The sequence below is a fragment of the Lagenorhynchus albirostris genome, chromosome 17 (genome assembly GCF_949774975.1).
Source record: "Lagenorhynchus albirostris chromosome 17, mLagAlb1.1, whole genome shotgun sequence".
NCBI lineage: Eukaryota > Metazoa > Chordata > Mammalia > Artiodactyla > Delphinidae > Lagenorhynchus > Lagenorhynchus albirostris.
Genome location: NC_083111.1, coordinates 3,139,262 through 3,282,486, shown reverse-complemented (window position 1 = coordinate 3,282,486; position 143,225 = coordinate 3,139,262). Strand labels below are relative to the sequence as shown.

General features: G+C 43.2%; 4 protein-coding genes across 10 annotated transcripts; 2 read left to right on the top strand and 2 right to left on the bottom strand.

The window, feature by feature from the left end:
• Positions 1–1,935: 1,935 nt before the first annotated feature.
• Positions 1,936–7,078, bottom strand: MRPL15 (mitochondrial ribosomal protein L15). The gene is made up of 5 exons (XM_060128113.1): positions 6,918–7,078; positions 5,941–6,095; positions 5,199–5,364; positions 2,890–3,013; positions 1,936–2,440 (listed from the first exon to the last, which is right to left on the bottom strand). The coding sequence occupies exons 1-5, from the start codon at positions 7,023–7,025 to the stop codon at positions 2,103–2,105; spliced, it is 891 nt and encodes a 296-aa protein (XP_059984096.1). The 5' UTR covers positions 7,026–7,078; the 3' UTR covers positions 1,936–2,102.
• Positions 7,079–17,851: 10,773 nt separating this feature from the next.
• Positions 17,852–37,500, top strand: LYPLA1 (lysophospholipase 1). Of its 6 annotated transcripts, none has more exons than XR_009536425.1 (10): positions 17,852–18,003; positions 18,795–18,826; positions 25,011–25,076; positions 26,902–26,949; positions 28,752–28,822; positions 31,169–31,242; positions 32,542–32,643; positions 33,958–34,134; positions 35,739–35,843; positions 36,493–37,500. XR_009536425.1 is itself a non-coding variant. In XM_060127940.1 (10 exons), the coding sequence occupies exons 5-10, from the start codon at positions 26,909–26,911 to the stop codon at positions 35,790–35,792; spliced, it is 519 nt and encodes a 172-aa protein (XP_059983923.1). In that variant the 5' UTR covers positions 17,907–18,003; positions 18,795–18,826; positions 20,967–21,316; positions 25,011–25,076; positions 26,902–26,908; the 3' UTR covers positions 35,793–37,500. The 6 variants fall into 6 exon arrangements, 4 of the variants coding, with proteins under 4 accessions (XP_059983919.1, XP_059983921.1, XP_059983923.1 ...); XR_009536424.1 differs by having other exon boundaries at positions 36,451–37,500; XM_060127940.1 differs by adding an exon at positions 20,967–21,316 and having other exon boundaries at positions 17,907–18,003; positions 35,739–37,500.
• A 7,670-nt stretch (positions 37,501–45,170) lies between these two features.
• On the top strand, positions 45,171–78,269 carry TCEA1 (transcription elongation factor A1). Its single transcript, XM_060127992.1, has 10 exons — positions 45,171–45,427; positions 53,672–53,734; positions 58,514–58,619; positions 63,501–63,588; positions 66,568–66,713; positions 67,851–67,907; positions 69,580–69,734; positions 72,340–72,486; positions 74,960–75,031; positions 76,719–78,269. The coding sequence occupies exons 1-10, from the start codon at positions 45,365–45,367 to the stop codon at positions 76,725–76,727; spliced, it is 906 nt and encodes a 301-aa protein (XP_059983975.1). The 5' UTR covers positions 45,171–45,364; the 3' UTR covers positions 76,728–78,269.
• A 6,554-nt stretch (positions 78,270–84,823) lies between these two features.
• RGS20 (regulator of G protein signaling 20) lies at positions 84,824–131,899 on the bottom strand. 2 transcript variants are annotated; one of them, XM_060127839.1, is made up of 5 exons: positions 131,881–131,899; positions 102,667–102,815; positions 96,008–96,094; positions 91,633–91,867; positions 84,824–85,664 (listed from the first exon to the last, which is right to left on the bottom strand). In XM_060127839.1, the coding sequence occupies exons 2-5, from the start codon at positions 102,810–102,812 to the stop codon at positions 85,476–85,478; spliced, it is 657 nt and encodes a 218-aa protein (XP_059983822.1). In that variant the 5' UTR covers positions 102,813–102,815; positions 131,881–131,899; the 3' UTR covers positions 84,824–85,475. The 2 variants fall into 2 exon arrangements, with proteins under 2 accessions (XP_059983822.1, XP_059983821.1); XM_060127838.1 differs by lacking the exon at positions 131,881–131,899 and adding an exon at positions 131,194–131,212.
• Between the last annotated feature and the right edge of the window lie 11,326 nt (positions 131,900–143,225).

The window sequence follows — 143,225 nt, the reverse complement described above, 5'->3', positions numbered from 1 at the left end:
CTTAAGAATAGGGCGTAGTCTTCCCTAACGGAAAGTGCCTTTGAAACAGTATTAGATGTAACAATAAGTAAGGTCACTGCCTTTATTTGCAATCTATGCCTTTTTTTTAAAAATTTATTTTACTTATTTTTGGCTGAGTTGGGTCTTCGTTGCTGCGTGTGGGCTTTCTCTAGTTGCGGCGAGCGGGGGCTACTCTTCGTTGTGGTGTGCGGGCTTCTCACTGCGGTGGCTTCTCTTGTGGAGCACAGGCTCTAGGCACACATGCTTCAGTAGTTGTGGCACGTGGGCTCAGTAGTTGTGGCTTGCGGGCTCTAGAGCGCAGGCTCGGTAGTTGTGGCGCATGAGCTTAGTTGCTCCATGGCATGTGGGATCTTCCCGGACCAGGGCTCGAACCCGTGTCCCCTGCATTGGTAGGTGGATTCTTCACCACTGCACCACCAGGGAAGCCCCCTGCAGGCTATGCCTTTTTGATTCAAAAAAAGAAAAGAGACTCCAAACAAACTAAACAGGGGTAGTAGGTCAGGGATGGGCAACAGTAAGAGAACATGGACTTCTACTTTTTAGACTTCAGTATTACATAACTTCAAAACAAGCATGGACTACTTTTATAATGATAGAAAGTTTTTTGGGACTTTTCCCCGTGATTTTAAAAAATGAAAATGTATTCTATTCCTGACTCTTAGTCACTGTAATCGTCAATAAAAACACGTTTTCTCTGCACCTTGGAATTCTTCTTTGCTACCATCTCTCTTCTTCTATATACAATATTCAAATAAAACTTTTTAGATACCTAGCATAGGAAATGTAAGATGGCTTTATGGCCAAAATGTTTAGAAAAAGAGGCACAGAAAAAAGTAGATGGTTTCTGGTGCTTTATCATCACTCTCCCTCAAAAACACCTGTCACTTGTGTCTCTGAAAAATAAAAACATGTTTTTAAATTGTTGCCCATCCTCTGAAATTCATAGGTGACTATCTGAGAAGATGGGGCTAGTAGTGATTCTTATAAGTTCTGGGTACTAAGAAATGGTTTAATAACAAGCCAAACTAAATAATCCTGGATAAAAACTGAAATACACTCTTCGTACTTAAATTACTTTATAAACGGAATCTTAGCTCAGCTATATTTGAGGTAGATAAGGTAACAAAATAATGCACTGTTTAGGTTTTTAAATTTTTTTATTTTCATAAAATAAACAAGCAGGAATCATTTTATTTCTACTGTTGAAGAATTATCATGAATTATTCAAGATTTAATTGCATCAGGATAAATTAAGCTTTCACGTGCTTAGATACAACAGACTTACTGACTGCTGAACCTTTTAAATTAACTGAGTTTAACTTTCACATGACCAGTTGTTTTTATGGCTTATATAATCATTGACCATTTTTTCAAAAACATTTAAAATGACTGAAAAACAAAGGTTTCCAAAGTCTATAAGTAAAATCATATCAATTAGAATTAGAACATTTACCTTCTTCAAGGAAAAAAATGATACTGGCTTGATCATTTCTGTCTGCTCTGAGTTGAGAAAATGAATTCCCTTGGAGTTCTGGTCTCAATTTTGCTAGCAAATATTGAACTGCTTAGAAGCTACTCACCAGTCTTAAACCTTCAACTCACACCCCACATCTTAATCATCCCAAGCTGAAGACCTGCTGCCTTGACACTGGGCAGCAGCGCTTCCTCGCGGCTACCGAGTAAGAGGCTCACCAGTTCATTAGCAGCCCTCTGACCTTGACCAAGCAGCCAACAAAGCAATCCCATCCCACTTGCACGTCCACTCTGATTTGCAACAGTAAGACAAGACCTGGATGGAAAGATGATGGAAGACTCAACCGGAAATTGACTAAGAGTTACACTCTTCCTTGGGCAGAGAACCAGGGAGCTCAGAACGGAGACAGAAGCACACAGATCCACCAGATCCTCTATGCAGTCCTTGCTTACTGTATTTTTATTTTAATTTAGATAAGAAAGAGAGAGATGATTACACAGAAAACACCAACATCTGCAGAATTACAAATTAAGCAAATGCAACGGGAAACACACGTGTTTCGGTCCCTTTCTGGTGCTCTTTTACCATCTGCTCTCTTGGAAGGAACTCAGGAGCTGTAGTACTTGAGGAGATTCTCATCCGTAGGTTTGAGGATTTTCTTATCTGCCATATTCACTACCCACCCAGGAGCAAGACCAAAGAAAATCTGCCTTGGATCTTTTCGAGTGCTGAGCATTTGGAAGAGTTCGTCTTTCGTGATATCAGGTAAGATATAACCATACTTCTTGGCGAGCTCCAGTCTCGCTTCAGGAAATTCAGCAGGATCCGCCAAGTAACCACGATTCCTTGCATCAGTGTAATAGGTTACCAGTGCCTCAGGGGGGAGCATTCGCTTGGGAATGGGTTGTCCACGGAGAAAGAATGGAATAGGTTTGCACAGTATTTCTAAAAAAAATGTTTAAATAGAAAGAGAGAGATGCAAATACTGCCTATATACATAATGATTTTCTCTTAATAATGGTATTCTTTTAATTATTAATTTTTAAATATTTCCAAGAGGAAAACTTAATTCCCAAAACTTTTTTTTTTATTAAACAGGTTTGTCTTAAGTAAGCAAATGGAAACACTTGACTTTCAAAAGTCTGCATCTTGAAAGTCAAAGTTACTCCTGCATCACCAACAGCGAGTGAATTTCTAAACGTGGGAAATAGCATATTGAAGCCCCGTGTTTTAAAAAACAAGACCTTTTTATGACACACTGGCTGAGGTGTATGAGAAGGCGGAGCGCCACCAGCCACACCAGTAGTAGAAACCCCTCAAACAGGAAGCCAAGGGAGCTGCAGAGCAAACCCTCGTGTGGCAGTCAGCACGCGACCCCGAGGCAACACGCTTACCCAGGCTTCGAGGGTCGTAGAAGGCCGTCGTGATGACACCCCCGTTCTTCTCGATCGCAGCGATGGCCAGCTCTGAAGCCAGCTGTACTTCAATATTAACTTTTGCCTTAAAGGTGTCAGCACCCTGTCACCCGTCAAAACAAGGTCTGTGAGGAGACGGCTTGGCTACAAGTGAATTAATTACATGGGCTTCCCGTCTACACTGTGCTTTCTCCTCTAAAGGGCCTGCAACGTGACAGCTATTCCTACTTTAAATACCTCTGCTTTGAGGTCCTATCAAACACCAAATTCTCCCACATTTTTTTAGGCCAACCTGTTTTACCAATTTTCATTCCCTATGAGCAGGGATGACTAGAATTCCATTTTATGCATTTGGCGGGCACCAACATAAATGCACATTCCCATTACTTCAGCAACAGCAGATTGTTTAATCCTCAAGACAACTCTAGACCAACAGAATCACTGCCACACCAATGTCATAGACGGCAACACATAGACTGAAACACAGAGAGGTTAAGCAACTTGCCCAAGATCACAAAGCCAGGGGGAGTCTAGTCCCAGCGCCTTCGTTCCTAACCACATTATGCCACGTGACACAGATAAAAACTTACCTTCCTGACCCATAAGTAAGCAAGAGGCCAAGAGCTGGTTAAAGAGGGGGGCAAGAGGACTCGAGCCAGCAAAAGAACAAAGTATCTGAGCTTGGGAGGGGCCACTCTAGGGAAAGGGGCAGAGACAACAACAAAAATAAAAACAGTACTCAACTTTTTAAAGTCCCGTCTGGGCACTTTCATTAGGATGTGCTATATTTTACTCTAACTGCAGAACAGATTCTGACAAAATAAAAAGATGGTGGCACTACCATTCTTTCTGCAGTAATAAAAATTTTTTTTGCTATTCTGGTATGGCTGAAACAAGCTGGCTCCCAATTTCAAAATATTCCATCAATTCTAAGACACATTTTCTCACATTTTTCCCATCTATGATACTGGTAGGCATTTTTACAGTCAATGGCACTCTTGACTCAATGAAACAAAGTCTTGCCATATTATTTGAGATTTCTAATTACTATTCTACAGATTGTTTAACATTTCCCCATCCTTGGGCATTGGGGTTAGTTCCAGCATTTTCAGTGTTATAAGAAGAATATCTAGCATTTCATTATATCAATTAGGTTTCTTTAATTTTGTTTTTCCTTAGGACTTCTGTTCCCAAATTGGTAATGTTGTGCTGAAAGAGCAAAAGAGTCTTATTATCCACTATTTACTACAAATCTGAAATCCAGAAAAGGGCAAGCAGTTTACAGAGCTGTAAATAATGTATAACTGTACTTATTCAACCAATGTCCTGGTGTAGATTTCAGAATGATTTTTGCTAGTTTAATAGACACATGCCTGAAAGCTGTTGGGATGTGCATTAATGTCTGGTGAGGTCATGGGTTTTTCCATATGTTAATCTACAGTTGTGTTCCCTTATTCGCCTCAAGTAGAATACTGAGGTTTAATGGTGTATTTGGTATTCTCTCTTCGAATCATTTTATTTGGAAAACTTTTATCCACAAGTGTACTTTTTCAAAGGAATCTAAAAGGTTTTCCCATAAACAATGCTCCCCTCTAGTGGACACTAAGTTACTTACACAGCCATACCGTATTACTGACATACAAGAAACAGGTAGTTGATTAACAATCTACAAGTTTATTTGCTTATGAAACTCCTGGCCAACTTCTACAAATAGAAAACCGCTTCCCTACAATTAGAACTGGATTTGATTCATTTCTGTCTTCCATAAATACTGAGTGACTATCACAAGCCAATATTTCCAATGTTGTAAATACAGCAATGTATCAAAGTACCTGCTCTCAAAGAACTGACATCACAATGAGGAAAAACAATGAAAAATAAATGCATTACTTGGTAATAAGCGTCAGGTGTTCATACACTCAAAGAAAAATCCTTTGGGCAGAATAAGGCAGACGGTCGGGTATGAGGGTATGAATGTTCCTTTATAAAGAATGTCAAAAACATCTTCCTACTAGGATGACATTTGAACAGAGAACCAGACAGAGTGAGGGAGAAGTACGAATGGGTACACAGGAGAAGAACATCCCAGGACCAGGGAACAGAGCCGCCCCTGCCTCCCGCCACCAACAGCATGCAGCTTTCTAAAACCACGAGTATAACACGATCGCCACTACATAATGTTTATGACAACTCAAAAGGGATAAAAACAAAGCGGGCAGGGTGTCGATTATATGGAAATCAGAAATAGCCATCTATGTAACTCCAAAAACAATCTAATTCAGACTTACCTCCTCTACCAGCTGGACACCATAATCCCTTTTCGATGGCTGGATGGTCACGCCTCTCCCATTGACAAGTTGGGTTAAATCAATAGGTTGTGTAGGATCAACTCGACCCAAATCAATAAGATACTGCAGCCTGTTGAGACTCAAAGGCTGATACTGGCGTCTGAAGCTACACAAGAAAGTAACAGTAGTTGGAAAACTCAGCCAGACTTACCTTCCAGCAAGATCTCCAGATCAACTTAGAGCTTTGTCCTGGGTTTTCCTCCATCAATTTATATGGTTTAACAAAATAAAACCCCTGAGTATGGCATAAACATGTAATATTCCTTGATTTGGGGGCAATGAAACAAAACCAGTAAGTACTTACTTTGTTTCACCAATAATTATTTGCCTAGGCATCTACTTCACTCATTTAGACAAATAAATATTTAACCCACTATGTAAATTATACATTAATGGAACGCAAAGTAATGGTGATTACCATTTATTGGGTGACGACAATGAGTCAGATTTTATATATGTAATCGCCCTAAACCTCGCGAGCAGGCACCATTATCTCCATTTTGCAAGTCAGTGCAATGTCTGTCTTTTTCCCCAATTCAGGCTAAACTTCATTACCAAAAATGGTTCAGAGAAACAGCAATGAAAGTTTGCCTCAAAGTGGATTTAAATTTCTACCAACCTAGTTTTAGGTAACTCTCAGTGAGAATTAGGTATTTTACACTAAGAAGAAAAGCAAACTTACCTATGTCCTTCATTAAACCCGTATTTTGGGATTCGAAGGTAAAATGGAGTCTGGCCTCCCTCAAAGCCCAGCCGGGGCCGGGTTCCTCTCTGTCTTTCTCCCTTGTGGCCTCTGCCACATTTCCTACCTCTTCTCTGACCTCTTGGTCGTCTTCCCTGTAAGGAAAGAAGAATGTTTTATGATCTACAGATGCACTTTTAAAAATTGCATTTCACCTTTGCACTGTATCTTTTGGTTACGCCCTTCATTCATCCAACCAAGCACGACTAGCCAAGCCCACTACGTGCCAGGCACCATCCTAGCTGCTCTGAAGTCCAAACACTCCACATGAGCAACTCTGCCTCCGAAGATGTAGCTAATTCTTGCAACCAAACTCCAAGTTGTGTTTCAAAGGGAAAGTTCCAAGAATGAGATGAAAAAAAGGAGACTGTGACAGGTTGGAACTGAAAAAAATTGTAGAATTAAACATCCACAACAAGCAAAGTTTGCATGATACGCAAGCGCATTTATTTTGGAATTAATTGTCAATATGCCATTGTTACCCATATATAGCGTTTTATTTAAATACCAACTTATAAGGAAAATATTTTTCTTACTTTACATCCTGTCACTTCAGGAAAGCAACAAATTGATTTTTAAAGTGACAGTATGTCCATGACAGCTTTTCTAGCTATATTCAATGATTTGCAGAAGAGACATCAAATGTAATAAAACTTTCCCATGAAGATAAGGTATGATGGAAAAGCACTCCATGTTAAACCCAATTTTAAATGAGACAATCATTTGTACTTCCTGCGACCTCGCTCCCCCGCCCTAATTAACGTAATTAAGCCTCTAAACCTGAACCTTACAGAGAACTGGGACCACGTGGGCAAGTTTTCCCGCGTCACCTAAGCAGAGGGGCTCAGGGGCCCCTGGTTCCCCCAGCGCCTCTGGACCCGCGACCCCGAGGGCCCCCGCGCCGCCCGCAGCCTTACCGGTTTCCTGGAGCCCGGGTTCGGCCTCAGGTTAGCCAGGCTCACACGAGGAAGGGCCCGCAGCAGGTCCAAGGCCTGAGGCCCTCCGCCCCGCACCGGGCCGGCCATGACCGGCGCTCCCGCCAAACCGCAAGGACGCCGGGCCGCCAGTCACGTAATTTCCGGCACTGCTTTACGGCCGAGGCCCCGCCCCTGTCGTGCTGCAGGCGCGCCGCGCCGCCAGCCGCGGGGCATGCCGGGAGCCGGGTGCATTCGCGGTGGCGGCAGGTGTGCGAGGGTGTAGTCTTCGCGGTGCGCCGGCTTTATGTTTAGTTCGTTGGGGATGGGATCCTATTTTGGGAGGTCGTGCCTTGACCTTGGCTCGGAATGTGCTGCGTTCTCTTCCGCCGCACAAAGCACGCGTTGAAAACGGTGCGTGCGTTAGAGGGCTTGGAGTCACTGGCCTGATGTGTCTCCCAGCCTGGTCCTTAGAGGCGCAGGGTCTTCTCCGAGCTCCACGTGGGGCCCAGAATAAGATACCCTGGGCGCTGAAGTACCGGCTTGGAGCTGAGCCAATTATACGCCCTGTCCTCTGAAAAGAATTGCACAACGGAGAGTTGTGGGTTAATTGTTATTTGGGGCAAGATGAGGGCTATAGCATGGGAGATAGCCCCTCAGCTCCGAGGAACTGCTCCGGAGGTCAGTATATATGTGATTTACGTGAAGGGAGGTAGTGTCATCAAGCACACATGTTGGCAGAGGCTTGCTGCTGGTCACAAGGAGCAGATGTCACCGTTAATGATTCTAGTGCCCTTCTAGATACAAGGAGATGCCAGAATTTGGGCTCATAAAATCTTCTGGAAATGCCTATCTGAAAACCTGTTCTGCCAGTTTTCCCAGAGCAAAGTGCGCCTTACTCCTGATCTCAGCCCTCAAGTCTTTTCAAGGGGTGTTGGAGGTCAGCGGCTGCAGTGGCTACCGACTTCATCCTTGTAGAGGCAGATGGCAAGTTCCGACTTTTAGCTGGCAACCTTGAGATTCGAAAATAATACTCAGGGTCGAGCTATTACAGTGTCTGGCTGGTACCAACCCGTGAATAGGACGCAAATTCTGCATCCTGTCCGAGTGCGTCTGTGTTGCTTTGACCAAGTCACAGACATGCTAACTTCACTTGCTGTTAATACTGAAGGAGCCACGCTGAGCGCTTGGCTGTGTGTCAGTCGCGTGCTGAGTCACCCTCATTCGATTCATCAACTGAACAACCCCTCGTGGGGTAGATGTTATTACCTTTCGGACTTGACAAGGGCGGTAGCTTGAACGACGTCTCATAGCAAGCAGCAGAGCCAGGATTCACACTTTGCCTCCTATTACATAAGTAGTATTTTTTATGATATAAAGTTGAATATCTGTAGCACAAAATACATAACAATATTTTCACTCAAAAGTATCGGCTTCCCTATTTTTGTCTTAAGTGAGTATAATATGGACCATGCTCTTTTCTTTTCCTTTCTTTTATTTTTCTTTTTATGTTTCACTGTCTTGCTGGGGGGTTGTTCTGCTCATCCCTACTGGTGATCACAAATGGTGAAGGTGGAAATAAATTTTTGGAGGGCAACTACTTCTCTGTTTAAACATTTTTTAAGTTATTTTAAATCAAGTGTGAAAAACTACAGAGGGGACTTCCTGGTGGTCCAGTGGTTAGGACTCTGTGCTTACACTGCTGGGGCCGAGTTCTATCCCTGGTCATGGAACTAAGATCCCACAAGCCCCGTGACCTGGCAAAAAAACCCACAAAAAACACAGAAAGAAAAAGTTGCATTCATTCCTTTATTTAAGCAATATTTATGAGCGAGACACTGAACTTGTTACTGAAAAATATACATGGATGAAGTCAAACAGGATCTTCTCCCAGATTGTTTGAAATCTAGTAGGGGAGATTTTCCAAGAATTATTATTATTATTTTGGCTGCACCACGCACTTGTGGGATCTTAGTTCCCCCACCAGGGATCAAACCCGGGCCCTTAGCAATGAAAGCGTGGAGTCCTAACCACTGGACCACCAGGGAATTCCCCAAGAATGAGTATTTTTGAAAAGTTAAAAAAAAAATCAGGCCTCTTGTAGAACAAATAGCACTACAAGAGAAATACAAATATGTGAGTTCTATAAAACAATATGAAGATAAAAGTCCATACTATTTAGAAGTGTAGAAAGAAATATAGTGAAAAAAATAGAAGCTAGTTCCTGCCTTTAAGAGTTTTCAATTCAATATATTTCATCATCTTTCTGTTAGAAATTTCATACTTCTGGGAAGAAAATTGCAAAATATGTTGCAAAATGTGTCCTAATCTACAGAAAGATACATAGTTTTCCCCCTATCTAGAAAATCATTGTTTTCACTAAGTAATGAGCTCTAGATGAGTGTTAGTTCCAATAATATTTTTTATCATCGAAAAAAAATTTTATTGAATAAATGAGATACAGGAAATATAAAACAGTGTGCTGCACTTCTGTGAAGTAGATGCTTTTTGTTGTATACGTTATGTAATGTTATTGGTGGACATCAGTTAATGATAGTGGAAGTAATAATTGTAGGCTACATATTTGTTTAGCCCATATGCAACATGTTGACCAAGCATATAAAACAGTCAAAATAATTTGATGAGTCTCATCTGTGTTGTAAGAATGTAAATTAAGGGTGTATGGTGAATAAGTCATCGATCTTTAAGCCTACAGAAGTTTTACATCATCATTATCATTGCAGGATAATATTTATTAAGCACCCACATGCTTGGGGTGTTGTCCTAGACCCTGTTTAAATCACATTAAGGAGACCTTGTAATAAGAAAACATCTCAGCAACTATTTAAGAGTCATCCTGACTCCAGCCCTGGTTAATAGTGACTACTGAGTCATTATATAAAAGAATGAAGTGAACCCTTTAAAGATGCTATAATTTGAAGTCCATTGGGAAGGCCTTCCTTCTCATACACTCCCAAATAATCTTCCTCCACCTATCCCAGTGCTTTGACAGTCTGTCAATATAGATTGATTCCTTTTAGCTAATTAATTAAAATAAAAATTTTCAAGGATGTAAGAATGGGAGTTGGGGATGAAAATAAAAGGGGATAAATTCATCACACAAGGTACTGTGTATGAACCATAATGATAATACACTATGAAATGAAGAGTCACATCAGGACTTCCCTGGTGGTGCAGTGGTTGAGAGTCCGCCTGCCAATGCAGGGGACATGGGTTCAAACCCTGGTCGGGGAAGATCCCACATGCCGCAGAGCAACTAAGCCCGCGCGCCACAACTATTGAGCCTGCGCTCTAGGGCCCCGCGAGCCACAACTACTGAAGGCCGTGCTCCACAACAAGAGAAGCCACTGCAGTGAGAAGCCCGCACACCGCAAGAAAGAGTAGCCCATGCTCTCTGCAACTGGAGAAAGCCTGCACGTAGCAACGAAGACCGAACTCAGCCAAAAATAAATAAATAAAACAATAATAAATTTAAAAAAGATCAACTCAACTGTTTCTGAGATTAAAAAACAACAAGACAAAAGCATGTACATAAAAGTCTCCCATCTCATCTCCCTAAATGAGGTCACACATTAAATAATATTTTGGCAGGGATGGGAACAGGAGGAGGAAAGGAATTTCAGTGATTCAGTTATTACTGACGAGTCATTTTTAGAATGGGACCAAGAATAGGCTAATTTTGTGAAGATCAAAGTTGAGTAAAAAAAACTGGAGATGTGATTTTTCTTAGTGAAGGAAGGAAGGAAGTCAAGGGCGGGAAAGAAGTGAATGGCTTTGATACTGGGAAACAACAAATATTGAGAGAGAAGAGAGCATGAAAAGGGTTGAAAATAAATGTCACCTTCAAAAAAATTACCTAGTTTTATCAAAGGTTGGTCCTGACTCAAAGGTCTTCATTCACACCTAGATAATTTTTGTTTTGATTTTATCATAGTACATAATGCATTCATTTGTTATGAAAAAAATGCAGTTGTACAAAAGCGCCTACACTGAGAAGCAGGAGATCTTCATAGGCAATCACTTTTAACTTTCTGTTTTCATTTCTTCTGGTGATTGCCTCCGTATTTACAAATTAAAATTTCCCTACACTAATTGTTTTTTATCAACTTTTGACATTGTATATTCATTCACTTGTTTTATGATAGCTGAAGATCTATATTAAACTACTTCCTTCTAGTATTTTCTCTCATGGTAAACTGTGTGATTTAAATAATATAAGAACTTTAAATAATATAAGAACTACTTCTTGGATGTTCAAGTTTCAGAAGTATATATGAGCTCCTCCCTCTAAGATGAAGATACTGACACGCCTCCCCTGTCACTCCTTTGCCCCTTCTCATTTCCAACCTCTGTTAGCTGCCTATTTACTAACAATTTACTGACAATTTAATCCATTGTCATGATTATCAATATACCTGTACACTTTCAATCATCATTTAGTGTAAATAAGAAGCTACAATTACTGTATTTGCTCTTTCTAGACCAGTTTTCAGTATTTTCCTCTTTTCTGGCCCCAGAGAACTGGCTTTCAGGTTGATAGACTTTCTTTAAATTCATGGCCATAAACCTCAAATTGGTCATCCTACCTCAGTGTTCTAGAAAACTTACTTTTTCACTCTCCATGATGACTATTTTGTATCTACTTTCCCTCTCTCTCTGTCAATGATTTTCCTTTATACTTTAGAAAAAGGAGTCATGAGATGGAGAATTTCTTCCACATCCCACCAGTAAATGTACAGTCCTTCCCTAGAACAGCATTCATCCTCTATATCCTATTAAAGAGAAGAAAGTGGCTTTTCTCCTGCTAATGGTCAGTCTTTCCACCTGTGATCTGGACTCCTCCCACCTGCTTAAGAATTTTGTAGTTTTCATATCCCCTTTCTTTCCTACATTATCAATCTCTCCTTGTACTGCTAATCAGAATATAAAAAGGTAAAATGGTGGGGCTTCCCTGGTGGCGCAGTGGTTGAGAGTCCGCCTGCCGATGCAGGGGACATGGGTTCGTGCCCCGGTCCGGGAAGATCCCACATGCCACGGAGCGGCTGGGTCCGTGAGCCATGGCCGCTGAGCCTGCGCGTCCGGAGCCTGTGCTCCGCAACGGAAGAGGCCGCAATAGTGAGAGGCCCGCGTACCGCAAAAAAAAAAAAAAAAATGTAAAATGGTGCAGCCTCTTTGGAAAACAGTATGGAGGTTCCTCAAAAAAGTAAAAATAGGGGACTTCCCTGGCAGTCCAGTGGTTAAGACTCTGCACTTCCACTGCAGAGGGCGGGGGTTCAATCTCTGGTTGGGGGAACTAAGATCCTGTGTGCCACACAGTGCAGCCAAAAAAATTTTTTTTAATTAAAATAATTTTTTTAAGTAAAAATAGAGCTACGTTATCCAGCAAGCCCACTCCTGGGTATATATCCAAAAGAACTGAAATCAGGATCTCGAAGAGATATTTGCACTTCCATGTTTACTGCAGCATTATTCACAGTAGCCAAGACATGGAAACAACCCATGTGCATCGACAGACAAATGGATAAAGGAAATATGGGATAGACCTAAAATTAAATATTATTCCAATTTAAAATTTAAGGAAATTGTACCATTTGTGACAACATGGATAGACATGGAAGATGTTATGCTGAATGAAATGTCAGTCACAGAAGGACAAGTACTGCATGATTCCACCTATATCATGTATCAAATAGTCAAACTCATATAAGTAGAAAATAAATTGGTGATTGCTAGGGATTAGGAGTGGGGTAAATGGAGAGTTGTTGGTGACTGGGTGTAAAGTTCCAGGTATGCAGAGTGAATGCTATCTAGGGATCTATATGATCTAGGGATCTATAAGGTCTAGAGATCTATAACATTACAACATGGTGCCTATAGTTAGCAGTGTGGTGTGTGCTTAAAAACTTAAGAAGGTAAATCTTTTTAAAATATATATATATATATTTATTTATTTATTGGCTGTGTCAGGTCTTAGCTGCGGCATGCGGGATCTTCGATGGAGCATGCGGGATCTTTTGTTGTGGCATGCAGCCTCTCTAGTTGTGGCTCGTGGGCTCAGTAGTTGTGGCTCATGGGCTTAGTTGCCTCGAGGCATGTGGGATCCTAGTTCCCCGACCAGGGATCAAACCCACATCCCCTGCATTGGAAGGCAGATTCTTAACCACTGGACCACCAGGGAAGTCCCAAGATGGTAAATTTTATGTTAAACGTTCTTATCACAAGAAACAAAGCAAGGGGACACAAGAAATCTTTAAGAGGTGATGGAATGTTTATTACCATGATTGTGGTGATGGTATCACAAGTGTAAGCATATGTCCAAACTCATCAAAATGTACACATTAAATATGTACAATTTGTATATATTAATTGTACCTCAATAAAGCTAAAAAATAGAAATTATCTTCTAAAGTGAGTTCTTAGCAGCACTCAGAGCAGTTGGCCACCCCCACTTGAAATATTTTCCTTGTTCGATTTCTGGATAGCCCACATTTCTGGTTTCTTTCTTCCATCCTGGCTGACCTCTCTCACTTTTACTGTCTCCTCCTACACCATCTGACCTCTAAATATTGAAATTTATTGTTTCTATGCAGATGTTCTCCCAAGGTGATCTTAAATGGTTTATAAATTCTCAAATTTATACCCGCGTCCCAAATCAGAGCCAATCTGTATAGAGGGAAGACTGTGAAGACACAGGGAGAAGACAGTCACCTACAAGTCACGGAGAGAGGCCTCAGAGGAAACCAGCCCTGCCGACACCTCGATCTTAGACATCTCACCTCCAGAACTGTGAACAAATTAATTTGTCTGTTAATCCACCCAGTCTGTGGTCCTTTGTTATGGTAGCCCTAGCAAACTAATAGAGATTCTGGTACCAGGAATTAGGGCACTGCTCTAACAAACATCTAAAATTGTGGAAGTGACTTTAGAACTGGTTAATGGGTAGAGGCTGGGAGAGTTTTGAGGGGCATGTTAGAAAAAGGAAGGAAAAGAGAAGATTTGGAAATTTCTCAGCCTTTCTATATTGCAAAAAATGAGAAAGAGTATTCTGGAGGGAACATCAAGGGTGTGACTGGACAAACATTCACTACAGGGGCACAACAGTAAGTGTGAACTGAAAGATGGAAGAGTCAGAGAACTTAAATACAGATTGTTAGAGGTTACGCAATCTGAGGAACAGAGAAAAAGAATGAAGAAAACTGAGCAGGGCCTTACAGAATTGTGGGAGACCATTAGGCATACCAGCATTTGTGTAATGGAAGTAACTGAAGGAAAGGAGGGAGGGGAGCAGAAAAATATCGACTATATAGTGGTTGAAAACTTCCCAAACACTATGAGAAACATTACGTATCCAAGAGCCTCAATAAACTCTTAGCATGACTGAAAGGAGGTCTACACCCAGACACATCATGGTCAAATGCTGAAAGCTGATGGTATATGTCCAAAGGAACTGAAAGCAGGAAGTCAAACAGATATTTGTATGCCAATGTTCATTGAAGCATTATTCACAAAAACCAAAAGGTGGAAACAACCCAAGTGTCCATCAACAGACGAATGGATAAACAAAAAGTAGTGTACACCTGCAAAGGTATTTTATTCAATCATAAAAGGGAATGAAGATATGATACATGCCACAACATGGAAGAACCTTGAAAACATTATGCTAAATGAAATAAGTGAGATACAAAAGGACAAATATTGTATGAATCCACTTACATAAAATATCTGGAATAAACAAATTCATAGAGACAGAAAGTAGATTAGACATTACAAAGGGCTAGGGAGAGGGTGGAATGGAGAGTGTTGCTTAACAGTTACAGAGTTTCTGTTTGGAGTGATGGAAAATAGTGGTGAAGATTGCACAACATTTTAAATGCAATTAATGCTACTGAATTGTACACTTTAAAATGGCAAATATGGCAAATTTTATGTTAAATACATTTCACTACAATTACAAAATTAATAATGTACCAAAAATCATTGAATTGTACACTTTAATGGATGAATTGTATGATTTGTAAATTATATCTCAATAAAGCTGTCAAAGTAAAAGGACGTAAAAAGATAAACAGCAACAGTAAGAGAGCTGGAGCAGCTATGCTAATATCTGAAAAAATAGATTTTAAGATAAAAATTGTTAACAGGAAGCAAAAACTGACAGAATCTAAAGAAAACAATAGACAATTCAACAATAAGAGTTGGGGACTTGAATTCCCCTCATTCAATAATTGACAGAATAAATAGGCAGAAGACTGATGAGGTTATAGAACACTTGAACAACATTAAAAACTAGCTGGACATAATAGACATCTATCAAACAGTCTGCCCAACAACAGGAGAATACATATTCTTCTCAAATGCACATGGAACAGTCTCCAAAATAGACCATATGCTGTGACATAAAACCTGTCTCAATAGAACTAAAAATCTGAAGTCATACAAAGTATGTTTTCTGACCACAATGGAACTTATGAAAGAAATTTGGGAAATACACAGATACATGGAAATTATCTTCAAGTATATAATTGCCTAAAAATCCACCAAAAAGAAAAAAAAGCTACTAAAACTTAAGTGAGTATAGCAAGATTTCAGATACAAGGCCAGTATGCAAAAATTAAATTCCTGTATCTAGCAATAAATAATTAAACTGGAATACCATTTACAATTGCATAAAATATGGATTTTCTAGGCATAAATTTGACAAAAGGTATTCCGGCCTATACAATGAAAAGTATAAAACATTACTAACAGAGGGCTTCCCTGGTGGCACAGAGGTTAAGAATCCGCCTGCCAATGCAGGGGATACGGGTTCAGGCCCTGGTCCGGGAAGATGCCACATGCCGTGGAGCAACTAAGCCCATGCGCCACAACTACTGATCCTGAGCTCTAGAGCCCGCGAGCCACAACTACTGAAGCCCGTGCGCCTAGAGCCCGTGCTCTGCAACGAGAAGCCACCGCAATGAGAAGCCCACGAACCACAACGAAGAGTAGCCCCCACTTGCCACAACTAGAGAAACCCCACGCACAGCAACGAAGACCCAACGCAGCCATAAATAAATAAAAATTTATAAAAACAAAGAAACACTTTAAAAATAAATAAATAAAACATTACTGACAGATATCCAAGATTACCTAAAAATACACACTAATTCTTGGATGAGAAGACTCAGTTGTCAGATGTCCTCAAATTGATCTGTAGCTTCATGAGAATCTCAATGAAAATCCCAATAGCCTTTTTATTTTGGAGAAATCAGCACCAACTTAACATTTTTGAGAGCCCACAAAATTATCAGCACTCAGATCCAGTATAAGAATGATTGGGGAAAAAATAAAAGAGAGTATGAATAAGACCCCCAAACTTCAAGCATTCTGGCTATCATATAATTAAAGTGGAGATTTTGTTGTTTTGTTTTTGTTTTTAAGATCTTTGTTCACTAGCTTCCTCTTCCCTTACACTGGACACCCTAAGTTTGTTAAAAAACAAAACTCAACAGAATAAATTAAAAAAATCTAATTGGCTTTATGCAACGATTCATGAATGGGGCAGCACCCCATCCAGCAAGGAGAGAGGAGCTCCGGGGAGCCGCACAAACAGAAGACTTTTAAAGGCAGAAAGAGGGTGGCAACGAGGAAAGAGCAGATTACTTCATTTTTCTTTGGGGGATGGAAGGGGTCTAGACAGGCTGATTAACTCACTAGCGCCGACTAGGAAATTCCAGACTGACTTTAAGATTACATCCTGCCAGAGATTGAAACTGGAATAAGTTTAGGTAGTAAGTTTCAGTTTGGGGATGATGTGGGCTTAGCACAAGTGACTCCATTTTGGGCCTGTTATCCTCCTTTTAACAGATTGTATATATCCTCTAAGTTTCTCCACTAGATTGTGACAACTAAAAACTGTCGTTTGCCACCTGGTTCTACAAGGGTGAAGTCAGTAGCCACTGCAGTCGCTGACCTTCAACACCTCCAGAAAGGAGTTCAGGGCTGAGATCAGGATGAGGTACCCTGTGCTCTGGGGAAAACTGGCAGAACAGGACTTCAGATAATTAGATACTGGCAGGTGAAAATTTTTATGAACCCAAACTCTTGCATCTTCCCACATTCAGAAAAGCACTAAAACCATTAAATCTCTTCTGACTAGCAGCAACCTTCTAGGGAGACACGTGCTTGACTGCATGCACACTTGGACCAAAATCATCTACCCACTGACCTCGCCCCCCGCCGCACCTTTTCAGAGCACGTCCTCAGCGCTGAGAGGAGGTGTCCCAGGGCATAGCCCTCAGGGAGTCCCCAAATAAAACGGAACCACAGCTCTCACTGTGTGTTTTCTCCGGTGGTCAACTGTAACCCTCCGAAGGTCAGGGCATTTTGCCTTTAGGTGTGTCCATCTCCGCCCCTCCCAGACCCTACCAGGTATTTGATGGGCATCGGGCCACCGCTGTAGAATGGGGTCATGTGTTCTGGGGCCTAAATCAGTAGGACCTCCAGAGCCACCAATCAGCAAATTGTGGAAACTCGGTGACAACTGAGTGCTTCCCTCTCCACTTGCAGTTTAAAGGAGGCGAGGCGCGGGCCCCCAAACTACACACCTGTGCAGCCCCCAGAAGAAATACCGCAGAAGCTGCTCCCCAAGTCCAGTCCTTTCCGACCTTTGCAAGTGAGTGGGGTCGCAAGTGACCGCGCGGCCCCGCCCCCCAGACCGGCCGCCCGCACTGAGCACGCGCGGCCCGCGGGCCGGAGGTCAGCTCGGGTCGCCCTCTGCCGCGGCCAACGCGGCGTCGGGCGGCCGGGCACTGTGACGCGCGGGGCGACCGGCGGGGCGGGGCGGGGCGGGGCGGGGCGGGGCACGGTGAGGCGCAGCCCGGCGCGGCGCGGCGTGGGCGCGCACGCGCCTGAGCGCGCGCCCGTGGGCGGGCCGGACTCGGCGCTTGCACCCCCTTGGGCAGCGGCCAGGCGCCCGCTCCGCCTTCCGCTTCCGACGCGCGGTCGGTGGAGCCGGTGTATGTGCGGCAATAACATGTCGGCTCCGCTGCCCGCCATCGTGCCCGCCGTCCGGAAGGCCACCGCCGTGGTGAGTGCGGCGCTGGGGGCCTCGCGAGGGGTCGCGTCGCGGGCCGGTGGGCGGCGGGCCGGGGCTGGGACGGGGCGTGCGGTCCGGGGGGTCGGGCGTCGTGGTGGGCGCCGCCCGGCCGGGCTGTGTGCGGAGGGGGCGGGGTCGCGGCGGGCGGGCGGGCGGCACCGAGGCCCAGCGCCCCCGGCCCCGCATCCCCCGGGCCCTGCGCGCGGATCCGCCCCGGGACCCCGGAGGCACCCGCTTGAGTGGACGGCGCCCCAACTCCAGGTGGCTCTGGAGCACGTTGCTGCCTTGTCTGTGCATGAGGTAGATGCCTTGATTGTGTCACCTTGCACCCCTGTCCTCAGTTAAAGAAGTTTGAAGATTTAGTGTCCTTTTCGATCAGAGGTGCTGTTCCTTAGGAAACTTGTGCGTGAGGATCTCAAACTTACTTTTAGCCGCCGGAAAGCTGCCTTTTGGGATGGAGAAATTATACTGTACGCGTGAGAACTTTCATGGTTTGACCCTAAAGAGACAAAACGATTTTTCTTGGAATGTGATCATTTGCCCAGAAGCCTTTCTAACTGGGACCTCTTTAAGTGCTAAAATCCCACGTTAATTATCTTAGGAAATGCACCGAGAGACGTTAAGTGCTTTTGCCCCTTACGCGAGGTCTGTAGAGATTGATTAACTTGCTGAAGGTAGTGTTCTGTGATTCCGGCCTCCACCTTAACTGGGGCTCTGGAGTGTGTAACATTCCGCTGGGTTTATTTAGGCATTGCTTACTCATTGTTCCTCTTCCGTTCTAGGTGATTTTCCTTCATGGATTGGGAGACACAGGGTAGGTACCATTGTTAGTACCCTAATGAAACGGGTCATGCAACTCTACACGAGCAAAGAATTCTAGGATTGTATAAAAATAGATTGATAGTCATATTTGGTACAGTCCAGTCATGAGATAGAATCCTTTCTTTTTTTGAAAACCTCCAGAATTTTCCCCTCATGCTCTTATTTTGTCATTCTTCACCTCCTCTGTCTGGAACATATTAAAACTGCAAACTCCTCCTTGAGTTGCCGTGTGTAGTGGATACCAGAGATGGGAGGTATGTTTGTAGAGATGCAAGTGACAGCTTTCCAGAGGAGGTAAAATTTCAGGGCAGGTTGAGAAGAGCTAGTTGATTTTGATAAGTGAGATAATAGCAATGTGAACATTCTGAATGAGAGCTCCGATGTTCCCTTAAAAGAAAAAATCAGTTGAAGGGCAGGGAATGCAGCTCAAAGATTTGTTTGGAGGCTTATCAAACACATTCTGTTGTGCTAACTGTAGCCACATGGTTTATCTTTCACTCAGTCTCTTTCTATATTGAGAGCTTTTTAAAATTTAAATCAGTGGTTATCTGTTTGAAACTTCGATCAAATTATTGTTATAACATTGTTACAAAATTGAAGAATTAGAGGAAAAGTGAAGATAAATTTTGATAAGATAGCCAAGAAACTATTAAATCTTTGCAAGGAGGCACTGGGCCAGATTAATTCTTGAAAGTGATTCCTAATATCCTTTTATGCCTCCCAAGTAGAGGTACATGACACATGCCTTGCATGGAGTTATGGGAAAGGTTATAGGACTGTTTCTGGCCATCAGGTAGTCCTATGAAAAGGACAGACTTACTTTACTATTTATTTATTTTTCTAAACAGAGGTTTTAGAGGAGCTCTGTTTTATCACCAAACCCTTCTTGATGCTGAGACCCAGGGAGGATCTAGTTCACCTGTAACTTTCCCAATAAAGAGAGCTTCAGGGTCTGAAGAATCAGTCCAGGGGGTAAAATCTTCAGTTGTAGAAAGATTCTCTGTGGACCCCAGTTTAGCCAGATTCTTTAGACCAAAGTTAAGAGTGAAAGTGATGAAAAAAATGAACAATGTGAGATTAAAAACACCAAGAGCAGCCATGACATCTTGACTAAGAATTAAGTTTATATAAAGAAGTAGAGGTCTCCAGTTCTGACAGTATTTACTTTGGGGGAGGACACGAAAGAAAGCTGACGCTAGATTGCTTCCATGAGCACATGACGAAATTCAGAACCAGCCGATCTGACAAGTGGCAATTCAATGTTTGAGTTACTTTTTGGAGGACTAAAGTTCTTTTGTCAGGTTACCATAGAGGATGATAGGGATTAAGCGACTCAGCTATGGAAATGGGCAGCTTTGCCTTTCTTGGTTAAGGTTCTTTTTTGCAGGACCAGCCAAGGTGTGTGCTGTCTGGGAACTTGGGTCTTGCAGTCTGTGTTCTCATGAAAAGTCTCTGATGGCCAAATAAGATTGGGGGACCCTGTATAATTCTATATTTTCTCAATTCTAATATGTCATTTCCCCCACATTTTTATGTTACTGAGATGGGTATTCATCTTATGATATGTGTGTTTATTGTGGTGGTGATTTTTTTTTTTTTATAAAAGGCTTTTTTTCAGTGGTGCCACTTAGATTATATCTTAGTGTCTAGGAAATATGATACGGCATAGTCTCCTCTAGAAGATTTACTGGGTATGCACTAGCATGTTTAAAGCTCTGGAAAGTTCTGCAGGAAACACATCTGACCACAAAATTGTTTCTATGCATAACATGTATAATAAAATGTGTTAGTTCAAACTATATTGCCTAAGATCAGTTTTCCTTCCAAAATAAAAACAGCTTGTCTTATGATTATGAAAATGTTACATTTGTCTTATAAAAAAAATTCAAATACACATATGCTTGAGAAGAGAGTGAAAAACAGTTGAACAACCCAGAGATACATATTTATTTTTGATAGCATTTTAAAAGTGTTTTATTTTGAAATGCTTTCAAATTTATAGAAGGGTTGCAAGAATAAAACAGATTCCTTAAAACCTTCTACTCAGATTCACTGATCTCTATCGAATATGTTACTGTGTTTGCCAAAACTTGGGAGAATAAATTGCCGATGCCATGATTCTTTATTTCCAGACTTCAACATGTATCTCCTAAGAACAAGCAGAGTCTCTTATGTAACCACAGAAAATTACCAAATTCAGGAGATTCAGCGCCATTTAACATTGTTATCCGGTCTAGTCTGTCGTCTAACAGACCTTGACAGCTGCCCCAGTCGTGTCCTTTGCAGTAATCCTGTCCACCTGCACTTCCATCCCAGCCGCACTGCGCTGAGCTGCTGCAGCTCTTCAGTCTCTTTTAATCTGGAACAGTCCCTCGGCTCTTTGGCGTTCGTGACATGGACGTTTCTGCAGGGATCAGACTGGTCCCTCCATTTAGGTTTATTTGACATTTCCTCACGATGACGTTCAGCTTGTGCATTTTTGGTACGAACACCATGTACATGGTACGGCCTGTTCATTGCATCACGTCAGGAGGCACGTGGGACGGTCCGTCCCATTACTGATGCCGACCTGGATCACGCGATAAAGGTGGTCTCTTTCTTCCTCTGGGTCTCTCTACGGCACCTACTCTCCCTGTGTAGGTAGAGTGAGTCGTGGGGAGATGCAAATCGTACATCAGACTTTCACCTGATATTTTTCGTGTCTGTGGATGATTCTTGCTGGAGTAGGTTGTTACTGTGATGTGATTTTCTAATCCTGCCACTCCTTTGATGTCTATTAGCTTGCCCCTCCCCACTTGTGTAGTTTGGACTCACAGATTTACTTCGAGGGTTACATTCCCTCGTTGTGTTGTCATGTAAAATTTTTAACTACTTCTTTTAAAATAACTTCAAATTTACATGAAGGTTGCAGAAATAGTATTTAGAGGTCCTTCTGCCTGTCACTCAGATTACGCAGTTGTTAACATTTCTCACACGCTTGAGAATAAGTTGCAGACATGTTGCCTCATGACTCCATAGAGCTTCAGTGTGTATTTTGTAAGTACAAGGACATGGCCACTTAGCCATGGTATAACCATCAATCAGGCCGTTAACACTGATCTGTAGCTACCATCACATCCACCAGCCCCACTTGCCTTTCCCTGGGTTGACCCAGTGGTGTCCTTTCTGGGTCCAGGATCTCAAGTTAGATTGAGCTGTCACGTCTCCTGAGGCTCCTTCAGTCCTGAGCAGTCCATTTTCTTGTCTTTGGTGACCTTGACACTCTTCCCCTATGGGCCAGTTCCTAGGTAGGATGTCCCTCAGTTTGGGTTTATGTGACGTCTCCCTTTCGGCAGGGACACCGCAGAGGTTGCTGTGGTGGTCCTGGGACCACACTGTGTTGATTTTTGTGCCTTTGCTGATGATACTGTGTTTCATTATCTGGTTAAGGTAGTGTCTGCCAGGTTTCTCCACAGTAAAATTAATAAATATAATTGCACTTAAAAAGTGTTTTGTGGGGAGATACTTGGATTTTATGAAAATATCTGTTTCTCACCAATTTTTCACCTGTGGATTTAGCACCCATTAACGATTGCTGTCTGGATCTGTTATTGTGATGGTTGCCAAATAATGAATGCTCTTTTAAAAAATTCCTTCATTTGGTATTTATTTGTTGGCAGTCTACAGTATTATTTTCAATCCTCTCCTTATTTGACCTCTCAGTAAGATCTGACCCACTTAACCACTTCTGCCTTTGAAACTTTGTTTTGTAAACTTTTACAATCTGGCCTAGAAAAATCTCACACAGATGGGCGATACAGACCAGCGAAGCCTGGAATATACGGAGGGGAGGGAGGGGTTTCCATGAAGAGGGCCTGGCTTTCTCCTTCCCCGCTCCCCTTCGTCAGAGCTGTGCTTTCCGGTGTCACGGTCAGCTGTGAGGGGAGGGGGTGTTCCCACGCAAGAAGCATGACTATGGGTGGGGCACCTGGGGGGAGGCAGGTCCCAACCTGCACTGCTGGCCCAGAGTTGCCAGAGCTGAAGCCAGCTTTCTCGCGGAATTACGAATACGGGAAGAGGGACCAACTAGGAAAAAGCCTGTGGTGTTGGGCTGGAATCGAGGAACCAGTGTACGCAGACTTTTTAACAAGTTCCCAGACGGCAACACATTTTCGAAAACCACTGGACTGAATGAACTGTTTGAGGCCACACTTCTAGATAGAGACAGAGTTGGGGCTAGAACCCAAGACTCCTACTCGTTTATTATTTACTAAAGTATTTTCCTTTGTTGCTTGTGCTTTTGTCTTCACGTCTAAAAAACCATTGCCACGTCCAAGGTCACAAAGATTTTTGCATGTTTTCTTCTAGGAGTTTTATAGTTTGATCTCCTACGTTTAGGTCTTTGCTATATTCTGAGTTAATTTTTGTACGTGGTGTGAGGTAGGAGTCTAACTTCATCCTGTTGCACGTGGGTTTCCACTTATTCCAGTTACTTTTGTTGAAAAGACTATTCCTTCCCCATTGATTTGTTTTGGCACCCTGTTCAGAAATAAACTGACCATAAATGTGAGGGTTTATTTCTGTATTCTCAAATCTATTTCATTGATTTGTATGTCTTTTCAGTGTCACAATCTTTATTACTGTTGCTTTGTAGTAACTTGAAATTGGGAAGTGTGAGTCCTCCAACAATACTTTTTTTTCAATATCGGCTGTTCTGGGTCTCTTGAGTGTCCAAATGAATTTTAGAGTTAGCTTGTCAGTTTCTGCAAAGCCAGCTGTGATTCTCGTAGAGATTGTATTGACTGTGGATCCATTTGGGGAGCACTTCCATCTTAAGAATATTAAGTCTTCCAGAATGCAGGATGTCCATTATATAGATCTTCTTTCATTTCTTTCAACATGTTTTGTACTTTTCACACTAAAGTCTCACATACACACACACACGAACCCACATGGAAACACACATATGCACATGCATGCACCCATATATAACTTCTAGAATAGTGCCTGACTCAGTGCAGTGTTACATAAGTGTTAATGTTCATAATGTTATTAAGTTTTCTGTATTTCCTTAACACTTTGGGGGAAGGTGGATTAAAATAGAGAAGTAGTTAATAGAAAAGCATTTAACATTTATTTCAAAACTATTTAATCCAAAAAGGTCTTAAGTTACCTTTATTTTACCCTCTAATAGAGGTAAAATGTGGAAAGTATCAGGTGTAATGTCAAGTGTAAAGACACAGGGAGCTGTATGTATGTATAGTATCATTCCATTCTTGTGAAATCTGTATCTATTTCTCAAGTGATATGCATGGAAAAAGTTGGAAGGAAATACGTAGAAAGATTAACAGTTTATTTCTGGCCAGAAGGATTTTGATGACGCCTCATATTCTGTTTTGACCATATATATGTACATATACGCATAAGGAGAGAACGTTAATTAAAGTTACTTTTTCAACTTCTTTTCTTTTTTTGGCTGCGTTGGGTCTTCGTTGCTGTGCGCGGGCTTTCTCTAGTTGTGGCGAGCGGGGGCTGCTCTTCGTTGCGGTGTGTGGGTTTCTCATTGCGGTGGCTTCTCTTGTTGTGGAGCACGGGCTCCAGGCGTGCCGGGCTTCAGTAGTTGTGGCACGTGGGCTCAGTAGTTGTGGCTCGCGGGCTCTAGAGCACAGGCTCAGTAGTTGTGGCGCACAGGCTTAGTTCCGTGGCATGTGGGATCTTCCCGGACCAGGGCTTGAACCCGTGTCCCCTGCATTGGCAGGTGGATTCTTAACCACTGCGCCACCAGGGAAGTCCCATAGGTGGTTATTTTTAATGGTGTAGTAAGCGTGGAGAAATATCAGACAGCTGCTTTACTTTACTCCTCTGAGAATTTTTTCTTCATATAAAATGAATTATATCATGTCTTGCCTACTTCGTTAGGCACATTGTTGGGAGGTTATAAAGAGATTAAAAAATGTGTTTTATAAATTATAAAGCCCAGTGAAGTATATGCAAGAGAAAACACTGCTCTTCAGGAATCACGAGAGATCATTTTTATCCGCAGGTGAAGCTGAAATCATAAGCTTTGGGTTGTTTCTAGGTTGGTGGTGGTCTTTTAAGGGGTTGAAATTTACCCTCACAGATTTACTCTTCTGTTATTAACTTACTGGAATTTAAAGCAGTATCTAATGGCATCATTCCTGTGGTTTCTCCACCAGGCATGGGTGGGCAGAAGCCTTTGCAGGTATCAGAAGCGCCCACATCAAGTACATCTGCCCGCACGCGTAAGTGTTTTCAGTTTTCAGGCTTGGGATTCAGAGTCTGGAGAGGAACAATCGTGATAGCTTTACTTTTCCAGCAAAGCATTTGAATATAATTAATTTTTATCTTTTAAATGTTCAGCTTCAAAATAAAGATTAGTAAGTTCTGTGAAACTAAAATGTGTCCTGGTTACGTTGAATTTTTTTCTTATCCTTTTTGTTGAGAAATTTAAAATAATGCTCTCTTGGAGATCAGATGAACTCACAGCCAGAAAAATTTTTGTAGACATACAAGTGCTGTTAAGTTCTCAGGACATCCATGAGCTGTCTCTGAAGGGGATTTACCTATCAGGTTTGGGAGAAATCTCCACTACCTTGAAAACACGCCTAAATTTGATCAGTTCGAGGCAATGTGATGCAGCGTGGAAAGAGCACAGACTCTGGAGACTGTTAGGTTTGGTTTTGAATTCTGAAGACATTTGTCGGTGTCAGAAAGAAACTAGTAAGTTTTGAGCAAACTCAGAAAATCACTCAGATGAGCAAGTCTTAGGTCAAAGTGTGCTGAGAAGCAGTAGCCATGAAGAAACAGGTGGGGTGAGATACATGCTGATAGCTTAGTAATTCATCCTCGGAAGTGGTCGTAGCAGCAGAGTCGATAAATGTGAAAAAGGAAAAATACGAGATTATGTAAGAAAACATCCCCCCTCTTTTTATCCTGAAAGGGTTGCGGTGTCCTTATTAATCTGACTCATGCCAGAGACAGAATTCTTTTTTTTTTGTCTTTATTGGAGTATAATTGCTTTAAAATGTTGTGTTAGTTTCTGCTTTATAACAAAGTGAATCAGCTATACATATACATATATCCCCATATCCCCTCCCTCTTGCGTCTCCCTCCCACCCTCCCTATCCCACCCCTCTAGGCGGACACAAAGCACCGAGCTGATCTCCCTGTGCTCTGCGGCTGCTTTCCACTAGCTATCTATTTTACATTTGGTGGTGTATATATGTCCATGCCACTCTCTCACTGTGTCCCAGCCTCCCCTTCCCACCTGTGTCCTCAAGTCTGTTCTCTGTGTCTGCAAGACAGAATTCTTGATGGTGTTGGAATTTCTGCTACACTGTTATTGGCTCCAAGATTGAATTTAGTTTAAGGCTATTTCCCAACCTAGGGAAGTTTATGTTTTCGTGGAAATTTTGCTAAGATTTTGTGACCTCTAAGGTAAACGTGTTTCATGAGTCAGGAGGATGGTGGTGAGATGTAGTTAGAGTGTATTTGGTTTTCTTTCCTTTTGTACCTAGCTGCATTCAGGTTGTCCAGCAAGTTTTTCATCACAGAATTGAGTTGGGTATAATGGACACTTAGGCAAGACTTATATTTCCCTTATTTATTTAGAGGTCTCTTAAACAAGCAGGTACATAGCTAAGAACTAGAAAATAAGCAAAAATATAATTTGAGCCTATGGGAATTGATGTCACCATTCCTGTGCAGTAAGTTGCTTGTGTCCTTAGCCCCTTAGTCAGAGTCTCAGAAATTTCCATCTGTCTTGGTTACTGTTTTCCTTCTCGTGTCTGGTTTGAAAGTATCAAATAAAGATGTTGAAGAAGGAAGATGTTGTTTATTCGCCAAGCTTAGTCCATTCCAGCTGCGGCTCTGTCTTGAGAACCATTTGGAGGGTGTGGAGAACAGAATTGTGCAGGTGTACGTGCAGTGAAGCAGCTCATCTATTCAAATTGTAGCATTCAATTTTGTGAGAGCCTCAAGTAATCATCTTCAGTTGATGGAATTTATCAGGTTTTGTACTTTGGTATACTATACTTATTTTTCCTTTTCTTTTTCTTCCCCATGTAGACCAGTTATGCCTGTAACGTTAAATATGAACATGGCCATGCCTTCTTGGTAAGTAAGACTTCACTTATTCAATAAGAACTTTTTACTTATACTTTTTTTTAATCAGAAGTGCTTTTGCATATAGCAATTTTTAATTAATTATTTTTAAGTTGCAAAGTTATATAAATTTAACCTTCATTCGACTATTTCAGGTTTTATATGTTAGATTTGGGGTAAATCTTAAGGAGTTGCACCAACAGGTAGAGAAACAGGAGAGAGTGGGTGGATAGAGATACTGCAGAGAGCACCTCTCACTGCTTGATAAACCTTTGTTGATTTCAGTACCCAAACGTGTTCGTGCGCCCGTGTGGCATCCACTCTGGTGAAGCCGTGGCCTCTCCACCTCCCACCTTCTTGCCTTCCTGGAGAGCTGGCCAGTTTTTAAGGAAAGCAATTCCTGCTGAGCCCTCTCGAGACATTCGTGATGTCAGGCATTCCCTGTGTGCTTTACAGTCGGTTCTTTGTTCTCTGAGCCACTTACAGACCATGCTTTCTTCCTGCTGCTCTGAGATCTGCCGTCAGGTCTGTTCAAAACTGATGACTTTGACACCTGATTCCTATTTCCCTTTCCCCTCTAGCTCCTGCTACCGTCTTACCTTTCAGGTGACTATGGGATCCAATGTCAGTGACCCATTCACAAGCCTTGACCGGCTTGTCACTTCCTGGACTCTTCTCTTTCCGCTGACGTTTTCCTCTCGCAGCTTCAGGCACCCACAGCATCCCCTGGGCTTTGTCGTCTAGAACTGTTGCATCTCTGAAGGCACGCACTTCAGACCTGACTGTCAAGCGTAGTTGTTCCCCCTGGGAGTTTGCTCCCCCGTCTCTGCACTGCCTGTTGAGGCCTCCTGGGGACCCCAGCCTGCCGCCACCTTGTCCCCTGCTTGTTCCCACTCACCTCGAACCCACCCTGCACCCTCGTTTTCATCTGCTGGACGTTGCCCGGCAACCCTTGCGCCCCGCCCGCCTTGGCCTGGATTCCTCCCCCTTCCCGCTCTGGCGCGACTCCTGCCCGGGGCAAAGCTTCTACCTCGCGCTGCCCGAGACCACAGTGGAAGCACCGAGCGGGTAGCGAGGTAGTCGGGGCCAAGGGAGATGCACCCGCCTCCGGCTTGAGGTCGCTGCAGTGCGTGGTGACGGGTTTTGCAGAATGTGGATGGAGGTGGCCTGTGTGCAGTAGGTGTGGGCCGCGCGTGCGCAGGTGCCGTGGTGAAGTAGCTCTTTCCCGACGGCCGACTTACGATGCACTAGGAGGGAAGCGAGGGGCTGGCGTTTATTCCAAAGATCTTAGGGCTGTGGTTTGAGACTCCTGTCAGGTGTCAGGTTGGACTAGGTCATTCTCCAGGTGTTTCTACCTTAAAATTACATGGTACTGTGACTTTTTAATACAATCTGTATCTAGTTGGCGTGAGGGGAACTTACAGGATGTCACATTCACGCATTTAAGTTGACCGTTTGGCCTCCAGAGACAGTTTTTTTTGTTTTTTGTTTTTAATATTTATTTGTTTATTTTGGCCACGCCGGGTCTTAGTTGTGGCATGTGGAATCTTTTAGTTGCGGCATGCAGACTTCTTAGTTGTGGCATGTGGGATCTAGTTCCCTGGCCAGGGATCGAACCCAGGCCCCCTGCATTGGGAGCACGGAGTCTTACCCACTCGACCATCAGGGAAGTCCCCAGAGACAGTTTCATTTGAGTTTAATGTTCTAGAGAATATCTTTGGTTAGCCTTTTTTCTCTAAAATTACCATCTTCTTATCAAGAGTAGATATTCTTAGAATTGAATGATTCTTTTAGAATTTTGCCTTATTTTCCAGGTTTGACATCATTGGGCTTTCACCGGATTCACAGGAAGATGAAACTGGAATTAAACAGGCAGCAGAAAGTGGTAAGTAAGAAAAGTTTTATAGTAGATTCAGTCGTGCTGTTGTTGTTGATGAAATACTACATACTATGTAAATGCAGGTGGTGCTGTCCTTCCTTTCTGATGGCTCACTGTCTTGTTTGACTCGTTAATTATGGCCCGTGAAGGTGAGGCGTGTGGGGAGGAACGGCACTTGTCAGGCTTGAGTGCTGTCGGATGCGTCGTTTTGCTTTGATTGACGCAGGCCAGTGGAGAAAATCGCAGCATGTTTGATGGCTGTGGCCAGTTATTGTCATTGAAGAGATTTGAAATAAGGACATAGATAAGGCTACCAATGATGTCATGATATATAATGAAAATTATGGTAATGGTTAGTTTTAGTGAGGGGCCCCTGCTCGAACACTACTGGACCTGCCAGGCGATTCCTATAAATCATCTCACTGGGCACTCCTGTAACGGTATGAGCTCTGCTTTGCAGGGTCTCCAGTCACGTCCTCGCTTATGAACATGGTAACCCCGCTTACTTGTGGGGTGAAAGCATAAAGAACACTAACTTACCGGGAGAGGTCTGGTTTTAGCCCATGCCCAGCAGTACGTGTGTCTTTGACTCGTATGTACTGCAACATTGACAAGTAGACAGCGCGGTGGCCAGGCCGGCCTCCCTCACGACCTGGGTGATGACGTGGTGGCCTCGATGCAGCACGCCTGGCTGTGAGGCGTTCGTTACAGACGCGAGGTGATAGGTACCCAGGGAACCCTGCACGGTCTTCCTATTTTCACATTTGTTGGAAATTTTCAAAACTCATTTAAAAACCAAAAACGGTAGGTAGGTTCCTTTTTAAAAATCTTTTTATTTTTTAGAAGAACTCTTAACTTTAAGACAGGGAAGATGCATTCAAAACATATTGGATATTAAGGAATGTCAAACCAAGGACACTGACTTTTAGGACCATCGAAAAGTGGATCAATGCTACACTCCTAGAGCTAGGGTTTTGTCAACATATAATAGAGCTCGTGTCAGGTCTAGGGGTGGGTTGTCAGGGAGGGTGGGCCTTGTGGCGCAGACGGCCAGGCCCAGTGGGTTGCAGGGTGAAAGTCCCTTCCCCGGGTAGGGTTGGCCCGTGGCATTCTTCGTGTCTGACGTGATGTCTGATTGGAGAGAATCGGGTTGAGGCCCAGAGTTAGGAATGAGGGGTGTCTCCATTTGGGGCCGGGAAGATGTGCCCGTGAACAAAGAAGAAAGGGCTCGGGGTGCGTCCAGGGCTTGGAATCAGGACCCGTCACTCCACAGCTGACTGTTGTCACCATACCTGGTTTAACTTTATCTCAGCGCTTGGTGTAACCAGAGGAGTGAAGCCGTTTGAAACGGAGGGAAAGTGGCCCCAGCTCCCTGCTCCTCCCCAGCGCAGGGCTGCTGCTGCCCACCTGCATCTCCTTTCCCGCCCAGGCCCTGCGTCCCCCTCAGTAAAGCCTCAGGCTTCTCAGCAAGGCTTTCACCTCTCTACTCCTGTCCTCTCCTCTAGCCCGTTTTCCACACACTCATCAGGGTACCGCTTGCTTTTCAGCCTATTCTAACTAAGAACTAAATTTATACAAAAAGAAAAAAACGTTTAATTTGGGCTTTGGGGTTTTTGCAGTGTTCTAATAAAAGCAGGGTTTTGGTAAAAAGGAAATATAAAGTTGGCAAGTTTCATCTTAAGAAGATGAAACTTACACATATGTCAAAAATGAGAGGAGATAAATTTGTAAAAGGTGCAGTTATCAAAAACATAGTATTATAAAGAAAAAGGAAATTCTAGGAGTTAATCAAGTAATACAGTTAATGATGCATGTCAGAGTATTTTGCAGAAACAAAAGAATTCATTTGATTTTTCTCCCGCATTGTTTATTGGCTATAGGGAAAAGTATACTGTGCCTTTTTTTCTTTTTTTTAAAATAATATAGTGAACTGTTTAAACACCGTCAGTCACAAACCATGTAAACTACTTAACTACCTACGATTTTAAAATAACAGCTTTTAGGTACAAATGCCTATGGTTCATTGAAGAGAAAGAACTGTAAAATGTATATGAGCAGAATGGACCATGGATAAAGGACTATCCGTACCCATCTGTTGATGCGAGAAAAGACTTGTTTACAGATTATGCAACAAATAATTGAACAGTTTAAGTTTAAGTAACAGCTGCAAAATCTTGAGTTTTTGAAAATCCATTCTAGTTTTGTATTTTAATAGAGTGCTCCAAGTTTTTCACTTGTTTTGACCTTTAATGTACTTTGTGGTTTTCTGTTATTAATTTTTTTCCTATTTAAATTATATCAGTGGGCTTAATTTTGAAAGTATTGGTGATTTAACTTTTATGTTATTTTTAGTAAAAGCTTTGATAGACCAAGAGGTGAAGAATGGCATTCCTTCTAACAGAATTATTTTGGGAGGATTTTCTCAGGTAAGATAAAAGTTTGGGTGATATGTCGGCGTCATCAGTATATTTATCTAGAAGTCTGTAGTTTCCATCGTTTTTCTATGGAGGAGTCCTGTTTTTAGAAGATGTTCTAGAATCTGATATATTGCTTACTGTTAATGCTGAATTAAGTTTGAATGGACCAGAAATAATGATTGATTAATTAGAGAGTGTGTCATGCTCTTTTCCTTTTTTAGTTTTCTCTCTTCAGTGATAGCCTTCACCCTATAGAGTATGTCTTGAAAGTCAATTTTTTAAGGAAACTGATTGGAACCTGGAATGTATTTTTCTAAAATAGCTAGTACACATGCAGTTAGGCCTGAGTTAACACTCTGTACCTCTCTGAACGAAACTCTGCCTAAATGCAGGTGTAAGTCCCCTTCCCAGGAGCAGACGAGCAATGGAATAAAAAGGTCGAAGACAGGAGAATTCCTTCCCTCTGTTTGTCACAGATTCTCAGTGGTCGAGCCCTGCGGACTTCCCCGTAATCCCAGTGGGGTGAGATCAGGGTAGGGACTCCCACAAAGCGACCCCGGCGCAGGGGCCGTGCCGGCCGCTTCCTGACCGCCGCTGCATCTGTCCTGGTCCCTGGGTCGGGGGTGCTTCAGCCGCACCCCATGTTCAAGGATCCCTCAGTGGTTCCCGTTCTTGAGTAGATGGTGGGGTCGTCCTTGGGAGGGGAGCAGAGTCAGTCTTGGTAACAGCACGGGTCAGAGGGCACGCAGGCCCCAGCATACGGGTGTTGTGAGCTGGCGGCCAGTGCTCCAGAGGTGTCCGCCGCGGGCTTCTTCTCATGAGTTCTTGTTTTGGAAAGTAATACCAGTTTAAGACCAGATTTTGGTCCTACGTGTTTGCTGAGGAGGAGATAGTTACTCTAGGGGACTTCCCTTGTGGTCCACTGCTTAAGACTCCGCGCTCCCACTGCAGGGGGTGTGGGTTGGATCCCCGGTTGGGGAACTAAGATCCCATTTGATGCATGGTGCAGCCAAAACAAAGAAAACAGTAACTATAAGTTCGGAACTTCCGTACGGCATTGTCAGGGCAGCAGCGGGCTCTGCTGTTGGCTGGTTGGGCAGTCGCTGTGGTCTCACGACGGTCTTCACCGTGGAGAGTCAGGTCCTTGTGGACACGGCGGGGCGTGCATGTGTTTCTACCAGTTTGCCTATTGTATTGGGCATCAGCCACCCGCTTCGATTTTTTTATGAATGGCGTTGAGAACAAGCATCACTCCCGTTGCTGCCGGCAGAATTTGTGTCCCACTGACTTTCCCTGTTGTCTTTCCAGGGAGGAGCTTTGTCTCTGTACACGGCACTGACCACACAGCAGAAGCTGGCTGGCGTCACCGCTCTCAGCTGTTGGCTGCCCCTGCGGGCTTCCTTTCCACAGGTGCCTGGCGCACGCCTGCAGCGCGGCGTCACTGAGCGGAGGGGTGGCAGATGATGTTGAGGACACCGTCACGTTATGATTATTAATAAATTTAATTTTTTAAAGCAGTTTCAGGTTCACAACAAATTGAGCGGCAAGTACAGAAGGTGTCCATATACCCGCGTCCCCGTCCACGCACAGCCCCCCATCAGCATCTCACAGCACAGGATGCATTTGTTTTAACCAGTGAACCTACGGTGACACGTCAGTGTCACTCAAGGCCCGTAGTCTACATCAGTCACCCGTTTTTAAAAAGAACTGCCGTAGACTTGTGTGATGTACTATCGCTAGGCTTTACCTGTATACTGCACTGTCTCTACCGTGGGTTGCATGGAATAGAATAAGAAATGAGTCCTTAAAAAGAGAAAGGAAGAAAGGGAGGGAGAGGGAAGGAGGAAGGAAGCCCTTACTGTCATAAATTCTATATTTGAAGTCTTTGGTACATTTTAAGATACATATCAAAATTAGGGCTATTCTTTACACATAGAAATGATGTTTTTGAATGCCCAGTATGTTCGTTGCTTGGTGGCAGAATTCTAGTGTAGAATGTAATTTCTAAATACTCAACAGTATAAAGCAATATATAGTACACATGGGGGATGCGGGTGTTATTTTATTTTCAAATTCATCCTTAAACCTAGGGGGTTTTTCTTATCACTATATAGTCACCCTTCGGTGTCTTGCACATAGTAAGTGCTGTTTATTAACTTTCTTATTCAAATCAAATAAGAGGGACTTCCCTGGTGGCGCAGTGGTTAAGAATCCGCCTGCCAATGCAGGGGACACGGGTTCAGTCCCTGGTCCAGGAAGATCCCACGTGCCGCGGAGCAGCTAAGCCCGTGCGCTCGCTGCAACTAGAGAAAGCCCGCGTGCAGCAGCGAAGACCCAACGCGGAAAAAAATTAAAATTAATTAATTAATTAAGTAATTAAATACACATTCTTAAAAAAAAATAAAATGAAAGAATCAAATAAGAGCTGCAAAGAACATGACTCAGCTAAAACATACTTCTTGTGTCCAGCCACCCGAACGTATGATTAGGATACAATGTGTTTCAAGGAACTGATTCATTAGGAAAACATACAGTACAAGGCAGGGTAATCATATGTCCTATAAAAGTCTAAATAAAGAGATGGGGGGGTATAAGGATGGGAGGAATTTTATTTCTGTGGCCAAAGATAACCTGTAACGTGAGCAAGCACATGTCGTATGTGCCGAGCATGACGCTCCACACGCTTGGATGAATGACCCTATAGTCCTGTTCTGTTTTCTGCAGGGTCCTATCAGTGGCGTGAATAGAGACATTTCTATTCTTCAGTGCCATGGAGATTCGGATCCTTTAGTTCCCCTAATGTTTGGTTCTCTTACTGCTGAAAGGCTAAAGACATTGGTAAATCCAACCAACGTAACCTTCAAAACCTATGGAGGCATGACGCACAGTTCATGTCAACAGGTAAGTGTTTGGAAGCAGTGACTATAGGGACACGTCTGCAACTGTTTGCATGTGATATTTTCAAGATAAATAACATTTGACTGCTTGGGGATTTAAAGAAGTTAATTAATGAATTCACATTGAACCATAGGTTAGTAGGACTTAGATCAAAGTTTATGCAACTTAATTCAACAGACATTCACTAATTTCTTATTACATGTAAACACTGTAAATAATTCAAGGACAAATAAAATCATTTCTTTGTTAAAATCTAAAGTAGTTTACTTAAAATGAAAATTTTGAATAGGGAGAAGGATATATATCCAAGTAACTATATAGAAAGCAGAAGGTGATATGTGTTATATTAGGAGTTTTTTAAAAGTGCTCTGAAAAACTGAGACGGGTGATCGTAAGAATGAGGGTTGTCAGGATAGGTTTGGAGGCTTGAAAAGGACTAGAATAAAAATCAATTGCTAAGCTTTGAGACAGTCCAAGTTAACATTTTTTGCACCTGTCAGCCTGGCGAAATCATTTGCTTTGGGACAGAGAAGGCAGGTAGTAATATGACTTATCCAGAAAGATGGGGAACCTGGGATTCTAGGCGTTACTGAGAACATAGTTGAGCCCCTGATGATGCATTGAATCCAGAGAGGGCGACCCGCCGGGTACCAGGAGGGAGGGGCTGAAGGTCCAGAGCAGTGGTTTTCAAAGCACACCCGCCGCCCCCCCCACCCCACCCCCCACCCCTGAGCTTAACAAACACACAGATGCCAGGACTCCAGACTCGGTGCCTCTGAGTCAGCACACTGGGGCTTCAAGGGGCAGACGCAGGCGGCTGTGTGTGTGTGGATGAGACTGTTCACACTGGAGAACACTGGAAGGACGGTTCGGGGCAGGACGGGACAGGAGGTGGAGCTGGAGGAGGTGGGGTCGCAGTGGGGGCCACACGGCGGGTGAGACAGGCCACCGCCGTGCCGTGCCTTCTTTCTCAAGTGAGGAGGCGATGCGGGTGAAGGTTCCTGCATGCTCCTGTGTGGGTCTAGCGGTGGCAGCAGGAGATGTGTTTGAGGGAAGTGAGAAAGCTGGGCCAGACGCGGGAGGTGTCGAGCAGTTTCCTCTGTGGTGGATTCACCTCTGCGTCTCTCCAGGCCTGCCTTGGGGACCTGCTCCCCTCAGCCTCAGCTGGCTGGTTGTGTGTGAATCCTTCAGAAAGGCACAAAGCATCTGGTACTGTTGATTTCGCATCTCATTCTAATGAGGGAGTGTTAGAAGCTGGGCACGGACACTTGGTTGACGGCAGTTGTGTACATACCGAGTCTTCTCTGTGTAGTTATTGTCACTTTTAGACCCCCTTCCTCTCCCCCCGCCACCCCCAGTGTTTTATTTTGTTCAAGCAGTGCAAATGCAGACCATTTTCATAGGACTTCATAATACGTGAGAGTGATCATTGAATTACGATAATAATCATCGTGGGAAATGTCTTCTAATTTCTATCGGTGCCTCATTTCTTTTTCACCACTTTTATATAATTGTAGTAAAAATGTGGTTTTGGTTAGTGGTATTTAGTAGGGATTTAGTTTCTGATTGGTGTAACTGCATATTAATAATCCCTTTATTCCAAACAGGAAATGATGGATGTCAAGCAGTTCATTGATAAACTCCTACCTCCTATTGATTGACGTCACTAAGAGGCCTTGTGGAGAAGCGCACACCAGCATCATCGTCATAGAGTATAAAGTTTTTTCTGTGCCCGATCTTGAAACCTCTGATGTTTGCAGTGTTAAAATGTTTTGCAAATACACACCAATGACACAGACTAAATAAATCTCCTAAATAGATAAATTTATGATCTTTTAAGTTTCTATGTATGTATTTGTATAACATGATGCAGAATATATTAGTATTAAGGTAGGTGAAGCAGCTAGCTTCTTTCTCTCATATGTAATTCAGCAAAATAATAAAATACTGTAACCAGATTTTTTATTACATCACTTGAAAATTATTAGTATGCTTAATGAAAACCTGTTCAGGTATAAATGAGCAGTTAAGACATAAAAAGTCTATGCGTGCTGTGACTTAAGACTCTGGACTTACTCCCAAATTACTTAGTCACCATGCAGTATCTGTATTTTTATATATGTGTTCATATGTACTTAATGATTATAATGCATAATAAGAATGAGGTGTTATTACATTATTCCTAATAATAGGGATAATGCTTCTAAGTGTCAGTAAAAAGAAATATTGCTGTCTTCAATTAATGGCCCTCTTATTTTGGGGACCAGGTTTTTCTTTCCTGAATATAATTTCTATTTAATACTCTTTTTTCCTCTCTAGAAAAGAAAAGTGTTCTTTCTTCTTTTTTATCCTTCATAACAGACCAAATATTGCCTACTTGCCATGGACGTCTGCTGTCAATACGTGCTGTAATTTGACATTCTGAATCACAGATGTGACGGCACTGAAAGTGTATTTATACTTGTAGAAAGAAGCCAGGCATCCCTTCAAAGTTTCTACACTACTTCTTAAACTGGACCTTTGTCTGCAGCTTAGGCCTGCAGAGTTACAGGTAACGAGGATAATTCTGTGGTTGTATTTTTCTGTAATTAACTGAAAGAATAATTAGGTCATATTCTAGTATGTTCCGAAATATTTAAGACTGATCTTACAAACTGTCATTTCTAAGATGATTTGTTCTAAGATGATTCTCCTCATAGCGTAGAGTTTTAGTTTACTTATTTTGCACATATGTTTGAAACCGACTGCTGTAGGAAATGAACAATCCATTTGAAAAATTTGCTTTACTTTTATCTGCCAGTGGACTTATTTGAAATTTTCACTGTAGTCAGAGAGGATCTTTTTAAGTTAGTTTCTGTGCAAACATGAAAGTAGCAATTATTTGATTTTAAATAGATTTTTCAGATTATTGGTTAACATTATTTGAAAACAAGTTTATGGGTAATAAAAGTTAGTCAGAACTCAGTACATATGGTGTAGTTACCACCCAGTTTAATATGTAGCAAAAATGTACGCCTGATATTTCTGAACTGTTGTTAATTTTTCTGCTGTATTCCAACCGACTAGAACACCGTTAGGAACGCATCTTTATAAATGGGTGCTACTTGATGATGGAAATGATTTCGTATGGACAGTGTAGGATGTTAATAATGAAGCCATACGTTTATGTCTGGATTTACAATTTTTAAACAATCATTTACTAAGTCATTTTGCTTTTATCTTGAAGAATGTAAACTGTTGTTTCACTTACACAAATCAGCAAGATCTAATTTATGGCAAGAAATATATTCCATTGAAACGTGCTGTAACGTGGGAAAATGTAAATCTTTTTCACGGTTTCTATCAATGTGAAATAAAATGTAATTCTGACTTTTCTGTGACTGGCTCTTTGGAATATGATTTTTAACATTTGCGTTTCCTTGGAATGGCTGTCTGTAAGGAAAAGGAGGAAAGCGACAGTGTAATCCCAGGAACACACATTGAGAGGGAAGTTTGATGGTGGTGTGGCCCCCGCCTGGCTCTCTCCAGGCGGGGCCCAGGCTTCCTATTCCTCAGTGTTATTAACAAGCTGAACAAATCTTCAGTTTGATTTTCAGTGTTCCTAACCTATTTAAGAAGTTTGGTGTTTTGCTCTGTCTTTTCCTTCCATGTAGTATTCATGGGATTTTTTTAAATTCGTGTCATAAATCAGTTATCCAAGTAGTTTCTTCTCCTTTTATCTCACTGCTGATTTCTAACTCTTCCCAGGAAGGAATCCCGTCTGTTCTGCCTCTTAAGCAGTCCTTCAGCTTCTGCTTTTGAATAAAGTGACAGCTCCCCTTTTTGTGAGGCTGCTTGTTCCATTTTGGGGTTGCCCTCCTGGTAAGAGAGTTCTGTACTGTAGTGCTCTCATCAACAGCTCTTTTTTAGATTTATCCTTCTTCACAGCAGCATCATATTTCACGTGATAATCTTTGATTTCATCATCCTTTTGAAACTCTTGGTTCACAATCAGATGTGGTCAGAGCATGGTATTGTTTACGTCTGTCGACAGGTAACGACAGTGTCTATGTATGTGAGTCATTGGGAGGTTTGCCTACTGCTGAAGTTCTTCTTATTGCTACTTTTTAGAAGTAGATACATGACACCCTCCTAACAACATACCATTTTATTCGTAAAATTTACTAAAAAGTGAAAATTTGTTTATTCGTTAAGTACTTAATATATTCCAGGCAGGCACTGTACTAAGCATTTTATATCCTTTACTCATACAATCTTCACATCAACCTTAGCTTCATTTTACAGAAGAGGAAACTGATCCCTGGAGAGATGAACTGTTTGCCTGTGGTTACAGAGCTATTATGTGTAAGAGCCAGGGTTCAAAATGATGTGCCTTAATTACTTTGTGGTCCCCTGCCTTGCCCTGTGCCCCTGTGAGGTAATTTAAATGCTTCTAAACATAAATAAATGAATAACTAAATAAATACAGCACAAACTTATATTTCATATAATTCAAAACACCTAGAAATGCTAAATAAACCAGGGTAAAAATCAGCTTGCCCTAAAGAAATTGCATCCTGCGGTACCCAGAGAGAACTCAAAAGGGACCTAAAACCCACACGGCACACTTGACTTGGGGTGTCTCAGAAATTACTCACCGTTATGAAGCTAGCACCCTTTTAAGGGCTGCGCTCTTTGTCATATGAACTGGAAAAAAGTCTGACTGCCAGGAAGCGATGGGGAAGCTTGTCTATTTTGGCTTGGGCTCTGAATGAGAGAGAAGGGAGCTCTTCACTTGAATTTGTTTAACCAGAAGCTTGTCCTCATAGATATTTGGATTTTGAATGTATACTATTAATGTGGCCTGGAAACACATAAGCTTCTAAGTTAATATCAACAATTTCCTTGGGGACTTCCCTGGCAGTGCGGTGGTTAGGCCTCGGCACTTTCACTGCTGGGCTTGGGTTCGATCCCTGATCGGGGAATTAAGATCCAGCATGCTGCAAGACGAGGCAAAAAAAAAAAAAAAAAGAATTTCCTCAGACTGGCTCTGACCCTCGGGCACCTGGAAGAGGCAAACAGATTCTTTTTATTTATTTATTTATTTAGGCGGGCTTCTCATTGCGGTGACTTACCTTGTTGCACGGGCTCTAGGCACGTGGGCTCAGTAGTTGTGGCTCACGGGCTCTAGAGCGCAGGCTCAGTAGTTGTGGCACACAGGCTTAGTTGCTCCGTGGCATGTGGGATCTTCCCGGACCAGGGCTCGAACCCGTGTCTCCTGCCTTGGCAGGTGGATTCTTAACCACTGTGCCACCAGGGAAGTCCCCAAACAGATTCTTTATGGAGAGTGACATTCTCAACCCAGGCTGGTTAATTTAGCCCTGCCAAAAGTGAGCTCGACACCCCCAAAGGATGAAGCCTATGAGAGAACTACCTACACGGGAACACGAGATGACACAAAAGGTAAAGGGATCATTGGGCTCTCAGGAACTTTAAAAGGATAGATGGTATGAGAGAGTTAACCAACCAGAGAAAAGAACAGACAAGTGAGAAGGACACAGTATCAGAAAATGCAGCTTTGGGGACTTCCCTGCTGGTGCAGTGGTTAAGAATCCGCCTGCCCATGCAGGGGACTCGGGTTCGAGCCCTGGTCCGGGAAGATCCCACATGCCACGGAGCAACTAAGCCTGTGCACCACAGCTATTGAGCCCACGTGCCACAACTACTGAAGCCCGCGTGCCTAGAGCCCGTGCTCCGCCACAAGAGAAGCCACCGCAATGAGAAGCCCGCGCACCGCAACCAAGAGTAGCCCCCGCTCGCCGCAACTAGAGAAAGCCCGCCTGCAGCAATGAAGACCCAACACAGCCAAAAATAAATAAATAAATAAATTTATAAAAAAGAAGAAGAAAGAAAGAAAATGCAGCTTTGAAAAAGAAAACGTCTAGAAGTGAAAAATAACCACTCAAGTGAAAAATCTTAATGGAGAAGCATTGTTTATGATGGTAAAATATTTGAAACAACCCAACGTGGGATAAAAGTGGACCAGCTAAATAAACTACCCTCCGCCTACACAATGGATTGTTACACTGCTATAAAAAAAGAATGAGGATGCTCTATTAATTTGGGAAGGATTCAGAATACATTATTGATGAAGAAATAAGGTACAAAACAAAGGGGAGGAAATAAGACCATATATTTGACTTGACTAGAATTTGCATTAAAAGAAAACCTCAAATGCGAGAAGGATGCAAAGAAGAACCTAATAAAAGTGGTTATGGATGGGGGAGAGGATGAGGCAGGTAAGGAAAGGAGGGGAGAAGGCCGGCCTTGGATATGTTTTCTTTTATTTTGCAGTACGCAGGCCTCTCACTGCTGTGGCCTCTCCCGTTGCGGAGCGCAGGCTCAGCGGGCCCAGCTGCTCCGCGGCATGTGGGATCTTCCTGGACCGGGGCACGAACCCGTGTCCCCTGCATCGGCAGGCGGATTCTCAACCACTGCACCACCAGGGAAGCCCGGATGTGCTTTTTTTATTCTTCAGATTTTTTACTGTGGTAAAATATAACAAAATTTACAGTTTTAACTACTTTAAAATTATACAGTTCAGTGGCGTTCATTACATCCACATTGTTGTGCAACGGTCACCACCATCCACCTCCAGAACTTTATCAACTTCCCAAGCTGAAACCCCATACTCCTTGTTCTTCAGATTTTGAGTTGTAATATCTGACCTACAAAAAATATTCAAATGGATGAATTAAACTGCATACTAGGGACTTCCCTGGTGGTCCAGGGGTTAAGACTCCACACTCCCACTATGGGGGCCTGGGTTCGATCTCTGGTCAGGGAACTAGATCCCACATGCTGCAACTAAAGATCCCGCATGCCGCAACTAAGACCTGGCACAGTCAAATAAATAAATATTAAAAAAACCCTGCATATTAGACACAACAGACGTGTATGTATGTGAAATTGTGTATGAAAGAAAGCTCTGAGGAATTTACTCAGGAGAAATCCCAGCAAGCAAAAGGGGAGGGTAAGAGACTAGAAAAGTAAAATTAAGAGGTCCAATGTAAAGTTTAATGGAAGTTGCAGGAGAGAAGAGAATGGGACAGAAGCAATATATGAAGATAAAATGACTGACATTTTTCCAGACTTCAGGAAAGGTAAGAAATCTCAGATTCAGGAAGAAAAATGTTACTAAGAGTATAAATAAACTACTAAGTCTCTAAAGAGACATTTCATGGTGCAAAGCAAAACTGAATACCATAGAAAAAGGACTTAATAGCAACCAGAGAGAGCCTGCTTTCAGTGTCACACAGCATATACTTAAGAAAAACACCACCAGAGGTCAGAAGATAATGGAATAACATCAAAGTGGGAGAGAAAAGGACAATTGGGAACTTCTACAGAGGTCAACTCATTTCACAGTGAGGGCAAAAGAAAACCACTTTGTCATAGAAAGTGTATGAGAAAAAGAATACTGACAGAACTGTTAAAAGGTGTTCTTTCAGAAGAAAAATGAGCCAGAGGAAAGGAGAGATGCAAAGAATGGGGAAAGAGTGGTAAACATTTGGGTAACTAAACAAAACCGACTGCATGAAACTAATACTAACTTGGGAGCTGAAACACGATAAAAATGAAGTACCTGCCCAAATCAGTTGTACTTTATATACTAGCAAGGAACGTGTGAAAACCAAAATTTAAAACACAATACTACTTATAATTGCCCAAAAGGAAAAAAGAGTACCTAAGTGTAAACCTAAGAAATGTACAGGATTTGGAGGCTGAAAACTATAAAATGCTGATGAAAGACATCAAAGAAGATGTAAATAAATGGAGACAAACATCGTGTTCATGGATTGGAGGACTCAATATAGTAAAGATGTTATTTCTCCCCAAATGGATAGAAAATTTAATGCAATACCTCTCAGAATCCCAGCAAGATTCTTGTAGCTATACACAAGATTTTCTAAAATTTATATGGAAAGGCAAAGGAACCAGAATAGATTAAACAGTATTGAAAAAGAAGAAAGTGGGAGAAATCCATTGGATTTCAAGACTTACTATACAGTGACAGAAATCGAAACTATGTGTTATTGGCAGAGAGAGACACATAGATGAACAAAATAAAGCAGAAATAGCCCCACACAAGCACAGCCAAATGGTTTTGGACAAAGGTACAAAAGCAATTAAACGAAGGAATGATAGTCTTTCAACAAATGGTGCTGAAGCAATTGGACATCCAAAGCCAAAGAAATGAACCTTGAACTAAACCTTATACCTTATACAGAAGTTAATTTAAAATGAATCATAGACTTAAACATCAAATATAAAACGTATAGAAGAAAACCCAGTAGAAAATCTTCAGGATCTAGGGCTTGAAGTGTTTCTAAATAAGACAGCAAAAGTATAATACCTCAAAGAAAAAAATTAATTGGACTTCCTCAAAATCTAAAACTTTGGCTCTTTCAAAGACCCTGTTAAGAGGATGAAAAGACAAATTAAGACTGGGAGAAAATATCTACAAACCATATACCCAAATATCCAGTACCTATAATATATAAAGAACTCTCAAAACTCAATGGTAATCGAGCAGATGAAAATACATTCAACATCGCTAAACCATTAGGGAAGTGAAAAAACCAAAATGAAATATCACTATATACTTATTAGAACAGCTAAAATAAAAAATAATGTCAATGCCAAATGCTGATGAGGATGCAGAAAAGTTGAGCTTTATTTCATCCCCACCCCTACAAGTTTGGAAGCTACATATCGCTGTATTCTTTGTTAGTTAACCTTACATTGTGAATATTTAAATGGAATGACTATTTCTCATCTACTTTCCGAAAATAGGAGAACCATAGAATATTTCAACTTCTATCATCCCTACCATTGTATATAAGAAACCCACAACTTTTCTTTTGAAGCATTCATAGATTGACAGGGAATTATGAAGATAGTACAGAAAGGTCCTGTGTACACTTCACCCAGTTTTCTCCAATGGTTACATCTTACATATGTAAGATGAACAGAGCCTAAGAAATCTGTGGGAACCCATCAAGTATATGGAGTCCTAGGAGAGAAGAGAGAGGCAGCAAGAATATTTGAAGGAACGATGGCAAATCTCTCCCCCCACCCAAATTTTGATGCCATTCCCACCAGATTTGTACTATGGTTCCGTTATCTCCACATCCTTGTCAACACTTGTTTTTATCCATACTTTTATTCTAACCATCCTAGTGAATGTGAAATGGTATCTCGTGCAGCTTTAATTTGCATTTCCCTATTAACTGATTGTGTTGAGAATATTTTAATGTGCTTGTTGGCCATTTATACATCTGGAGAAATGTCTAGTCCTTCGCCCAACTTTTAACTAGGTTGTCTTTTGGTTGTTGAGTTTTAAGACTGCTTTATATGTCCAGGACACTAGGTTCTTATCAGATATAATTTGCAAATATTGTTTCCCATTTGGTGGGCTGTCTTTTCTCCTCTTGATAGCAATCTTTGATGTGCAAACCTATTTAATTTTATCAAAGTCCAGTTTATCTGTTTCCTTTTGTTGCTTGTACTTTTGGTGTCATACCTATAAAACCATTGCGAAATCCAAGGTCGTGAAGATTTATCATTGCCATTTTAACAAAATTAAGTGTTTCCAGGTTGCCTTTTGTAAGCTCTATAAAACTAACCCTTGCCCCCAACACCCCTGGAAAAGTGCACCACTGCTTGTGAGGCAAGGTACTCCCCAATCCATGGATTGTTTTCCTTTGGATAAAGCACATCAGATTCATCACTAAATTGTTTCAGTTTTGTCATTTGACAATGTTATGTGTATTTTACCACAGTGAAAGTATAGTAAGCTGATTCTTCGGAAAAAAACAAAAATGACAATTATTAGAGTAAATGTACAAATCTACAAACATAAATGGCGATTTGTACATACTCATTATTAACTGATGCATCAAGTGGACAACAAACTGAGGTATAAGTATTTGAACAATAAAATTAATTTCGGGCTAATGGGCCCATATAGAACTTCACATCTGCCGTTATAGAATACACATTCTTTTCCAGGACACATAGAATATTTATAAAAATTGATAAAACAAATCTCAATAAATACCTTAGAACCAGTAACTTTGCAATCGTATATTTTTACTGCAATTTAAGTTGGGAATCAATAATAAAAAGACAATTTTAAAATGAAAAGAAATAAATGAAATAAAGAAAAAGGGACATGGTTCAAGTTACTCTTTCCCCCAAATAACTGAGGTAGAACAAAACCTTACATCATAGTATAGAAAAAACATTATTAGGTGGTGAATTTTGACTAATGATGGTTAAATTGGGTGTGGGGATAGGTCTGCAAACTGCACGAGATGGTAGTCAAGGGCGTTACTTGGGCAAAGACCTATTGAAGGAGCCTATACTCTCCAGTACTGATAATTTCAATTTTCTACCTTGGCTTTATGTTGTTAGTCATAACTCTTTAGGACGTCAACTTCCTCACTGACCTTCAGAGCAGGCGAGATTATTAACTTCTTTGATGAGAACGTTACTGTCAACTATTATTCAACTGTATTCAAGGTACTGCGTCCAACATTCTGAGTCAGGAAACAAACAAGATTGGGTCTCCGGCTTTACGGCGCTTACAAACGACTTTAAAGAGGAAGCGCTTACAATGGTCACATTCCTACGATAAAGGCCTATTTAGGGGGATGGGGAATCTGATTTCCAGGCAGCCGTCGACGGCGGGGAAAATGCTGGGGTTCCGACTGACTGCAAAAGCCGCCCACGTTCCAGCGTCCAAAAGCCGCCGGGCTCGGCGTCCCGGGGCTCTCTGCGGGCGCCACAGCCCGGGGAAGGGGGACCGGGGGACTGGGGACAGGGGGTGGGGTCCGCTGGGCGGGCTGGGCGGGGCCGGAGGGAGCGCGCGCAAAGCTCGGCCGCGCCGCCCGCCCACTTTCACGACAGCCGGCGAAGCCCCGCGGCCCGGCGGACTCGTTGCCCAGCTGGTCCGCTGTCGATTGGAGGCCCCTGCTCGGCGCGCGCGGAGCTCGATTGGCTCTGCCTGTGGGGGAGGAGCGCCGCCTCCTCAGCCGCTGCCGCCGCTGCCGCGGGCTCCGTGAGTGAGGAAGCGCCTCGGTCAGGCCTGCTGAGGGCCCTCGCCGACGCCTGGGCTCGCCTGCCGCCCCGCCAGCTCCGCTCGCTTCCCGTCCCCCGCGGCCCGGCGCGGGGCAGGGCTGCCGGAGCCATGGAGGACGAGGTGGTCCGCATTGCCAAGAAGATGGACAAGATGGTGCAGAAGAAGAACGCGGTGAGCGCGGCGGGCGGCGCGGGCCGGAGGGAGGCCGGGCGGCGGGCGGGGGCCAGTCGGCCTGAGGGGGCTCCCGGCCCGCGGTGAGCGCGGCGGGTGCCGCGTGACGGCGGCGAGGCCCGCGCTCTGGGGAGAGGGTCCTGGGCGGGGGGCTTCGTGTCCCGCGGCCGCGTCCCGGGTAGGGGTTCTTGGGTGGCGTCTTGTCCCACTGCTGCGTCCCGGGCAGGGGTTCTGTGGGGGGGGCGTCCTGTCCCGCGGCCGCGTCCCGGGCAGGGGTCCTGGGGGGCCCCCAGGGAGGGCGTCCGGTCCCGCGGCCACCGGCGTTGGGACCCGCCCTGGGCGCCCGAGGCCCCTCGTGATTAGCGCAGCCTGGTCAACTCCATCGAGGCAATAATGCTGCTCATTATTTTAAACGTCACGGTGGTAAAGCCTCGTTGGTTTAGCTGAAGAGTGCAGAGAGCCCTCCCTGTTTGAAAGCATTCGTTCTCTTTCCTGGGCTCGTTGGCCAGCATCGAGAAAACAACATCAAACAGAGGTTTGTGATCAGTTTTAGACGTGAAACTGTTAAAGCAGAATGTGAATTTCCTGGAACTTATTTCTGAAGAAGGCTGAACATTCCCTCGATTGTCCCAACCACCCTGCATGTTTGCTTAGCAATTTAAAAAAGGTAAACTATGCCAGTGTACTTGGCAAGTGGCTAAACTTTTTTGACCAAGTGCATCTCGTTAGGCCGCGGCGTGCGAGGAGCTGTGTTGAAGGCACTCGCACTGACGAGGCTGTGCTGCCGGCTGGATTCGGACACATGTCGTTGTTGGTCCTCTCGAAGTGGCTTATGGTTGATACCAGCGGCGTTTTCTGTTACTGATAATGTGTTCATGTGAACGTGTTCTCTTGTGGTTTGTAGGAGGTGCTCCAGTTTCTGCATTTCTGTCCACCTGTGTGGGCCACTTGCAGTCCCTTGCTTCCGAGTCGTCTATTTTCAGCTAAACTTCTGAAATTCTAAGTCAAACTAATGTGAAGGAGAAAAGGGCCGCTCTGATTTGCACAGCACTTTGGAGTTACAAAGCATCTGTGCAGAAATCTTTGGGGACTCACGACAGCTGTGTTGCGTTCATTCTGCAGAATAAGAAACTGAATCAGACCAAGCAGTTCACCTCCTTAAATGAAGTGTGGCTTAAGCCAGGACCCGAGTTTTCTGCTGGGCAGCAGGCAGAAGTAGTGTTAAACACTGAATTCTTAAGACTTCAGACGTAGTCGGCTCCTCTTTTCCTTTAGCAGGTGCATTGCCCAGCATGTAATTTCATACCCTGTTAATCAGTATTTGCAATTTTGGCTTTTTTAAGTATTTCCTGTTTGTTTTCTGTTCCAGACGTTGCCTGTGCCATTTATTTTTTCTGTTGATACAGGCCTTTCATTCCTCACTGCAAGTGATGAGTTCTGTATATTTGATTGGCTGAACGTTTCTGTTATTCCGGTTAAACTGGCAAGTTTCTTTTCTTTGCCTAGAGAACCCTGGACTCCCCTAGTAGAAGCTGGCTCCTAGGGAAAAAGGCTGTTACTTGGGTAATTTTTTTCTCGAACTCAGGCTATAAAATGTGTACCTTTTAATCATATAGTGCACTAGGTGTTTTTGCTTGTTTCCTTTCCTTGAAATAGATGTTTCCTAGAAATGAGGAATTCCTTAGTGAGCAAGTATGGAGAAGACCACTTTGTATTTGTGTGCAGTTCTCAAATTATAAACACATAATGCGCCCGCAGGAGAATGAGGATAAGCTCCTACATAGTCCTCAAGGCTCATTGTTCTTCTCAAATCTTACATTTCTAGTAGTGCAAAACTTCACCAATGTAAAAACTTACCCCCCCAAGAGAAAGGGAAAATTGACTGGCTCTTTTTTTATTCCTCCTCTATTTTCCTGTCTGTCTTACAGAAATTCAAATAGGCAAATGAGATAGAGAAAGGGAAATGGTCTGAATGACTCTCCCTCCCTGCCCTCCAGAGCACATCAGCAGCCCATAAATAGCTTTTTAAGTGTTCAGTAATTTAACAGAAGTCATTCTGGGCATTTTAGGATTATGGTAGATTTGTTTCTCTTTTTTGTGTGTGTGGTTTCCAGATTTTCTCTGAGTTAATTTTTATATTATTTTGATACTGTGAAAAAGTAAACTTTGCTTGAAAAGTAATAGTTGTCCTATGAATTGAAGTTTAAGTGCTGTTATTAGATATTGTTTTAATAAAACCGTAGGTGTCACTTTTAAGTAATAATAAAACAGCTATCATTTATTGAGCTATTACTCTGAGCTAGGCATTCTACTAAGTTACCTACCTTATCTCATTTATTCCTGACAGTTTATTGAGATAAGCATTATCTCTATTCTAAAAATGAGAAAATGAAGTATTTAGAAAGTTAATTGTCTTAAGCCTAATAGCTACAAAGAGGCCAAATGAAGATGTGAATCTAAATCTATTTTGCTTCAAAGCCAGTACTACTCTGTTCAACTACAGCATCTCTAGAAGACCCTTGCATCTGTATCTGAACCTTGCCTGGGTACAATTGTACGACCAGGGCACTTGCTGTCGTGGGGCTGACGGGTTTCCCTAAATACCCCAACAATATCTTGACCGGGTACTACCCAGGGTGTTGCCCCACGTGTGTACTTGATCTTAAACAGTACACGCTTTGAGGCCATGATGAACCATGTGAATTAGTGCCAAATTTTCAGATATTAGCTTTTTTTTTTAAATAATGTATTTTTAAAAAAATTTATTTATTCATTTTTGGCCGCGTTGGGTCTTTGTTGCTGCACGCGGGCTTTCTCAAGTTGCGGCGAGCGTGGGCCGCTCTTTGTTGCGGTGTGTGGGCTTCTCACTACAGTGGCTTCTTTTGTTGCGGAGCACAGGCTCCAGGCATGTGGGCTTCAGTACTTGTGGCTCGCGGGCTCTAGAGCGCAGGCTCAGTAGTTGCGGTTCGCGGGCTCAGTAGTTGTGGCTTGCGGGCTCTAGAGCACAGGCTCAGTAGTTGTGGCTCGCGGGCTCCAGAGCGCAGGCTCAGTAGTTGTGGCGCATGGGCTTAGTTGCTCCATGGCATGTGAGATCCTCCCGGACCAGGATCGAACCCGTGTCCCCTGCATCGGCAGGTGGATTCTTAACCACTGCGCCACCAGGGAAGCCCCAGGGTGTTAGCTGTTTTTTACATAGCTTTTTTCTTGTCATTTTGACTTTATCAATAAGCAAGTCTTTGACTCCTAATCTTGGTTCAAATCCTGGCTCTTCTGAACTTTAGCTGAGTGGTCTTAGGCAAGTTTCTTAACATCTCTAAAATGTTTTTCTTGGTAGTGAATTGGAGATAGTTTAGTAAAGATTAGATGAATATGAAATTCTTGGCAGTGCCTAGGATATGGTAAAGGCTAAAAAACCTTCTGGGTTATCTTTGTAAAGGATTTATAGCACTAGACTGTAGAAAGAGGAGTGAGGTGAGAGCGTAGAATTTTCAAGCTCACAGACACATTTTGTGGGGTGTTGAGGTTTGTGTATTTTTTCTGCACTGAAGGCTTAGGGCTGAGTAGAATTAAATTGCAGAGAAAGAAACTGAAACTAGGTGTTAGAATTTCCTAGGAGCAGGGATACCTGAAATATGTACATTTCTAAGTCTTTATTGTACCTGGGTTAGAAAGAAAACTTTGGTTTCCATATTAGGGTTAGATTAATTAGCATAAATCGAAATTTAGAATGACTGCACAATCTTTTATAACAGCTTTATTTAGCTGTACAATACAGTTCACCCTTTTAAAGTACACAATTCAGTGGTTCTTAATATATTTGCAGATTTGTGCAGCTATTGCCACTATCTAATTTTAGAACATTTTCATCACTCCAGATAGAAACTGTCCATTAAGTAACCCATTACATCGTCACCATATCTACCCCAACCACTAATATACTTTAATAAAATAAAAATAAAAGCTTTTATTTTAAAATTTTTATTTATTCATTTTTTGGCCACGCTGCGTGGCTTGCAGGATCTTCATTCCCTCACCAGGGATTGAACCCAGGCCACTGCAGTGAAAGCACTGAGTCTTAACCACTGGACTGCCAGGGAATTCCCACAAGCTTTTAATTTTTATGAAGTTGATTTTATATATTTTTTTGTTGCTTGTGCTTTTGGTGTAGAATAACTACAAATTTGAGGCGACATAGTAAATTTATATTTCCTAGTTTATAGTGATATTGCTGACTCAAACATTTATAATTTGTTTCCTTTTTAAAAAAATAAGTAGCATCTTAATTTTTTAGACCTTAAAATCTCATCATAATTCTTAGTAAGAATTGTTTTTGAGTTGATTGAGCTTAAATAATGCTCTCTTAAAATGCTGGCTTTATGGCTTTTTGAGAATATTGTTATGGTAGAAACAGACAATTTTTTGTATCTTTTATACCTCTTATCAACCATCTCCTTTGTGTTAGGCACTCTAATTTGATACTTCATATGTGTTACATTACCTCATTTGACCATTTTAACTACTCAGGGTTGGCGTATTATGCTCATGTACATATAAAGAAGCTGAAGCTTGAGAAGGCCAAGTAACATTTCCAATATCTTATAATTTGGAAATGACAGAACATGGATTTGAATCTAGATCAACCATATATGTATAGCCCGTGTTCTTAACTGTATATTCCATGTTGCTCCTTCTCTCTTACATCTCTTTGAAGAGAAGTTTTGTATCCTGTACAGTCTTGTATATGCTGGGTTTCCAGTATACCATATTTTATAAAAGTACTTCTTTCTGATAACAAGTAGAAGTACCACCTATGTAACATGGTAGTGTGGTGGCTATTTATTTTTTAGCCAGTACTATGAACTAAATTTGACTCTGGAAGTTAAGGTAGGATCTTTCTTTCTCTTGCATCATTGTCTATAGGAGATGCTGCAATCTAGTAGACTTGACCTTTAGAGGCAGGTGATGATTGGGGACTGTTTGATAATGCTGTTCATCGGAGTTCACAGAGCGGAACTGCCGCGGGGGTTGGGGGAGGGGTTATGGAATGGAAAGAGCAGTGGTATAAGGGTCAGGAAACTGAATTCTTGTCCCTTTACATTACCCATCAGTGTGGCCTTGGGCAAGTCACTTACCTTCTCTGAGTTTAAGGTTTTTTTCTTGTGTAATTGAGGGTTTGAAGTAGATGCTCAAAGGTTTCTGCCTATTTTTGAATTCGCTGAGGTCAGAAAGGGTTTCTGTTGTGCTCATTGCTGTGTCCTCAACACAGAGCAGAGCTTGGCATATGGTGCTAGTTGGGTGTTTGTTGAGAGGCAATAAGTGTCCTTTGACAGAATGGGGTAAATCTCACCTTTTCTAGTTAGTAATCATGTGACCTTGTGCAAGTTTCTTAACTTACCTGGGCTTTAATTTCCTCCTCTAAAACGGGGACGATAAGATTCCCTTCTTCCGTAGGGCTTACTCTAAAGATGAAATGAGATACTGCATGTAAAGTGTTTACCACAGCGCTTGGCACACAGTGACACTCAAAAGCTTTTGTCACTGAATTAATATATGATCATCTCTTTTTTGCGCTTTTCACTCACACAGATCATCATAGTTGTTTGTTTCTTTTTTTATAAATTTATTTATTTGTTTATTTTTGGCTGCGTTGGGTCTTCGTTGCTGCGCGTGGGCTTTCTCTAGTTACGGCGAGCGGGGGCTACTCTTCGTTGCTGTGCACGGGCTTCCCATTGCGGTGGCTTCTCTTGCTGCGGAGCACAGGCTCTAGGCACGTGGGCTTCAGTAGTTGTGGCTTGTGGGCTCTAGAGCGCAGGCTCAGTAGTTGTGGTGCACGAGCTTAGTTGCTCCACGGCATGTGGGATCTTCCCGGACCAGGGCTTGAACCTGTGTCCCCTGTGTTGGCAGGCAGATTCTTAACCACAGCGCCACCAGGGAAGTCCTGTCTTCCTTTTTAATTGATCCTAGGTCAGAAATTGTTCAGAAAGACCATGGAGACATGGGTAGAAGAAAAACATCTATGGTAGATAAGGATACAGGCCCACAATCTCGCAATCAAAACCTTTAGAGTCTGATATATTTGAGAATTCCAAATTTTTCAGGTTTATAAAGATGATATAGTACAAACATCATATATTTCATAATATCCTCAGTGAGATCTGGGAAGTTCCCAGTAATCAGATATTAGCATTTCTGTAGTGAAATGCAGCATTTTCGCATTAAGTGGGATAAGTAGAACATAAATAGCTTTATGCAACTGTTGAGATGAGATGTTGCTGCCAAGTGAGTTTACTGAAAATCTGTAAGAAATGAGAAGTCTTTGGTTTTCAAAGGATTTTGGTTTGGAGATTTGCAGATACGGGATTGAAGATACTCGCTCACAAAAATGTCATGCCTATAGAAATTTGTAATTAATAGTAAATTTAAAGTCAGTGTTTTATTTTTTAACAACTCTAATGTTTTACTATTTTTAGTTGCCTGTAAAGAAAAATTATAGAATTTTATGATCAGAAGGAATCTGTAAGCAGTGGATCATTAACATCCTTCATAATAGTCTGTTTCGTAATTTCTTTTGAACTTAAGTTTTTATTTATGAGGTACTGGGTTAAATTAAAATGATGTCTCTGTTTGTGGCCAGAAGAGTCAATACTGTTTTATTCTCTACAGCCAAGTCTGTCTGTCAACTTTAAATGGAAAAATTATCTGACTGGAAACCTCTGCTTGATTTTAAATTTAAGAAATATACTGATACCATGAGGTTCCATGCTTGTTTCTTCCTTTAGGGTGCATATGAGGGATATGTTGCAGGGCTTTCTGTTTTCCCTGGGTGTGCTGTGTTTCACTGGTTCGTAGGGTGCTAGTTTTCATATTTTAACATTTCAGAAAGCAGAATGAGTTACACATGTTGCTGGCCAGATGGCCGTTGGGATGTACTTTCACAGGCAGAGCATCAAACCCAGCATCGACATTTGCGGAACAGGTGTCAGTGGCTTGGAAGCAAATCTGAGAGAGTAGTGGAGTGCTCTTCGACCCTCGAGGGACCAAATGGTAGCAGAGAAGCGGGGGCGAAGGCAGTGAGCCCCGCGTGCACCTCAGTGCCCACAGAGAGCTAGTGGCTCTGAGCTCTTTTATGGATTCTTGTGTGAAGTGTTGCGTTACTAGTGTTTTGATAACAACTCTTTGTGGGCTAAAGACAGATATTATTGAATCTGAGTCAGTGAACAGTTTATAAGCATTAGACTCTGAGTGCGATATAGTTTTAGAACCGCCTTAGCCAGTTTTGATTATATTTTTCTTTTTCTGTATGTAAACGGTGATACATGATAAAAATTCCAAGTCTGAAGGAATTGCGAAAGTAAAAAGAGGTGATAAAAAAGTTTACCGTAGTTTAATAGTTTTTTTGTTAGTAGTATGTAGAATAATGATTTGTCCAAATATAGTACATTAAGTCACTATTAGACTAAACGAAATATGACTGATTAAGTGGATGTATTAGAGGAGCTGAAATATGGCCGATGGGAGTGAATATCAGATTGGAACGTTGGCCACAAGCTGCAGGTGGCGCTGTTGCTTCTCCCCTTTTAACCTTAGCGCTCTCCATAAGTTTCCAGGTTTGTTCCGTCTTCCTCAGCTAACGTGGGAGCCTTTGATTCTAGGTGGCACCTGGCAGTGGACAGGCCTGCGAGCTTAACGCAGATATTAACTGTGGATTTCCTTTTAGAATTTGCTTTTTACTGCTTTGCAAGAATCAGGTAGACAGCAGTGTTCTTGTGACTGAGCAGCGAGGTACAGGGGCCTCGTGAGAATTCCAGGGAAGTGATGCCCCTCGGGAATGCTGAAGGTGCTGCGGCATTTTGGGGACCCTCCCCACTGCTGCCATTCCCACGTCCCCAGGCAGCTGCCCTCCATGAATTTTGGGGTGTGTTGTACCACCACAGTAAGAAACATTTTATATTTGTAATTGGGGCACATATAGACAAATACTGGTGAAAGTAAACTTTCACAAAACAACACTTAGGTGTGGGTTATAACCCAGTAAATGCATTTTATGATCCTCTAGTGAGTTGCAACCCCTGTTTGGAAAACTCTTTCTCTCTCTCTCTCTCATCTATATATCTATATACCATTCTCCTCACATGAATAAGTGAGCCGTAGTGAATTGTGGATAGGAAAATATAAATTTAGATCTCTAGTTACTCCTTGCTTTACTATCTGGGAAATTCAGTTTGAAATTATTTTATTTTACAGGCTGGAGCATTGGATTTACTGAAGGAGCTTAAGAATATTCCCATGACCTTGGAATTATTACAGGTATGTGTTAATATGTATCATAATTTTTGAATAGGTATTTTTGTATTTTCCTGTTATGATGAAACATTATTAACTTGTTTTTTTGAGATGGTAACGTAAATCAGTAGTCTACTAAGTTACCATTATAGAAAAATGTTGCCTTTCTCAGGAAGAATAAAACATACCCTCAGAGGTTGACAGTGGGAGTGAAACTCACTATGAAAGGAAGTTGGACTCTTGGCCCTGACTTGATCTCCCAAATTTCCCTTTCTGGATCTGCGGTCGCCAGCTGTGCTGCGTGAAGCTGGCCTGAGGGTGAGGGTGCAAGGGTCACTCGCTCTTCTCCCTCTCTCAGCGCCGGCCTGCCCTGTGCACAGTCGGGTGTCTCGTCGTCATTGTGTAGAGTCATTACTCAAGTCTTAATGTTGCAGCTGGACTAAAACATAAAAATACAACTTTAACACAAGTCACAATGTTAAAAAGGAAGCTGAATTGTGAGATGAATCTGGCTATTTTCTACTACACATTTCTTATTATCCATGAGTGCCGCCTTTGATATTTCCATTCCATTAAGTCAGAATTTAGGGAAGGGTGACAGGGGTGTGTACGTGGTTGAGGAAAAAAAATCACATGTATTTTCACTAATATCTAACTGCAATCGAGCATTTCTTTCAATTATGAAGGCAGTAAACCACAGTTGAATTAGTATTTATGACTGACTGAAAGAAATCACAGATATTTTAACCTCAGATATACTGACGCGTGTTTTTGCCCATTATCATGGTAGCTCTTATATGTTACGCTAGATCTTATTTAAATGTTTCAATAAAGGAGCACATATATTACTGTATCACATTTAAGAAAACATTTTTAACTTTATATAACTGCTTTTCTTTGTAATCCTATGTATTTTATTTAATCCATTTAAAAAGCATTCTGAGGAGGAGTCCATAAGCTTCAGTTTACCAAAGGGATCCATGGTGGGAAAAAGGTTAAGAATGCCTCCTCTAAGAATAGAACCAAGAAGGAGAAGGGAAGCAAGTCATTAAGTCCTGTCTTCTCAGTTCAGATTGTCCAAGGATCAGCAGCTCTGGCAAATCAGCTCTGAGAATAACCTTGAGTTTGTGTCCGTACCTTACCACCTAGATGTGGCCTTATCCCAGCAGTTCTGTGTGGGGATAGCCACATGGAAAACAACAGTAACCTCACCGTTTGTTTAAGAGATGGGTAGTTTTATAGAGGCTGTGGAGTTTGGGTAGGATTATCATTTATAACACACTTCGGATTTTTTTTTTTTGCTTCGTTCCTTGGAAAGTTTATGTATATATATAACAAACATTTGAGTTTTTATTAGGATTAGAAATTGTGTTGGGGTTATAAAGATGAATAAAATATGGTCTTTCCCCCTCATAGAGCTTCAAGTCTAGTAGAGGAAAACTGCCATGTAAACAAACAGAAAGGTATAGTTGCCCAGATAGACGTCTGTATAGGATTTACAGTAAGTCCCCTACATACGAATGAGTTCTGTTCCAAGAGCTCATTCATAAGTCTAATTTGTTTGTAAGTCCCACAAAGTTAGCCTAGGTACCCAACCAATACAATCGGCTATATCGTACTGTACGGTAATAGGTTTATAATACTTTTCACACAAATAATACATAAAAAAACAAACAAAAAATAAAGAAAACATTTTTAATCTTAGAGTACAGTACCTTGGAAAGTACAATAGCACGGTATAACAGCTGGCATCCAGGGGCTGGCATCGAGTGAACAGGCAGGAAGAGTTACTGACTGGAGGAGGGAGAGGAGGTGGGCGATGGTAGAGCTGAAGTATCCTCAGCAATAGCAGACGGAGGGCGACCTGCCATTTCACTCATGCCTGACGCTGATGGCACAGGTTCTGGTTCCTTGCTGGATTCAAGTCTATCTACCCTCTTGAAAAAACGGTCCAGTGGTGTCTGGGTAGTAGCTCTTTTTTTCTCGTCATAGATGACATGGTAGCACTGGATTGCATTCTGAACGGCCTCTGCAACCTTCGTGTACCATTCTGCGTTTGGGTCCTGTGCCTCAAAAACTAACAGTGCCTCCTCAAATAGAACTAACTTATGTGATTGGACATGCGAACACCCGTTCGCATCTTTGCAAGTTCGCAACTTGAAGGTTTGTATATGGGGGATTTATTGTGTTTGTTATAGGTAGGGCAAGAAAGAAGCACAAAGAAGTTTACTTCTTAATCTGATTCCTTAACCTTAACCTGGGAGGCTTAGGAAAGCCTTCATATGGTGATAAAGTGTAAACTGAGTCTCAAAACATGAATAGGTTCTCCCTAGGCAGATAGGACCGGGAAGGGTATTCCAGCAGAGAAAGCAGGATGTGGAAGCAGTGCGACCTGTTCAGGTGGAGGAAGTCTGATGCAGGGTTGAAGACACAGGCTGGCTGGCATGCAGGCTGCAGCTGCGGTCCTGAGAGCATCCTGCCCGGTGGCAGGGGGCGGGGGAGTGCGTGCCCAGGTTTGCAGGGAGGAAGAATCGGGAAGCTTGTTGACAGACGCAGGTGCTCAGGGAGCAGTGATGAGGGCCTGAACTAAGGGCGTAGCAGTAGGAGCGGAGAGAAGGGGTACTTGTTATTGAGGGACAACCTACAAGAATTGGTAGCCAACCAGATGGGGGGGTGAAGGAGAAGGTGGAGTTTAGGATGACTGAGGTGTTTGCCGTGGTGACTGGGTAGATGGTGCCATTTTACAGTAAAGCAAAATTCAAGAAAACCTAATGTGGTGGGGTTGGGATGAGAAGGAAATAAAGGTGGAAGGGTAAAGAGATAAAGGATAATTTTGGATCCATTGGGTTTTGAGATGCCTGTGAAACAGATGTAGATTCTGCTGTGTAGCTGAGTTTATATCCTAGAGCAGTGCTGTCGGATAGCTTCATAGTCCTTTCCTCTTTCTACTTTCTTCTACTCTTCCCAAAATACCTCCTAAAAGGAAGAAACAAACTTATTCAAATAATCTTAGTGTTTCACTCTACCTCCACAGCCTCGTTTCTCATTATTCTTGACTGGACAATCTCTCCCTTAGGTGAGCATGTTTATTACAGATCCCTGTGTTCTTATGGGTTTTCTTAGGTTTTAAGCAGAGCTTAGGTTTGGTCTCTTTAGTGATCAGAACGTTCTGTGATAATTAAAAAGCAGTTACTCTACAGTACACGGTTTGTTCATAATCTTATACCTTTGCTCGCCTCTGACCACCTCCTAAAGTCCCATTTTCTTTGCCAATCCGTGTTGATCCCAAGCTCCAGAACTGTATTAGTGACTCAAGTTATTTCCTCCACTCATGCCAAAATTGGGTTTTCTTCTAGGCGGGGGTCGGGCGCTGGGGAAGGAGGGGCGCCACAGGCATCGGGGCGGTAGCAGTCAGCACGTTAGCAGCATCCTGTGGGGCAGCTCGGAGACGACGAGACTGAGCTGTGCCGCCTGCCCAGGCACCTGCCTCTGGAAGGTTTTCTACATTGAGTGCCTGCTACACCAGCTAACAAAGTAGTGCTTTAGAGAAGTTCTAAAGCATTCTAAAGTTCTAAAAGTCTTTTCTTCACTGAAAAGAGTTCTAAGAACATATTATTTTCTACAAGAAAGAAGCCACTTTCTGTGGGAAAAAAATCCCCAAAACACTAATCTCAAATCATCTTGGAGTTTTAGGGTCATAAGTCCCCTGTGTCTCTCTGCTGTGGCACCTTCATCCGCCTTGCTCAGCTCTCCAAGAGAGAACACAGGGCACTCCAGCCAGACACATATTCTAGACTCTTGAGCAACTGTCCCGATTCTCTTTGTTGAGTACTTTGAATAATTTAAAAGGAAATCTTAAGGACCCATTTATTTCTCGGCCTTAAAGTTTATAGCAGGGGTTCCCTTCTCTTTCTATTTTCTCACTAACAATTCCTTTTGTTATTTTGTTCTTCCATATCCATATTTTGAAAGATTGTCTACTGACAACCTGAACTTACTAAATTTACCATTTTTAATTTATCATCCATAATTGGCCTGTCATTGCCTTTGTGTTCTTTAAGCACAATTTGAAAACCGTTGATGTGTTGGAAAGAGCATGGACTTTGGAGGTAACAGACCTGGATTAAAATCCAGTTTTGCCAGTTAGTAGTGGTGTGATGCTGGGCAGTTATTTATTGATACTTCTAGTCTGTTCATCTTTAAAAATAGGGATAATGATCTCGACTTTAAAGGGCTGTTAGGAAGGGTAATGAATATGGACGCTCCCAGCATAACCCTGGGCATGTAGTGTCGCCACAGTCAAATTATCTGTGTTCTGTGACATCCATTCTTAATATCTGTGATTATGTGCTGGTGTTTAAACCTCTGTGGGTGGTGGTATTTGTTTGGGTGTCCTTACAAGTTGCAACAGGCGGTGTACAGAGTAATCTGTAGGAGAATGTAGAGAAGCAAAGTGCGTGTGTTAGCCGTGGTTGCATCAGCCTGCCTTGTGTACAAACACAGACACTTTATCTTCTGTTCTTCTCTTGTGGGAAAGACTGATTTCATTGTGCTAGTTAACCAGCCTTACTTTAGTAGCAGGTTACATGCTTGCAGGTCTCAGTGATGAGAACCTTGATGCATCTAATGTTTGATTTGAAGACGTCTGTGTCTTAAGTCTACAGTCTACCACTAAAAGAATTCAGATAATTGATTTTTTTTCTGTTCTAAAATGGAAACAGGCATCTGGGAAAGAAGAAAAGGAAACAATGAATTGCCTGAAATAAAATCGCTTATACGTATTTTTTTGTCATTGCCTTGCAGTCCACAAGAATCGGAATGTCAGTGAATGCTATTCGCAAGCAGAGCACAGATGAAGAAGTTACATCTTTAGCAAAGTCCCTCATCAAATCCTGGAAAAAGTTATTAGGTATAATCAATCTTCCATTACATATATTTATGATGTTCTGGTTTCTTCAGACATTGGGTTGTTATATTTTTTTTCTCTTAATGAATATAGATGTTTTGAAATCAGTGCCTTATAATACGGGAGGCGGCTTTAGTCTGACTTCCTTGAGCGTTCTACTTCTTAAACTAGTCAGATTTAGCTTTCTTGTTTTTCAACATTTACAACTGAATTGCCTCTTTAAGAAGAAAATTTTCCTCCGGGGGGAAGGTGTGACACTTATGGAAAAGGTTTTTGAAATAGTTTTCTAACTTACAGAAAATTTGCAAGAATAATAAAAATAACTCAACGTGTCCTTTTTCTAGATCATTAATTTTTAACATTTGCCATATTTGTTCTGTCATATTCTCTCTCCTCTGTATGTATATACTCTCACACACACATATTTTTTCTGAACCATTTGTGAATAGGTTGCCTCTGTCATGCTTTATTTACTCTTTAATACTTAAGTGTGTGTGTTCTTGGAACAAGTTTATTTTCTTATGTAATCATAATACAGGAAATTCAGGAAATTTAACATTGGTGCAGTACGTTACTCTGCAGTGCATGTTGCAGTTTTGTCAGTTGTCCCAGTAATGATCCTTCCAGCTTTTCTCTCCTCCAGAACAGGACCCAGTCCAGGACCATGTAATCTAGTCTGCCAATGTGGAATAGTTCTTTTAGTACATTGACTTTTGAAGAACGCATGCCCCTCCCCCCTCCCCCCTTTGTTGTTGTGTGTGGGTTTTTGTTTCTTTGTTTTGTTTTTTGGGGCTGCACAGCGCAGCTTGTGGGATCTTAGTTCCCTGACCAGGGATTGAACCCGAGCCCATGGCAGGGAAATTGCGGAGTCCTAACCACTGGACCGCCAGCGAATTCCCTGCTTTGTTTTTAATAGCATGTCCTTATTTGGGGTTTATCTGGCATTTTCTCATGACTAGATCTGGTTGCACATCCACAGTTGAGGTACTGCATACGTGTGTTGTGTCTTTCCCAGGTATCACGTGCAGAGGCAGGGTGGTGTTAAGGTTGAGACCCAGCCGAGGTGTGCACTGCATCGTTTATGATTTTTCCTCTTGTATCTAGTAGGAGTTCTGTGGTGGTCACTTTAAGACCCTGAAACCATCTTGTTCCCCATCGGGCCCCCCCCCTCCCCGCCCCAGCCCCAGTTAGTACCCACCGATTGTTGCCGAAACCACCCTTTACAGTGACAGTTGCAAAGTTATGATTTTCTAGCTTTTTTACTTCTTCAGTATTTATACGTTATCATTCTATAAGAAAGAACCCTCCTTTTACCTCCCAGTTCTTTTTCTATTATTAGTGTGGGCACGTGGATTCTTATTCTATATAATGGATTATAATCCATTACTGTTCATATTTATTTTGGTATTTATATTGTCCCAGCTTTGACCAGTGGGCACCCCTTCAAACTGGTTCCTGTGTCCCTTTGACAAGCTCCCTTCAGTTGTGTGTGTTTTTTTTTTTTTTTTTAATCTCTCTGACATTCTGGCATCACAAAATATGTTGGGCTTATCTAACCCAGCCCTGGAATGAGCCATTTCCCTAGCAGTTATCAGCCTTATATGGAAGAGAAAATAGAAAAAGCGAAGCTTTTAAAATTTCATAGACAGCAATAGTAATAATAAAAGACTTGTTACTTACAAGAACTTGGAAACTAGGAACCAAAAATTGTAAAGCCTATAAAATTTAGAAAGTCTTATCTTAAGAAAACTAATGTAATATATGATCCTGTATTGGATTCCTAACCAGAAGGAAACATTGCTATAAAGATCATTATTGGGATAATTGGCGGAATTTTATAAGGTCAGTGGGTAGGTAAACAATCTTGTACCATTGCTGGATCTACTTACTGTGGTTATATACATGAATTTCTTTATTCTTAGGGAATTCATAGTGAAGTATTCAGGGATAAGGGAGCATAGTATCTGCTACTCATTTTCCAGTGGTTCAAAAGAGATGTGTCTTTGTGCACACAGTGGTGCGTGAGTGTGTATGTGTCTGCACATGCGTGTGTATGTGCGTGCCGGGGGCTGGGGGATGAATGAGTGAGGAAGGAAGTGTACCAAAATGTTAAACAGTTGGGGGGGGGTCTGAGTAAAGCTGTTTGTAATACTTTCTTATAACATCTGTGCAATTGTTGAGTTCTTTCCGAATAAAAAGCTTTTTTAAAAAGGCTGATCTTTAAAGACACACTGAAACTCTATATTTCATTTAAATTTTAAATTAATTCCACATTCTAAAGTAATTAAAATTAGCAACAGAAAGTTGATTAAGGACCATATATGTACATTTTTATTTCTGGAAAGAATGGTTTACGTTTTGTGGGAGAAAAGAGTGGACATTGCAGTTATGTTCATTTAATCTTAAAGAAGTTTTACTCTTGTATACTTATTGGAGGTATCTAATATCAGTACAAGTTCTTCTATAAAAATGTTTTTATTTATCCTAAAAGATTTACATGTTCATTAAATAAAATTTGGAGAGTTGGAGGAGGGAAAAATCATCCTTATTAAATCTCTCTCTAAATACAACTGTCAGTTAATATCTTGTATTTTCTCCTCTTTTTCCTCCTGGTACATGAATTTTGCTTCAACTATAATTTTACTTATGCTCTGTATACTTATATTGTCTTTTTTTGCGGTACGCGGGCCTCTCACTGTTGTGGCTTCTCCGTTGCGGAGCACAGGCTCCGGACGCGCAGGCTCAGCGGCCATGGCTCATGGGCCCAGCCGCTCCGCGGCATGTGGGATCTTCCCAGACCGGGGCACGAACCCGTGTCCCCTGCATCATCAGGCGGACGCTCAACCACTGCGCCACTAGGGAAGCCCTATATTGTCTTTTTAGTGGAATTTTTTTGTATTTTTCCATCATCATAGGTCATTTTTATTGGCTTCAGAATAATCTACTGGGTGATGAATCTCTCTCTGCTTAAAACTTTTTCTTTAGATTGTTAGCTAGATTTCTGGAAGATCTACTGCTTCCAGGTAGCACAGTTTTGAATACTTAAGATATGCCAAGCATTGGGCTTCCCTGGTAGCGCAGTGGTTGAGAGTCCACCTGCCGATGCAGGGGACACGGGTTCGTGCCCCGGTCTGGGAAGATCCCACATGCCGCAGAGCGGCTGGGCCCGTGAGCCATGGCCGCTGAGCCTGCACGTCCGGAGCCTGTGCTCCGCAACGGGAGAGGCCACAACAGTGAGAGGCCCGCATACTGCAAAAAAAAAAAAAAAAAAAGATATGCCAAGCATTGACCTGTATTAGTGCGTTTAGTTCTCCTGATGATCCGGTGTGCTCGGTGCTATTGTAACCCGCATTTTGTGATGAGGCAGCCGAGGCACTGAGAGATTAGGCACCTTGTGCGCAGCTGGATTGGTAGTGAGTAGCCAGGGTGGGATGTGATCTGCAGACAGTCTGAGCCCAGCGCTGGAGCACTTCCCCGGGGTTCTGCTCTATTACCCACGGCACTCTGTTCACAGAGTAGGAATGTTTTTAAGACTGGTCATACCTCTACTGCCCTGCCTTCTCAGAGGACTGCCCCAGTACACACTGCACTAGAGCTGCTTTACTGCTCCCCCACCATCACTGGACGCTTGTTAGACAGTATCGCCTGGTTATATCACCTTTCCGAAGCTTTCTACCTGTTACTTTGGGAATACGTCTTAGTCCTTGCTATATTCTGTAATGTCATTATTGATCTTTGTTTTCTACCTCACAATACTGTAGTGTGTTTAGGCCTTCCAGGGGAATTATAGAATAAAGGGGGCAATAAAATTGGTGTGTGAGAACTGACATGTGTCATAGGGACTTGAATTGTGTTTCAGGTTTGGTCACCCTAACATTTACAACTGAAGTTCTAGAATTGTGATTGGGACCATTCTCGGTCAGTCCGTGTCATCCGGGTTGGTGTATTAGGTCATCTGGTGACGCTCATGCCTCACTGCCAGAGATTTGGATGGAATGGTTTGGGATGGGAGCTTGAGCACGAGGGCATGCTTAGAGTTGCCTGGGTGGTCCTGCCACACAGTTGGATGTTTGTTCTTCTGTATTCTATACAGAGGGATGTGGAGAATGGAATTATTTGTGTAGTTCTTATTTATGTAGCTCATATCGGGATCAAAATGTAGATCAAAGTGGGTTACACAGTAGATCCAAACATTTTCTGAACCTAGCTTCAAGGCTGTTTTGGTTGATTTAAACATGAATGTTTCTTTTCAGTGCTGAAGTATTGCCTTGACCCAGCCTATTTTACGTACTTTATTTCCCCATGCCTAATTGCTCACTTCCTTAAGTCTTAAAGCTTGTGCTCTATTAGTATTAATAATCTGTATTAGTTTACAGATTCTTCAAGGTAGAGGAGGTGCTGGGTAGGCCTAACTAATAATCCTGAAGTGTATTCTATGAAAATGTTCTTTGTTTACTATCCCTGAAATATTTATTTGTATTTTGAGTACCACCTCAAATTTTTTGACTTCATGAAAAATTATCAAAACGATATAGCTGTATATGCTTTGCACTTTCAGTATTTTAAATGACAGTGCTAATGTTTTGCCATATTCCTTCCTTCCCTTGTTCTGAATACTTTTCTCCCTTTTGTTACCACTGGCGTATGAATTTATGGTTCCCACCAAACGAAGGAGTTTATTTGGGAATGCCGACTGAGCACCCATGTACATATGCTAATAGAATAGCTTGCATAAACTTCATTTACTTGTTAAAAACTTAGGATTTTAGTGGGGGTTTTTTTGGTTGCATAAATAGCTTGATAACATGTAGCAGTCCCATGTTTTGTTTTGTCTTGTTTTGTTTAAACAAGTGCTAACAACTTAGGAATTTCATAAATTTTCAGATGGACCATCAACAGATAAAGACTCTGAAGAAAAGAAAAAAGATACTGCAGTTACATCACAGAATAGCCCTGAAGCAAGAGAAGAAAGGTATTTCACTTTATGGAAACTCATTTATGTTGAAGGTCATAGTTTTATTTGACCGTCACTTCCTCCATGGTCGTCTGATCCCATGTCTGTACTCTTTCTTTTTTCCAATCACACGGAATCAGTATAAATGTATATAGCCAGATATCTAAGATTTCTTGGAAATTTAAAAGAGAGTTAGAAGATACTACGTAAAAGAGAAATGATTTACATTGCACTTGGCGAGTGTAGTTGGATGGGCCCTGGGGTGGCACTGGGAGAGGTGGTAGTGGGGGGACTGACTACGTGACTAGGGTTCATGTGGTTACTTCCTTTATTTGCCACATTTCTGTTTTAGATATTTTTGTCCCTGAATCTGTTTCTCCTCTTCATGGTTCTGTTTTCCTTCCCAATTTAGCTGTTTGTTGTAAGAACTTAAAACGTGTTCAGTAATGAAGAGTTCAAGTTATTCCTTTGCCACTTAAGAGGCCTTTGCATTTATTCTTTCCTGTGACATGCAGTGACCTGTGCTGTGTCCCCATGCTGACGTGATCAGGGATGTGCCTGTTATTCAGTAGATTAAATACATACCCTCTGTTCTTGGGAGGCTTGACTTTGACTTAGAGCAGTACTTCTCAAAGGGTGGTCCCCAGGAGCAAACCTGGCAGCTTTGTGAAAAGCAGATTCTTGGGCTCTACCCTGGAATTACAGAACCAGGGTTTCTGGTGGTGGTGCCAGCCACGTGTTTTAACAAGCCCTTCAGGTGATTCTCACACACGCACATTTTAGGCCACCTACTTTAACTCCATTTACTTCTCAATATTTTCCCCAGATTGATAACGTACTCCTCATTTTTTATTAATCAGCTGTGATTAATATCCCCTACACTGTTTTTTTATGTAGAAGTACTAACTAACTTGATGATAAAAAAGGTAAGCTAAGGTAAGCTAAAGATATTAACACCAGTTGTTAATAAAGTTTATTCAGTTTTTTTCTAACTATTTTGAGATAATTTTGGGCTTTTAGAAAATGGTATGAATAGTGCAGAGAACTCCCAAATTGCCCCAGTGATATTTATATATGTATTTGCATATGTGTGTATAAATGAATATACACACGAGTTTTATTTTGAACCAGACAAGAATAATTTACAGACATTATGCCCTTTATACCCCTAAATGCTAAATACATCAATGTGTCTTTTCTAAGAACAAGGACATTTTCTCACAGATAGCCACAATACAGATATCAATATCTGAACATTAACATTAATCTGATACTTTTTCCTGATCTGCAGACCTTGTTCATATTTTACCATGCGTCCCAATAATATCTTTTGTTGCAAAGGAAAAATAATTTCCCAAAATATCATCTCGGGTCACATTGCATTTGGTTATCATATCTGGCTCCTTTAATCTAGAGTAATGCTTCAGTCTGTCATTGTCTTTCATGACCTTGATATTTTTGAAAAGTACAGGCCATAATTTATGGATTTTTTAACACATGCTTTCAGTTGTGTTACATTCAAAGTAATGAATGATTTAATGCCTGGAATATAATATATAAAGGTATAGACAAATATTTTAAATAGACATTGAAGGAGGAGTAAGTTCTTAGTATATTTTCATCAGTTTTAAGTAATTGAAGTTTAGGGATAGAGCCTTTCTACAAAAGCATAGGATTATTTTGTACAAAGTCTGACGAGGTAAGTGATTGGTATCTCCATACACACACACACAGACACACACACACACTCTCACTCATTCAAACAGTGAAGAAAAATTGTAAAATATTGGAGAAATGAGTCTGAGGTATCATCTAAAGGAAGATAGAAGGTTAGATCTAAGTGAGTTGCAGGTGAGGAGGGTTTTACGCCTTGGTGTAAGGATTTAAGGAGAAAGTGGTGCGGTTAGCTGCTTAGAATGTCAGAAGTGGCGCCAGAGGTGGTGACGTGAGGGGAGAGAAGGCCCATCGTCCTCCTGGCAGCTCCCAGGGGCGAGCGAGGCGTTGGGCCACGGGCACAGAGTGAGCTCGTCCTTGAAGGAGCCGAGAGTGGCGTTTGTAAACAGGGCGTGCTCATTGGTGTGCGCTGAAAGCTGGGTGCTGTGCCCCCAGAGAGGCACACTCCCCAGAGAGGAGTGAACTGAGTGAATGCTCACCTTTGCCCGTGAGAAGCTCGGGCTGGTGGCCGCAGACACAGACCTGTGTGTAGACGGCACTCTGGGAGACGGGCAGCAGGACTCTGAAGGCCTGCAGAGCGGCCGCCCTGCCTGCGTGGGCTGTCTGTGAGCGCAGCCACTCACATCCGTGGGGTGGAGGGCTGGCTTCATCTGGAAAGGTTTGTGGCAGAAATCTGCACTGGGATAAAGTTAGCTGAAACCAGTCAGCAAGGTATTTTGCTAAGAATCTAATGTAAGAAGTTAATCAGAAGTAGTGGAAATGATTAGGCTGACTGGAAAAATTGCTCAACTGTCCTGATTGAATTGATGTTTCTGGGGAGAAATTAAGAGACATTGTTGTATTTTCACAACTACTTCTCACTACACGTGGTTTTTATCCTAAAGTGGGTGTTGTATGTGTAAACCTCCCTGGTTGTCTAGTTGCAACAGGGTTTTTCAAGCATTTTCCCCTCTGTTTTTGGTCGAGAGCGGTCATATTCTCTGGTGCCATCCCTTTACCCCTGTCATAACCAAGATCCTTGCTTTGCAGTTGTTGTATTGAGCTGTAATGTGTATTTTCTGTATGAAAAATATTGTTTAATGTTTAAAAGGATGATCAAGGTTAAAAAAATAAAAGACATGAGATTTGTGTCATCTTTACTAAAATTTTAACTTTTTAATCTATATGCAGGCAATTTTTTTTTCATGTAAGTCACTGAAATACAGTTTCATATATTTATGCCCCAAATTTTTGTTTTTAGAGAGTGATAGTAACGATGTTCACTTTAAGAGAGTTTTCCTGACTTCTTTTTGGTGTGTGTGTGTGCGTGTACGTGTACTTCAGTAGCTCCAGTGGCAACGTAAGCAGCAGAAAGGATGAGACAAATGCCCGAGACACTTACGTTTCGTCTTTTCCTCGGGCACCAAGCACTTCTGATTCTGTGCGGTTAAAGTGTAGGGAGATGCTTGCTGCGGCTCTCCGAACGGGAGGTGAGTTTCGCGTACGTCTCGTGAGTTTCGGTGGTCAGTCATTTGACGGCTGCCACTGCCGCCCTGTCCACCTCCTTGTTTCTGTCCTCCCGGTGGGATCCTGATGATAGCTGCTTGCCAGTGCCCAGCTCAGGGAGGGCCTGCTGTGATGGGGGTTACTGATGGCAGAGAGGAGGGTGCAAACTGGACCTCTGCTTATTACTGTGTATTTCTGAGAAATAGGTTCCTTCTAATATGTGGATGTTTCCCCTGATTTGTAGTAATTTAAGCTTTTCTTCGCAATCTTTTTTCTCCTCACGTTTAATCTGCAAACTAAGTACTCTACCCTCAAGATTGGGAGTTAACAATACTGTATTTGGGTCCCATTGTTAAATGTTAGTATGACATATAGTAAGTTTTATATTCATAATTTCATTTCCTACTTTTTTTAAAGTGGAAAAGAGAGCTTGAGTTGTATATGGGAGCTTTAATTTAACTTGGAGGTACTCATTCTTATGTAAAATTTTGCTTTTAAAAGTTTCATGTATAGAAATATTTACCCTCCTATACAAATTCATCCCTTCTTTTTTCTATTGTACTGAACCACAGTTAGTATGACCTAGTTTTCTCCTTATTCTGCCCTTTCTACTCTGATTCCTTTACTGTCTCTTTATATATTTTTTCTTTTTCTTCCTAGTTTCTTTTTATTTCCTTCTATCCCTTTGAATATTTGCATAGGAGTCTTCTGATTTTGTCCATATATGTGACTGGCAGATGAAATGAATGGTTTCTTGGCATTGAAGCCTGAGTCACAGGAGACAAGACAGTTCTTTATAACTTTCTCTACTCTCTGCTGGAGCAACGAGAATTTATGGAGTTGTGAAGTGAGGAGTTGCCTGCTGGATGCATTACTTCCCCACTCCTGAGGGATAAGGAGTCATCCATGCAGGAGCCCTTTGGACATTAGGTGAATCCAGAGGAGGAGCATAGTGGGTAGTAGAGACACAAGACTCTAATGGAACTAAACTGAAAGGATTCTTTGTACAGGGCAAGTGGGGTTGAAGAAATAGGAATACAGTTTAACTGACCCTGTATTGAAATTTTCTTTTAATGTGTTATAATCACTTTTTCATGACAATTCTCTGTGCCTGTGTTTAGATGACTACATCGCTATTGGAGCTGATGAGGAAGAATTAGGATCTCAAATCGAGGAAGATATCCTTTGCGTGTATATTCATAATTGTTTTAAGAAATCCGCTAGATTATTTTTTCTTCCTGTAAAGAATTCAAAGTTTTATTCTTCAGTTTCTATCTTGATTGTTTTGATGGGAAAGGGGAGGGCTATCCATGTCATTTTATTATTCTTGTTTTCCTGTCATTCAAAAGTAAAACACATAGTACTGATAGTATTTTTATTTTTCTGCCTTGCAAATTGAGAACGTAGCATCTCAATTGAAGTTGTGCAGAAGGGCATGGAAAACACACATGCTAGTAAATGGGAAGTAGGGTTTCATCTTTGGGGGTACTCAGCAAAGTGTATACAATCCCCTGAGCTCATTATCCTGGACAGGAGTGTGTTCATGCTGGGGGCCTTGGGAAGGGCTCTGGGAGAGGGAGGGGTCTTGCACGTGGGTCCAGAGAACAGGGAACATCTAGGTGACAGTGTGACTGTGGGACTGTCCTGGTTGAGGAAATGGCCTTGTTAGAAAGGGAGCTGCTCTGGAGCTGGGCCCCTGCTGTTGCCTGTTCTCTTGAGAAAGCCACCTGCTAAACTAGCTTCTTGCTGAGCCAAGGAGGAAATGATCCCTCAGGGCTACTGTGAAAGATTTTCTCTCAGAAGGCCCTCCAGGGTGCTGTGTAGCCTTTTCTTTTTTTTTGATTTGATTTGATTTTTTAAATAAATTTATTTATTTGTTTTTATTTTTGGCTGTGTTGGGTCTTCGTTGCGGTGCACAGGCTTCTCATTACAGTGGCTTCTCTTGGTGCGGAGCATGGGCTCTAGGCGTGGGCTTCAGTAGTTGTGGCTCGCGGGCTCTAGAGCACAGGCTCTAGTTGTGGCTCACGGGCTTAGTTGCTCCGTGACATATGGGATCTTCCCGGGCCAGGGATCGAATCTGTGTCCCCTGACTTGGCAGGCGGATTCTTAACCACTGTGCCGCCAGGGAAGCCCTTATTTATTTATTTTTGACTGCGTTGGGTCTTCATTGCTGCGCATGGGCTTTCTCTAGTTGCGGTGAGCGGGGGCTGCTCTTCGTTGCAGTGCGTGGGCTTCTCATTGCGGTGGCTTCTCTTGTTGCGGAGCACGGGGTCTAGGCACGCAGGCTTCAGTAGTTGTGGCACACGGGCTCAGTAATTGTGGCTTGCGGGCTCTAGAGCGCAGGTGCAGTAGTTGTGGCTCACGGGCTTAGTTGCTCCGCGGCATGTGGGATCTTCCTGGGCCAGGGATCGAACCCATGTCCCCTGACTTGGCAGGCAGATTCTTAACCACTGTGCCAACCGGGGAAGTCCCTGTGTAGTCTTCTTGAGACTTTTAGGATCCTTGGTAGAATGCAGATTTGGGCAAGGGAAAGCATGTGTATGTTCAAGCTCTTATTCTCAAGTTTTCTCACTCAGATTGCATATCTGAGTTACCTTTTGAAACCCTTTTACTTTGTGTCTTGCTTGGCATTAAACATTGAGAAAGTATTGCTCATTCATAGCATAAAATTATGATCACTATTTTTTGCCAGTTACAGATCAAGAAATCAGGCAGAAACAGTGCCTTATTGTTAACTTAATCTAAATTGGAAACACTGCTTCGAAATTTCAGGAATTCTTATTGCGGCAGAATAGGAAAAAGTTATCTTACCTTTATAACTTAACCTTTTTTTCCTTAATGGCCTAGTACCTATCTATCAAGAAATAAGGAATACGGACATGAAATACAAAAATAGAGTACGAAGTAGGATATCAAATCTTAAGGATGCTAAGAATCCTAATTTAAGGAAAAATGTGCTGTGTGGGAATATTCCTCCTGACTTGTTTGCTAGAATGACGGCAGAGGTGAGTATATTTGTACATTTCTATGACAGTATTCCATGATATCAAGTGTAAAGTCTATTTAAATCATAAAGTACTGTATAAATACTACATATTAATAAACTGTTATTAGCTATTCTAATATACTTATATATACAGTATACCAGACAAATACTTAAGGTGATTGAATCTGTTGGCCTCAGTATTTTGTTCCTTTCACAACTGTGCCGTGATCTTTGGGTGATTGCCTTAATAAATTATTGTCTAAAAACAAAAGTGTTTTTTACTTATTGTAGATCCATTTAGAATCAAAGAGTCGAATCTCTAATTGCAAACAGACTTTGTAACCTCTAAGCTCTTTTCATGGTTAAATACTATAAAGTTGGTTATATCTTATTGACTATTCCTTATATTTATTTAGAAAATGGTGGAGAAAATGGAATTCATTGTCTGCTATTTATAGATGTAGCTGTTCATAGATAATAGCTGCAGTGTGTCTGCAGTCTCACTATCTGACTAAGCATGCAAGACAGTGAATTTGTCTTTCTATATAGCTAATAAAAATGTTATATTTTTAAAATTCATTTTTTAAAACCTCATTAAAATAATTTAAAACTGTCACAAAGTAGAGAACAAAGTATAATGAAATCCTATATATCCATCACCTAAGGTTCAAGTATTTTCAATAACTAGTCACCTTCTTCATCTATCCCTTTTTTTGTTTTCTTTCTTTTCCCCTGAATTATTATTATCACTATTTTTTTAGAAATGACATCCAGGATTTATTTATTTATTTTTAATAAATTTATTTATTTTTGGCTATGATGGGTCTTCGTTTCTGCGCAGGCTTTCTCTAGTTGGGGAGAGCAGGGGCTACTCTTCATTGCGGTGCGCGGGCTTCTCATTGTTGTGGCTTCTCTTGCTGCAGAGCACGGGTTCTAGGCACGCAGGCTTCAGTAGTTGTGGCACACGGGCTCAGTAGTTGTGACTCATGGGCTCTAGAGTACAGGCTCAGTAGTTGTGGCGCATGGGCTTAGTTGCTCCGCGGCATGTGGGATCTTCCTGGACCAGGGCTCGAACCCGTGTCTCCTGCTTTGGCAGGTGGATTCTCAACCACTGCGCCATCAGGGAAGCCCTCCCCTGAATTATTTTCAAGCAAATTCCAGACATTATATCCTTTTACCTTTCTATCCTTGAGAGATATCTTTAAAAATATGATACTTTTCTTATGTAACTACATTGGCATCATGACATGTAACAAATCTAATGATAATTCCTTGGTATATCTAATATCTAGTTCATGTTCATATTATGTTCGATTGTTCATTTATTTTGTATCAGGATCCAAAGTCTAGATGTTAGCTTAAGTTTGGTCTCTTAAGATTTTGTGTGTACATATTTAAATCTAAAGCATTTTCTTCTCCTGCTCCTGCCCCCTTTTTTTCATAACATTGACCTGTTGAAGAGACCAGTTTTTCTCTTGTATATCTCACAGTATGAATTGCCTGTTTCTTCCTCATGATGTTATTTAACTTTTCTGTCCCCTTCATTTTCTATGAACTGGAAGCTAGTTCTATAGGCTTGGTTACATGCAGGTTTAACTTTTCCTGCATAAATATTTCATCAGTGGTCCTTCTTATTTCATATTGCATCACATCAGGAGACACGTTTTGTTGCTCGACTCTTAGGGTGCGGAAATTGATCAGGGGTTTGTGTACTGACAGTCTGATCCCTCCGTTGTAAAGTTCTCCATCAGCCTTTCATCTATGTGTTCATCCATTGAATTGGTGATTTCATTAGGGGTTGCAAAATAGAGATTTCTAAAATTGTGTCATTGCTTTCACATTTATTAGCTAGATTTCTTTGATAAGCACTTTCCCTGAGTTGAAGGCTCTTGGTTACACTGTTGGTTAGAACAGGAAAGGCAGGGTGAATGTGTAATTCTTTCCTTTTGGTTAACAGTTATCAGAAGGAGGAGTTGGCGCCCTACTAACTGCCAGTGGGGGCTTTTGTTGCCATTCTTGCAAACGTTTGTGCTCTCTTTTTTTAAGTGTCGTCACGGACTTGTGACTTCTTATTTATCCAGTGGGGATTGGTCTTTTCCGTAATTCATATTGTTGGCTGAAGAAATCATCCTCTCTGGCCAGTGGGAGGTCCTGCATGTAGCTCCTCTGTCCGTGTGACTCACTCAAAGTAATCAGGTGGTTTCCGTGCTTTCTGGCACAAGATGACTCTGACTTATCTTCTGCTTTTCTTGACTCAGAACTGGAACGAGACATTCCTCCAGAGGCCTCTGGTTCCTTTGTCGGTAGTGGGGGTGGGTGGGTGCAATAGTAGAGACCATAGTCTGGATATGAGAGGTGCTCATTGCTACAGGTTTACATTGTTTATAAGCCTTTGAACAGTAATTAAATCCAGTTTTCACATGCAGACTTATAAGTATTTGAAAAAATTTTAAGAGTAAGCAAACTCTTATGAGTTCTTTGAGGAAAAATATTAATTTTTCACTTTTTAAGACTTTAAAAGTTGATTTTGATCTTGTTAGTATTAAACTAAGGGAGTGTAAAAAGCATTCCGCATATGTATAGAAGATGCCCGTAACTGAGTGGTATTGCCACCTTCCGAACAGGAGATGGCCAGTGATGAGCTCAAAGAGATGCGGAAAAACTTGACCAAAGAAGCCATCAGAGAGCATCAGATGGCCAAGACAGGTGGGACCCAGACGGACTTGTTCACATGTGGCAAATGCAAGAAGAAGAACTGCACTTACACACAGGTTTGTGATTGTTTATAGAGTCTTATTTTCATACTAAGAATGCTTGCAACTCCTATTTTAAAACAAGTAGTAAAGATAATTACCAGTATTTTGGTATTTTTTGAGAGGAGATATCTCTTAAGTATAACAGTGCATTCTTAATACTAGCAGATTCCAGTTAATTGAAAATAAGTTGAAATAGTTACACTTCCATAGGAATTGTTACTGTGAAAGCTGTACAAACCGAAATTGATGAAATATTATAGAATTTAATAAAATGGCCATGTTTTTTCTCTAAGAGCTAAAAAGCAGTGGATTATTGGTTAGTGTATAAACAGGCTACAATTCTTTTTATTTGGCAGGATCATGTAGTTTAGGGAAAGTTCTTTGCTCTCCCTCACTCGGAGCCTGGGTACTTTTAGCTTAACTGGTTTCCAGATATTTATTCCTTTTTTGCAACATATTGATGGCTTTTATCTTCATTTATCACATCATATATGATGTGACTGACTTTCCTTTTTGTTCTTGAACCACTGAAAAGAGCTGTGTTATAGTTGTTTTGATTGTATGTGCATATGTGAAAAAATTTTTTCTCACTGTCATTAATTTCATTTGCTAAATAGGCTGTGCTATGTCTGTAATCCGCTAAATTCAAAATTTTCCCTTTAAAGAACAACTAATTGTTTCCAGTTACTAGAGAGACTTAGGGGATTGCATTTTTTGATTGACAGAAAATTAAGCACTTTATAAAAATAATGTTTAGATTTATTTGTTATTCTGTAAGTATACCTACTTATAGAAAATTTTGAAAATACAGAAAAGTATGAACAAGAAATTTAAAATCACTTATTAATCTGCCGTCCAGAGAGGGCAATGTTCTATATTTTGGTGCTTGTAGTATTTTGTGGATATTTTAAAAACCTAGTTGCAGCTAAATACTGTAAACTGTTTTATATACTTTTCCTCACTTTGTGTAAGCATTTTCCTTTGTTTTTTTAAACCTTTATAAACATCTTAATAGCTGTATAATATTCCATCAGATGGGTAGACTCTAACTTATCTCATTATTTCCCTGTTGGATGCTCAGGTTGTTTCCAGTGTTTGTGTTATTATAAAAGTATACTCTTCAAACATCCTTGTACACAGATCTCCCCTCCCAACTTTATTGAAAAATAATTGACAAATATAATTGTATTTATTTAAAGTGTACAATATGATGCTTTGATATACGCATACGTCATGGAATGCTTACCAAGATCAAGATAATTAACACATCCATCACCTCACATTTTTTTCTTTCTTTTTTTTTTTCATTTGGTGAGAATGCTTAAGATCTACGCTAACAAAATAGTCCCCATGCTGTATGTTAGATCCTCAGAACTTATTCTTCTTATAACTGAAAGTTTATACCCTTTGATCTACATCTTCCCATGTCCTCCCATCTATTCTGTTTCTGTGAATTCAGCTTTTTTTTTTTAAGATGCCACATATAAGTGATGTCATACAGTATTTGTCTCTCTGTTTGGCATATTTCATTTAACATAATGCCTTCCAGGTTTATCCATGTTGTCTCAAATGGCAGGATTTCCTTCTTTTTTATGGCTGAATAATATTCCATCATGAATGTATGCCATTTTTTCTTTATCCATTTATCTGTTGAAGGACATTTAGGTTGTTTCCATGTCTTGGCTATTGTGTATAATTCTGCAGGGAACATGGGTTCAGATAATCTCTTTGATATACTGATTTCATTTCCTTCAGCTGTGTACCAAGATGCAGAATTGCTGGATCGTATGGTAGCTCTGTTTTTAATTTTTTGAGCAACCTCCACACCATTTTCCACAGCGGCCACACCAACTTACATTCTCACCAGCAGTGCACAAGGGTTCCCTTTTCTCCACACCCTTGACAACTTGCTTTTTCTTGTCTTTTTGATGATAGCCATTCTAACAGGTGTGAGGTGATATTTTCTTGTGGTTTTAATTTGCATTTCCCCAATGATTAGTGATGTTGAGCTGCACACAGATCTTTATTTGTGTTTCTAATTACCATCTTACGATAGATCAGATATCAAGTTCCTAGGTCACAGAAGACGGGTATTTAAGGCTCTGTTGCTGCCTAACTTAGAAAGGTTGGTGGCAGTTTATATTTGTCATAATGAAATATTTTTGTAATTTTTACATCCTTGCTAATTTGTAAGAGAAAATTGATATGTCTTTTAATTAACATTTCTGTGCTTCTTAGTTATGATGAAAAATTTTCATATTTATTAGCCGTTTATCAGTAGTATAATGTGTGACTTTAGATGAACAGATAAAAGATGAAACGACAAGGACTTAGAAAAATGAAGTTTGGAAACGTGTGTGTGTTTGACATTTCGCTTATCTGAGCTTGTTTCGAGCTCTTATACATTTTACTGTGGTACTGTTCTTAATTAGGTTGGACTTTTTGTAGTATTGTGAAAAGTGGTATTTTTCACCCGACTTTGCTACAGGTCCAAACGCGGAGTGCTGATGAACCGATGACAACGTTTGTTGTCTGCAACGAGTGTGGAAACCGGTGGAAGGTACATGCCTCCTGGGGTTCCCGTCTCACCTGTTTACATGGGGTGGTTCTCCATGGGCTGGTCTCTTCGGGTCTGCTTCGGGGGCTGCCTGGATGCCCCGGTGTGTGCACGTGCTCACGCTGCCCAGTGCTGGGCAAGGCCGTGGCTGGCGTCTGTCGTGGAACGTACTGTTTGCCGTCCTACTAGAAATAAAGAGGTTGACTTAATTTGCCAACCTTCATGTCGTCTTGCTTCAGAAATGACAGGTTTGAATCTTAACTGTGCATTACAGCGTCACAGTCCTGTATCCACTGTATCCAGTCAGCTGCTTCCACTCTTGTTCTTCCGGAAAACCCGCACAAGTGTATGGCTTGTCTTTATAGACTTTGGTTCTGGAAAAACTACTCTGCCTTGTTGAAATCCAGCCCGATGGTTTTAGTGTTTATTTTAGGAAATCCAGATGAGCACCGCCGTGGTTTCGTAGGCTTTCCACTAAGCCTTCCTTTGTACGGCCTGTGTTCTCTTGAATTAGCCCCGCACAGGCAAGTTAGGTTATTTGAATGATTCATTCTTGAGTGATTTTTGTGAGCCACAGAAATATAATTTAAAATTGAGAGAAGAATTACACATCATACCTGAGACAGGTGGGGATACTAGGAGTGTGGGACTGGTGGGGCTCACACGGTAGGAGGATATTCCCTGGAGCCAAACAGGCTTTGAACTGCTTTGCTACTTAGTGTTACCGAACCGTGATGTTCTCATGACCCACGTTACAGGGTGTGGTGAGTGGTAGATATAATATATTTAAAGTGCCTGGTCATTGTTGGTGCACCAAAAATGCTGGCTGTTTTTATTAGCTTTTGTGAAATTTGTGTAAGATTCTTTTCTTTTTTAAGTTATACTTAACATTAGACTTTTTAGTCTAATGCTTATTTTGAATTATTCTTATAGTTTAAAACATTTTCTGAAAATCAGAAGTGAATTAAAAGGCAGACAATGGGAGAATATCCTTCACGAGTATAGTGTGAGACTTTGGCTCTCGGCACTTTCTCTGGGCTTGAGGACAGTACACATTTTATTACAAAGATTCGTTCTGGGCCGGGAGATTAATGGTATTGAGAGTGTCTTCGTGGCTTGAAACAGTGTCTCCCTTCCTGAGTTGGCAGGTTTTTTAATTGGTCTAAGAGAGGGATGTTCATTTTTTTCAGTCCTGTTGGGCAAATCTGGCTTTTCCAGAGGGCTCTTGGATTTGTTTACATGATGCCTCATGATGATAAAGATGATGATGATGATGATGATGACTGGGTATATTGCAGTTTGTATTGAATACAGGCAATTGGCTGCTTAAGTGCTGACATAGTTCTGTTGGATTTAAGAAAATTCAATTTAATGTAGAAAGCTGATGCCTACGGTGGCTTACTCTAGAAGTTCAAATTTGGAATTAATTTTTTTAACCTGAAATTAAGGAGAGAGGTACTTGAGAAAATATTTTACACTGTTTCTTTATTTATGTATTCCTAGTAATTCTAAGTTGGAAGAGCCAAACACTTAATATAGGTGACTATTCATGTCTGGAAAACACAGCATCTTTTTTAGAAATGCCTCTTTCTTCAGCAATTTAAGGTGTATGCTGTTTTAAATGTGGGAAGGGATACACCCCACTGTCTGTATTTAAAGGTCTCACAAAATATTTCTTCTTTTTTGACAGTTCTGTTGAGTTGGAAGAATTGGCAAAACACCTGGACCATTAAGAAAATGGATTTTGTAATTAGCTTTAAGACTAGGCCAACCAACTAGTTTTCCTGCAAATCAGATTTTTAAAGTAACATATATCCCTTGGGTTAGTCTCTGTTTTTGACATAGGATCCCTTCCTTAAATGCCTTCTGTAGTTGCAGAGCAGTAAGGAGACCACATGATAATTGTATGGTATCTGTTTCAAAACTTTTTTTTTCCATTTTTATAAGTAAGTTGATATTAAACTTCTGGCAGTTTATTTTTACCTTTTTTTTTCCTTCTTAAAGGAAAATGTACCTTAACTTTTTTACAATCTGAAACATACACAGTAAAAATGTTATTCTTCTCAGTTAATACACAAATGGAAATTACATTTTTTCCTATATTGGCATGTACCTGCAAATATTAAAAGAGGAGAAGAGGTAATGTAATTATAAGTTTATCAAACATGGTGTGTATTCAGATAATACTTGACCAGCTTATCTAAATTGTACATAATATTTCAACTAGCATATGAAATTGATTTTAATTATTATATTCACAAGTCTGGGATAATTAGTTATTATTTTGCATTTGTAACTAACTGTGATCCTCATTTCTTGTAATTTCTTGTACATGTTTATTACTTGTTCGTAATAGATTTTACTTTTGGAAACATGACTTGACTTTGTTGAAATCAGTTTGGTTTGTTGTTTATTTACCTGTTTGACTTTGTAGTGTATTTTACTTTTGCAGAACATTGTTGTAGTCTAGTAGGCTTTTCCTAAATCCCAGCTCAGGCAAAGAATGAAAACTTTTGACCATTTTTTCGTTTTGTAGGAAGACATACTGGGAAGAAAACGTTAGCATTTTAGTATAGTGTTGTTCTTATAAACAGTTCATGACTTAACTTTGATTTGGAAATCTGTGCTGACCAAGGACTTTAAGGTTTATATAAATCATTAACGCTGTGACCTTTCCGTATGGAGACTAATGGAGCACATTTCTGTCCTGACTCTCTTTCTGTCACACAAGAATGAGGTTGTGGAACAGACTAATACGTGGGCTGTAACGCAGCTCATTTGCAGGAAGGACCTTACAGTTAAGTGTGTGCCATCTGTTTTGTTAGGAATAAGAAAAAATGATTTTCACACTTGGTCTAGCACATCTTAAGGCCACTGTTACAAAGTCCACATTTCATTGTGCTCCGTCTGCGCTCTCAAACCTCTATAGAGAGATCTGAGTACCTGCTTTGCACTCCCCTTCTCTCCCTCTTCTCCACTGCTTACTGGAGGTCAGTTTGATGTAATAGAGAAAACAACATCTAAAAGTCCATGTTCAGACCCCACATAGAGGAATTGGCCCACTGGTGCCATCCCACCTCTACTTCGTCAGGTCACAGAGTAACCTTTTATCATTTGAAAAATAACGTGCATTTTTGAAAGAATGAATTTAATAAGAATAAAATTAAAATAGTCCCACTTTTAAATTAAGTGATCCATTTTTAAATTTGTTACTTCAATAAAGTTTCTTGTTATTAATCATGTATCACATTTTGTTATTTTTATTTAGATATTGATGCTTGCTTTACTTTTTGTTTAAAAAGTTCTACTTTCCCAACTATTAAGGTGATTTTAAAGTCCAGTTTTAATTAAGTGATGGCTGCCTGGTTGTAAGTAGTAAGGGACTAGTATTGAGCAGTAGTACAGAGCACGTTTGTCTTCTTTCCTGGACCCCTGGTGAGGGATGCAGGCTGGTTCTGAGCAGAGCACGTGAGTGCATCCCTTGTGTGCACTTAACGTAATATGAGAGACCAAATAGTGAACCTTATATTGGAAAATGCCAGCCAGTTATAAAGTAACTGGAAGTGAATGTTCTCAAGGGTAATATTTGCTAGCGTCTATTTCCAGGACAGAGTCACTGTGTTAAATGAACACATACAGGAAGTCAGTTAGAAAGGTGTAGTGGCAGTTAGCGAAGCACTGTCCCAGGAAAGCAGAAAATGGCCACCTTGGTTTTCCTGCTCACCTGAGGGTGATGAGCGTTGGTATGAACATTGAGAAGCCATGGCGCGAGTTCTGAAATGCTTACATACACGCAGACGTCAAATCTGTGTATGCCTCACAGATGGAAGAATATTTGAAGTATTAACAAGACTAGACTTTGACAGTGATTGTCTACAGGTCAGAGTGAAATTCGGGGATTTGAGTTGAATTATCAAAATAAAAACTAGAGTTAAAGTGATGAGATTTAAGGAGTTTTCATCAACAGTTCCTCTTTCCTGCCCCCGGCGGGCCCCACCTCCACCCCATTTAGCTGGAGCAAATTAGCCGTTCGAGAATTGAATATCCCACTGGGAAAGGTAATGTGAATAGTCACTGACATAAAATCCACATATTTCTGTAAGCTTCAAAAATAAGCAGAGTGTCAATACCAACATTGAAGGTGCTATTACCTCACAGTGAGTAGGACAGAGTTACTGCCTGATGAGTTCCTAGGTAGTAATGGAAGAATTAAGCTGAAGGAAGCTGAAGTGAAATCAGTCCAGAGCAGTAGACAAGTGTGCTTGGAAGTCTCCCCATGTGGCTGTGCTGTGGCCAATAGCTGTAACTTAGGGAAGGTGGAGTCCATACGTTTTTATGGGAAACTTGTTCACTGCTGTATTTAGCCCCTAGAAGAATGGGTGTCACATAGGAGGTGCGTGTGAAGTAGTTTTTCTTGGTTGTGTTTGTGTTACATTTCTTGACTGTGTGGGAGCTGGGACCTGAAGACTTCCACAATTGAGGACCTGCGGGAGGAGGGTAGGTAAATAGTGTTGGCGATGTTTTAGACTCCAGCTCCAGAGGAAGAAGTAACAAGCTTGAGTCTCGGGAGGTTTCTTTTGGTACTGAAGTTCTGCAAAGTGATGCGACAGTTTTATTATTAATTAAAAAATGTTCGGATCGGACCTGTGTGCTCTGGTACTTGTTCATCCAGGTGGGGGATGGAAAATGAAAGCACAGGTGACTGCTTCCAATGACTTGTTCTGCTTCCTCTCCCCAGTGCTGTAAAAAGACAGCTAATTATGATTATTTTTTCTTTAATGGCCCTGACTGCAGAGAGGAACAACATTTCATGTGTGATGTGCCCTACAGTCCGGTTAAATTAGCCCAAGTGTTTTCATAATTGGAAAGCTTAGCTGCTTTGACATAAAGAGGCTTTTTCACTCTTATATGTAGTTTACAGTGTGTATCCAAGTTATTTTTGTAATAATGCCATTGGAAAGTATAGCTGATAATAAAAAGGCAAAATTGTGAGAATACTGGCAAGGGAGGGGCATAACTGTATCTTTCGATTTTTTGGCACTAGTTCCCAAACATCTTTTCTGATTCATTTAGGGGACACCTCGCCTCCATGTGACCTGGTAGGTCTGTCATTCAGTGTCCCACCCCACCCCATGCTCCTTCCCTGGGGTTACTTTATTAAAGATGGGAGAAGCAGTGTTTCTCCTGGACGAGCTAAGCCAGCAGGAGCTGCCCCTGGGGCTCCCTGTACCATTTTACCAACAGTGTGCAGAGACCCTCTGTGTGTGATGAGCCTGGGGGAGGCTGAAATGGGGAGAAGGTCTCGGTCCAGCCACGTGGGTGTTGGAACTACCCTGGACTTCTTGCTAATGAAAGCCAGTCAGTTTCCTTTGTATTTAAATTAGATTTAGATTTCTATAACAAGCAACGGAAAAAAGATGGTTTCATCCTAAATTGTTTTGGATGAATATTTAAGTAAATATATGATTCTAAATGAAAGTACTGATAGCAGAACATCAAAACCTATGGGAACACTACTAAGATTTCCAGTTAACTGCAGAAGCATTTTTGATCCAGAAGGAGCATTAAAGTCACAGGTCAGTATCAGGCTGATTTATCTCGGGATTGTTTCACTGATGGGTCCATCCCTGCCCCCTTAATAATTGCAGCCTTCATCTTTTTTTTTTTTTTTTTTTTTTGCGGTACGCGGGCCTCTCACTGTTGTGGCCTCTCCCGCTGCGGAGCACAGGCTCCGGACGCGCAGGCTCAGCGGCCATGGCTCACGGGCCCAGCCGCTCCACGGCATGTGGGATCTTCCCGGACCGGGGCATGAACCTGCATCCCCTGCATCGGCAGGCGGACTCTCAACCACTGCGCCACCAGGGAAGCCCCCTCTTTTTAAATTCATATTTAAAAACATATCCGTAAGATCAAATGCTCATTAATCCTCTCCCCATTAAAAACTTTAAAAATTGAGGTACACAGTTGACCCTTGAACAACACGGGTTTCAACTGCCTGGGTCCACTTATTTGTGGATTTTTTGATACGTACTGTGGTGCCATAGGACCCACGGTTGGTTAAGTCCACAGATGCAGAACCTAGGATACGAGGGCCAACTTTTTTAACCTGGTGGAGGGTTGGCTCCCCTAACCCCCCATGTAGTTCAAGGGTCAGCTGTAATCGACATATAACACTATTAGTTTTAGGTGTACAACATAATGATTTGACCTATGTGTATACTGCAAGGTGATTGTCACAATATATCCATCACCACATCTAGTTAACGATTTTTTTAATTAATTAACTTAATTTGGTTGTGCTGGGTCAGTTACAGCAGGCGGGCTCCTTAGTTGCGGCATGCGTGTGGGATCTAGTTCCCTGAGCAGGGATGGAACCCGGGGCCCCTGCATGGGGAGTGTGGAGTCCTAACCACTGCGCCACCAGCGAAGTCTAGTTTACAATTTTTTTCTTGTGATGAGAACTTTTAAGATATGCTCCCTTAGCAGCTTTCAAATATACAGTACAGTATTTTTTAAAATAGATCTATATTGGAGTATAATTGCTTCACAGTACTGTGTTAGTTTCTGTTGCACAACAAAGCGATACAGTATGTTATCTATAGTCAGCATACTTTTAATTTAAAAAACTTTTTGTGTTTTTTAAGTAGATAATTATTTTTTTATTCAGACTTCCCATTCTGAGGCTAATCAAGTTTTAACTGCTAGTTTTCTTATAGTTAATATTTTGATTATTTATTCGCCTTTCCAGAATGTTCCACTGGGACAGTTAATTCAAGTGGATGGATTATAATGTCAAGGCCACAATTTCATCCCCTGTGAGATTAAGTTGGCATTACTCAGGAAAAACCCTGTTTGATGACTGCTGTACTTTAGATGATTCAAAATTGAATTTTTTTGATTACACATGTCAGGAAAGCGTAATGGTTTAGCTCCAAATTTGGTAACAGGAAAAAAACAAACAAACCTGACTGACTTGTGTAAGACAGTATCATCTTTATATATGAAGAATGATTTTTTTAAGATGTTTATTTTGTCATGTTCAATGAGAAAAACTGGCCACCTGGGCCTTTGTGAGTTCTAAAAACAGAGAGGCCTGCTGGATGGCTGCTCAAATACCAGCCCGGGAGACTGGCTGGATTACCTTCATCTTCTATGTCAAAGTCGTGAACTAGAGAAAATGATCTCCCTGGCTCTGTAGTTTCTCTGTTACGTCGGCGTGTGTGTACATGCTCATACCGGGCTATCTAGTCCTCTTTTCCTTGGAAATGGGCCCTGCATAGCGGTTAAGAGCGTGGGCCTCTGGTCTGCTCAGGTTCAAACCCAGCTGCCGTGTACCAGCTGTGAGACTGACCAAGTACTTCACCCCTCTCCCTGCTCATCTGTAAAGATGAGCATCCTACCGTAGAGGGTTGTAAGGACTAAACGGTAATTTACAGCAATAAGACTTTGGAACAGTATCCAGTTCCACTGGTGAGAAGACTCTTTTGGGGAATGGCCATTATTAACGTTATAAATGGACACATTTTACATACCCTACAGTTTGCTGTTTTAGCTTAGAACACTCGCTGCCAGTGCATGGAGGTGTATGCCAGTCCCCTTCACCGTAGGGCAAGCAGTCTGCGGGTATATACCATTCCCTTGAAAACCTGTTCCCCTGTGGGTAGATTGTGATGTTTTGTCGGGTGGATTCAGCTAGTTGACATGTGCATGCAGAATGATGTTGCCAGATTGCTTTCCAAAAAGTCAAGACTAGTTCACCCACCTGCCAACAGCGCAGGAATGCCCATTTCCTGACACCTTGCTAATGCTGGATGTGAGCTATCCTTGTGACTTTCGCAAACCTAGGGGGAAACGGTAACCACTGTCATCTCGTTGTTCTGAGTTCACATGATTTATCATTTTGTGTATGTTGTGTTCATATTTTCTTGTTTTCTGGCCAGTTGATTTTTTCCATTAATGGTTTATATTGTGGTTTTCCTTTTCTGTCTACAGAGTTGTCTAATTTGTAGACACTCCTAATACATTCTGCATAGTAATCTTGAGTGTGTCTTATAGCGTAATATTTGTGTTTGCATTCTTTTATGTTTTTATGTTGTACAGAATTTAAATTTTTACATAATCCAATCTCAGTGTTTCTTTTATGGTTTCTAGATTTTACGTTTTGCTTAGATGCTTTCCATCTGAAGTTACAAAAATGTTGCCTACATTTTCTTCCAATATTCTTATAATATTCTTCTAGACCTTTAAACCATTTGGAATTTATATTTGTTTATATATACATTTTTTCCAAATGGAGTGCCATCCATCCCAACAAGATCAGCCTGTCAGATTTTACATAAAATTTTTTTAAACCTTGGAGTTGCATTGAAGTGGAGTCCAAAGAAGCTTCCAGTGTGGAAAGAAGTCAAGGGGGGTGGAATCTAAGAGCCGAGTCTAGGCAGCACCCACTCCAGGGGCTGCTGCGTCCCCAGAGGCACCCCCCGGCCCTCCCTGCGCCGGTATGGGGACGATGAGCTCCTCTAACTGTCCTTCGGGAGCGCTGACTTCTCTGTCCACCTGGCAGGGATGTGCGTTCAGCCCTGCTCAGGCTTTAACCCTCCCGCCAGTCCCTGTGTTGACAAACCCCCCGTCAATACTCCAGCCTAAAGCCTAGGCCCCCGGCTCCAGCTTCTCTTCCACATGTTTTGCATCTCCACTCACCTTCTACTTGACAGGCCGGAACTGGACCATTTGGGGTTTGCTCCAAGTATCAACGCCTTCCCTACACCTCCGCCCCCCACACACACTCTTGTTCTGTAGGTTGTAGCTCTGGTGTCATCTCCGCCCCCAAAGCTTCCAGTAGCCTCCAGGGCGTCGAGAGCTCAGCTGTTCTCTGGATCGGTACTCCCCACTGCTGTCGCCACTGTCGCACACGTCTGTCATCCTTACTTGGATGTAAGCAGCTGGAGGGCAGCATTGATGCCTTGATCCCAGTGACCTCCTCTTTGTCTAAAGAAGAAATGGGGCCCTAGAACATGGGAGTCAGAATTCAGATGCAAACTCTGATACAGAGGATGGATAAACAGCAGGGTCTTGGTGCACGGCACAGGGAATTCTGTTCAGTATCCTGGGATAAACCGTAATGGAAAAGAATAGGAAAAAGAATCTATATACGTGTAAGTGAATCACTTTGCTGTACAGCAGAGATTAACCCAACATTGTAAATCAACTCTACTTCAATAAAATTAGAAAAAACCCAGAAGTACATGAGGCGTTGACGCCTTGAAAAGGAGGAAAGAGCACCTTCTCTGGGATTGGGCTGTGAAGGTGGGCATAGACCTTGATCCACGCGGATTTATAGGTCATGTGAGAAGGTGCAGGGTTAGCACGAGTTTCACAGTAAAGGGGGAGGTGAGATGTTTTGCTGAGAAAGAGGATGAGGGCTTAGGGTTGAAGAGCATATGAAGGAATCATCAGGCTGAAGGGCCAGGGAGGGAGGTGACCAGGAGGAGGGCCATTCCATTAGGGCCTCGCGTAAATCACGTTCCAACCCACTACTCAAACTCCTCCGGGTTCTGGATGCCTTTCTTTCATCCTAGTGATGGGTTTCTTCGGGATGGTTTAGGCCTACAAACCGGTATTTTTACTGTGAGCTATGAAGTTATCCTATTCACCTGTGATAAAAATAGTGGGATCGAAAAAGAAAATCCTAGTCTGGGGGCTAGAAGAGAATCTTGCGTGTGTCCCCACTTACTTAATCTTATATTTCCCAAATAGTGACATGTGAAAAAAAGATTGAGATAAAACTCTTGTGCTTTATTTTTTTAGAGTGAAAATGCCCATATTTCTTTCAATAGTAAAAATGGAGATATGCTTATTTGAACGCTTTGTGATGAACACCACCTACGTGAAAATTCATTCTTCAGGTTGGCAGATTCTGGTAATAAAGGTAACTTTTCAACAAGAGCATTTTCTAGGCAGTACTTCTCTTATCAAACATTTGAGGCTGATCCACTTCAGAGCCCAGGGCTTTACATTAACCATGTAAGATACACACGCACATAATATGCATCTACATACATGTATCCTAAGATAAAGTAGAATACCAGTTTTACAGGTAGCGGTCACATCTTTATAAAATGGGAATTTGGGTCCTGTTCCCATGGATGTACACGCTGCAGGCAGTGTGGTGTCTTCTTGTGTATCCTTTGTCACTGAGAAAGTGCTACTGTCATTGTAAGTGTAAATATACTACCTTTCTACACAGCCATACCCCATTTTTCCCAAAAGTATCACAAAAGGTGGCCGCAATTTACTTGGTGAATATACAGCCTTCTGCAGAAGGAAGAGTCTGTTATTAAAATAACCCGAGTATGACCCAGCAGAAGACACTACTGCCTCTAAATTCCCTGTCCTACACAGAGTCCACGAGTTCTTTGTTTTATTAATAATAAATATTTTGAACATCCTAGGCTTCCACTGCTTTCTCAGATAAGGAGCGAAGCAGGTCTTTGTAGAGAGCAGAGTTCATGAACCGGGGGTACGAGTCCCTGTGCATCAAGGTGTAGATCTGCAGCTGGGCGTCATCGAAGATGTGAGGGGACGGCTCGGCCATGCTTCTGTTGATGGTCTCCCTCACGCGGGAGTCCAGGCTGACCTGCCGGCGGGGACACACGGGGCTGTGTCAGACAAGGGCCTCTTTGGACATACACCCCAACTCCCATACCTTGTTTGTTTTTTTAAAAATCCCAGACCCAACAAGGTCATCCCCAAACCTAAGCTGTTGAAAGAGGAGCTGAACACAATGAACAGTGGTCCCAAACTTCAGAGGCATCAGAAGCCCCTGGAAGGCTCGTTAGAAAAGAGTGAGGGGGGCCCCCCCCAGAGCTTCTGACCCAGTGGATCTGGGGGCGGCTGACAGTTTGTATTTCTCATGAGTTCTCTCGGTGATGCCGGTGGGGATCGCACTGCTTTAGAAAACCACAGCGCTGCTCTACTTCTTTAAAGTGAGGGGACTGTGGCCGCAAGGAAGAAAGGTAGCGCACATTGACTTACCCCTGGCGAATTGCCTAAGAACACTAGGACTAAAACCTGGAGCTCCAGGCTGGGGACAGGCAGAAGTGACCCGAAGCACCGTGGAAGGGTCAGTGCCACGGGCTTGGGCTTAACTCCCGGCTCTGTCGCTGTTTGGCTGTGGGACCTCAGGCAAAGTGAACTGTGTCCTGAAGAACTGCTCCCTAGGGACCTACCCGGCGGTCCAGTGGTTAAGACTCCGAGCTCCCAGCGCAGGGGGCGTGGGTTCGAGCCTTGGTCGGGGAACTAAGATCCCGCATGCCGCGGGGTGCGGCAAAAAACCCCAAACAACCTGCTCCATAAAGTAGGGGTGACGAAGGTGGTAGCTGGTCAGGGCTTAATGAGAATGAATTCAAAGTATGGGGAGTCCACGACGTCCCGGGAGATGCTGCCTCCTTGCACTCCGATGTCTGCTCGTCCTGGACGAAGCGCATCCCAGACCAGAGCGGCCCGCAGGAGCCAGACAGCCGAGAACAGGACAGCAGGGGCTCACACGCCTTCCCTGCCGCGTGAGGAACCTCGGCTGGACCGTCTCTGCACCAGGGGGGCCGGATAGATACGCAATGCATGTGCTGTTGTTTAATATAAAACTGAAAGTGTGCTTATCCAAGTCACTGAGCATGGGCTTCAGTGATCTGTCTTTCCAGATGCATCTACCCACCTCCTCCTGGGAAGGCTGGGGGCGCTTATCCCCCGCAAGTCAGGGTCCTGCTCACCCTCTTCCTCCCTTTGGCTCTGTAATGGGCACAAAGCCCTGCTGACGCCGCCTCTTTGACGCGGCTCGAATCCGGCCACCTCCCCCCGCCTCTGCCGTGACCCTCGTGGAGGTCAGCCACCACCTCGACGGCATTTGGTCACCAGCCTCCTGACTGGCCTTGGGCCGGCAGTCCAGGGCCTCCGCACCACCCCCGGACCCAGCACTCGGCTTCGGACCTTGTGCTGGTGTCGGTGGGCTCAGGATCAAGCGCAGAGCTTGCAAGTTCCACGTTTAAACTTAGGAGGCCCTTTATGACCTGCTCCCACTGGCTCCCCGGCTCCGCCTCACTATTCCACTCAAGAATTCAAGGAACTTGGCATTCGCCTGGGATTTAAAGGAAGAAGGAGCGAGAACTAGCTTGTCTTTGTTCTAGGAGGCTGTCTAGGGGAACTGTCTAGAATGGCCCGACTACGTGTACTTCTCTGTCAGGTCTTGGTTTCCACGTCGCTCCCCGGTCCTGGGAAGCCTCCCAGCCACCCTGAGCTGATCCCCACGGCTGCCCTCACCACCAGGCCATGCCCTCCTAGAAGCTTCCGGAGTGTGAGGGCCCAGGTCTTAGGAGCTCAGCTCCTGCCAGAGGGGGGACTCGACACTCATTGTGGGCTGAGAGGAGAAAGCCTCCTGCTTGCTTTTGTTAGAAAATTCCTTTGCACAGCAAAGGAAACCATAAAAAAGACCAAAAGACAACCCTCAGAATGGGAGAAAATATTTGCAAATGAAGTAACTGACAAAGGATTAATCTCCAAAATTTACAAGCAGCTCATGCAGCTCAATAACAAAAAAACAAACTACCCAATCCAAAAATGGGCAGATGACCTAAATAGACATTTCTCCAAAGAAGATACACAGATTGCCAACAAACACATGAAATGATGCTCAACATCACTAATCATTAGAGAAATGCAAATCAAAACTACAATGAGGTATCACCTCACACCAGTCAGAATGGCCATCATCAAAAAATCTACAAACAATAAATGCTGGAGAGGGGGTGGAGAAAAGGGAACCCTCTTGCACTGTTGGTGGGAATGTGAATTGGTACAGCCACTGTGGAGAACAGTATGGAGGTTCCTTAAAAAAACTACAAATAGAACTACCATATGACCCAGCAATCCCACTACTGGGCATATACCCTGAGAAAACCATAATTCAAAGAGTCACGTACCAAAATGTTCATTGCAGCTCTATTTACAATAGCCAGGAGATGGAAACAACCTAAGTGTCCATCATCGGATGAATGGATAAAGAAGATGTGGCACATACATACAATGGAATATTACTTGGCCACAAAAAGAAACAAAACTGAGCTATTTGTAATGACGTGGATGGAGCTAGAGTCTGTCATACAGAGTGAAGTGAGACAGAAAGAGAAAGACAAATACCGTATGCTAACACATATATATGGAATTTAAGGGAAAAAAATGTCATGAAGAACCTAGGGGTAAGACAGGAATAAAGACACAGACCTACGAGAGAATGGACTTGAGGACACGGGGAGGGGGAAGGGTAAGCTGTGACAAAGCGAGAGAGTGGCATGGACATATATACACTACCAAACGTAAAATAGATAGGTATTGGGAAGCAGCCGCATAGCACAGGGAGATCAGCTCGGTGCTTTGTGACCACCTAGAGGGAGGGGATAGGGAGGGAAGAGATATGGGAACAGATGTATATGTATAACTGATTCACTTTGTTATAAAGCAGAGACTAGCACACCATTGTAAAGCAATTATACTCCAATAAAGATGTAAAAAAAAAAAAAACCAAAACACTAGTGCTTAGGAAATCTAATGGAGGCAGAAGCAGTAAAGGGTACTTTTATGGGAATAACATCACAGTTTTCTGTAGAACACATAGATTTTGACTGGTTAGAAAGTCAAGGAGGAATGCTTTTGTTCTGAAGATATAAACCCTCTTCTAAATTGAGCTGTTATTGGAAGTTAGAAATTTTTTGTTGCTGTTGTATTGCTTTGTGTTTTCATGATTATTCTGCTTGCATCTCCCTCGTTAAACCTTTGATTTGGGGAAGAGTGCCATTACTGGAAATGAGTTTACAGAATTATTCTCAAAAACAGAAGGAAATGGTTCTCACCTAAATATTAAGAAATAATCTCTATAGTGGTGTACTAACAGAATTATGATTCAGGGATAATAATTCTATGAAATGTAATTAAACACACAATATATATATTTTTCTTTTAAATTTCCATTGTTAATTTTTAAAAGTACAATTATAATTCAAGTTCTTTGTAACAAGTGAAATTTAAAAAATTTAAAGTAAAAGAAAAAAAAAGAAAATTAGACTAAGCGTGGGACTTCCTGGGCGGTCCAATGGTTAAGACTTCTCCTTCCAAAGCAGGGGGTGCGGGTTCGATCCCTGCTCGGGGAGGTAAGATCCCACATGCTTGTGGCCAAAAAAAAACAAAACATAAAACAGAAGCAGTATTGTAACAAATTCAATAAAGACTTTAAAAATGGTCCACATCAAAAAAAAAGTCTTTAAAAAAAAAAGAAAGAAAATTAGACTAAGGTTTACTGCAGAAAACATCAAAAAATATTCTAGGAGACTTCCCTGGTGGTGCAGTGGTTAAGAATCCACCTGCCAATGCAGGGGACATGGGTTCGAGCCCTGGTCCGGGAAGATCCCACATGCCGCGGAGCAACTAAGCCCGTGCGCTACAACTACTGAGCCTGCGCTCTAGAGCCCACGAGCCACAACTACTGAGCCTGAACGCCTAGAGCCCATGCTCCTCAACAAGAGAAACCACCGCAATGAGAAGCCCGCACACCGCAATGAAGAGTAGCCCCCCACTCACCACAACTAGAGAAAGCCTGCGCGCAGCAACAAAGACCCAATGCAGCCAAAAATAAATAAATAAATACATTCTAGTTCACAAACAGTTAAGGCACAAATGGAACTGTTTCATTCTCTTCAACCTCCATCTGAAGACTGTCCCTCAAGTGCTGGTGGGGACAGGGTCTGCTTAGGACGGGAAATGGACACAGGGTTGCTGAGGGTTGTCACCTGGGGTGAGCCCGCTCTGCCCGGCGTGGGCAGGACTTCACATTGTCCCCTTGTCACTCTTCCCAAATGTTCAGGCAAGTGTGGACCTCCCCTTCCTACACAGGAGGGAACCGAGGTACAGAGGGGCTCAGAAACACACCCGAGGTCATGCAGCTATTAAATGAGAGAACTGGGGCTCAAACCCCAGTGCATCTGACCCCAAGGTCTACGCTCTTAAACTTTTCAAGCTTTTACATTTCAAGTAATAGATGCTTATATTTGGGAGGAAAGGGTCATCTTTTTATATCATCTTTGCTTTACAAATTTGCCAAGTTTTCTGGTTGTATAATGCTTTGAAAGACAGTGATGAAAAACCTTGCCTTAAAAAATAAAAAGGAAAGTCATGACAAAATAAAAATATGTCGAAGCCATACATTAAAGGACAAAAATTCTCTTGCTTTTTGTTAACCCCAAATTGAAAGAACTTTCTGAACTTCGTATCTGTACATCTGTCAATGGAGTATCTCCAACTTACTGCAAACTTAAGGAAGCGATATTGAGTCCCACTGTCTTTCTCCCAAGCATGGTCCCCACCCTGTCTGCCTAAACCAGACGTGCAGTCATTCCAGACTCAGATCAAAGCCATCCTCTCTGGCTTCTCTTCAGCTGGCCTGGTTGGACCATCGTCATGTCTGGGTTGGAATTCGTCCTCTAAGTGGCCTCTGCCTCTGGTCTTCTTTTCATAATCTATCATGCGGTCTTCAAAAATCCAAGTTTGGTGATATTACCAGGTTAAAATCCAAGCTCTTCCCGGATAAACCTCAGCTCAGCCTGGTCCGCAAACCTCTCCGTGCTCTCGGACAATCCTCTTTTCCTAAACGTTCCTCCTGCTGTTGGCCACCGGCCCCAATTGTTTGGTAAGCACTGTACCCTTCAGCCACCAAACTTCTGACGCTTTCACTGTTCCTGTGACCCCATGCTCTTATCCCTGGCCCATCTAGTCCTGTCCCGTGGGATGCCTTCAGCCCACTGCGTTTCTGGTAATTTCCTCCTCATTATCCTTGGCCCATCATGGCCTCTCCAGGTACCTCTTCCTCATGCCCCCCGCCCCCCAGTGATGGCTCGTCCCCCAGCCTGTCACGACCCCAAGACGTCGCACCCGGGGCTCCATGTCTGCTGCCCCCTTGTCTGTGAGCTCCCTGACAGGAGAGGTCCTGTTTTATTAGCTTTACATTCTGAGCGGCACATGTGGGATTTTACCATCGGAGCTACAAGGCACTTAGGTTTGAGGCCAACGTAACCTCCTAGATTTTAGATTTGGAAGAATGAAAACTGAGAGATGGAAACCTGATGATTTCACTCCTCTGATCATTTCTCTGATGTCACAAAGGGCCACTCTGGGGTGAACCTCTGCAGCATCAGCATCATATAAGTGATGCTCTTTCCATCTAAAGTCAGGATACCTGTAAATGAGACTTTGTTCAGATTAAAAGGATAATTTTATTTAAAGGAATGCTTATAGGCTGTCATTTAAAAACAGCGTTTACAGCAAAATGCATAGACGCCTACTTCTAGAGAACTGGATGAAAGTTATAGATACTTTTCCCAGGAAAATGCACACAATCTTTGACTGATTTCGGGGGGCACTTGGCCCCCATTGGTGGGACCACCCTTCAAGGCGTTTGAACACCATGATTGGTGGAAGCAGCCCTGACCAGGCCGGGTGACCAGACACTGAAGGGGTTCCTTTCACCCGCGGCTTCCTGGGGGACGTTTCTGGTGGGTACGTACCTCTTTAGGAGAAAGAATAGAAACGTAGTCTTCATATATTATTCGTGCTTTCTCTTCAATCGTGGTTTTATTAGCTTCTTTTTTCAGTTCCTCACACGCCATCCAGAAGAGCATGTTTTCCTCACTGAACTCTGTTCGGAGAAACTCCCGGAACGCGTTCCTTCCCGCAGGCGTGAGCATGAGTTTGTCGAAGGACTGGGCCCAGGCGCTGGCCTCCTCCAGGCTGGGACCCGGGCTGGGCGGGGGCGGGGGGGGGGGAGGCGGGAGAAAGGGGCGAAGGGAGCAGAGGTATTGGTGGCTGATGTGAATTGCATCCCGAGAAACGTGTCTTTTTCGCTCTGAGAATGAAAATGTGCCCTTAGGCCCTTTTAGGCAGAGAAAGGGCTGTTCTCATTTCCTCGCGCCTTCGGCAGAAACACGTGTGGCACTCTCCAACTGTCTAGCTGGACGGCACCACTGCTGCCAAAGGGCTTGCAAACCAAACTGCTGGAATAACTGCTAAGAACAAGCCCGTACATCTAGGCACATCCTGGCAAAGGTTTTAAATTATAAAAGTAAAACAAAAAATTCTTAACAACCATCTGACCACAAACTCCCCAGGTGGCTGTGATAAACCCAAGTCAGACCTGACCACCTGGCTGCCAGGACAGTCATGGGGCAGTGTCTGCCCAGGGTTCTAAAAGATTCAAAAGAGAGTGTTAAAGAGAAAAGGAAAGAAGATAAGTTTGTCCAGTAACTGCAAGTGATGAACAGCGATGACGAACTGGGCACTTACGGATTCACCTTTTAGCTGGAGACCTAGGCCATCCGCGCAGTGCACTCACCTGGGTGCTAGGTCCACACACTGCCCTCTGGACGCCCCCCTCCATCCCCGATGGAGCTGCTCTTCTTGATTTGGGGCTTACCCTGTTTTAGTTTATTTTTACTTACATTTTCATTATATTGAGGCCAGAAAACACAATCTGTTTAACAATGATCCTTATTAATTTCTTTTCCCTTACCCTTTTTCTTTTCATAGTTTTTATGTATGGATATATCCCTGAAGAATATATTCTTTAGTTTTTTTTTTTAAGACTCTGCTTTTATTTTTATTTTATTATTTATTCATTTATTTACTTATTTATTTATTGGTCGAGCCTCGAGGCTTGTGGGATCTTAGCTCCCTGACCAGGGATTGAACCCATGCCCCCTGCAATGGAAGCGCAGAGTCCTAACCACTGGACTGCCAGGGAATTTCCCTTCCTGGACAATTCTGATAGTTGAATTCAGCCTACTCATTTTTGTGATTCCATGTTTAATTGGTTTAAACATTTCAGAGACCATTACTTTATATGATTGCAGATAATTCTAACATCTGAAGTCTTTTGGCCTCTAAATCCAAGTGTTGTTTCTACTGACTCTCATTTGTGGTAGGTTGTGTCCTTCTAGTTTTGTAAATTTTGGTTGGTCTTAATCTTTGGGAAACTGAGAGTCACATTTGATGGTATTCCCTTTCCTCCAGAGAGGATGTGTGTGTGCTTCCTACTGACTGGGGACCACTTCTGCTCCTTTCGTGGACCGGGGCTGAATCGTGGAATCCTGGCTTTAAGCTCCTTGCCCTACCCCCTCTGCACTGGCTCTGAGAGAAAACCCTTCTGTCCTTAGTGCTTAGCAGTCACTGCTCAGGGCTTTGCTTACTTTTTATTTGGTTTTGCTTTTCAGGTGCTTTGTCCTTTTCCTTACTTTCTTTGAGCCCAGTGTTGCAAAAACTTTTAGACTTATGCAAAATCTGTTCTTCTGTCTTGGGAAGGCCCCAGATGATCTAATCTGCCACACAGCTGAAGACCAGAAAAAATGGGTCATAGAAAGCGAGTAGTCAGCTGAGCCAGCAGTGAGACACAGACAGATAAACAGTCATTTCAAGTTTAGTTTCAAAGTTAGATTCAGTGTGTATAGATGAATCCTATGTAAGTACAACTGTGTGGAAATGCATAGATAGTTCCTTTGAGGATACGTAAAAAAACTGTTGATGGTTTATATTTGGAGATTGGGACAAGGTCTGGAGTAAGAGGACAACTGAGCTTTTATTGTAAAACTTTTGTATTGTCTGATTTCTGTTTTTTATAACAGGTGTTTAAGCTTTTCATCACGAAAAGAGTATTCTGTATGAAAACGTAAATCTCTATCATAACCAGTAAAATTAGTTTTGAAAGAAATATATATATATATATACATGTTTTTTGGCTATGTGGCTTGTGGGATCTCAGTTACCCCACCAGGGATTGAACCCGGGCCACAGCAGTGAAAGCCCAGAATCCTAACCACTGAACCACCAGGGAACTCCCTGAAAGAAATATTTTAAAAGATGCTTAAAAGACAATTTAAAAATAGTAACTTAAAGCAATCTACATAAAAATACCAGATTCTTTTTAGATAGGTTAATTAAATTGGCAAGGCTTAGTAAAGAATGCTAAATTAAAAAAAAAAGAATGCTATGTTATGTTCCTTAAGTATGGGGATTCAAAATATATCTTCTTACTCCTTTTAATTTAAGAAATACATATAAAAGAATGACTGAAAAACTTAAGGGTAATCAGTAGTACCCTTTAAAAAGAGAGAGAGAGAGAGAGAGAAAACATGTCTTTTCCATAGTACCAAAGAACCTAGAAGCAAAGAAAGCACAGTTCATACAGTAAAAAAAAAAAAAAAAAAGGAAATAATTAGGGTGTATTGTAAGTAGATAGTCAACAAACATTCTAGAAGATTAAACATATCCGTAATCATCAAGACAACTGACCCAATGTAATTGGATTTTAATTCCCAGTTGAGTGACAGAGACTCAAACTGGGCAAAAATCCAACATAATGCTATTTTCGGGAAGCATACAAAATACTACCCAAAATTACAAATAGACAGGCAAAGATACGTGAGGGAAATGCAGATGAATACGATTAATATCTAAATAGAAATGGAAGCAAAAGGCATCAAATTGGATAAACAGTCATTTTATATTATTGGATATGATTGAGAACAAATAATGGCCGATATACATGGAATCGTTCCCTCTTGCCTGGCTCTGTTCTCAGTGCTTTACTGGTTACTCAGTGCTCACGACAACCCTTCTTTGGCTGAGTCACAATACACTGTTATTATCCCCATTTTACACACAGGGAGACTGAGGCAGAATGTGGCTGCTAAGTGCCCAAGGTCATACAGGCAGGATGGACAGAGCCAGAACCAGATGAGGGCTTTCTGGTTCCAGACAGTACTCAAAGCCTCAAGCCTCAGTGCAGAATACAGTATACTGAACTAATACATAAGAGAAAAGCTGTTTTTAACAGACTCATGAATTGTGGAAGATTTTAATATGCATCCTAGACTCTGAAATATCTGGGTAAAAATAAATAAAATAAAGAATGAAGAAAAATATTTGAAGTAAACTTTTAGGTTACTTGTTTTTTTCCCCCCTCAAAAATAAATAATTTAAGACAAGACCTATTTGAACAATGCTTTTAGGATATTTGTCTATTGCCTGCAGTTATATTGGCATAACACAAAGAAAAGGAATAAGAATAGGTAAGTGGAAGTAAATCCATAGATAATACAGGAAGGAAAAAAGACAATTTTAAAATTTGGCATTATGGAAAGTAATTTGTGTGTTTTTCCAACTTTTTTCTCAAAACACTTAAAAAATCATACATTTACTGAAGTATATTTATAGTTAAGAAAAAAAATGGACCTTTAAAATTTTCCTGAAACCCTGACTTGTGTATTTCATTATGTTCTTTTATTTAAAAAAGTAAATCACATAAAAATAAAATGACATCATAAGTTTTGCCAAGAAGCATCAATTTCTATTTGTGATTAACAGGCATTAGATTAACAGTGGAACTGATTTTTCTCCCTGTCACACAATGAATTAAAAGGAATTCTGCAGGGACTTCCCTGGTGGTCCAGTGGTTAAGACTCTGAGCTCCCGGTGCAGGGGGGGCCTGGGTTCAATCCCTGGTTGGGGAACTAAGATCTTGCATGCCTCACGGCATGGCCACTAAATAAATAAATAAATAAATAACTTTTTTTAAAAAAAGAATGCTGCAGTGAAAATGTGATGCAACATTATGATTTGATATTATTAAATTGCAGTTAGAGAAACTGTGTGTTCTATTGAAACAAAAATACACACAAAAAAATCTGGTTGAGAATCTACGAGAGGATGGACGTTCACTAAACTTATTTTGATCATCATTTCATGCCGTATACAAGTCAAATCATTATGCTGTTCTCCTTAGGCTTACACGGTGCTGAATGTCGATTATATCTCAATAAAACTGGAAGGAAAAAATAATAAGGTTGGCATTTCTGTCGATTTAGTGAGCTAAACACTATGAAATTTTACCTTTCTTCACAGATGGGAAGGTCCTCTGTTCTGAGTTCATAGGAAGCACTCCTGAGTCTCTGTTCCTCTTGGTTTCTAACAGTGAGACTGCAAGAAATAAGACAAACACGTGTTAGTTGAGATCATTCTGTATCAAGGAAAGATTTTTTACAAATATTTCAGAGAACTCCAGCTTACCAAGTTGAATTAATTTCTTTTCTTGATAAAAGTGACAATTCTTTGTTTTCTTAAGAAAACCAAAAGTATGACAATAAACTATTAGCAAAATTAATTCTATTTATAATACTATGGTCTACACTCATTGAGAGAGTTTACATTTAGAATAATATTTCTTTTCATAAAACATGTCCATTAGAAAGTAGTAAAAAGATCAGATTTTCAGGAATGTTTTTGGTTTTCATTTTGTTTCCTGAACTTTGAAAAAAGGTATACATTCTCCAGACTTTGTTTCCCAGTGAAAATGGAGATTTTATGTATTTACAGGCACACATATGAAAGTATGAAAGAAAGCCAGGAAAGTGTACAATCAAAATCTCTATTGTATCTTTCAAGGGAGTTTGTTTCCTTATACACGTTTTGTACCTTCACTTGTAAATTTATTCCAGGTATTTCTGTTGTTAATAGTAAATGGAATTTTCACTTCCATCTCATCTTCTAACTTTATTGTTTGTACCTTTGAAGGTAATTTGTTAATAGCTTTACTGAACCATCATTTTTACATCATAAAGTTGCCTCTTTAAAGTGTACAACTCAGTGTTTTTTAGCATAATCACAAGGTTGTATGACCCTCACTATCTAATTTCACAACATTTTCATTACCCCGAAAGGAAGCCCCAGACCTGTTGGCGGCCACTGCTCATAACACACTACCTCTGACCTACACCAGCCCTCAACATACACTAATCTGCTTCCTGTCTCTAGACATATGTGTATTCTTTTTCATTGAATAAAAGATTCTTTAAATTCTACAGTGCTTTACAATTTTCAGAAGTTTCACACACATGATTTCATACAATCCCATAGTAGCCCTTTTCTCCGCCACCCCTCTATGGCCGCTTCCCCTTCCCTCTCCCCAGTGGTAACCACTAGTTTGTTCTCTAAGACAAGTCTATTCTGGATCACACCATATGTGGTCCTTGGTGGCTGGCTTCTTTCACTTGGCATACTGGTTTAAGGTTCATTCATGTTGTAGCATGTTTCACTACGTTATTCCTTTTTGTGCCTGAATAACATTCCATTGCCTGTGTATATCACAATTTGTTATCCATTCATCAGCTGATGAACAGTTAGGTTGTTTGCACGTCGGGGCTATTTGTAAATAATTCCACTATGAACAGTCATGTACAAGATTTTGTGTGGCTGTCTGTTTTTATTTCTCTTGTGTAGACACCCAGGAGTGGAAATGCTGTCATGTCGTAACTCTATTGTTAACATTTTGAGGAAGGCCCAAACTGTTCTCCAAAGCAGCTGCACCATCTCACACGCCCACCAGCAACGTTGGAGGGAGCCAATTCCTCCACACCCTTGCCAACACTTACTGTTGTCTGTCTTTCTTATTCTAGCCATTTAGGTGGTTATGAAGTGGTATCACATTGTGCTTTTGATTTGCATTTTGCTAATGACTCATGACATCTGAGCATCTTTACAAGTATTTATCATCTAGTTGTACATCTTCTTTGGAGACATATCTATTCAGATCCTTCACCCATTTTTAAATTGGTTTGTCTTTTTATTTTTGAATTGTAAGAGTTCTTTACATTCTGAAAGCTATTATTTTTTGTTAATTTGATTTCTCTCTTTTGTGTTTGTGTCAGCTTAGCAACAATTCCCCTGGCATTCTCAAGGGAATTCTCTTATCATCAGCAAACAGGGAGCTTTTCCTCTTCTTTCCCAATTCTTAGGCCTCCAGTTGTTTTTTCTTGTCTGATCCCTAAAGCACAGTGTTGAATAGTAGGGAAGATCCTGGACAGCCTTGCCTTGTTCTTTTTTTAAAAAATTAATTTATTTTTGGCTGCATTGGGTCTTCGTTGCTGTGCCTGGGCTTTCTCTAGTTGCAGCGAGCGGGGGCTACTCTTCGTTGCAGTGCGTGGGCTTCTCATTGCGGTGGCTTCTCTTGTTGCGGAGCACGGGCTCTAGGCGCGCAGGCTTCAGTAGTTGTGGCACGCGGGCTCGGTAGTTGTGGCTCATGGGCTCTAGAGCGCAGGCTCAGTAGTTGGGGCACATGGGTTTAGTTGCTCTGCGGCATGTGGGATTTTCCTGGACCAGGGCTCAATCCCATGTCCCCTGACTTGGCAGGTGGATTTTTAACCACTGCGCCACCAGGGAAGTGCCCCTTGCCTTGTTCTTGATTTTAGCAGGAATGCTTTTAGTTTCCCATTAATATCAAAATGGATTTTTATCATTGATTAGTTATTATTTATCATTATTAGTTATGATTTATCATTATTAGTTATTATTATTGCCTCTGTACTGTCTTTTCTATTCTTTTATTATGCCTTTCCTTAACATTCTTTGCACCATTTTATAAAAGTCTTTTATTCTATTTTCAGGCATTTATGAATTTTCAGTAATTGTGTGTTTGTGTGTAGTTCTATTTTTCTTTAAGTGCAGTCATTAGACATTGCAGGAACTCCTTTTTCTTGTTGCTTTCATGACGCCAGGGCTAAAGTTTCAGTAAATGATGGTTTCTTAAAACAAAAACAAAAACGAATTTGAAAGGCATCTGGGTGGTACTCTCTCTGCAGGAGTGTTAATACTGCCCGACGTCATAGACTTCTTTCATAAGAGAAAATAGTACTACACAGTGGGTATGAAAAAGCAAAGAGGAAAAGGAAGGATGAATTTGACACAAGATTCTTAAAAGAACTGTAAGTTGTATTATGAATAAATAATGCAAGAGGTACTTAAGCTTTGGCATTTTTTCCAGGTCTCATTTTTTTAAAAGTAGGAATATTTCTTAGGAGACAATGTGTTCTTGAAAAACAGTAATATATTTTGTGTCGACTTTTTGAACCTGAATTTATTTTTATTGTTAAAGTAGAATAAGAAAATGTTGATAGAAGCCAAAATAGTTGCTCACCACTTTGAAGAAATATTCAATAAAAGAAGACCCCTGCTTAGGTCTCTTTCGGTAAAGTTTAGAGTTGTTATAAAGAGGAAAAAATTCTTCAGTCTTCTAGAAAGGAAAACAAAAAGTTTATTTTCAAGAGATCAAGACTCTGCATGGCTCCTTTTATAAAATGAAACGGCTGAAGGCCAGAAAGCAGGATTCTGAGAAAGATAATACAAGGGCTTAGAAAACTAATTCCCATTTACCTTTCTTAAAAATGGACTCTTGTAAACGAATAAAAAAAATCACTCCGAAAAAAAAAATGGACTCACTGTGTACTCTCAACATGGATAAATCTCAAAAGTACGTTGTGAAAAAAATCAAGGAAATCAAATATTGGAACAGTTGAAGTTTTCCACGCACTTTTTTCCCAACCTATTTCCCCCTTTCTTCTCCTGAGATAACCAGCACACTTATTTTTTTGTTTTTTATCATTACCATTCACAGTTACCCTACCCTCTCTAAAAATGTATAAATAAATAAATAAAAATATACAGATATGCACATATTTCCAAACTTTGTAAATATGCATTGCTTTACAAGTTGCTTTTTCTCCTTTAAAAGCACATGCATTTAAAAGCCGGATGGTGTCACATTACATAACTACACCACAAAGCATCTATCCAGATATTTTCAGTTTTTCTCAATCAGATTAATGCTGCTATGACCCCTCTCACAGGATGAATCATGATGCAATGAATGTTCATGTACAAGTCTTTGGATGAAATGTGTTTTTAGTTTTCCTCCTAGCACATTTTAATATTTTAATGTAGCCAAATTTATGAATCTCTTCCTTTTACAGATTTTCCTTTTTCTTTTTAAAAGTAATTCTTCCCAACACCAAGATCATAAAGATATTATCTTGTGTCTTCCTCTTGGATATTCACGTTTAGGCTTTTAAGCCATCTGGAGTTGATCTTGGGAGATTAATTTTTTACATGATGCAGTATAGGAATATAAATCTGTTTCTATGGATTTGGATACCAGGTAGGGTGACCAACCTTCCCAGTTGGTCTGGGGCTCATGGGTTTGCAGCGACATAGGACTTTCAATGCTGAAACCAACCAGGCAACTGGGATGAGCTGGTCACCTAATGCCAGGAATCTGGGTATTTATAGAATAGCTCATTCTTTCTTTTGCTAAAGTCACCTTTGCTATATGCTGATAAAGTTTTCAGTATTTTTTTTTTAATTTTTAAAAATTTTTAATTTTTTTTGGCTGCAGGCTTTCTCTAGTTGTGGTGAGCGGGGGCTACTCTTTGTTGCGGTGCGTGGGCTTGTTGCGGAGCACGGGCTCTAGGCGTGTGGGCTTCAGTAGTTGTGGCACGTGGGCTCTAGAGCGCAGGCTCAGGAGTTGTAGCACACGGGCTCAGTAGTTGTGGCACACGGGCTTCAGTAGTTGTGGCTCGTGGGCTCTAGAGTGCAGGCTCAGTAGTTGTAGCACGTGGGCTCAGTAGTTGTGGCTCGCGGGCTCTAGAGCACAGGCTCAGTAGTTGTGCATGGGCTTAGTTGCTCTGCGGCATGTGGGACCTTCCCAGACCGGGGCTTGAACCCGTGTCCCCTGCACTGGCAGGCGGATTCTTAACCACTGCGCCACCAGGGAAGCCCCGGTATTTCTCTTATTGCCTTCCCTTGATGTGGAAAAATCGATGTTCCATTTCTGACTAAGCATAAATACCATTAATTTTGAAAGAAAATGTTATAGTTTTGTCCTAAGAAAGACTGAGGTATTTGATTTGTTGATTGTTAACATGAGGTTATTTGTTTATGGCTCTGGATTTACACTTTCTAACACAAAATTAAATACCAAGTTTTACAGCTGCTTTTGTATTCATCAGTGTTACCCGTTCCCCATGACTGCCCTCTGGGTTCAGTTTTTGCCCTTTTTACCCTTGAATACATCCTTAGTTCTTTAGGGAGGGTCTGCAGGCAGTTACCTCTCTTGGCCTTCGTATGTCTGAAAATGACTTATTTTACCTACACTCCTGAGTTATAGTTTGACTAAGTTTTCTGTTACTTTGCTCCCGTACTTTGAAGACGTTGCTCTCTTGTCTTTTGTAGACACACATACCACGTGCTACACAGGTGCTGGCTGTGATGAGGATGTCCAGGTACAGATTTATATTTTATTCGCCCTGGTTGACGTTAGGAGGAGGAGGCTGCTCTGGGACCCATCACCACCTGTCGCCCATACACCATCAGTCCCAGACATTGTTCAGGCCATGGTTCCCACCTCCTGTGCCATCCCAAGGCACCAGAGCAAGGAAGGGGGGATGGGGTAAATGCCAGGCGGCATCCCTCCTGCACAGGGACACCTTTGCACACCTCTCAGGCATCATCTCACTGAGCCTGATGAGCAGAGTGAAAGGGTGGAAAAGGGGCCTCAGTGCAGTCTCCTCACCCCTGGTAGGTCCCCTCCCCAACTACCGGGGGTCCTGGACACCTCGGTGCGTCAGGGGTGCCAACGCGCCCTTTCCTCCCGTCTCCTGCCGGGTCCTCTAGACCCCTTGTCAGGGCTGAAGGCTCACTTTAAACTCTGGGCTGCTAGGCTCTGGTCAGCCACTCCCCCCCATATTCCCACTTGAGTCTGGGGTTCCGTCCCGAATGGACAGACCTCCCAGCATCAGGGTAACATCCATCCTCAGAGGCACCAGCCGGGAACTTTATGGAAATTAACACCAGCCGAGGCAAGCAGGAACAGCCCAAACCGTCCCGGACTTTTCACCTTCAGCCTCCAGCCCGCCCACCCCCAGTTCTAATGGTTCTACTTCCCTGATCAATCCCAGTTTTCCTTCTTCTCCACGGGATAGTGAGGTCTGGTCTAACTTGCAGTCAAGCCCAAATAAATTTACAATCATTGAACTGCCTAAAGCTACGCACACATTTGGCTGTCACGAAGCACGTTCCATATCCAAGACTTCAGAAGTGCAACCTAACGTTCCTGTGATTTCTGGGTGTAAATCAGCCCCGTTTCTCCAGATCTTCAACAGTGACTCAAACGCTCAAGTTGTATCTCTTTTTTTAAAGCAATGATTGTGTATCTTCCACTACTAGTAAGTGAGTCTATATTTTTAGATTTTCCTCTCTCTGTCAAGCTTAGTTTTTGACATTTTTCTTTATTAAAAAACAATATTAATAAAACAGAAGCAGCGGAATAGAAAATGCAGGCTCATTCTCCTTCATAACGCTAGACTTAAAGACCCAGATTAAATTCTAAGTCCTCCATGAAGCCTTTGTTACCGACTGGAGGGCCTTGAGTTCACTCCTTTCTGCCCAGATATTAATCGTCAGCTGCCTTAGGTTGTTCTTCAGATATTTGATATACAGTAGTTAGCCTGATTTCAGGGATTTGCATAGGTCTCTCCAGAGCTAGGACGCAGCCTCCTCTTGGGTTGGTTGGTTGGTTTGTGTTGTCGCCCTTTACAGAACCCACATCAGAGGCAGGCATGTAGCAGTTGCTTAAAAGCACTTACGCGTTCATCGCAAACTGGCACCACTCAGGGTACCGTTTTCCTACCGGGAGCGCGATCATGAAAAGCCGCAAACCTTACCAAGAGCAGCTACAGCAGCAGCACCAGCAGAAGCAGCAAGCGTTGGGCCCCCGGTTCCCCACTCCGCGCGGGCCTGGGGCGGCGGCTGCGGGCCCCTGGGCGGCGCACACCTGCCGCTTTCGCATCTCCACGCGTTCTGATCCCATCGGCTGCAACAGGGAAAGTGAAAGGGGGGCGGGGGCAGACTTAGCACCACACAAGCTGGAGATTCCGATTCCGTTGTCGTTTGGATCATTGAGAAGATGCAGCGTGACTCTCTCCAGATCATTTCTGCTAATTTTGGTAACATTTGGTGCTTACAATCCGTTCATTGACCAAACATTTATTCCCTGTCTGGAAGCACTGTGATAAATTCTAGGAGTGAAACGACGAATGGGGGCTCCCTGTGCTAAGGCGCTCACAGTTGGGTCAGGGAGACAGACACCGGCATCACATCCCTCAGACATCGTGGTGAGGACCTACCACAGGTGCGTTTCACAGCTCGAGTCGCCCCCCGGCCCCCGCTGGACCATCATGAGGACGGGGGCAGTTACAGGGGCAGCTGGATCGCAGCTGCAAAGCCCTTGGAGCCGCGCCCGTGCGCAGTCCTGCTCAGGGGTGCCCGGGACGCGAGCCCGGCTCAGGACAGTGACCCACACCCATCCTGCCACCTGCAGGGACGGTGCCCTGGCCTTCTTCCCTGGGCATTGCGCGGTCGGAAAACGCTTCATCCCTCGCCTTGCCTGAGAACTACAGGAATGGTTGAAGGAGAGAAATACAAACGCAGCATAAGAAACGAGAAATTGCTGTGTCCGTTTTAATTTTTGATACAATTGTTTGAGTTGTTGGTAGGCTAAAAAAAAAAATCCAATCTGTGTTAAAGAACCTTAAATAGATCCTTGGAATCAAATTCTGAATTTGATATTCTATTCCAACATTAGATTTATCTATCCCTACTATTACTTATCCTTATATGCTGTTGGACTTTGTCTTAATTATCATACTTTTATTGCATGTTTTCATATTGGGTAAGTTAAATTCTCTTCATGAATTAAAACCAGGGAGTTCCCTGGTGGCCTAGTGGTTAGGATTCTGGGCTTTCACTGCTGTAGCCCGGGTTCAATTCCTGGCCGGGGAACTGAGATCCCACAAGCTGCCATGGCACAGCTAGGAAAAAAAAAAAAAAAGGTTATGAATTAAAACCAAAACCCCTTTTTGGCTGTTCTTGCCTGTTTGTGTTCCAGTGGAATTTTGGAATCAACTCATCAATACCATGTGGGAATCTGATTAGGACCACACTGGATTTACGAGAAAGATTTGCGAGAAATGACATCTGTTTCAGTACCTATCAGGGATGACTGTGTAATAGGGAAGAACCATTGCTCTATTACAAGTTCATCACTAAAGGGATGTTGCCTGTAAGCTTAAAGGATACATAACAGCCCATCTCTGAGAACCCTGCCTTCCAGGTAATGAGCGTTAAGCTAAAATACCCTTGTTTAGCTCACAAGAAACATCTGACCAGGCCCACCTGTGGATGGCTGCAGGAAAAAAGAAACTCACACAGCCCCGTCCGGAGGCGGGCTAGAACCAGGAAGGGCTCGACTTTACGCCCTCCTCCTTGAGTATAAAAGAAGCCCGAACTCTGATTTGCGGAAGATGGTTCTTTGAGACCTTAGTCCACCGACTTCTTGGTCTGCTGGCTCTCCGAAGTTGTTCCCTGCCTCACCAGCCCATCTCTTGATTTATTGGCCTGTCCTGCGGTGAGCACAGGAGCTTGGACGGTAACTACTACTCAGGATTGGCCCTTGTCTTTTAATCATCCTGGGATGTAAGTTCCAAGACAGAACGAGAGACCCATCAGAGGGATTTACTGTCCCTTCCTCCACAGCCAGAACAATGCTTACAACACCGTCCACAGCGCCCAGCCTGGGTGGTCCAGCCTCCTCAGTGGACCCCTCTGACTGGCCCTGGGGGAGAAGCTGGGCTCCTCTGGCATCACGTTCTCACCGCATCCGTGGCATTTCAGTGGAGCCAGAGACTGACAATGGTTTCACTTCATTCAGGACACGGAGAGGCAAGGACATGCCAGCACAGTGTCCAAACAAAGGTGCTTTCAGCCAAAGATGCTCCGAGTAACTTATTTCCTCAGAGATACTGATGCACCTTGCCTCATTAAAAACAAAATCCCCATTGCTTCTCAAAAGAAGGAAGGATTGTGACGTGGTCATGTCAGTGGGTTTCAACGTCTTTGCGAGACTGGGTCTCCGCAGTCGGTCATGAAATAGCTATTCATTTAAACCCTGTCTTATGTACAGTTCAAGAGTTATCCTCAAACAGGTTCTGCATATTTTTGATAGTTTTTTTTTCCTGAATATTTTAGAGGTCAATTTTTGCTGCTGTTGTAAATACCTCCCCCCGCCCCATGTTTCTAAATAGTTACTTCAGAGTCTAGGAAGGCTAATGACACTCTTATCTGACCTACTGACTTCTCTTAGTTTTACGAGTCTTCCTGTTAATTCTCTTGTTAGAATCTCTTGTTTCCTAGTTAGATACTGTCTGTAAATAATCACACTTTACTTTCTGTCCCTTTCCAAGGTATATACCTCTTTCCTCTCCTTGGTCTTACCTCACTGGCTAGGAAGTTCAGTAAGTATTGAAAAGTAGAAATACTGTCAGGCACTTTTGTTTTCTTCATGACTTTAATGAGAAGACTGACAGTATTTTCCCTGTGTGTGTGATGTGTGTCGGAGGTTTCTGGGAGAAGATAACTTTACCAAGTTAAGCAAGTTTTCTTATATTGCTTTTACGTAGTATAAAGTAAGTTGTGCCAGCCTATCTTAATAGTTAACATATTTTATTTGTTCGTGCCCACCTGTTTCTTTGTAAATACAGTTGTCCCTCAGCACCCATGGGGGACTGGTTCCAGGACCCCCAGGATACCAAAGTTCACAGATGCTCAAGTCCCTTACATAAAATGATGTGGTATTTGCACATAACCTGTGCACATCCTCCTGGACGCTTTAAATGATCTCCAGATTACTTGTAATACCTAATACAATGTAAAGGCCATGCGAATAGTTGCCAGTGCAAGGCAAAATTCAAGTTTTGATTTTTGGAACTTTCTGGAGTTTCTCCCAGTATTTTTGATCTGAGGTTGGTTGAATCCACAGATGCAGAACCTGGGGATAAAGACTGCCAGCTTACCTGGAAGAATCTTGATTTAGTGAGTAAACTCTTAGAGAACATCATCACAAGGTTGCTCATGACTGAATATAGCCTTCAGAAAGCAGAGGCAAATCTCATCAAAGTCTGTTCTTACAGACTTTTTTTGTGTGTGTGGTACGCGGGTCTCTCACTGCTGTGGCCTCTCCCGTTGCGGAGCACAGGCTCCGGACGCGCAGGCTCAGCGGCCATGGCTCACGGGCCCAGCCGCTCCACGGCATGTGGGATCTTCCCGGACCGGGGCACGAACCCGTGTCCCCTGCATCGGCAGGCGGACTCTCAACCGCTGTGCCACCAGGGAAGCCCTGTTCTTATACACTTTTGAAAACAGCTTTATTGAGGTCTAACAGACATGCAATAAATGGCACATGTTTATTGATGTTTTGACATGTATATACTTGTGACACCACGACCACAGTCAAGACCACATCGTCAAGCTCAAAAGTTTCTTCACATCACTTGGGATCCCTCCCTCTTGGATCCCGGCCCCAGACAGTCACTGATCTGCTTTTTCTTACTATATATTAATTTGCATTTACTAGAATTTTATATAAATGGAATCATACGACATCTACTCTTTTTTATCTGGCTTTCTTCATTCAGCATAGTTATTTTGTGATTGTTGTATTGTTCATTCCTTTGTATTTCTGAGCAGTATTCCATTGTATAGATGTGCCACAATTTCCTTATCCACTCACGTACTGATGGACTTATACCTTTTTGATAGTTGCTGGAAAGATTATATAGATATCTCATTGTCTTCTTTTGAACATGAAAGTCTTTCATCAGACAAAATGAGAGGTGTATGTTGCTGAGACTGTGTTAAAAGGTACTGCACTGTTTACAGTTGTAACGTGTTTCTCCAGTGTGTTCTTCCACATTGACTAATGCTTGCTGGTTATGTTCTTTTGGCATTTGTATTGCATTAGTCCTGGGATGTTAACCATTTTCCTAATTTATAATCCCTCATTTCTTTTCTCAGTGTTCTATGTCTCAGTTCATCTTTGTAGAGTCTCAACTTGGTGTCAGAATCTATTTAATTTTTCCTCTGAAGGTAATTACAGTTTCTTGTATGGTTTCTTGGAATTCTTATACATGGTTCAGTAATTCTGACAACTTAAATCATTTAAAGCTTTAAATACACAAGTACACAGAAACATATGCCATTCCTATAAAATTTATGAACAAGCTATCATCTCTCAGTTCCTCAAAATTCTAAATTAATAGGCATGGTTTTCACTCAGTCACTAGCTGTTGGAATGTTTAGTGGCGGGATTGGTCGTGATACCCAGGCCCTGCTGAGCAGTGGTGAAATATAACAGCCTGAGAGGAAGCTAAAAATGTGAATAAAACATGAATATAAAGATAAGCAAAATGTTGATAATTGTTGAAGTTGTGTCATTGACCATGGCATTTGTTATACTAGCCTCACTACATTTATGTATGTTTGAAAATTTTCCTTAATGAAGTTTCCAAAATGTCAAATTCTATCGCATTAAAAAAAAGATCTTTTGAGATGATCATATGAATGTCCTCCTTTGAATAGTTAATGAAATGAATCACATTAATGCATTTCTTTTTTTTTTTTTGGCCGCACTGGGTGGCGTGTGGGATCTTAGTTCCCTGACCAGGCATCGAACCTGAGCCCCCTGCAGTGGAAGCACAGAGACCTGACCACTGGACCGCCAGGCGAGCCCCAAATGCATTTCTTTTTTTCTTTTTAATTTAATTAATTAATTAATTAATTAGGCTGCATTGGGTCTCCGTTGCTGCGCGCGGGCTTTCTCTAGTTGCGGCAAGCGGGGGCTACTCTTTGTTGCAGTGTGCGGGCTTCTCACTGTGGTGGCTTCTCTTGTTGCAGAGCACGGGCTCTAGGCACGTGGGCTTCAGTAGTTGTGGCTTGTGGGCTCAGTAGTTGTGGCTCGCGGGCTCTAGAGTGTAGGCTCAGTAGTTGTGGTGCACGGGCTTAGTTGCTTCGTGGCATGTGGGATCTTCCTGGACCAGGACTCTAACCCGTGACCCCTGTGTTGGTAGGAGGATTGTTAACCACTGTGCCACCACGGAAGCCCCCCAAATGCATTTCTTTTTTTTCTTTTTTTTTTCCCAAATGCATTTCTTAATGCTGAATCACACTTACCTTACTAAGTAACCTCTTGTTGGGTCTAAAAGATGATTATTCTTTTATTATACTGCTGAAATTGATTTGGTAATGTTTTCTAGGGAGTTTTAAAATCTATTTATCTTTGTTTTTTTCTAAGAGAATTATTTTTTCCCTGAAGATACGTAGAATCTGCCGGTAAAATTACTAGAACCTTTCAGGTGTGGCTTGCTGACGATGTTTTCAATTTACTCTTTGATTTCCGTTCTTTTCATAGTTTCTTCCTGGCTTTGAGTCAATATGGTATTTTTCATTTCCTGAAAAAAATCCATCCCTTTCATCTAGTTTTCAAATTTACCGGAACTTTTCATTATTAGTCATCTTAATTGTCAGATCGAGATGCTTTAAATTACAGCAGGCTTGTTCAAAATGCAAATAGGTAGTTGCTTATGGGAGAGTTGCATATTTAGTGTCACTAAATATTTGTAGAGAATTAATTTTTTTTAACATCTTTATTGGAGTATAATTGCTTTACAATGGTGTGTTAGTTTCTGCTTTATAACAAAGTGAATCAGTTATACATATACATATGTCCGAGAATTAGTTTTTAAAATGTCATAGCTAGTTAATATGAAGACTAACAACATATATTAAATGAATGCTACCTATTTACAAGATTTAAAAAATATGCCATTGTCAATTATGTTAGTTCGGTTCATCCTTTCAGACGTTGATATGTGGTCTGATTAGCCAAACTAGCTTGCGTCTTTTTCTTCGCCTCCATCATATGTGTGGGAGAACTCCACACACATTTCATTTCCATTTGCTTTTTCTAAGGAACGTGGAATCAGTGCTCCTTTATTGCTATTCTGTTCTTCCCCTGGGGTGCGTCTGGCACAGACTGCTGGCCGTCATTTCAGTGTCTGTTGGGATGACCCAAGTGTGCCACATACACGAGGCCCCAGTAACTGGCTGCCTTTGCTTGAGGATCCCGAGGCTCAAAAGTTAGACGAATGTAAAACCAATGTCAGTGACCTCAGAAACATTTTCTATAATTTATGGCAGCCTGAGGAAATGGGAAGAACAGGTTGGCAGTTTATTAACTATTCGGATCTTAGCTAAGAGATAATCCTACTCAATCATTGCTTTTCCAGTCCTAGGAACCCAGCATTCAAGAGAATTCTTTCCAAGTTCAAGCAAAAGCCAAGGTAAATAAGGTAAATTCTTTTTTTTTTTTGGCTGCACTGGGTCTTCGTTGTGGTGTGGTGGCTTCTCATTGTGGTGGCTTCTCTTGTTGCAGAGCACAGGCTCTAGGCGTGCAGGCTTCAGTAGTTGCGGTGCATGGGCTCAGTAGTTGTGGCTTGCGGGCTCTAGAGCGCAGGCTCAGGAGTTGTGGCGCATGGGCTTAGTTGTTCCGCGGCATGTGGGATCTTCCCGGACCAGGGATTGAACCCATGTCCCCTGCATTGGCAGGTGGATTCTTAACCACTGCACCACCAGGGAAGTTCCCCAAGGTAAATTCTTAATCTTGATCGCAATCTTCTGGTAATTTGGAGTTGAAAGCAGTAACTAGTTAGAAAAAATTTTAACCAGACCATGATTAGCTCAGAAAAGTTATTTCTTATTTTCTGGTAAGCTTGAACTTGGTGGTTGGATTCCATGAATAGCTATTTATTTTCATTATGGTTTCCAAATTCTAAAAATAGCCATTATTGAATTACGCATTGGGAATATGATGAAACATCAAGTATTGTGTGAAAAAAATCTTATCTCTTAGAAGGGCCTGAGACCCGAGTCCGTGTTCCATGAGGTGTAGAATCATAGACAAGATCCTGATGAAGGAGAACCAAGAACCTTACAGGACATACATTCAAAACCACCCTCAACGACCTTTAGAAACATAATCTTATCATCAGTAGGACATGATGGGCTCTGAAAGAGTTAAACCAGAACATAAGGAAATTTGAGAGGAGAAATTCCTCTGTGTGTCCCGAGCTCCCTCTCTTTATAAAGACATCCTAATCCAGAATGACCTCATCTTCACTTGATTACATCTGCAAAAGCCCTTTTTCCAAATAAGGCCACATTTACAAGTACCGGGGTTAGGACTCTGTCTTAGCCCGTTAGGGCTGCCATAACAGAAGACCACAGACTCGGGGCTTATAAACAGTAGGTATTTACTTCGCACAGTTCTGGAGGCTGGAAGGCTGAGATCAGGGAGCCAGCAGGTCGCAGTCTGGCGAGGGCTCTCCTCCTGGTGGTTCAGAGCTGACACCTTCCTGCTGTGTCCTCACAAGGAGAAGGGGACTAGGGGTCTCTCTGGAGCCTCTTTTATGAGAGCATTCATCCCACTCATGAGGGATCCCAAGGGCTCCACCGACTATTACCATCATCTTTAGGGGTTAGGATTTCAACCTATGAATTTTGTTGCAGGGGGACACGAACATTCAGCCATATTAGACTTCAACATATTTTGGGGGGGATACAATTTAACCCACGACAATGTCTAACATAGTCAGGTGCTCCTGTGAAGCCATTTTAATGCTTCTTTGCAGAATGCATCTTCCCCATTCGCGTCTTTAATCTAGAGCTGAGCTGATGAAACAAGGTGATACTTTACTAATGATGTTATATTAAAAGTCATTTTAAAAATGAAAATAACACACGCCCATGGTAGGAAAAACCAGACAATACTGAAGGATTTGCTATGAAAACTCCTAAAGGAAAACATCATTATCTGTTTTTTGTATGTCCTTCCAGATAGCTACACACATTTACACACTTTTAAGAAAATGGGAGCATAGTATACACACCACCCCGTGCCTCTCTTTTTCACCTGACAAAGCACTGAGGTTCTTTTCACATTAGGACACGTGGTCTACTGCCCACACCGGAGTGAATTAGGTTTCTCCAACTTAAGTGTCTCAGAAAAGACAAAGGCACAACCCAAATGCTTTGCTTCTCGAGTAACGATTTGTTTCTATTGTGTTTGGGTATACCCAGATTATTTGTCCATTTATTCGAGAAATGAAAACAGAGGTGGAAAAGTAGAGTCTAATACCATCTTAAGGGATTCTCTTATCCCTTCTATGGGTGGGTTCAGTCATCACACTGAAGCGAGCACAGAAGGGCTGGAACCTCTGTGCTGAGAAGAGTGGACGGTAAGAAGAGGCTGGCTGAATGAAGGAACACTTCAAACAAAAACAGATGCTTTGTTTAACATCATACCTCATATGAAATAATGACTGTACTTCTGCTGTGCTAAAGAGCTTTACTGTACCATACACAGAAAAAGTCGTTCCATTAACATCCCACCTGAAAGGTCTGATTGGTTGAGCAGCATTCAAGGCTAATTAAGAGAATAATGCTCGTATTTTTGTGGGGTTTTACAGATTACAGGAGATTTTATATGTATCACCTAATTTCTTCCTTCCCACAATTTCGTTAGCCAGGAAAGACAGTTATTAATTCTTCTTTTCAGTAAAGAAACCAAGGCTTAAAGAGGCTTAACTCACCCCCTGAGGTGACACAGATGACCTGTAGCCCAGGTCACCGAGCCCTCAGCCAATGCTCTTTCTTTGCACCAGCCTGTCAGTCCAAGGGACTCTTTCAGAAATTTGATAGCTCAGTGCAGACACGTGCATTTTAAAATACACTAATGTGATGATAGTTCCAGTTATGATGCTTACTTTTACCTGAACATGGTCTAATCTATTTAATTTTTAGGCCAAAGGAGCTAAAGTGACTTGTCCACAGACACATGGCTAGTTGATAGCATATGTGGGATTAGAATTCACAAACACACACACAGAGTCATTCTTTCTCTCCAATGCATTATGCTGTTTCCCTTGAGACTGCACATATTTTTATCTTTTACTTTAAAAAAATTTAAACCATTTTAAAAAACTGAAGTATAGTTAATTTACAATGTTGTGTTAGTTTCAAGTGTACAGCAAAGTCATTCAGATATATATATATATTTCAGATTCTTTTCCATTATAGGTATTACAAGATATTGACTAGAGCTCCCTGTGCTATACAGTAGGTCCTTGTTGGTTATCTATTTTATATATAGTAGTGTGTATATGTTGATCCCAAACTCCTAATTTTTCTCACCCTGGTAACCATAAGTTTGTTTTCCATGTCTGTGAGTCTATTTCTATTTTGTAAATAAGTTCATTTGTATCACTTTTTTTTAGATTCCACATATAAGTGATATCATATGATATTTGTCTAACTTACTTCACTTAATATATTTTTAGAAATGTTGACATGCACTTAGGTCTTTAGACATTCCAGTCAGTTTTTTCATTTCTTTTGGCCCAAAATGCAGAAACCATTTGCAAATGAAATTGCAGATATAAGATTTCATCAAAGGCAAAATATTAATTTAAACCTGAGCTTGAAAATAATAAAACTAATTTTTAAAAAACAAACAAAACTCCCCAACAAAACATGAATACGTGCTGGTGAACATTCAACTAGGCTTCTATCTGGAACACAGAGGTACACAGAGAAATCACAGCTCCTCTGAACTTTCCAATCCTCTTCCCACCCCCAGAAATAACCAGCTTTACGGTTTGATGTGGTTCTTTCCAGGACCACTTCTATGAAATTAAGAACGTGTAATTAACTTTAGTTTAAAACATAGTTTTAGTATGCTTATCTAAATGGCCTTGATGCTATGTGTGACCCTGTGCCGTATATTTTTTACTTTAAAAACGTCTCAGAAATCTTCCTGGACAGTACACGTAGCTCCATCTCATTCATTCAACAGTTGGCTAATACCTCATAGTTTAGATGCCTAGATGTATCACAATGTAACTACTGTTCCCCCCCGGAGACCACAAAAGATTGGCATATTTGATTATATACAAATGCTAAACTTCAGAGCCATGAGCAAATATAAACAAGGCTGCCCCCTGCCAAGTATGAGAAAGTTTAAGTATCAATAAGAATATTAACTGCAATGAACTGAAACATCATATGTGTGTACATCCGTGATTTCATAGTGATACTAAAACACTCACTGTTGCTTTTAGAAAATGTTAGGGAACCAACTGATTTTGAAAACTGGTAAATAAGGGCAGAGAATCAAGTTTTTATTCTGCCTTTTCCTACACAAACATTACTTCAGGGTAATCCAAGAGTTGATAAGAAGTCTCTCCTTAGAAAAGTTTACTATCTAGTAAATGAAGGCGAGTCTCCCTCCTGGACCTCGGTGTCCAGCCTCCCCTCACAGCACTGTGCCGGGGCGGTCCTTTTACCTTAGCTCCTCAGTCTCGCCCTGTAAAGACCCCTCCCGATATATTCTGGAGCCTGTTCGGACGACCGGGTCTTTGTTGCTGCTCTGTATTAGGAACAAAGCTCCCTTCCTCCGGCGCCACGTCTGGTCATGTTTCTTTTGCTGTTTTCTGAGCTTCCCTTGACTGGTACCAACGTGCATCAAAAGAACGCTCTTCCAGGAATGTTCTCTGCACAGCATCCTCCAGAGACACTCTCACTTCCTTGTTCTCTGCAGTCATGTTTCTGAGCATTTAGCCCCACTTGCTCCTAATTTTAGCCTCCTTTTGGTCTTTCTACCTTCTAAGTTTTCCCAGCCTGGGGAAGCTTTTCCTAACATACTTCCCCTCTGGATGCAAAAGATGATGTTTCACAGATTCACGTTAGTTATAGGCTCTGCACTGACCCTGCCTGCAGGGCGAGCACATCCAGGGTGTGCTCGGTGGAGGTGGTGACATGGTGGAGGGTTGGGTGGGCCTCCTGCAGGTTCTCCGTGGGGTCTGGTGCTCACCCCGGGGGTGGGGGTGGAGGAAGCTATGATCCAGGTCCCTCTCAGCCCAAGCCCCTCACCCCTGGTAGGACTGGAAGAAATCCAGGGCAGAGGCTGGGGAAGGGACTGTTAAAAGGGACTTGTTCGTGAGGGAGGAGGGCCAATCTGGTGTGCTGAGCGCGAGGCTTCCAGAACCCAGATGGGAGCTATTTCTGAGGATGAGGGGCTTTGAGGCTGATTAATCCGACAGGAAGTCTTTTTTGGCTGTTGATTCTCTTTCATTCAAGAATCTACACAATGGGGGGCTTCCCTGGTGGTGCAGTGGTTGAGAGTCCACCTGCCGATGCAGGGGGTGCGGGTTCAATCCCTGGTCAGGGAATTAAGATCCACATGCTGCACGGCATGGCCAAAAAAAAAAGAAAAAAAAAGAATCTACACAATGGATAAACAACAAGGTCCTACTGTAGAGCACAGGGAACTCTATTCAATATCCTCTGATAAACCATAATGGAAAAGAATATGAAAAAGAATATATATCTGTATAACTGAATCACTTTGCTGTACAGCAGAAATGAACACAGCACCGTAAATCAACTCTACTTCAATAAAATTAAAAAAGAATCTACACAATGGAGTTTGAAAAACAGACCAACTGAAAGCAGCAGGGAAGATTTCACTGCTGAACTCTCCCTGGGTTTAGCCACCTGCTCTGAAAACAGCCACAGGTGAATACATCTTTCTCTGAATCCCAGGCTCCAGGCATAAACACAGATCACCTGAAGCCAATTAAGACACAAACAGGCCCTCCGCCTGCTCTAGACTCCCACCTGTTATTAGCAGCTGGGAAATGAAACGAATTCAGTCAATGGCAATGTTTCTACTGTTTCTGGGATCTTGCAGTCAGCGGGTTTTAAGTTGGAGAATGCCGGCAGCTTATCCTGTGGCACACTCGTCACCAGAAAAACTCCAACTCACTCTGGCTCATGAAGTATTAAGGACGAGCTGGAATTACCTGCATTAACTTCAGCACAAATAGACCAAACATCAAATCAAAGCTGTGTCTTCCACTTCATACGACACAGAAAGCTAACAATTGTTAGTAGCTATAGTGGGTTTTAGAGGGAGAGAGCTTAACTCTTCCGCTGTGCAAAACTATGAGTTCTCAAAATTTTCTCTTTTGGTTTTATTGTCTGAATAATTTCGGGACTATTTTAAGAAATGGCTGGTTCACTGTTCTAGTAAGGGAAGTCAACCGAAAGCTTAATAATAACAGTAGACTTTTTAGAATTATGATTACTTCCAGATGGATGCTTACACATGTCCTGAGCTTTTAAAAAACTACTGACGTATGTGACCATCTGTTTTTCAGTGACTTTGAATGGAAATCTTTACTATTTTGTTGATCTCGCTGTCGCCAAGTTTGTAACTTGAACCACCAAAGGTTTTAAGGCTATGACAGTAATGTCTTTTTCTTCTGTTGTTACTAAATGAACATATTGTATGACTCAACCTTTACAACTGCCTTCGGGAATTATTAGAAATAATAAGAAAGTACGATTGGAAGGAAATTAATAAATTATGCATGCTTTTACTTGTTCTTTCTTAATACCAATCAACAATTACAGGGTATTTTGCCAAGTACTGACTGAAATCTTGACCATGGGCTTTCCGTACCCCAGGAGGCCATGGGAGTTTCTCAAGGAGACTGTAGGTGGCTGCCTTCCCGATGACCGCTTAGCCCAGGGCACCTCTGAAAGAACTGCACACTTATTAAATCTTTGCTGTGGGGCTGTTTCAGGCAATTTTCAAGTCACTAAAGAGTGAGAATTCTCAGGTTTGGGTGAGAATTTCTGCTAGCTTTTTAGTATTTCAAGGAAATAAAGTAAAGCAAGGAATAGGTTCTCTAAGAAGAATTTCTGAGCCATCATTGCAAATTACAGAAAAAACAGGACAAAATATCTGCAACACGGAAAAATTCATGTCTAAGATGGAACTTATCATTCCTCGGGCAAACCCACCCATCCTCTCCCGCCTTCTACCTTGGTGAGCAGCGTTACTATCTGTCTAGTTGAAGTTACCCTCAACTTCCAACTCACAGCAAAACCGGAGGAAATCTACCTCCTGGATGTCCTTCTTGTTGCCCCCTGTTCTCTCTCCACGTGCCACAGCCCGGGTCCACATCGCGGGGCCTTGGATTAGGAAGGAAGGCTCATATCAATCACTCTGCCTCTTTGCTTGCCCCACGTCACTAGAAAATGGGTTAAATTGTGCAAGGATGTCCTTCCTCCCTCTGAGGTTCTTCTTTTTTACTCTGCCTTCTGAATCATCATTGTAGGTGGTGAGACTTGTTAGGGAGGAAGTTGACCTTTGGATGAATGTGCTTTGGCTTGGGAAATACATTTTCATTTTGGACAGCTGAGAAGGGAAGGCTGAGGGACAGAGGGACAGGCTGCCTGATGCTGCTCTGGCTTGGGCTCTGAAGCATGGAGACAGCCAGGTTGTCAGCCTGGGTCATCGGGTTACAGACCTTGCCAACATCACAGGCAGAAGCCAGTCGGGAATGTGGTTTGCTTCTCGCAGTTTCTTGTGTGCTATGGCTCAGGGACCTAACCGTTGTGGAAGGTGGCTTGCTGGAGTGCAGATGTAGCCAAGGTTAAAATGATAACCTGTATACTCTCTATATAGTTACAGAGAATAGAGACCCTGGCAAAGCTGTTCTCTGCTTTTGGGAAGTGAGAAGAGTGCTTGCCTTGAGAAGGGAGTTCGGGGAGCTGGTAACGTGCTGTCGTACAGTGCAAACAGGGCGTTTGTTTCACAGGCGTGTTTGGTTTGTGAAAATGTACCATATGTGCGCTTGTCTATTTGTAGGGCCTCATTTTAAAGAAAGCTAAAAACACAATCGGGAAAGTCTAGCAGGAGACAGGGTAATGGAAGAAGGGGAGGGGACCCCGCTTTTATAACCACCGGGATACCTGTCCCTGGCCGGGGCACTGACCGCATGAGCCTCACAACGACCGCAGGGTAGTGAACACGGGCCCGGGAAGCCCTCCCACTCGAAGCATGCACGACGGACTCCAGAGCCTGCTTGCCCCCCTCTCCTATTCAGGTGTTCCTTCGTGATTTTCCTCCGCTGCAAGGTGTTTTCCTTGTCTTCCCAGTGTTTTTGAAAAACCTGTTTTTGAAAACACCTTCCAAGGTGTTTTCACAGAACTGGAAAGCATTATGAGGAGGAAGCTTTCAAAGAAAAATAATGACTGAGGTGGTGTCTGTTTGATGCAGAAATCCTACACAGTTCTTTGCCTAAATCTGGTGTCTAATAGGCACAATCACGCTTATTGCAAAGGACTTTAGTATTGTCCAGCATCCTGGGATACTGTCAGCAAGACATCAGGAGAAATGGTAGAGGGGATCCCTTCTAAACATCCTTCCTGGCTGCTCCGTTTCATGGTTTCCCAAATGTTGAAAATACGCCAAGTCTTTGTTTGATGGCTTCTCAGGAGGTTCAGGTAAAGAGCGACCCAGTTATAAACCTAGCGTCAAGAGGTTAAAAATACGACTTGCGTTTGTCTTCAAAGTGTTCTCCTGTTGAACTGATCACAGACGTGTACTGAGCACCCCCTGTATGCATCAGCGCTGCAGGCGCTGGACCGCGGGGGTGAACTAGACTGTTTCTGCCAAGGGTTCCAGTGAGAGAAACAGACACAAGCCATGAAAACAAATAGGTTGGAGAACTCCGGGTCCGAGAAGTGTTGCCAAGATGGGAAATGGTTGAGACCCTAGAGCATGACGTGGGGACGACAGTCACAGTCAGGGCCTCGGGGCGTCTCTGGAGTGGGGGGTCTCTGAGGAGAGGGCACCTGAGGAGAGGACTGTGACATGGCGTGTGGGGCTTGAGGATTCTAAGAAGGAACTGCAACCACAAATGAGATGGGCATGTCCCTGGGTCACGCAGGAAGTGCAGAGGAGGAGGAAGGATGGAGGCTGCTGAGGACAGATGAGGACAGGTGAGCAAAGGTGAGGGCCAGGGAGGGGGGAATGGGCCGGAGGCCTCAGAGACCAGGGAGCTTGTGGAGGAAAGGATGAGAGCGGGCGAGTGTGCAGGAAGGGCGGTGCGGTCATGGCGTGGGGATGGGGTCTGAGGATGAGGTTTCCCAGGAGGTGCGGGTGGTCATCGCCGACTCCAGGGATGGCTGAGGTGGGGGCTGACGTGGGGGAGGGCAGTGGACTTCTGGGGTCGAGAAATCAAGGCGCTGGGAGACCAGAGTACAGCACAGGTCATTGACAAGGATGCTGAAGAAATAGAATGATGACAGGAACGGCGCTGGAGAGGAAATGATGGCCGCACGCTAGAGTCTTCTACGTGAGGGGCAGGGATCAGAGGGTGAGCAGATGCTGGAGGGAGCGGTACTGGGGGTTCGGTCTAGGACATGCATTCAGGTAAAGTGTTTTCTTTATGGTGGTAAATGCACGTGGCAGAAAATACACCACTTTAACCATTTTTAGGTGTACGGCTCGGTGGTGCTAAGCGTGTTCACTGTTTTCCAACCCTCACCTCCATCCACCTCCAGAGCTCTTCTTCTTCCCAAATTGAAACTCTGTCCCCATTAAACACGGACTTCCCCCCTCCCCCAGCCCCTGGCACCCACTGTTCTACTCCCTGTCTCTGTGAATGTGACTCTTCTAGGTTCCTCAGATAAGAAGAATCGTAAAATATGTCTTTTTGTGACTGGCCTACGTCACTTAGCATAACGTCTTCAAGGTTCCTCATGTGGTGTCCCGTGTCAGACCTAAGAGGGAGGGTTTTGGGGGAAGACAGTGAGGAAGTGTCTTGGGAATGGCAACGGGAGCCATTCTGACTTCTAGGAGTGGACGTAAATGGTGCAATTTCAGCAGAAAAATGTCCCCGATTACCAGGGCCGTGGGAGAAGCGCTGTCCTCGGAAGAGTTGCCACACTTCAGGGTGAGACAAGAGGGGAGGGACATCGGGGAACAATGTGGAGAACTAGGGGCGTCTTGCTGATGACTGACTGGGTCCCAGGGAGCACAGTGGGCGTGGTGGAGGGGCACCTGATGAGGTCATCACAGGACAAGCTGCCCTGCGCTGACCAGGATCAGAGAGGCCCAAGGGGGTTAACTGGGGGCTCCTGCATGTCTCGGGCCCCCAGCCCACAGCTGGCCCTTCCAGAAGGATCACTGGGAAACATGAGCGATCGATCAAGAATTTAAAAAGCCGTGTAGTGGGAACGTAGGAAAAGCCATCGTGGGCTTTTGAGTCAGAGGTCCTTCCAGTCTGACCTTTGCACTTGTGAGGCCTGGACCAAGTTCCCTCACCTTTCTAAGCCCCCCACCTCCTCATCTGTATGATATGAGCCACACTGAGATTTGATAAAAGTAGTAAATGAGAGAAGGTACACGAAAGGTCTCTGAAACCAAGAAGTGCTAATCCAATGCCATAATTATTCCTCTGACTTAGTACTTACTGATGACATTTAACGTAGAAGACTATGGTAAGTCCTTAAATTGTGTTCTAAGATCATAGACAAATTGATCCTATGCCTTTGGGTGTTATTTGGTGGGGTCAGCTAGCGAGGCCCCTCCCTGTTCGCTCTCAGACATCTGGCACCTTGGCCATTCACCAGCTACGAGCAACCTCAACCGCCTCTGAGGGAAGGCAAGCCGTGACCAAAGCAGCTGAGAAAAGCTAAGGATGCGAGGACTGGAGAAGGGGGTGTAAACCTGCTGGCCTGTCAAGCAGAGCGAAAGAGCACTTTTGTGCTGTCACTGGGGAAGCCCGAGGACGGCCCGCTGCGGACGGACGGAGGAGGAAGAGGCGTGGGCCCAGCCCTGGCTTTCCCACCATCAGGCTTTGTGACCTCAGTCATCGGCCACCTCCCTGGGCCTCGGCTTTCTCACCTGCAAATTGAAGGAGGAAGGTGCTCACTAAGCTCTTGTTATTCTACGATGCTGTCATTCCCTGGGCGAGCTATGCAGACGTTACCAAATGAAAAAAGCCAGATATGCAAGGCCACATACTGGGCTTCCCTGGGGGCGCAGCGGTTGACAGTCCGCCTGCCGATGCAGGGGACGCGGGTTCGTGCCCGGGTCCGGGAAGATCCCACATGCCGCGGAGCGGCTGGGCCCGTGAGCCATGGCCGCTGAGCCTGCGCGTCCGGAGCCTGTGCTCCGCAACGGGAGAGGCCACAACAGTGAGAGGCCCGCGTACCGCAAAAATAAAAAATAAAAAAAATTAAAAAGGCCACATATTATATGATTCTATTTATATGAAATGTCCAGAACAGGCAAATCTGTAGAAACAAAAAGTAGATCAGTGGTTGCCAGGGGCTGCAGGAGAAAGAGACTTGGTGAGTGACAATTACCAGTGGTAGGTTTCTTCTTAGAATGATGAAAATGTGAAAATGTTCTAAAGTGGATTATGGTGATAGTTACACACTGTGAATACACTAAGAGCCTTGAACTCTGCATGTCTCATGGGTGTGACCTTACATAAATCACTTGCCTGAGTTGAGCTTCTGTTGGCCAAGTCATTCCCACTTTCTGTTTCATGAAAGTGCATGTGAGTCAGGTACAGTAGCTAATTGGGCACTGTTCATTTCACTGGGTATGACAGTGGCATTCCATGACTGACAGCTGAGACACATCAGAAGAGGAAAGAAAAATAAACAAGGATGAAGGGAGAGAGAAGACAGCGGGGACTGGCGGCCATGCTGTGCTGGTGTGCCTCAGCACAGAGATGATGCTGGGGAGACAGGGATGAGAGCATCCCACAGCGCTGGGACATGGTCCATAAGGGGACCAGTGCCGGGCTCCGGAGGGAAATGCTACATCATAGCCCAGAACCACGGTATTTATCAGAAATCCTTTCCCTGCACGTCACAGTGCAGATTCTGCACAACTGGAGCTCTCGTGGACGTCTCAGACGCCAGCGTCTAAACGGACTCAAGTCCCATCCCCTGCCCCCGCTGTTTCCTCCCCTGTCTGCTTCAAGTCCATCCACAGTGCACCATCCACTCACATCCCAGGAGTCCCCTAGACTTTTCACCTCACTCATTGGTAAGCTTGTGCCCTTCCCTCCAAACCCACTGCACACCCTCCAAAATGCATCTCCCTCTGCTCTATCCCCCAGATTTTTGGCTACAGTGGCAGAGATGAGTAGTTGCAATAGAGACCACATGGCCCTCAAGGCCTAAAATAGTTACTGTTTTAAAATAGAATCCAGACTTTGTTAGTCCCCTCCTGTGGCCGTCAATGGTAATGCATGACACCAGAATGAAAACTCGTTATCAGAGGCTGCTTTTTCCCCTAACAATCTCCCACGAATGCACAACTTCCCCTCGGTCTAAGTGAGCAAAGGTAGCAGTAACCACACCTTACTCCATTTACTCTGTGGAGCTGTCCCTGCGCAGACTCAAATCCATGCTGCCTGGCTCCAGGCACGGGTCCCTCTCAACACCCGCACAGTCTCACCCTTCGCACCACAGCTGTGCACAGGCTACGGTCAGACAGACTGGGGTTGTTTTTGGACACCCATCGGTGGTCTGCTGCTGGTCAGAACGGGCTAGGGGATACACCAGCACACGGTCACCTTGGTTCTATACTGCCTTCGTGTTCCCAAGACAGTTCCCGGCGGCCGGGCCGATGGGACGTTTTTGTCTGCTGTTCCTAGGGGTGTGTGACAGGATCTCTGTTCCTCAAGGTTTTGGTTTTCTACAATTTGCACCAAATTATCTCCTGAATTTTAGGTCCCCACACCCTCGGCATGAAGTGTTCGATGGCTAGTGCGCTGAACAAGCAGACCTAAAGTTGAAATGGATCGAAATGTTTAATGGTTGTGCATTTTGGACTCTGTAGGGAACCACAGCCATTCGATTCTCCTTTTGTGAGACCACATAAGGCAGTCAGACGTGGAGATTTAGGAATAAAACCCCCATCCTAAGGGATGCATAAAAAGGCTCATAAAGGACCGATTTCCATTAAAAAATAATCTCTGTGCAGTCTCCTGATTCTCAGACTACTTCTGATATATTTTAACAAATATGTGCTCTATCTAACTTAGAATTTATAGTTTTATTTCCTTCATGATTTGGAACAGATCATTCGAAGATAAGGGGAAAAATAATATGTCTTTTGGGGGTTAGTTTATGAGATGTGTTTACCACAAACAGGTTAGTTATGCATGTTATTAGATTTTGCATACTTTTTTCATACCTCTTTGTGTCATTGTATTCACCCTCCTTTAACCCACATTTATTCCACCTGGTCTGGTATGCTGTTCAGTTGTTTTTGTTAATATGTACTTCATTTTGCCAAAAGAACAGTACAGAACTTCCAAGTCATTTAAAGGTCTAGAAATAACTTACTTGCTTTAGCAGAAACTTAGCTCTAATGAGAATTTGATAAATTCTAGCTTGTTGTAAACTAGACCCCATACTTCTTTTTTTTTTTTTTTTGGCCTCGCTGCATGGCATGCAGGATTCTTAATTCCCTGACCAGGGATCGAACCCGTGTCCCCTGCAGTGGAAATGCAGAGTCCTAACCACTGGACCGCCAGGGAGGTCCCGAGACCCCATAATGCTTGTGCCTTGATTTAAATCTGCGTACAGATTGTAAAGAGTGCAGGCAGATGCTAGACCCGCAAAGCCGGCTCTTATCACACTAGAGAACTAAACACAGATGCATCTTGGGCCTCAGGGATGCAGGCCGGAACGCTGTCCGGAACGCTGTCCCACTGGCTGGGGAGGGGGCGGGCTTCCGGAGAGGCCTGCTACTCCAGAGCCATCCAACTGCCCCCAGGACTACTATTTCCATTCTAAATTTAGAGTAGAACTTAATTGTTCCCATATATTAGTGAGGTCTTTTTTTAAAAGAAACAAATGCTGAAGTCAAAATAAAAGAGCAGAGGGGTAACAGGAAATTTAATATAAAAATTAATTATATTTAAATAACGTGGAGATAACATTAAAATTACTCACAGACCCCACAGACTCTCCTCTGCAAAGATCAACAACCAGCTGTCCTTTTCAGAAAACACTGTTAGCCTTTTCTTCATATTTCCTAATATGGTCTTCTTGTTGCCAACATCTTATAATAAACCCTAGTGGATATAACACCAAGTAGCTAGATGTGAATTTTGCTGAGAGCAGACTGCTTTGGATGTCATTCTTCCTGCCACTAAAATTTATTTATTTATGTACTTGGATTTATTTGGTCTAAAAAGAGAAGGATTTTGGCAAAATATGAATGCATAAACTTACTTAGTAATATTTTCATAGATATTGTTATAGGTATAGGCATTTCATATCAAAGAACTTTTTTCAGCACCCTGTTTGAATGGTAAAAGTTTCAGAACCTGTACCAGATATAAATATATCAAAATATGTGTTTAAAATCAGATTATCCATGTTCAGGGGCCTAAAATAATGATGGATAAATATTAGAGGAATAATGATAACAGCTACCACTTAACTGAATACTCTCGTGAACCCTCTACTGTTCATTTCTTGTTATAAAGTAAGTGTAATTATCCCCGTTGTACATCTTTGGAATCTGAGGCTCACAGAACTAGCAAGAAAGTCAAAATTCAAACCCAGTTCTCTTTCATTCCAGTGCTCATGCTTTTTACATCACACAACTGCAACCTGAAGCAGGAAGAGCTGCAGGGATTATAATGTACTTCTTTTCCTACTAATATATATATATATTTTTTTGCGGTACGCGGGCCTCTCACCGTTGTGGCCTCTCCCGTTGCGGAGCACAGGCTCCAGACGCGCAGGCTCAGCGGCCATGGCTCACGGGCCCAGCCGCTCAGCGGCATGTGGGATCTTCCCGGACCGGGGCAAGAACTCGTGTCCCCTGCATCGGCAGGTGGACTCTTAACCACTGCGCCACCAGGGAAGCCCCCTACTAACATTTTTAAACTCACAAAACATGTATTGCACTTTATATTCATACACGGCAAAATTTTTAACGTTCATTTTCTAAATTGCATTGGAAACAAATGATACTATAGAAAGATAAAAAATGTGATTCAAAGATAGAAGAAAAAGAAACTTAATTCAAGCAAAATGGTAATAGGTCAGCTCCTGAGCAACAACTAAAAATGTTAGATGGATAACTGAAATCCCATTTCTAAAGACATCAAAGAGCTGTGGAGGCAAAAAGCCTGAATTAACTAAAGTGTCTGAGGGAGAGCTCCTCCCCAGGGAGCAGTCTGTCACCATGTGTCTCCTTCCCTGAGGGCGTATGCGGACTCAGGGCATGGGCTGAGGCTAGAGTCTCAGATGGGAGAGCACGTCTCCCTTCAATAACAAGGTCTCCCTCAGACACACGGCTGCCCTCCTCGTGACCTTTACCAGACTGTGGAAGCCACCTGTGGAAGGCGGGGGCAGAAAGAAGCCTCTGAAGGTGAGACCAAGTCTCCTGGTCTTTCAAGACTGAGGAGATTTAGGTTTCAGCCTAACTGAAGCCCATTAGGCTCTAAATCCGGAAGCCCAGGAGAAAACACCTGAAGAATGGGAAGTAACCGAGATTATGTAAGTCTTAAGTCAGTCTTACTAAAATTGCAACCCGTCCCAACCCATTTCAATCTCTGTTAGGACTGAAGTCATCAGCTACTCATTCTCACAGAGCAAATCCCTCCAAGGGAGATTCCTTGTTGGTGGAAGATGTAATCCAAACCTACACAGTTTCTTCATATATGATGTCTACATACAACAAAAATTACTAGATACATGAAGAGACAGAAAAATGTGATCAATGATTAAAAAACAAACAACAGGTACAGCCTCATAAAAACCTCAACACTGGATTTAGTAGGCAAGAATTAGATGAAAAAACTGATGAAAACATGGAGAATTTCATCAGAAAACTGAAATGTATTAACAAGCATCAAAGGGACATACTACATTTAGAATAAAACAGTTTTTGAAATTAATGATCACTAGATGGTTTAACAGAAGACTGGGCACAGCAGAAGACAGGTCACGTGAACTAAAACACACGTTAAAAGAAAGTATTCAAGTTGAAGGAGAGACAAAAAATGGACAAAACTTAGGATCGAATAAAAGACATACGTATGATTTGAGTCTCAGAGCAGGAGAGAAAGGGAGAAAACGGCTAAGAAGCAATATCTGAAGAGATATTGAGTGAAAAATTTCCAAAGCTGATGAAAGAGATCAGTTCACAGATACAAGGAGCCCAATGAATCCAAAGCAGGACAAATATAAAACCACACCTAGGCACATTGTGTTCAAACAGTGGCAAGCCAAAAGCAAAGAGAAAAATTTTAAATGAGCCAGAGAAAGAAGACATGTCACCTTCATAGAAGCATGACTTTTCAGCAGAAACTACAGAAGTCGAAAGGTAATGGAATGAGAGTGTAAAGGCAAGACACAGATTGGGATTTGCAATACACACACAGATAGATAAACAGAGACACACACACACATTTTTGACAATAACTTATATCCAGCATATATTAAAAACTCGTACAAATCAATAAGAAAAACACAGACCATACAACAGAAAAATAGGTCAAAAACTTGTAGAGGCAGTTTACAAGAGAAGATACACAAATGGCTGAAAAAAGATGCTCAGCATCATTAGTAATCAGGGAAATACAAATGAAAACCACAACGCTAAACCGCTATGGACACCAGAATGACTGCAATTAAATCCGTGTACAATACTAAGTGCTGGTGAGGATGTGAAGCAATATATGTTGCTGGTAGGGGTGTAAGTTGGTTTGGCGTGTAAAAACCGCCAGTATCTAATAAAGCTAAACATACACTGGGTCTATTACCCAGCAATTTCATTCCTGAGCATCCAATGGAAATCAGGGCTTAATGTTTATCAAAAGACATGAATAAGAGTGTTCACATTAGTATTATTCACAGTGGAAACAACTCAGATGTCCTTTAGGAGTGGAATGGAGGGACTTCCCTGGTGGCGTAGTGGTTAAGGATCCGCCTGCCAAGGCAGGGGACACGGGTTTGAGACCTGCTCCGGGAAGATCCCACATGCCACGGAGCAACTAAGCCTGCGAGCCACAACTACCGAGCCCGTGAGCCACAAATACTGTAAGCCCACGTGCCTAGAGCTCGTGCTTTGCAAGGAGAGAAGCCCGTGCACCGCAACGAAGAGCAGCCTCCGCTCTCCGCAGCTAGAGAAAGCCCGCGCACAGCAGTGAAGACCCAACATAGCCAAAAATAAATAAATTAAAAAAAAAAAAAGAGTGGAATGGATACGTGAACTGGGGTGTATTCACACAAAGGAACACTGCAGTGAAAAATAACAAGATATGCAACAACAGTGAATGAACAAGAGGGGATCTTAGGGATACAGGTTGAGAATATCCTGTATCTTGACCTAGAGCAGTGGTGAGCCCCCAGGGCACATTTGGCAATGCCTAGGGACATTTTTGGTTGTCATTTCCAGGGAGGGGATGCTACTGGCATCCAGCGGTAGAGGACAGGAATGCTGTTAAACATCCTGCAACGGCACAGTTCGGCCTCCCACTGGGAGGGAGTCAACCCAAAATGTCCACAGTGCTGAGGCTGAGAAGTCCTGATCCAGACAGTGATAACACGAGGGTAACTGAGAACGTGTACATTTTACTATAAATTATAACAAACGAAGCTTAAAAAAAGCAGGACTCTCACAAAAATAGCTACAGTTCCTCACTGAAATTTAGAAAACGTACATGAAACTTTGTTTCCATTTTATAAATAGTCTAATTTATTAAAGAGTCCTAACCACCTGAACTTGCCAGGAATTGCATTAAGCCTGGAAGAACTAGACCCTTCGTGTGCAGTCCCTATTAAATGGAAAGAAGTATCTATACCTTTCTATAGAGCAGGAGATGCACAAATTAGAATCTGGGTCATCACAGAAATGGATATTTGTAGAAACACAGTAAGGGTATATGGTAAAGTCCATACATCTGGGTTTCTCTTGCATCCACTACAATACAAATAGAGAAAAACATACATGTACTTTTAAAAACAATAGTCTCATAACCTTGATTCCAAGGATAATAACTTCTTGCCATTATTTATCAACAAGACTTTTACATAAATTTAGGAACCTACTGGTCCCTTAAATCTTATTATCACCACACCCTGAGACATAAAAGTCACTTAGAAGTGTTGGGTAGGGCATGGGTTGCACAATTCTTTCCAGTGTCTTGCAGAAACGGAACAGCTATACAAGCCTGTGTGGATCTAGCCAAACAGCCCCCAAAGGGCTGGAAGTGCTGGGTGTGTTGCAGCCTTAGAACGACGGGCACCACAAACTCGTGTTCTAGCTCTGGAGCAAACACCGTCCAGTTAACATCAGAGGTGACAGGGGCACAAACAGAGACAAACCAGAGAAAAAGATGCTTCCCTCCGCTTCACCGTTGGGCTGAGGTGCACGTGGTCAACCCAGGCCCTCAGGAAGTCCAACTGCTGGGTGACTTTGCATGAGATGCTGTTGTCTAAAATCCAAACACTGATATGTACTTGAGAAGGATTTTACAATGTAAAGTAAAATTAATTAATAACTAGAAATCGAGCATTCCCAAACCATCAAGGTCCACTGGCTGTAATAATCATTGAAATAACTCGAGTGAAATATCACTGCTGGGCAACACAGCATATTACTCATTCTTCACAGATGACTCCCCATGCAAATAGCTGAAATCTAATCAGCTGGATTCTATGAATTCATAATCACGGAATATCACCTTGGGCACTCAGTCATATAAGGCTTTGCCGTGAAGAGCTGCTGCAGAAGCCCATTCAATGGTACTGGGAACGGACTCACCCCGTGCAGCGCTGTCTAAACTCTTGAACTGGCTGCTCAAGGTAACATTCAGGGATCATCTCAGACGTGTCGGGTAGTCAGTGACTCACTTGTACGGTACTAAATGCTAGGCTCTGACTCGGCGCAAACCCTATCAGTTGCTGCTGACACTATAGGTATTTGAATAGAAGCTCACACTGTGAGTCACCTGGTTGCTGTACAGAAAACAAATCGGCAATATTCCCAGTTGAACAGTGATTCACGTTATAACCATAATGGGACCTGACTTGATACGTGTGATTTCAAAACTCAGTTCTGCTGGACTGGCTTGGGAGCCGGCTAGAAAGTCACTCCCTGCTTAATGCCCTGGATTTCTGTCTAAGAACATGTGTCCAGAGAGGCAAAACCAAGGGTAAGACATCGCGCTCACGACTGGAGAGAACCATGGTTTCCTTCCTCGAGGACGCAGGCACAGTTCCTAGAGTGCCTCCCCTGGCAGACACAGCATTCCTGTTATCCTGCAAATAACTTTGCAAGGCCAGACACTCACGTGAAAAGCTCTGCCATGTAATTTCTAAACCGCTTATGTGAGGTCTGGACCTTTAAGCCACCAGCTGCGTCTGTTTGTGAAAGGTGAATGTCATTAGACGGACACATGCAGAAATGAAAAAACAGCAGAACTTTCGGAACTGGTGTTCAAGTGTCTGGAACGAAACCAGTCACCTGGCAATTGCATTAAAATAAGAAAGCTTTTTTTCCTCTTTCACGCATGCTTGTCTACAAAATCTGGAATAATAAAACCTCCTGGTATGTAATCCTGAAAGACTTTCCTAAAAAGCTCTCTTACAGGAAAGACCTTCAAAGCCATCAGGAAGGAGATTTTTAAACATTTAAGAAAAGCTCAAAACTGATTTCTAATGTAAAACCGCTGCAAGGGATTAACAGAATATGCAGCCGAACGTGGGACCTTAAATTCTGACGCTGGCTCTACCTCTTGCTTGATCTGGGACCTTCCCATAACTCAAGCAAGTCATGTTGGTCGTATCTTCTGATGTGAGGGACCATGATAAAGTGGTCGGCCGGCAGTTGCCACATTACTGCCCGGCCTTTCGTATGTCGCTGATAACACATGCTTGTATATTTTTTCCTTGTATCATACCTTCTGGTTTCCTATTTGTTAAAGGTTCATAAATCTGCAGTACACAGGAAATCACCCGTGTGGTGTGTAAGAGGCCTGGGCAGAGCCAGAAGACCTAATTCTAATCCCATTTCGGCCTCTATTTAGCTGCAGATATCTGACCTTTAACCTCTCTGAATGTTTCCCCACCTGTAAAGTGAAGGAGGTAAATAAATAATCTGACTTTTATCATTCTATATTTTTGATATCAAGGGCATTTTGGCTAAAATGTTTACAATGATCTTAGAGAAGTTAGCATGTCTAGCTCCTAAGTTTCCACACTCTCTTAAGTAAAACTGACTCCGGGCAATATTTTAATGCAGACATCAGATTTTCTGTATATACCATGACCTAATACATAGTTTTAATGCATATCTGTTTTACAAAGTGAAATATTTTGAAGGTTAGAGATAATTTTCTTAAAATGCTATTTGAATCACTGCATATAAATACTTCATAATTATTTGAAATAAGAGGGCCCAGATGATATAGAAATGTTTTGTTTTTAAATTTAGATACTGACATAGAAAGCATTTTCTAAACATTTTCTATTTTTCAAAATTTGACGGACATCTTCTATTTCATCACATATACTCTTTGTAACAAACAAAATGTGCATTTTGTTCCTCATCCTTTAATATTTTGAAGGCTACTTAGCCAATTTAGCACCAATACAATAACAATAGTAATAGTAACTTTTGTTTGGTGTGTGTCAGAGCTCTGCTGTATTAATTTACTGAATGCTGGCAGCCAACCTGTGAGGCAGGTATTTTTCTTATCCCCATTTTACAGATGATAAAACTACGGCACCGAGAGGTTAAGCAACTTGCCCGAGGTCACACCGCTAGGCTGAGATTTGAATCTAGACAGTTACTGAGTCCAGGGCTCTTACCCATTAGGCAATACTGTCCCTCATATGCGATACTGATACTGATACAAAAGACGCCACTTAAGGAACAGGAGATAAACCGGAAGAAGCCCAGTAGAAAATCAGGTTGTGAGCAAAAAACTAAGAGTTTACAGATAGAGTCTTTCCATGACACATCTCCTTCGCGAAGTCGGGGGAGGAATTCACACCATTTCGTGAACTCGGACCCCTGTTTGGTCAATTCCACAATGTGGAACCACCAGAAGTGAAAGAAGCCAAGCCACGCAGCGGCCCTGCGACCTGCGCTCCAGAGGAGGGGGAGCTGACCCAGGACGGTAACGAGACGGTGCAGAAGCTCCCCGCCTCCGGGGCCACCGCGAGCACCCGCGGGCGAGTGACTTCTGCTGCCCGCCCGCGCTGCGGGCACCGGCTGCGGTCGCCGCAACCCGCGCCCTCCGGCCGATCGGCTGGGCGGGGGCGGACAAAGAGCGCTCGGCCTCGGCCGGATTCTCCCGAGGAAGGGATGTGGGAGCGAGTTCCCTCGGAGCGCCCACCCCCTCCCGGCCAGAAACTCGGCCTCGGCGCTCACTCCTCCACCCGGCCAGCCTCGGGGGGCGCGGGGGGCTGAGCTGCTGGTGGGGCCGCGTCGCCCGCCCCGCGCCCGCGCCTTTCGCCACCGCCGGGCTCGCTCCGCGCCGCGGCCGCCCGCCCGGGCTCTCCTCGGACGCTGGCGACTCCCGGGGGCTCGCTAGCCGATCGGGTCCCCGCGCGCTGCCCCTCCCCAGACCCCTCCCTCGCCGCCCCCCTCCCCCGCTGCCCATCCCTTCCAGCCCACTCCCCCCGCCGGGGGAGGGCCCCGGGCGCACCAGCCAAGCCCGCCGGAAGCCCGCCGCCTCTGCGACCCCTCCCCCGCCCACTCCGCCCACCCCCGGGGGAGGGACGTCGCCGCGCCCGCCGACCCCCCGAAGCCCAGCCCCTGCCGCGCGCCGCCGTCCCGGAGATCCCCGCAGCCCGGGCGCCAGACTCGTTCCAACTTCCGAGCGTAGCCCCGAGAGCGCGGAAGACTCAATCGCCGGGTTCCTGCAAGAAAAATACCCGCGGCGCCCGCCTCCCCCCCCCCGCCCCCCTCGGCTCGGGCAGAGCATGGGGACGGTTCTGTCCATTCGGTTTTCCGAGCTTCAGTGGCGACACCGAGTCAGGCCCCCGGGGTCCGCGGCGGGCGCCCGCTTCCCGCCCGGCTCCTTGGTCCCCGCCGTAGTGGCGCGTCTCCGCTGCGATTCCGGGAGCGTCTCCGCTTCCTTCCCACCTGCGCTCAGACCACCCGCCTCCGGCGCCCGGGGTTTCCCAGGTCTGTTTCGAGTGTCAATAGCCCACCCACTCGCTGACGCCGGGCCACAGAGGTCGAACCGTGCGGACGCCCCGGCGGAGCCCCTTGAGACACGGTCACACCCCAAGCCCCGCACGCCCTGCACGCTGACCCGCTCCCGCCACCGTGGTCCAGCAGAGCGTGCGCGCCCCGCCCGGCCCCGGCCACGGCCACCTCCCGGCCCGAGGCCACAAGGCGAGTCCGGGAGGGAGAAGGGGGCGTTGAGGAAGTGGGTACTCACGCTTCCACCGTCTGCCCCGCGAGCCTCCGTCGGCCGTGCGCATGCGTCCCGCGAGTGCCTTATTTTTATGATAATTCTAGGTGCTGGCCTCGCTACGCCCGCGATCGCTCTGCCCGGCTTTCCTCTTCCTCTGGCTCTCCGTCTTTCCTGTCGCCTTCTTCTCCCCCCGCCTCGCCTCTGCCTCTCCCCGCCCCTCCCTCCCCCCTCCCCGGCCGGGCCACACAGGGCTCGCTTCCCTCCCGCGGCGGCGCGCTCCTCTGCGGCGGGGCGGGGGGCGGGGGTCCCCATCCATGCCGGGACTGTGGTTCCCTTCTTCAGCCCCGGGTTAGGAAGTACCGAGAAGTGTGGGCCCCGCAGAGCCCCTTGGCTCTCCCTATGCTTGGGCGCGCGGGAGCCGAGCGGGACCCCGGCGTGCGGGAGAGCGCGCTGGGCTCTTGTGAATGGAGCGGGCGGGGGGAGGCACCCGTGTGTGCGCGCGGGGTGCGCGGCGCGCCGGGGTGCTCGTACCCGGAGGGTCCGGCCGTGGACTCTCCGCCTCTGCAGGCCGGTCCCCATCATCTCCCTTTCCCCGGGGTGCTTCTCCAGCTCTATCCCCGCCCCACCCGGCTGCAGCCTCCGCCTCCGGAGGTACCAAACTGGAAAGGGGTTCCTCGCCCCCTCCCCGCCTGCCGGAGCCGAAGGTCCCACCTGGCTGGGTGGCGGGGGGCGGTGGCTAACTCCCGACTCCCGAGTCCGGGGAAGGGGGGGACCCGGAGGGTGGCGGGAACCCCGCCGCCGACCAGCTCTGCGGGCACGGAGCCCTGGAGCCCCCGGTGTGTCCTCGGGAGACGCGGTCCGACCTCCGGGCCGTGCGCCCGAGATCGGCGGGGTAAACTGAAGCTGGAAGCCGACCTGACACTAAAATAACATCACGTCATTTCCTCCCTGGCCTCCGGAGCGCGCCGTAGCCGGGGGCTGGGGAGTGGGAGCGCGAGGAGGGGGCGGAGGCTCGTCCGGGGGAGGCTTGGAGGAGGGGCAGGAGAGCGACGCGTGAGTTCGGGAAGCGGCTTCGGAGGGGGGCTTCCCCCCTCTTCCGTAGGCTCTGGGAGGAAGTGGCCCGAGAAGAGTTGCTTCGAGGGTCTCCTGGGGGGAGGGGTGTGCGGCGGGCCGCCGGCGCCTTTTCCGTGAGCGTTCTCGGCCGTGTCTCGACCTTCCCACCCGCCCCCCTCCCCTTCTCCCCTTGCTGGCGGGATCCCCTGCTCGCCCCACGTGGAGTGGGTCAGTTGGGGTTAGGGAGGAACCCGGGAAACTCGCGTCCCGCTGAGGCCGCGGATTGGGCGGCGGAGAGCACAGTACTCACGGGCCTGGGCGGGCTCTGCCCGGCGCCGGCGTCCTCTTCCCGGGGCAGGCGTCCCCCTGGGGGTCGGCCGGGCAGTGCCAGAGCTGCCCTGAGCAGGAGAGAGAGGCGGCCCGGCCGCTCCTCCTGCCGCGGCGCGAGCCCAGCGGCTGGCAGGACGGGGAGCAGAAGAGAGAAGTCCGGGCGCCGCAGGGGAGCCCCAGGAAGGGGTCGCTGGAGAAGGTGAGCGAAGAAGCGCGCGAGGCCGGAGAGCGTGCCGGAGAGGAGGCCGAGCAGCTTCGGGGCAGCGGGCGAGCCTGGGAGCTGTGCAGGGCCGGCGGCGGGCAGGGCGAGAGGAGGGGGAGGAGAGAAACAAAATCACACACCGTCACTGTCGGGTCCCGCTACAGACTGAAGAAAAGGTGCAGAGTGCCAGTTACTGCGGCATTTCGAGGGGTTACTTTCGGGGTGCAAGAGAAGATCGGTGAGAGCAAAAGGAAAGGCCTCTGCGTAGCAGGGGAGATCCCCATCTCTCCTTCCTCCCCTCTCTTCCCTGCTTCCCCTCCCTCCCATTCTCCCCCCACCCCTTTCAAACTCCTTGCTACTCAGAGTGTGGTCCCTGGGCCAGCAGCTTGGATAATACCCAGGAGCTTGTTGGGAATGCAGAACCTCAGACCCTATCCTGACCTACCGCATGAGAATCGGAATGTTAACATTCCCAGGGAATTCGTAGGCACCTTCACTGTGAGGTGCCGTGTACAGGAGCGTCTGTGTTCACCTCTCTTGGTTCTTTCGACTTCGGATGAAGATCTCCCAGTTCACTTTTGCAGTTCTGGCTCTGGCTCTGCCTCCTCTTTCCCCCTGTCCTTTCCCACCTTCCAAAGTGCCCAGATTTCTACCAGAAGTTGGTATGAGGTTACTAGGTCCTTGTGATAGGTGTCCATGGGAGGCTTGGATACAGGCAGATGAGGGGTCCTCAGGCTGACGGAAAAGGGACTGGCCATGTGACTTTGGTGGTGCTGGGTGCGGGGGTCAGGGGAGACCAGGACTTAAGAGCACAGTCTGCAGGCCCCCTTTCCACACTCGCTGTGTCCATCTTATTTCCCCGAACACAGGCCTTTCCACCCTCCACTTGTTGCTTGGGAGAGCTAAGCGGCCGAGGTTAAGATAAAAGTATTATTTTCTTGGAAGGCATAGGGAAACATTAATTTAGAAGTCAGAGGCCCAGGGGTCTAGACTCATCCTTGAAATGAACTCCATTGGCAAACCTTGGGAGATTCTTTATTCTTTGAGTTGGTCTGATTCATTTACGAAGTAAAGGATTGAACTCAGTGGTTTATTAATTAATTAATTAATTAATTAATGGCTGTGTTGGGTCTTCGTTGCTGCGCCCGGGCTTTCCCTAGTTGTGGGGAGCGGAGGCTACTCTTTGTTGCGGAGCGTGGGCTTCTCATTGCGGTGCCTTCTCTTTTGCGGAGCACGGGCTCTAGGTGCGGGGGCTTCAGTAGTTGTGGCGCGCAGACTCTGTAGTTGTGGCTCGCGGGCTCTAGAGTGCAGGCTCAGTAGTTGTGGCTCGCGGGCTTAGTTGCTCCGCGGCATGTGGGATCTTCCCGGACCAGGGCTCGAATCCGTGTCCCCTGCAATGGCAGGCAGATTCTTAACCACTGCGCCACCAGGGAAGTCCCTCAGTGGCTTTTTAAGGTCACCCGCCTCGTTCAGGCTCTCGTTTTGGAGCTCTCAGGGCTTCTTGGTCCACTAATACTAAGTGAAGTTACTAACCGGAACCTAACTCAGCCAATCCAAACAGCCCCCTCAAGCAAAACAAAAACGCAATTTAATCTGTTGGTGAAGAGCGAGAGAAGTGGTTGCCAAAAAAATGAAGGGGGAGGCGGGAAGCCGCGAAGGCGAGGGACCGGGCGACGAGGCGCGGGTCCCCGGGGCGCGGCTGCCGCTCTCCAGGGTCCTGACGGCGGGAGCGGCCTCGGGGGCTTGGCGCGGTCCCCCCCGCTCTGCCGTGGCTGGGCCCGGCCCGCTTTCTTCCGCCTGTGGATGTCTTGTGGGAAGCGGGTGTCGGAGGGAACGAGGAAACCTAGCAACCCATTCTCATGCATGAGGCTCTTCCTGGGCCGCCGCCGGCCGCGTCGGCTGATTCGTCGTTCCCTCGTTTGTATGCGCCCGGCGAGAGTGGAACTCGCTTTGCATTTCCGAGTAAGTTCACACTCTTTCGCTTCCCCTCATTACGTTTTCCTAGAGAACGGGGTCGTTCTCCCGGTATTTTCTTTCTCCGCGTGCACACGGGCCTCTCCCCTCCCCCGCTCTCTGGACAGGCGCCGCGTTTATTTCAGGGGTTGGAGCTGGGAGCCCAGGAGGCTCCTGGATAAGCGCCAGAAGCTCGCTCGAGGGGGAAATGAGCGATTCGGAAAACGCTCGGAGCGGGACTCGGCGCCCAGCGTCTGTCTCTTGGGGAGGCCGCAGGCGCCTCGCCCCTGGCCGGGGTGGGTGGGAAGGGGGGCTCGGCCGCGGCGGCGCCCCTGGACGCGGGCGGGCCGCTGCTGACCCCGTGCGCACCTGCGGGGAGTGTGGGCCGTCGGCCGCGTCCGCTCCAGCGCGGTGCCCGTGGCCGCAGGCACCCCAGCGGACGCGGCCCCGGGCCGGAAGGACCGTATGCTAAGGATGCCCAGAGAGAAGCGCCGCGGTCCCCGGCGGCCCGGAACATGACGGCTCCGCCCGCGGCCTTTCCGACCGGCTTCAGGCACGTGCTAGAGCGAGGCGGAGAGCGCACGCCCAGCTGCCGGGGCCCGAAGGGCACGCCCCCGGCCTTGCGTGGGTCCCGGCATTTGCGTCTCCAGCTCAGGTTTCCGAATGGTTTTCCGGGAATGTGTGAACCTGTAACCTGACTCTCCCCCTCCCGCCCCAGCCCTGCTTCCTGAGCCGCTTGACGCCCCTTGCTGGGCACGCTTCGTTAGGCCTTGCGCTGCGCTCCGAGACAGACGCTCGGGAGGGAAGCAGGGGAAATGTTCCGGCAGAAGGGAAGTCCCTGACTCAGCCCCAGAAACGCCAAGCCCGGCTCCTGTGCGTCTCCGGAGAACTTCACCTTTTCCTCTTCCCTGGCGTGGTCTTTTCCCTCCGGATGAGCAGCCGGCTGCCCAGTTCTGTCTCCTGTCTTTGCGAGGGACGGAGGCTTCTCTGACTGGCGGGGCTGTGAAGCATGACCGGTGTCGGGTGCTGAAACGCGTCCACTTCCTTCGGTCGTTCTAGCAAAGTCAGAGCACGGAGTGTCAATGTAGCCACAAAATTCGATTTGAGAACCGTTATCTGAGGAGAGGACTTCAGCCGCCGGCGGTACTGATCACTCCAAAAAGCCCTGTCTTCCTTTCAGGCCAGATTCTAGATGACGGTCTGAAGGTTTCAAAAACTTAGCCGCCAAAGGGAATCATCTTGGCATCCGTATTCCTGAAAGCACTGCTCCTTAGGGATCCGGAAGACTTAGGGAGTACCTTATTCTGATCGAGTATCCACTCGCCTAATTGATCATGGTGGTTACTGAACCATGCAGAGGAGAAAATCACCACACCCCTACTCAATACCAAGAAAGTCTCACCCCTTTAAAAGGCAAATTGAAAAAATTTCATTCACCCCTAAATAGTACCCTTTCATAAAGGACACCTCCATGGCAGAATTAACCCACTTTATTACCAAAACATCCTGAGAACTTTAGAATTAAAATCACAGTCAGAATGGAAATTAAAATCAGATTTAATTTTATGAGATGACCTATTTTTTTCCTGAACTTTATTTTAAAAAATTCTATTTTGCTGTGGTTTAGCCGTACTATGCATTTTAATTTTCTATTGTTTAGAGAAGTCATTTTTCCACTTGGATCTAAGAATCTAATTCAGAGTGATTGAAAACTATAGAGGCAAATCTTTGCTTGTGCTGACTGTAAATCATGCAGATTGGAAAAGCAACAATATATAAGACAAACAGATCATTGATACTAGAGTCACAGGTTAATATTAATTGGAGGCCAACTGAACAATTAATCAAACGTTTCTATTAAGGTTCACTTAGAATTTTAATGTTGCTAGTGAAAGTACAGCTGTTAAAAAGAGTACCTCTGCAGCTCTTAATTACTCTGACTTCATTCTCTTAATAACTTTCTAAGGCTTATGGGGAGGTGTCATAAGGAGATGTGGAATGATGGAACAAAGGTAATGAGGAAGGTGGGCCATGAACAGAAGTGGAGTGCACCAGAAGTGAGGGCCACTTAGGTGACGCGCGCGCGTGTGTGTGTGTGTGTGTGTGTGTGGGCGCGCGCGGGGAAGGGAAACACTCCCAGGCTCTATCTTCTCTGTTTTCGCTGAGATAACAGGGCCTTCTGCCACCCTGCCAGTATTCCAAACCAAGTGAGGAGCTTGGGACAGGAGGTGGGTCTTTATTTGAATGTATCCATATATTTATTTGAATTATATCCCGAACTGAACTCTGATTTTCCCCTCCAAACTTTCTCCTCCTGCAATCTTCACCGTCTCAGTAAATGGCAACTTGATTATTTTAATTCAGGTCAAAAACATTGGAGTATCCCTGACTCCTTTCTTTCCTTCATACTCTTCAGTCAAATCCAACTGCTTCTCATATTGTCTTTTTTTTTTAAATCTACTTAAAAAAATAAATATATTTATTTCTTTTGGGCTGTGTTTGGTCTTTGTTGCTGTGCACAGGCTTTCTCTAGTTGCGGCGAGCGGGGTCTACTCTTGGTTGTGGTGCGCGGGCTTCTCATTGCGGTGGCTTCTCTTGTTGTGGAGCACGGGCTCTAGGCACACGGGCTTCAGTAGTTGTGGCACGCAGGCTCAGTAGTTGTGGCACACAGGCTTAGTTGCTCTGTGGCATGTGGGATCTTCCCGGACCAGGGCTCGAACCCGTGTCCTCTGCACTGGCAGGTGGATTCTTAACCACTGTGCCACCAGGGAAGTCCTGCTTCTCATATTCTCTTAACACAGCTGTCACTCTGTGTTATAGGCTGAATTGGGTCTCCCTCAAATTTGTCTGTTGAAGTCCTAACCCCCAAGACCTCAGAATATCACCTTATTTGGAAATAGGGTTGCTGCAGGTGTAATTAGTTAAGATGTGGTCTTACTGGAGTAGGATGAGTTCCTAATCCAGTATAACTGGTGTCCTTATAAAAAGGGAAAGTTTGGACACAGACAGGTACCTAGGAAGAACGTCATGTGAAAGTGAAGGCAGAGATCAGGTGATGCGTCTATAGGCAAAGGAATGCCGAAGGTTGCCGGCAAACCACCAGGATCGAGGAAGAGGCATGGAACAGAGTTTCCCTTAGAAGGAATTTGGCCGCAAGACTGAAACATAGAAACCGTCCCTGAGTTTCCAGCCTGCTTGGACTGCCCTGTGGATTTCAGACCAAGACTGAAGCATTAACTCATACCTGAATTTCCAACTCTTAGCTGAATTTCCAATCTGTAGGACTGGCTTGCCCTGCAGATTTCAGACTTGCCGGCCTCCACAATCACGTGAATTCAGTTCTTTAGAACCCCTCTCTCTCTGCTTCATTTATCTATCTATCTATCTCTCTATCACATGTATATCCTATTGCTTCTGATTCTCTGGAGAACCTTGACAAATACACCCTGCTACAGGTCTTCTCATCTTTCACCTGGACTATTGGAATAGCCCCTAAGTGGTATTTTTACTTCCCTTTTGCCTCATTTTCCCTCATAGTCTAATCTCAGTACTGAAACCAGATATATCCTTTACAATGTAGGTCAGTTTCTGTCACCCTGTAACCCTAACCCTAACCCTAACCCGAACTCCAAACTTGCTATTGGCCACTTTTTTCAGAGTAAAATCCAAAGTCCTTGCACTCCCTCTCAAGGCCCTACATGAATGTTGCCACCCTACCTCTGGGATATCCTCTTCCTATACACCTGTCCCTGTAATACTGGTTTTCCATGGAACCTATTACCATCTGACATACTACATGTTCACTTGTTTATTAGTACCATGTAAGTAGTTAACTTTTCCCCTTTTGTTCTTGGCAGTATCCATAGTGCCTAGAATAGTTCTTGGCCCTTAACGAAGTGCTTGATAAATATTTGTTGGACAAATGAATTAAAAAGCAAACAAATATTATGCAGCCATGAAAAGAAATGAAATTCTTTTTTTAATTTGAATTTTATTTTATTTATTTTTGTATAGCAGGTTTCTTATTAGTTATCTATTTTACACATATTAGTGTATATATGTCAATCCCAATCTCCCAATTCATCCCAACCTCCCCCCCAACTGCTTTCCCCCCTTGACGTCCATATGTTTGTTCTCTGCATCTGTCTCTATTTCTTGCTTGCAAACCAGTTCATCTGTACCATTTTTCTAGGTTCCACATATATGTGTTAATATACTATATTTGTTTTTATCTTTCTGACTTACTTCACTCTGTATGACAGTCTCTGAGTCCATCCACGTCTCTACAAATGACCGAATTTCGTTCCTTTTTATGGCTGAGTAATATTCCATTGCATGTATGTACCACATCTTCTTTATGCATTCCTCTGTCAGTGGGCCTTTAGGCTGTTTCCATGCCCTGGCTATTGTAAATAGTGCTGCAGTGAACATTGGGGTGCATGTGTCTTTTTGAATTATGGTTTTCTCTGGGTATGTGCCCAGTAGTGGGATTGCTGGATCATATGGTAATTCTATTTTTAGTTTTTTAAGGAACCTCCATGCTGTTCTCCATAGTGGCTGTATCAATTTACATTCCCACCAACAGTGCAAGATTGTTCCCTTTTCTCCACACCCACTCCAGCATTTGTTGTCTGTAGATTTTCTGATGATGCCCATTCCAACCGGTGTGAGGTGATACCTCATTGAAGTTTTGATTCGCATTTCTCTAATAATTAGTGATGTTGAGCAGGTTTTCATGTGCCTCTTGGCCATCTGTATGTCTTCTTTGGAGAAATGTCTATTTAGGTCTTCTGCCCATTTTTGGATTGTGTTGTTTTTTTAATATTGAGCTGCATGAGCTATTTATATATTTTGGAGATTAATTCTTTGTCCATTGATTCGTTTGCAAGTATTTTCTCCCATTCTGAGGGCTGTCTTTTTGTCTTGTTTATAGTTTCCTTTTCTGTGCAAAAACTTTTAAATTTCATGAGGTCCCATTTGTTTATTTTTGTTTTTATTTCCATTATTCTAGGAGGTGGGTCAGAAAAGATCTTGCTGTGATTCATGTCAAAGAGTGTTCTTCCTATGTTTTTCTCTAAGAGTTTTATAGTGTCCAGTCTTACATTTAGGTCTTTAATCCATTTTGAGTTTATTTTTGTGCATGGTGTTAGGGAGTGTTCTAATTTCATTCTTTTACATGTAGCTGTCCAGTTTTCCCAGCACCACTTACTGAAGAGACTGTCTTTTCTCCATTATATACCCTCACCTCCTTTGTCATAAATTAGTTGACCATATGTGTGTGGGTTTATGTCTGGGCTTTCTATCCTGTTCCATTGATGTATATTTCTGTTTTTGTGCCCGTACCATATTATGTTGATTACTGTAGCTTTGTAGTATAGTCTGAAGTCAGGGAGTCTGATTCCTCCAGCTCCGTTTTTTTCCCTCAAGATTGCTTTGGCTATTTGGGGTCTTTTGTGTCTCCCTACAAATTTTAAGATTTTTGTTCTAGTTCTGTAAAAAATGCCACTGGTAATTTGACCGGAATTGCATTGAATCTGTAGATTGCTTTGGGTAGTATAGTCATTTTCATAATATTGATTCTTCCAGTCCAAGAACATGGTATATCTCTCCATCTGTTTGTGTCATCTTTGATTTCTTTCATCAGTGTCTTACAGTTTTCTGAGTACAGGTCTTTTACCTCCTTAAGTAGGTTTATTCCTAGGTATTTTATTCTTTTTGTTGCAATGCTGAATGGGATTGTTTCCTTAATTTCCCTTTATAATCTTTCATTGTTAGTGTATAGGAATGCAAGAGATTTCTGCAAGCCAGAAGGGGGTGGCACAATATATTTATAGTAATGAAAGGGAAGAAACTACAACAAAGATTACTCAACCCGGCAAGGATCTCATTCAGATTCGTTGGAGAAATCCAAAGCTTTACAGACAAGCAAAAGCTAAGAGAATTCACACCACCAAACCAGCTCTACAACAAATGTGAAAGCAACTCTAAGTGCGAAACACAAGAGAAGAAAAGGACATACAAAAACAAACTCAAAACTATTCAGAAAATGGTAACAGGAACATACATATCGATAGTTACCTTAAATGTGAACAGATTAAATGCTCTAACCAAAAGATACAGACTCACTGAATGAAAACACAAACAAGACCCATATATACACTGTCAACACGATACTCACTTCAGACCTAGGGACACATACAGACTGAAAGTCAGGGTATAGAAAAAAGATATTCATGCAAATGGAAATCAAAAGAAAGCTGGAGTAGCAATACTCATATCAGGTAACGTAGACTTTAAAATAAAGAATGTTACAAGAGATGAGGAAGGACACAACATAATGATCAAGGGATCAATCCAAGGAGAAGATATAACAATTATAAATATCTATGCACCCAACGTAGGAACACCTCAATACATAAGGCCAATGCTAACAGCTATAAAAGAGGAAATTGACAGTAACACAATAATAGTGGGGGACATTAACACCTCACTTACACCAATGGACAGATCATCCAGACAGAAAATTAATAAGGAAACACAAGCTTTAAATGACACAACAGACCAGACAGATTTAATTGACATTTTTAGGACATTCCATCCAAAAACAACAGATAACACTTCCTTAACATTCTCCAGGATAGATCACATCTTGGGTCACAAATCAAGCCTCAGTAAATTTAAGATAATTGAAATCATATCAAGCATCTTTTCCGACCACAATGCTATGAGATTAGAAAACAGTTACAGGGAAAAAAATGTAAAAACCACAAACACATGGAGGCTAAACAATTCATTACTAAATAACTAAACGATCATTGAAGAAATCCAAGAGGAAATCAAAAAATACCTAGAGACAAATGACAATGAAAACACGATGATCCAAAACCTATGGGATGCAGCAAAAGCAGTTCTAAGAGGGAAGTGTATAGCAATAAAATCCTACCTCAAGAAACAAGAAAAGGGGCTTCCCTGGTGGCACAGTGGTTAAGAATCCGCCTGCCAACATAGGGGACATGGGGTCGAGCCGTGGTCTGGGAGGATCACACATGCCGCAGAGCAACTAAGCCCGTGCGCCACAACTACTGAGCCTGCGCTCTGGAGCCTGCAGGCCACAACTGCTGAAGCCTGTATGTCTAGAGCCTGTGCTCCACAACAAGAGAGGCCATCGCAGTGAGAAGCCCTCGCACCGCAATGAAGAGCGGCCCCTGCTGGCCACATCTAGAGAAAGCCCGCACAGCAAGAAAGACCCAATGCAGCCAAAAATAAATAAATAAATAAATTAAACTAATCTATTAAAAAAAAGAGAAAGAAACAAGAAAAATCTCAAATAAACAACCTAACCTTACACCTAAAGGAACTAGAAAAAGAAGAACAAACAAAATACAAAATTAGGAGAAGGAAAGAAATCATAAAGATCAGAGCAGAAATAAACGAAATAGAAACAAAGAAAACAATAGCAAAGATCAATAAAACTAAAAGGTGGTTCTTTGAGAAGATAAACAAAATTGATAAACCATTAGCCAGACTCATCAAGAAAAAGAGAGAAAGGACTCAAATCAATAAAATTAGAAAGGAAAAAGAAGTTATAACGGACACTGCAGAAATACAAAGCATCATGAGAGACTACTACAAGCAACTCTATGCCAATAAAAGGGACTACCTGGAAGAAGTGGACAAATTCTTAGAAAGGTATAACCTTCCAAGACTGAACCAGGAAGAAATAGAAAATATGAACAGACCGATCATAAGTAATGAAATTGAAACTGTGATTAAACATCTTCCAACCAACAAAAGTCCAGGACCAGATGGCTACACAGGTGAATTCTATTAAACATTCAGAGAAGAGTTAACACCCACCCTTCTCAAACTCTTCCAAAAAATTGCAGAGGAAGGAACACTCTGCAGCTCATTCTATGAGGCCACCATCACCCTGATACCAAAACCAGACAGAGATACTACAAAAAAAGAAAATTAAAGACCAATATCACTGATGAATATTGATGCAAAGATTCTCAACAAAATACTAGGAAACAGAATACAACAACACATTAAAAGGATCATACACCATGATCAAATGGGATTTATCCCAGGGATGCAAGGATTCTTCAATATAGGCAAATCAATCAATGTGATACACCATCTTAACAAATTGAAGAATAAAAACCGTATGATATCTCAATAGATTCAGAAAAAGCTTTTGACAAAATTCAACACCCATTTATGATAAAAACTCTCCAGAAAGTGGGCATCAAGGGAACCTACCTCAACATAATAAAGGCCATTATATGACAAACCCACAGCAAACATCATTCTCTATGGTGAAAAACTGAAACCATTTCCTATAAGATCAGGAACAAGACAAGGTTGCCCACTCTCACCACTATTATTCAACATAGTTTTGGAAGTCCTTGCCACAGCAATCAGAGAAGAAAAAGAAATAAAAGGAATACAAATTGGAAAAGAAGTAAAACTGTCACTGTTTGCAGATGACATGATACTATACGTAGAGAATGGTAAA

What these genes read in the sequence shown, in the direction of transcription:
- MRPL15 (XM_060128113.1), bottom strand. Translation starts at nt 7,025, where the DNA reads ATGGCCGGCCCGGTGCGGGGCGGAGGGCCTCAGGCCTTGGACCTGCTG. An exon ending in ACCCGGGCTCCAGGAAACCG is followed by an intron (nt 6,096 to 6,917) that starts GTAAGGCTGCGG and finishes CTTTCCTTACAG; the next exon opens with GGAAGACGACCAAGAGGTCA. An exon ending in GGGTTTAATGAAGGACATAG is followed by an intron (nt 5,365 to 5,940) that starts GTAAGTTTGCTT and finishes TTTCTTGTGTAG; the next exon opens with CTTCAGACGCCAGTATCAGC.
- RGS20 (XM_060127839.1), bottom strand. Translation starts at nt 102,812, where the DNA reads ATGGGATCAGAACGCGTGGAGATGCGAAAGCGGCAGGTGTGCGCCGCC. An exon ending in TGCTGCTGTAGCTGCTCTTG is followed by an intron (nt 96,095 to 102,666) that starts GTAAGGTTTGCG and finishes TATTTCTTGCAG; the next exon opens with TCTCACTGTTAGAAACCAAG. An exon ending in CTTCCCATCTGTGAAGAAAG is followed by an intron (nt 91,868 to 96,007) that starts GTAAAATTTCAT and finishes GCCCCCGCCCAG; the next exon opens with CCCGGGTCCCAGCCTGGAGG.
- LYPLA1 (XM_060127936.1), top strand. Translation starts at nt 17,935, where the DNA reads ATGTGCGGCAATAACATGTCGGCTCCGCTGCCCGCCATCGTGCCCGCC. An exon ending in AAGTACATCTGCCCGCACGC is followed by an intron (nt 25,077 to 26,901) that starts GTAAGTGTTTTC and finishes TTCCCCATGTAG; the next exon opens with ACCAGTTATGCCTGTAACGT. An exon ending in TGCGGGCTTCCTTTCCACAG is followed by an intron (nt 32,644 to 33,957) that starts GTGCCTGGCGCA and finishes TGTTTTCTGCAG; the next exon opens with GGTCCTATCAGTGGCGTGAA.
- TCEA1 (XM_060127992.1), top strand. Translation starts at nt 45,365, where the DNA reads ATGGAGGACGAGGTGGTCCGCATTGCCAAGAAGATGGACAAGATGGTG. An exon ending in TGACCTTGGAATTATTACAG is followed by an intron (nt 53,735 to 58,513) that starts GTATGTGTTAAT and finishes ATTGCCTTGCAG; the next exon opens with TCCACAAGAATCGGAATGTC. An exon ending in TGCGGCTCTCCGAACGGGAG is followed by an intron (nt 66,714 to 67,850) that starts GTGAGTTTCGCG and finishes GCCTGTGTTTAG; the next exon opens with ATGACTACATCGCTATTGGA.